This window comes from Diabrotica undecimpunctata, chromosome 3 (genome assembly GCF_040954645.1).
Source record: "Diabrotica undecimpunctata isolate CICGRU chromosome 3, icDiaUnde3, whole genome shotgun sequence".
Classification (NCBI taxonomy): domain Eukaryota; kingdom Metazoa; phylum Arthropoda; class Insecta; order Coleoptera; family Chrysomelidae; genus Diabrotica; species Diabrotica undecimpunctata.
The window spans coordinates 4,515,749-4,636,354 of record NC_092805.1 but is presented as its reverse complement, the minus strand read 5'-3'; the positions used below and the strand labels follow the sequence as shown (position 1 = coordinate 4,636,354).

At 33.6% G+C, this 120,606-nt stretch overlaps 8 protein-coding genes across 11 annotated transcripts; 3 read left to right on the top strand and 5 right to left on the bottom strand.

Moving 5' to 3' along the window:
* Nucleotides 1-2,654: 2,654 nt before the first annotated feature.
* LOC140436372 (myotrophin-like) lies at nucleotides 2,655-14,320 on the bottom strand. Its single transcript, XM_072525119.1, has 3 exons — nucleotides 14,149-14,320; nucleotides 13,980-14,090; nucleotides 2,655-10,300 (listed from the first exon to the last, which is right to left on the bottom strand). The coding sequence occupies exons 1-3, from the start codon at nucleotides 14,218-14,220 to the stop codon at nucleotides 10,127-10,129; spliced, it is 357 nt and encodes a 118-aa protein (XP_072381220.1). The 5' UTR covers nucleotides 14,221-14,320; the 3' UTR covers nucleotides 2,655-10,126.
* LOC140435438 (uncharacterized) lies at nucleotides 7,234-8,166 on the top strand. Its single transcript, XM_072524172.1, has one exon. The coding sequence runs from the start codon at nucleotides 7,234-7,236 to the stop codon at nucleotides 8,164-8,166; it is 933 nt and encodes a 310-aa protein (XP_072380273.1).
* A 1,001-nt stretch (nucleotides 14,321-15,321) lies between the features above and the next one.
* Nucleotides 15,322-16,174, top strand: LOC140435457 (U6 snRNA-associated Sm-like protein LSm8). Its single transcript, XM_072524190.1, has 4 exons — nucleotides 15,322-15,526; nucleotides 15,654-15,694; nucleotides 15,751-15,878; nucleotides 16,062-16,174. The coding sequence occupies exons 1-4, from the start codon at nucleotides 15,496-15,498 to the stop codon at nucleotides 16,150-16,152; spliced, it is 291 nt and encodes a 96-aa protein (XP_072380291.1). The 5' UTR covers nucleotides 15,322-15,495; the 3' UTR covers nucleotides 16,153-16,174.
* A 2,731-nt stretch (nucleotides 16,175-18,905) lies between these two features.
* egg (SET domain bifurcated histone lysine methyltransferase eggless) lies at nucleotides 18,906-56,363 on the top strand. The gene is made up of 17 exons (XM_072525117.1): nucleotides 18,906-19,572; nucleotides 22,125-22,604; nucleotides 23,607-23,768; nucleotides 23,866-24,042; nucleotides 24,222-24,552; nucleotides 30,300-30,496; nucleotides 36,246-36,427; nucleotides 36,542-36,763; nucleotides 37,106-37,460; nucleotides 39,575-39,729; nucleotides 44,634-44,776; nucleotides 45,015-45,192; nucleotides 46,870-47,147; nucleotides 51,636-51,853; nucleotides 53,200-53,351; nucleotides 55,851-56,083; nucleotides 56,214-56,363. Exons 1-16 carry the CDS (start codon nucleotides 19,194-19,196, stop codon nucleotides 56,055-56,057), a joined length of 3,816 nt encoding a protein of 1,271 aa, XP_072381218.1. The 5' UTR covers nucleotides 18,906-19,193; the 3' UTR covers nucleotides 56,058-56,083; nucleotides 56,214-56,363.
* Nucleotides 56,364-59,775: 3,412 nt separating this feature from the next.
* Nucleotides 59,776-86,567, bottom strand: LOC140436369 (uncharacterized). Of its 4 annotated transcripts, none has more exons than XM_072525116.1 (15): nucleotides 86,199-86,567; nucleotides 86,042-86,141; nucleotides 85,365-85,670; nucleotides 85,042-85,226; nucleotides 84,019-84,172; nucleotides 81,252-81,457; nucleotides 80,599-80,790; nucleotides 79,770-79,912; nucleotides 79,102-79,289; nucleotides 78,709-78,877; nucleotides 76,797-78,497; nucleotides 74,553-76,009; nucleotides 71,167-71,439; nucleotides 70,707-70,860; nucleotides 59,776-60,191 (listed from the first exon to the last, which is right to left on the bottom strand). In XM_072525116.1, exons 1-14 carry the CDS (start codon nucleotides 86,228-86,230, stop codon nucleotides 70,723-70,725), a joined length of 5,244 nt encoding a protein of 1,747 aa, XP_072381217.1. In that variant the 5' UTR covers nucleotides 86,231-86,567; the 3' UTR covers nucleotides 59,776-60,191; nucleotides 70,707-70,722. The 4 variants fall into 4 exon arrangements, with proteins under 4 accessions (XP_072381217.1, XP_072381214.1, XP_072381216.1 ...); XM_072525113.1 differs by having other exon boundaries at nucleotides 70,765-70,860; XM_072525115.1 differs by having other exon boundaries at nucleotides 70,765-70,860; nucleotides 79,102-79,283.
* Nucleotides 86,568-93,375: 6,808 nt separating this feature from the next.
* On the bottom strand, nucleotides 93,376-96,861 carry LOC140435437 (zinc finger MYM-type protein 1-like). Its single transcript, XM_072524171.1, has 3 exons — nucleotides 95,794-96,861; nucleotides 94,850-95,700; nucleotides 93,376-93,601 (listed from the first exon to the last, which is right to left on the bottom strand). Exons 1-3 carry the CDS (start codon nucleotides 96,859-96,861, stop codon nucleotides 93,376-93,378), a joined length of 2,145 nt encoding a protein of 714 aa, XP_072380272.1.
* A 775-nt stretch (nucleotides 96,862-97,636) lies between these two features.
* On the bottom strand, nucleotides 97,637-97,954 carry LOC140435436 (protein FAM200B-like). The gene has a single exon (XM_072524170.1). The coding sequence runs from the start codon at nucleotides 97,952-97,954 to the stop codon at nucleotides 97,637-97,639; it is 318 nt and encodes a 105-aa protein (XP_072380271.1).
* Nucleotides 97,955-98,514: 560 nt separating this feature from the next.
* On the bottom strand, nucleotides 98,515-110,837 carry Rad23 (UV excision repair protein Rad23). Its single transcript, XM_072525112.1, has 6 exons — nucleotides 110,607-110,837; nucleotides 110,466-110,544; nucleotides 110,268-110,406; nucleotides 109,453-109,753; nucleotides 109,068-109,338; nucleotides 98,515-102,673 (listed from the first exon to the last, which is right to left on the bottom strand). The coding sequence occupies exons 1-6, from the start codon at nucleotides 110,670-110,672 to the stop codon at nucleotides 102,471-102,473; spliced, it is 1,059 nt and encodes a 352-aa protein (XP_072381213.1). The 5' UTR covers nucleotides 110,673-110,837; the 3' UTR covers nucleotides 98,515-102,470.
* Nucleotides 110,838-120,606: the final 9,769 nt, after the last annotated feature.

The following is a 120,606-nucleotide window of genomic DNA, read 5'->3' as shown; positions in this document are numbered from 1 at the left end:
CATACTTTTGTCTTAAAGTGTTGTCCTAATTCTTATTACATTCAGTTGCAATTTCTTTTTCAGTTACTATATCTCCTGTTTTGATTTTAACCGATTCAATATTTATATTTTCTTTTATTTTTCTGTACAATGAATTAATTACATTCCAGTGTAATGAAGGAATTTTATTTTTTTCGACTTGTTGTTTTGTGTAATTTTTTTTGCAGTTTCAATTGTCTTAATCTATTTTTTATAAATTGTATATTGTTGTTTTGTATAAAGTTATTTGTGGGATATTGAATTATAACTGATCTGATTATAGCTGATCATACAATCTATTTTTTTCATGTATAGAATAGTATAGATGCTCTAGATTCAGATCCAACTGAAACCTCAAAATGTGAAAAAAAAAATGACTTAAGCCCTTTTGGAATCCACCTCTTCAATTGTTTTTCATTTTTTTTAATATTAATATAATAAAACATCTTCTTTCATAAGCTACCCGTAGAATTATAGGAACTTTATTTTTTCTGACTTTTTGAAATTTCGATCATATTTTAAGCACCACCCAACATTCCATGTAATATGAAGGTTCATTTTAAAAATAGTTATTAACATTCACAAAAAATCGAAATTTCCGACTTATTTTGTAACAAATAAGGATATAAACATAAAAAACGCCATTTTGAATGTTTTTATATGACTTGTTTACTCTTAAATTTGTCTCAAATATATAGGTTCTTGTTGTAGAGGTCCATACTACTCAAAACAACTGTCGTTTGCCTGCCGGAGTCAGTGTTGTAGCGTTTTAAATTTGGTGGAATATTTTCGTTTTTCTGTTTGCAAATGAATTTTAAAACGATCAATATATTATGGCATTTTAAGTTGAGATTCTAAATATCAAGTTTTGGTATTCAGCTGTTTTTGTCTTTTGTCGTTAAAACGTAATAAACTGGAATATTTAAAAGTTGTTTCGAGTCCCCTAATATAATATTGCAAGTCAGGTATACGGTTTTTCTAAGACGTATTAACTGAGAATATTTTTTTGTCTTTGTTTACATTAATATTCCCCTATTCTCTGTATGTATTGTGAGGTAAAAAATTTCCAGTTAACCAATTTAAAAGTAAATAGAAAAGAATAGAAGAATAGAACCGATAAAAAAAGAAGTTTTTTGTCGGTTCGTTGCTAAGAACGAGGTCAAAAAAGGGTAGATTGTTTGTTTTAAGTTTGTAGGTAAAAACTAGCTGTGAGACGTAAAGGGAAATTTATTTTGCGTTGAAATTTGTAAAATGTAAGGCATCGAGGAGTCGACATTTAAGCCCCAAGCAGAGCAGACAGAAGAGATTTTGAATCGCGAGTCGATTCAATTTTTTTTGTGTAATATCTTAAGACCGGTTAAGGTGATGATACTCTATGCAATGTGGCAGTTTAGATCAGAGTAATCACCCATAAGATTTGTGCAGTACACCGGCACTGATGAAATTTGGAAAAGGTTTATATAGAATGTCCCCGTCGACAGCTTGATTTTCTCCATCAAGTTTCTGTTCCAATCGTTCCTGCCTACGTATGGAAATGATTTATTTTTATTCAAGTTGAGAGTTATGTCCTTTGCAACTCCAGTCCCATAGATGTTAACAAGTTTTTTTTGAAAGTTAAGTGCTAAACAGTGAAATCAGGTAACAATTAACATTTTAATTTTAAAGTAAAGACAGACATTTTTTTACTAAAACAATAATTGCTTTCATTAAAATTTAAAGGATTTGTAATAAATAATAAATTGTAAATTTTATGGTTTAACAGCTGTCATTTTAATTGTTTTTTTTTTATGTAATGTTAACATATGACAGCTAGCTTTGTTCTTTTCGATATTCATTTGTTTTGTTTGTTTAAAAAAAGGTTAATCTCTGTGCGATAACATTTGTAAGTTTTGTAGTATCTCCAATCTATTTGTAAACGGACACATGTAAGTTTTTTTTTATTCTGTATTTGGCAACTATTTATATAATATATTTTTTATGCCACTTATATGTTTGATAACTGTTTGTTTGAGACAGAAATAAATGTTTATTCCATTTCTCTGAACTACTTTGTTTGCTTTATTTTAGAATAATCTCCTAACCCTTTTATGTATTTTGATTTTAGGGATATTTTTCCTAAATCCGGTAAGTTTAGGATTCTTCGAAGCGGCGTCCTTTCCTTTCAAATAGCTAGAAGTTCTTTTTCTTGTTGTCCCTATTTGCCAAGTGTCCAGGAGATTTGTGTAAGGACCCCTTTATTTCATTTATTGTGTAGATACCCCAATCCAACCCATTTATTTCAACTTATCCACGACCCCAGCTCTCCAACAACCCCCTGAGTACCGTTCGCATAGTAGCGTTTATTTTGCTTGCCCTATCTTCGCCCCCATAGTTTCAGTCCCCAATTTTCTACCCCTAATAGTATTATCCCATGTGGTAGGCAAAATAATTTCGTTACAGTGTCACGAGAAAAATCTTATTTCCCTGGACTTTTCAATATAATAGTGAATTTAGATGTCGCTTTGAGTAATAAAACCATATTATTTCCGCCTTGTTAGGATTCTGAATTTGCGATCCTATCTCTTCCTATTCATTTTATTGTCTCTATTTCATATCGTCGTTCGTAGTAGTCCCTTAAATCCCATAAAATAAAACAATTTTGTTATACAAAAGTCTTTAATAAAAAAAATATTACACCTTTGAACCTACTAATAACCAAAAAATCATTAAGCAACCAAGCACTTTTCATCATATAAATATTTTAAAATATAATCTACGGACAGCACAGTTATTAAGCGATATCTTTCACTTTGGTTAATGGGTACATCTCTACATATTAACCTTTTTCACAAAAGCTGTGAAATTCCAGCTTTAAACGATTCTATTATTTATTTCTTTTTATTAAACATGTTCTTGGAAGGTTTCAATTATTTCAAATTAGTAAAATAAATTTAGTCGTCATTCAAAGTTAAGGAATGTGTCGAATAAAACTCCTTAAGGGCTTCCAGGTCATAGACGTATATATTAACATGTTAATATAAACGTCTATGGTCCAACTTGCAAGCACAAAGACTTACTGCACCTAGCGACAATGCTGCAAAGATTTTTCACATTATTTGTAACTAACTGAATAGAACAGTTTTTAGCTCATTATATTGTGAGTTAACCAAAGGATTTAAACGATGTGCTTGTATTATTCTCCTACGTATATTTAAATAATAAAAAGTACCACGAGTTTGTAGAAAGAGTTCTGAGGATAATTTGGGCATCTTTAAAAGAGAAATGCAAGTGAAAATATCCAAGAAGAAATTAAAAGGGAAGACATCAAACGAATAAATATTTCAAGAAGAACTAATATCGTTAAAATGAAATTTTTATTAATAAAAAGTACAACGAAAAATCAAATGGGAGGCGTTAACGTTTTTACTGGTCTGTATGATTTGTTAATAGGTTAAGTATGAGAGAACAGACCTGTTAATTAGTGGGAGAAGTTAACTTATTTATCGTTCTGTAAAATCCTATTTTTATAGGTGTTATTTTTATAAGTATATCAATAGGCCAATACATATATATGTCTACGGCCATATGGAGAGATCTGTCAGTTTTGACAACACGTCAAATTGAATGTGTCATGTGATTTGGTTATATAATGAAAACAAAACATTATTAAAGTATTTTCATAAAAACAATAAAATAAAATATGTTTATTTATTTCCAGGACGGTCCAAGGACAGATAGAGATGTACCCCTTTAAAAAATAAACGTTTCTCCAGATCTACGAAGTTTACACATTGGCACAATTATTTGGTCATTGTGCGTCTTAAATTTCGGACAAGACAATAAAATACAATATATATACTCTAACTAAATACATATAGAAACATATAAAAAGACCATTAAGTATTCACTAGAACATAAAACGCAGGAAAAGACGTGAGCTACGTTCACAAGAAGAAGTTGAACATAAGGTGTTATGTATTTTGGATATTTTTCATAAATAATAACTTATACAAAACGCTTAAAGCTATAAACTAGAATTTTTTAATGGTAGCTACCTTGGAAGGAGGTCATATCTCAAAATGTGATAATTTAAGCGAGACGCACCACCTTACTACTCATTCATCGGCAGACGCAATCAACTAACGATTTTATTTGAAAAATTTCTGGCTGGGATGTGGCTAGAATCATGGACTTATTGAATCACATAGAACTGATAAATTTTGAGGTTAATATTTGTCCATATTCGCCTTCCCAAATACACACTTTCTTAAGATATGGCTTTGTTCCAAGGCAGCGCAATAATACTTACACAAAATACAAACAAAACCTCACGTTTTCGGTTTTTAAAACCTGGAAAATGCAGCTCACGAATAAAAAATCAGTCATTTTTGTTCATTAAGCAATAAGTGTTGTTTGTTTCTAATCTGTTAATAAAACAATATATCGTCGCTTATCTAACAGCACTGCACAAATTTTAGAGGATGGGGGAAGCTGACAGCTTTTATGTGGCTAACTGACTTGCGCGATGTTACTGTTTTTGAATTTTGACCTCTTATTGGTGGAATAACGTAAAAATTGTAACTATCCAATGGAATTCAAAATTAAAAACCGCCAACTATCGATTTGGATGTTGTTGTTAGATGAGCGTCGATATCCGTGAAGAGGTGCAGAAAATATAGTTTATTAAATGTGATCAAATTGTTAATAATACGAATAATTTGTAAGCTTTTGATAATTTCGTTCAAAATACTCTTATAAATACAGTAAGAACGGACCAATTTGTGAATTAAGATTTCAAAGAAGGTATTTCGTACCAAATCTATTTATCATAATGCTTATATCCCTGACTAAGCTAAAAAAGCTACCAAAAAACGACACTATTATATCCAACACTGGTTCTACTGAACTACAATACAAAAAGGAAATATCTCTTATAAGTCTTGTACTGTCTTATTAAGCCGAGCAATTCGGATTCGATCCCAAAAGATATCAGAAATTTTTCAATTTCTAATTTAACTGAACCCGCCACCCAACTATAGTATTTTTCACACTAAACTCATGCCACGTCACGATTGTTACAAACTTGTTTATGTTTATGATTGTTATACGTCACTTGTATTTAAAATTGCCATAACATCAACCTTAGAGTTGAAATTTCCCTAACACAGCTAATAATACGACACCCTTAAGGAGCTGTTGGACCTTTCATAGGCGTCAACATAGTATTAGAAAAATGTAATTGTGATTACATTGAGAATTTTAGATTTATACTGATTAAATAACCAAAATTTTTTTTTATTATTAATAATATAAATTTTATGAAACATCTACTTCAAAAAATATTCATTTTAATTAAATCGTACGCCGCTGAAACGAGTATAATTCAAATGTCAATGAAATTTGAGCTATTGGCATACAGTGTCGATAATTTATAATCTTAATATAGAGCGTTCCACGTTAAGAAAATAACATTGCGGAGATAGGACCATGTATTTCTTATGGACGATAGAAGCGCAGCGATGCCACGATGAACACAAGCACGATTCAGGGTTGTATTATTTGTATTTTCGTTTTCACAGACATGAATAAAAATTAATGTTTTTTAACGTAACTGACTAAAAATGCCAATTCGAAAAGAGAGATGAAAAGTAGGGAAAATGATTTTAATTAAATAAATAGTATTTACAAAAGATAATTTTATTTTATAATATTTTAATTATATAACGACAGTTTATTTATTTTTCGGTGAGAATACCATATGCCATTAGGATAAATATTTCATCAATCCAATAACAAATGTTGGACGTTATTCGCAAAAGGAAAAAACACATACAAGTTAGCAGACCAACAGTACTTGAAGAGTATAACAAAAAAATGGGTGGTACTAATCGAATGGATCAGAATGTTGGACAGTACAGGATTCAAGTTAGAAACAGAAAATGGTATTGGGCATTGTTTACATGGCTTTTTGATGTTTCAAACAAAAATCAAACAAATCTCAGATGTCCCAAATATACTTTCGAAGGGTTATCGTGCAAGTTTATTTGAAGAAATATTCGTCATATCCTAAAGGCACTGGCAGGACTCCATCTTCTAATGCGCAAAGAGTAGCCGATGAAATTAGATATGATAGGATGGAACACCTGGTGTATAAAATTCCAAACGACAAAAGAAAGCGTTGTGCTGGAAGATTTTGCAAAAGTTCAACACGTACGATGTGTAAAAAATGTAACTTTGGTCTCTGTATTGATTGTTTCGTTACCTATCACACAAACTAACATATATTTTGTATTTTTTAAATCCGAATGCGTAAATTCATGTATTTTTATGTTTTTTAATAAAACTGTTCCCAAAAAAATATTAGCATCACATTAAAAACTGCGAAAAAATAATCTGGGCACTAACGGGTTAATATTTTAAGGCTAAAAATGACAAATGCGTGTACTTAATAGTATTTAATACAATAAAATATTGTAGGTAGGGGGGAGTTACCTAAGACGGAACGGTTCCCAAGTAGGGACACTAGCAATTCTAGAAAATCTGTAACAAGTGGCAACACCTGCACTGGAAGAATGAAAGCTCGCCATTCAGTCGTATTGTCACGTAAACGACACGAGGCTAGCATACCGGTAGCGTTCGTCAGAACAAGTTGTTAATGTTTACATATTTTTTTAAATTTATTTACGTACAACATTATAGTGAATAATATAGCGTTAATGGTAAGTATCTGTGAAACTTAACGTTATTAGTCAATAAGAGAGTTTATAGTCATTGCATTTCACTGTAAAGTATTTGCCACTAAAGCTTTTGTTTAATATCGGTTAAGATTTTTACAAAATGGGTGCAAATCTCTTAAGATGGGACAAAGTTAAACTTCCTAAGTCGGGACGTCCCATCTTAGGAACTAAAATATGGCTACAGATATTCTTCTTATACCTGCCTACTTTTAACTAATTAAATCATTAATTACTCATAAATTCTTACATATAACGGTAATTCATTCTAAAAACATTTATAAGTAGGGGTTCAGTAATTAGATTATACCCAAGGAGGTCATAATATTCTAACCTTGATTATAGCTAAGTAGAGATAATGTGTCATTAAAAAATGTTTTATTCAGTGAACTCTATATCTCGTAAGTGGCACTGATATATTTTTCTTTTACAGATGCCAAATAGAAATCCAAATTCCTAGTACAAAAGAAAAACTGATCGTGGAAACTGGTCCGTTCAAAATATGATTCTAGCTGTACAAAAAGTTCGGAATAACGAACTATCGCTTCGAGAAGCTGCTGACAGATATAATATTCCTAAAAGTACTCTTCAAAGACGAGTTACAAACAAAAATAAAATCGTGACCGAAAATGACAAATATCTTGGTCGGTTTAGGCAAATATTCTCAGTTGAACAGGAACACGAAATTTTAGATCATATTCTTGAAATGGAAAAGCGATTTTTTGGAATCACTTATAAAGAACTTCGTTGTCTGGCATTTGACTTTGCCCAAGCCAATAATATTGCTAACAATTTTAATAAAGATACTCGAATGGCCTCTAAAAAGTGGGTTTATGGGTTTTTGAGTCGACATAGAAATATTTCTCTGAGAAAACCAGAAGCAACCTCATACGCTAGAGCTACAGGATTCAATAAGAATGCAGTCCAAAGTTTTTTCAACGACCTGGAAAGTATTTATAATAAACATCACCTCACTCCAGATAGAATCTGGAATATTGATGAGACCGGAGTGACCACCGTCCAAAAATTATCTAAAGTTCTTGCTCAGAGGGGTAAAAAGCAAGTGGGAGGTTTAAAAAGTGCCGAAAGAGGAGTTAATGTCACTATAGTAGCTGCTATGAGTGCAAGTGGCAATTTTCTTGCGCCTGCTTTTATATTTCCCAGAAAGAAAATAAAACCAGAGCTGATGGACAATGCACCTAACGGTAGTCCGGCATTTCCACAGGACAAAGGATGGATGGATCGTGATGTTTCTTTAAAATTCATAAAATATTTTGCACAACAAACCAGACCTTCGAAGGAGTGCAAAATTCTTATTATTTTGGACGGCCATTGTTCACATACAAAAAGTTTAGACGTTATAAACTTCTGTCGCGAGAATGGTATTTTTTATTATGCCTGTCACCACACTGTACGCATAAAATGCAACCCCTAGATGTTTCGTATTTTAAATCATTTATGAGTTATTATGATTTGTACCTTACTAGATGGCTAAAAAATCATTGTGGTCGTACATTTGGAATATATCAAATCTCAGGGGCTGTTGCAGAAGCATTCTCAAAGGCATCTTCTGTACAGATAGCGACAAATGGATTCCGAGTAACCGGAATTTGGCCTTTTAACGAAGACGTATTTCAAGACTGCGAATTCGCTCCCTCTAAAACGACGGAACAATCAGTGGACAATGAAACTACATCACAGGTCAATAAATTACCCGTAATGATGGCTCATACCGAAGGCGTAAATCAAGTTGAAATGTATGATAATCCGATTCCTTCAACTTCAAAACAGTCTGTTTTAAGGTCACCTAAAGATGGCGATTCCGAAGATAACAGACCGATACAGAGAAGCCAAATCATTCCTATCCAATTTCCGACATCCAAGGTAAAAGTGACTGATATTAGTCCGCTACCAAAGGCACAGAAAAAGAAAGGTAAGACTTCTTCTAGACATTCTCTGAAATCCACGATACTCTCAGAATCGCCGTATAAAAATGAATTAGAGACGTTGCAATCCACAATCCCTACTAACAAGGTTAAATCTGTGAAACGAACTGTAGTTATGAACCACAGCGCTCGAAATGCAAATATTAGCAATATCACAGTCGTCATTTCAACTAAAGATGATTCAAACTGCATTGTATGTGGAAAGAAGTACGCAGAGAGTAGTGAAGACTGGTACAACTGCAAAATATGTTCAAATTGGGCTCATGAGTCTTGTGGAGTAATGGATGATCTCTATTTTATTTGTGGAAGTTGTATAGAGTAATGTCCCTTTTTGAGAAACCCAACGGACCATCTTAGGATTCCGGTTTCTCATGATGGAACATTCACTTTTTTTTTTAATAACAAAAAACGAAGCATATTTTTTATTCAGTTTATATCTTAAATGTGTTAATAATTAGAATAAAGTTTCATTTTATTACCTCAACTTTTTTTAAATTTCTATAGATTTTCAAGTATTTGTTATAAAAAAAAACTGTCCCAACTTGGGTGACTCTCCCCTATAGCACACGAACCAAATTTTTGGATTCATTAAATTTATAAAATAATGTGTACCGTCTTTAAATGATTTAGAGAGTGTATCACTTGTACATATTTTATAACGACACCGCTTCGTTGTTCCTTTTTGTACAGCTATCATAATAACAATCGATTAAAAAAATTGATTTGCTAATTGAGGCACTTTTTTCTTTATTTTCGTATTTCTTTTTTTCAATAACTAGACTTTCTTAGGTATTTTTTATCTTAATTATGTATTCACATACAATTTAATGTTATTTATACAAATAACTTAACATGTATATTTAGAAATAACTGTACGAAAAAATGGCAGACACTCTTTCGCGATAAAAAGTCCTATAGGTTATAGTTGGTTATAGTACAGAGTGACTTGACAATTAGAGGGAGGAGCTAATTTCTTTATCGTTCTGTGGAGTCATCTTTTAGTGGCTTAAATATGATAACAAAGGATATTATGTTAATTAGTACATCAAAATTGGACTTGTAATTTTGCAACAAGTTACAAGGCAATATTAAAGAAATTTCATGTAGAACCGAGCTAGCTACAAATCAAAAGGATCTTAGTATGATGTAAAAACATTTGTAATTTTGTTACTTGCAGTCTAAACATGACAAATATTGCGAACTTAATTGAATGTCTGTTTATCTCCGCAAAAAAACTATGAATCACATACATTATAACAAATGACCTAAAAAACTATAAATCTTTGATAAATCCACAAATTGTTCCGTTTTCTTTTGTGTGAATAATCAGTTACGCAAATAAAAAAACTATAACAAAACATTTTTAACCCAGTCACTAGACTTCTACGAAATAAATTAAAAACTAACATTGCTCGACTTAATCATTTTTGGATAAAACAAGGACGTATCTTAGGCCGACAAGAGTTGCCTGATTTCTGAGTTCTCGGTTGATTCCAGATAGGTCTTACCGTCAGGAGCGACTCCATCTTTTTTGGCTCCTTTGTCTAACAACAACTTGACGCAGTCCTTGTGGCCTTCCCATATTGCTGCCAAAATTGCTGTGATGCCAAATTTGTCTTTCGTCTGAAACGGTAAAAATTCAAAATAAAGAAATTACAGAAGTATTAGATTGATATTATATATATATATATATATATATATATATATATATATATATATATATATATATATATATATATATACAACGTGAGTGAGACTAAAATCTCACTGTAAATGAGGATGTCGGTCAAGGAGAAAAAAAAAATGAAAGAACTATTTCAATCTTTTAATAGAAAACGTTGCGTGTAGTATTTCTGCACTTCTTTAGTTCTAATGATTGTAAAGTCATATAAAGATGTCATATATATGACATCTTTATATTTGCCCAATACCTCAAATCCAAAGTAGAAAACAATTTACTTCCAGCCAATGTATCCAACGTGTCGTCGATCCGAGGCAGAGGATAACTATCTTTCTTGGTAACGTTGTTCAGCAAACGGTAATCCACACAGAACCTCGTCGTTCCGTCTATCTTCTTAACCAGGACTACCGGAGAGACCCATGGGCTCGTAGAAGGTTCTATCACGCTGTCTTTCTTCATTTCCTGAACAATCGTTTCGGCTTCCTCTCTTTTAGTCTGTGGTAATCGTCGAGCTGTTTCACGAATTGGCTTAGCATTACCAGTATCGATTTTATGCTTAACAACGGTAGTTCTTCCCGTCTTTCCTCCTTTCGGTATGAAAATATCACGATACCGCCGAAGAAATTCCCTTAATTTCCTTCTCTCTATGTGATTTAGAGACTGTCCAGCAACTGCAACCATTTGGTCGAATTTGTTGTTGGAATTATCAGATATTGTCGTCTGACGGATTATGGATGTCACAGGTACACAAGTTCCTACTTTTGTCTCTTTCTTTATGGTCACTGGGTAGTAATTGACATTGATAAGTCTCACAGGTATTTCTTTAGCCGAAGTCACCAATTCCTTTCCAATTATGATTCCTCGGCCAACCTCGTCGTCATAGTTCCAAGGCTCCATCATAACAGGTGTCCCTTCATCCACAATTCCCTGTAACCGTGCTACTATGATTGTTTCACTTCTCGCAGGCAAGGCTGTATCTTCTTTAACGGCTGCTTGCACAGTGTTGTCATCATGTGGATGAAGAAATACCTCCTCGTTACCAACTTTGATTACCTTATTCTTAAAATCCAATTGGAATTCATGCATATTCATTACGTCCATTCCTAATATAACATCCTCTTCGATGTCAGTAACTATAACAGTATGGACGAACTTTTCTGCTTCAATTCCTAATTGTACCTGGATTTCTCCATGAATTTTGGCATTTTCACCTGTAGCAATCCGAAGTCGCAACCTCGTTGGTAACAGTTTCTTACGGCTGTTTATAACTGTCGGGCGTATAATGGGTCTGGTCGCTCCGGTATCCACCAACAACGTATGCCTTTTACCATTTATTTCTCCATCTACATATACACTATCTTCACGACATTTCAAAGAAGCTATTAGTATGAGAGGGTCTTTGGAAAAGTTCCGGGTCGAAGCTGCCCGCCTAAGGCCGACCCGTTCTACTTTTCCTGAAGGTGAGCTTCTTGATTTGCGTCTTACCTAGGGTGTTTACATGAACTTCGTACGTGTCCTATTTCGCACAATTCCAGCATCTAATGGTCTTCGTTTTCTTGTATGTAATACTTTTCATCATATTAACGAGCAGGTCAAGTTTGTTGCCATCTCCTTCCTCTTTTACAGTCATAACTTTACTGTACCCGCCAGAGGCCTGCGTAGCTGCCTCGTATTCGAGGGTGGCAGATAAGACATCAACCAGCGTCTTGTGACGAGCTAATCGCAGTGTTCTCTGCATTTTATGATCACCAAGACCACCAATAAATGTTTGAACGGCCAACTTTTCCATCATGTCTTCGGGAGCTGTTGGATAAGCTTACTGTGCTAATTTTTAAGCTGCGACTGATATACATGCTCCAAATGTTCGTGGCCATATCGCATATTTAACCTCTTTTTAAGTTGTTCGAAATCATCTGTCCCCTCTATGGCTATTGTCTGAAGCACAAAAGGAGGTTAAACCTTCCCCCCCCCCCTATTCCGACACTGTTACTCACAAATTTTAAGTACTTAAAATGGTGGAGGTACCATAAAAAAAATTTCGGTGCCCAACCAAAACCCTCCCCCACAGTAAAACAGTAAAATTCTAGATGCGCCAATGATTGTTCATCTTTATAATAATTGTGTTTTATATATACTGATACGGCAAGTTTTCAACTACCGTATATGTTATTCAGTATGCTGTAGTAGTATGTTGCCTATATTTTTAAATATGCAATGGCAAAGAAGTTGACAGCCACAATTACATGTCTCAAAACTAATTACGGTGCATTCCCAGCTTACTTGGCTAATTTAAATATTATCCGTTCTGGGGTAGGCTCATACGATAATATATCACAATGTGATATCAACCATATTCTTTTTAAATGCGATAAACATAAGTATGAAACAGATCAGCTGTATTCAAAACTATCATATCTTAAAACACATGCCCATAACATCAACCATTTACTTTCCTTAGACAGTAGAGAAATATATGAACTAGTATGTAACTTTCTTTTTAAAGTTGGTTATGTTATTTAAAAACCAATATCTTATATTACAATTTCTGTGGCTAAAGGACTAGTTTCCAGTCCAACTCTCCAAACACACACACACAAGATAGAAATTTATGGAAAGATGTAATTAGGAAAGCCAACCCCACATTGGGATAAAGGCAAAGCCAATGATAATCAGAAAATTGTCCAAACTACTTGGAAAGATGACACTGCAGGAAAGAGTAACATTGAAACTTGATTTTTTAGGTATGATTGATAAAATAAACAAAAATATGTGCATTGAATAGCCAAAATTTTGTGGTTCTTTAATCCAATGAAAAATTAAGACAATATGAACAGAGTTGTGAAAGACGTAATGAGTTCATCAACAGCATATCTGCTCACAGTGGATTATATGCAAAAACATTTCAGGCCAAATATAATATCCCAAAGCTAAAACATCCATCTCATTCACCTTACTTAATAACAATATGTTTTTATCTATTTACCCAGATCAAATTTTCATTGAAGAAATTGATTGGTAGTTAAAAGAAACGAATAAATAAGTAATTATGCATTAGACATGTGACTTTGGTACTTCCCTTTGAATATAGATATTGAGAGGTACAATTGCTATAATTAGCAACTAACTTATCTCCTGTTGAAATACCTAAGTATATTAAAATCAATAAATTAACTCCACCACTAAACAATGATTATACTTAATGTATTAAAAATTGTGGCATATTGTGTAACATCCAACTTTAGTGTACTATTTAAAGTGTCTAAATTACCTGTCCAGGAAGTATCAAATTTTCTACATACACTGATATAAACCTTTAACTGCTGATAACATTATAATGTATGCATATTAAAGGTGCACCTATTACTGTAAGGAAGAGGAAGTGCTGATAATTAAAACAATGATAAATCCAGACTGTAAGGAGTATGATAAATACTAATACAGACTAATTTAGGGCAACCTGAACCTATGTAATATTATTGATGATAATAACAGATAAATAACTATAATGTTTGCTGTTCATGGTAATTCTCGCTTTTTTGTAAATATATAAAATACATTGTAGATTGCAAGATACACTTTTATATAGACCAGTACAAAGAAAATGGTTACCAATATTCTTACATTTACGTCTGCTCCTGCGGAGATAAGGTACTCTATTACATCTGCTTGGCCATAATCTGCAGCGTACAAAATAAGAGGACGTCCCTGCACTTCTTCATTTACATTTACAGCCTACAATACAAGATATAATTACAGTTATACAAGAATATTCGAAATAATGCCGACATACTTTTTTCTCGATAATATCTTTTACTTGTTCCAAATCTCCGTTTTTTATGGCCCATACGAAGTCACTACTCATTTTGATTTTGATTCAGTAAAATCTCTTCTCTGTGAAAATTACTCCTTTTTTACAAATAGGTGACAGACCGACGACCATATATCATTTGACTTTGACATTAATGACATTTAGTAAGAATTGTGTACACTGTACACACCGAGTTGTACAGCTTCTTTCCTTGTCTAAGCTGTACAGCACCAGCGAGCACTCAGAGATATCGATGGCTTGGTTCCAAATGCGGCTAACTACAATTTTTCCATTTTTGAGCTATTTACACAGTAAACCGCATAATCATTTTAAGTTTTGGGTTGAGTTTATCGAAAGTATTGTAGTAGTATTGAAGTATATATAACAAGCTGAATATAGCCGCAAATGTCAACCAAGAATTAATTGAACAGCACTGTTCATGATACACTGTTCACGGTTCCGTTCATGATACTATGACTAACAAGATAGGATCTTCCCGTAGCACAAAATCGGTCGTGTTCGCGCATGCCGTCATTGGAGAGTAGAATTTGAATTCTTGTTAAAGTTAAATGGGATTTTTATGCATTCTGTGATGAAATTATTCAATTAGCAAAATAATAATATTAAATAAAGGTTTAATAATTACAATAATCGTATACAAAAGGATATCTCCAAACTATTTATTAAAGATTATTTATTGACACATACAAAAAACTGACATTACGAACGTGCAACTCTCCAATTACGTCACGACTTATGCGCAATATCTTATCTTCTTAATCATGGTTCCGTTTAAAACATGTCTGATTCCGTCTGCGCAAACGAGATGCGCGTACTTATCTTTACAAGCAAAGTGGTTGTTCTGATTGTTTATTAATCTGTGCTCAAGGCATGTTAATGCCAGTCCTAGCATGGACTTTTCATATTGGAGATTGGACATACTACATTTCATATTTCATAAAATAATCCATGAAATATGCAAAGTAATTTTATGATGACATTAAGTGACAACCACAGAACATTCTCACTCAGGTTTAATTTATCTGTGGTGACAACGAACATCGCGCAGGAACGATACTAGCAATTCCACCAAACGGAAGGGTGCTCAATTAAAAACGTGCATGTGTATTCATTGTACCATGCGTTTTCCTTGTCTTGTTGCCAATCTATTGGTTTGCGGTTTGTCGTTTCGTTGTCGTTTACGTTTAGTTAACATAACCTTAGAATTTTGTTTGATACAATAAAAATAAAACTGACAAATATTTTCAAATAAAAACTTCTTACATTTTGTTTTATGAAGTGGTAAAACGTTAAAAAAATATATACACAATGGCCTCTGGATTGGATTCTTTTGTAAATCGTATCCTTTTTCATTAAAAGAAATATCCATATAGTGTCTACTTCTGATACAAAGTTTTTACTAGTATTTTATTCATTATATTTCAATATTGTTCTCTTTTGAATATTATTCCTTAACATATTATTAGATATGGTGTCAATAATAACAGCTGATGGAAGAAATTTCATAGTAAGTTAACAGATTTATAGAGTTGTAGACAAATATTAATACAGTGCACTTTTTAGGGTACATTAAAAGGGTTTGACCAGACTATCAACATAATATTAGATGAGTCTCATGAGAGAGTTTATTCAACTACTTCAGGAGTAGAACAAGTTATGTTGGGATTACATATAATACGAGGAGATAATATGTGAGTTGATATAGACAATGTGCATTTAATTATGGTACCAGTGGGCATATTGCTGGCGATATATATTTATATTTGATGTTAATCATTGAATAACTTAATTTATAATAAAATTATTTAGAAATTAAATTATTTGAATTTTACTTATGTGAAATATGATAATTTAACCAATGTAATCTTTTTTAGTGCCTTAGTTGGATTAATAGATGAAGATATAGACAACAGACTGAATCTAGCTAACATAAAGGCAGAACCACTAAATCCAGTTGTACATTAAGAATAAATTAATTTGTAAGCAATATGTGTTTTATTTCCCCCTAAGTAGTGTATCAACTGCTCAAAAGATGGAGTGACAACCTTCCATAGAGGTATTAATCCGCTAATGAACAAGCAGAATTGCTTATAAAGAGGAGGAAGAAGAAGAAATACTGTATCAATATTTATTTTATAAATATGGTACAGAAAAATGAATTTGAAGGTATCAGGGCATTAATCCTTCATCAGATTTGTCCTCTGACATTTATTGACCATACCTAAACATTGGGCCTTGTTGTAGGATATGGGACAAATCATCTCCAATATGTGTGGATACTCTCAGGATTATTTTCAGAGAGGTGCATCTACACATACCATTAACCAATATAGAACTATACATGTATAGCTATGTACTTTCTTTCCCTCTGATATTTAAAAAATACAGGGAACAGATATCCTTCACGAAATATATGCAATAAAAACACTGAGTAAAATTTAGAAGCCTCAAATGCAAATATTAATTTAAATAAATAATATCATAAATTGTTAAACACAGTAAGCTGGTTTAAGATTTTGCTTATGTATATATACCAAACGAAAATTAGACCATACATAACATTCCTCTACATATTACAGGATATAAAGTTAATTTTAAATTTTATAGAATTTATAATTATTTTACACAGGACAATTAGCTTGATGAACCATATTCTAAAAGTGTTTTTACAAGTGATACGCGAATGTATCTATAAAAAGCTAGATGATAGAATATCTGAAAACCAATTGGAATTCAGAAAAGACTTTCAAAAAGACATATTCATGTCTAGTCGACTTCGACAAATTACAACACCAAAGATTGGCAAAAATACTGCAGAACACAGAATTAGATGACGAAGACGTGAGAATCATTGCCAATCTATACCGATATCAGAAAGCCATAATACGAATAGACCAACAAAAATTGAAAGAAATACCTATAAATTGTGGAGTAAGTCAAGGATGTGTGCTTTTCCCTTTACTTTTTAATATGTATTCAGAAGAATTGTTTAAAGAGGCATTAGAAGACGTAAATGAAGGCATATTTATTAACGGGGCACTTCTGAATAATCTTAGATACGATGACACAATACTCTTTGCGGACAGCAGAGAAGGACTAGAGATCTTGATTGATTGCATTACCCAATACTACGAAAGGTATGGAATGGCACTGAATACAAATAAAACAAAAATCATGGTGGTAAGCAAGAACAAGATTGAGGAAGACATTGTTTATGCAAAAGGAAAACTTTTAGGCAGGTTGCACAGATATCAGTACTTAGGTTGTGAACTACGAACTAAATGAAGAATGGGATAGAAGTGCGGAAATAAAACGGCGTATTGAGATAGCTAATAAGATGAAAGCAATATTATGCAATGGAAAATTCAACATCGAAATTAGAACTAGAGTATTGAGATGCTGTGTGTTCTCTGTCCTGCTGTATGGATTTGAGCCCTGGACAATTACAGAGGCGACAAAGAAAAAACTCATTAACTTTGAAATGTGGTGTTATCGAAGAATGTGGAAAAGATTTTGGACATAACAAATGCGGAAACGCTACGAAGAATGAAAAAAGATAAATAAATACTCAACACTATAAAGAAAAGAAAAATGTGCTACTTTGATCACATACTAAGCAACGAGAAATGCGAATTGATGCGGCTGGTCATACAAGGGAAGGTAGAACGGTGGAAAGCAAAAGAGTACCGAGGAGAAGACGCACGTCCTGGCTGAAGAATCTGAGACAATGGAGTGGGAAAACGTCAATAGAACTTTTCATCAGAACGGCTGCAGATAGAGTAAAATGGGCCACGATGGGCCAATGTCCTTAGGGATGGGGCACGTTAAGAAGAAGATAGAATTTATTATTTAATCATGATGCTAAAAGTATACAGTGCTTAGCATAGTACATAAGCGTCTAAATGGGGAACCAAAAACCAAATCACTGACTGACCAAGACCAAATCAAATTCGATCATTTCCATGGAATGTTCATAAATAATCACAAACTATAAACAAATTGACATGACAGTGCACAGTATATACTACAAATAGTAGTGTAAGTCGAATAGGATAAGTGGGGAGTGTAAATTGCGTAAGTCCAACCGTTCGTAATAGCGACGGCGCTACTAGTCACGTTATGACAGCGAGAAGACGTTAATCTAAGCGCTGTTGCCATGATTTCCCTAGTTTTCCATATTAACCCAAATAATGATTATTTATACTATGCAATGTTTTCCAAAAACCAAAGATTGTATCAAATTCTACTAAAATCACCACTTAAATTTACAATAACTTATTTCTAAAGAATTTTGAATATCCACCGAAAATAAAATTAAGTGCGTAAGTGGCAACATGTAATCCACGTCCACGACCTTGACTTTACGCCTTTGCAAATGGCTTCATAAAAACATTATAATGCGATATGTTGTGCATTTATATATAAAAAGTGTATGTAACATATCTTTGGACAGAGAATATATTTTTTGGCATATAATACGTTTTTATTTCTTATGTTATGACTATATTTGTTTTTCATTAAAAGCATACTTTTTGAATTTTTTGCCACCTAAAATTCAGAGCATATTTTTTAAATTTGCCGTCAAAAATTCAGAACCTACGTTTTAAATTTGCCGTCAAGTGACATTAGTTTTGGCCCGTCCGCATTTGGCGCTAGAAACTTTCCCAAATCTTTCTATGGGACTTAGCTTACTAGAGGGCTATTAACTGTGATGACACTGGCGAGTGACAGTAGAAATGCCAGCTACAATACGCTTATATTTTTTTAATATAAATTGTGATTGCTTGGGAATGGCAATATACAAAATAAGCGTGTAAACAACTTTTATTAATAATTCATATATGTCTGTATTTCTTTATTAATATTTGAAGTTTTCTATACATATAAGTATAAAAAAGAGACGCATATCTGTTTAAAAATCGTGTAGATGCTTTCAGTTTTAGATACTTTTATAACAATATAGGAGCAATTGGTACCGGTTAAGTTAACACTAAGTTTTCTTGATCATGGAAGTGAGTGAAAATGATCAAGATGATTGTATGGAAATTGATGATTCTATCCCAGAAACCTCTATTATCGAACGTAAATCAGATCAATTTGATTCATCGGAAGGAAATACCACTACCAGTACTGTGGAAAAGGAAAAAACTGATTCTAATGCAAAAGTTATTGATGAATCTTGCGAAAACAAAACAAGTGCTGATGCTGATGCCAATACAGATTTAACCACGGCGTCCACGGCTACGACTGAGCAAGTTGAGCAACCCGCGGATAAGCCGGTAGAAAATGCGAAAACATCAGAAAATCAAAAAGAAAAACCAGCACCTGTAGATGATGGTGAAATTGTTATATTGGATGATGATGACGACGATGATATGCAGGGAGGTATGTATTTAGTACAGTATGTAAATTTACATTGTATTTATAATTTCTGTAGTTTTGTTTCTAGAACTGTACTTTTGCCATTTATTTTTTAACATTTTTATCGGTTTTTAAGCTTTTACAGACTGTTTCGATGCTATTAGAATTTTAAAATGTTTTTAGACACATTTGATGGGTTTTAAAGTTAAATTTCAAAACTCTTTGATGCTATTATAGCTAGTAAGAACGATTTTACACTATTTCATCAATTTTTCATCTATATTTAACACTTTTTCACTCCTTTCCATAATATTTTCTATTGGCGATGTGTAACCCTGAATGTACTGGTTTTGTTAGATATTTAAAGATCAAAATCAAAGTGTGCTGAAGTGCCTACCTATTTACTCTTCTTGATACATTGGAAGTAATTTTTAATGCTTCAATTTTGTGTTACTGACTTAATTTAAATTCAGAATGTGTAAAAAAACTTTTTCTCTTGCTGTTATACTTTTGCAAAAATCTTATGATTTAGTTTTCAATTATATTTCTTTTATTATGTGATTCTAACCATGTTTTTTAAGAGTTTTACAAAATTGTCACAATTGATATATTTTTCAATACAATTAATGTAAATTATTTATAACATTTTTCTGTAGTTTTTAAATATTTTTTCAAAACTTGATACCACAATAGTTTTTTTTTTATGTCACAATAGTTTTGTAACATTTTTAGAAGCTTTTTAATCGGTTTAAGGTACTATTTAATGCTTTTTCATGTTTTACCATCCCCATTTAATCACATCCCCACACATTTTCTGTTAGTGACATGTCATGTGAACTCACAGGTTTTGTGATACATTTAGGGACCATAAATCAAAGTGTGCTGAAGTAACTACCTGTCTATATGCCTTTCAATGATGGTCTTGCTTGAGTACAAATTGGTTTCACTTTGACATGGCATCTAAAAGGTAACTTAAAATTTCAAGCAAAGCAACAATTATTTTGGTTTTTGTAGTCATCAAAAGCTATTTTGGTTTGTTCTTTTCTTAAAATAGAAAAAGTTAACATTCATTCATGTATTAAGTATATTTCACTCAAAAAGCACAAGCAACTCAGAAATCAACTCAGAAAATATGATCATTGCAGATTGTCACATAGTGACTATGTCAATTTAGTGACCTACTCATGTGATGGGTATGTTACTCTTGATGAAATTTTAATCTATTTTACATGCGGTAGAAGTAACACTAAAAGCCGTGCAAAAAAACTTTTGAATGTCCTCTAAATAAGACTAAGATCAACCAGAAAAATGATGGCAACATTAAAAATATTTAAATCAAGGTACACCGATATCTAATATGTACTATACATCTTTATTAGAGTGTTTCAGTGCCGATTTTAAAAGAAAACACTTGATTTATCTCTCAAAAACTTTATCTTCTGTAAAGACAACATATCTACCCATGAGGTGGCTGTTAGACAGGAAAATTATGTCAGTTGGGATACAAATTAGTAGACTACTCAGCTTATTCACCAGATGTAGACAGGTGCGAGTGTTTTCTGTTCCCTAACTTAAAAAATGGCTCGGGGATGCTGCTTTGTGTTGAATGATGAGATCATAGCCAAATTATTTTGAGAAACTCCAAACTTTCTTTTCAGAAGTGAAAAAAAAAAATGTTTGGAAATGATCTTATCGAGTATATGAAGCAAGAAGGATACTAGGTTAGAAAAAAAGAACAAGAACAGTGTGTACTGTAAGAGTATTGTAAACATTACAATAATGAAATCAAATGATAAAATATTTTATTATCTACAAAAAAAAAAAATAATGATTTATTGATTAAAGTCAGCTTGTATAAATGTTGATAGTAGTTAATAACTAGTATATGCATTCAAAAACAAATGTTAATCAATCAGGAAATAACTGTGACTGGGGAGTCTTTCAATGATTGGTTTGAGAATAATCTGATCACAGACTTCAATAAAGATGAGTTAAATATTGTACCAGACTTGCTTATTTTGACATAGCCTATATAGCAGTTGCATCTCGAGATGACGATGATCTGTGCTGTAGAACCTACCGGATGTATCGATCAGGATGGAATTAAAGCACTTATGCAAGAGAATAGAGGTGGACTAGGTCCAGAATATTCAATAAAGTTATAAATAAATATATTTATATAAATTAGAACCACTCGTTTTATTTATAAACGGTACAATATGATAAACAAGTAATGGATAGTGTTCCTTGTGCAAACAAAACACCCCAAGAAATTTTTAGATCAAACCACAAATTCAAGAATGATTATAAAAAGATTAATTTTTTTAAGAAGTTTTTTTGTCGATTTTTGCATTTAGGTCACCCAGAATGATTTTTATGTCGTTTTTGGGACAATTATTGTAGTTTCGTCATAGCAAAGTTCTTTGTCATCTTCTATTTTATTTATAATGATATACTTATTTAGTGTAATTGAAAGGAAAATACAGCTCATGTGTGATATGATAAGGGTACTCTTTCAGCGTTTCTTCCACATTTTCAATTCTCAGAGATATTTCATTTAATAATTTTTTTTGCAGGTACCAATCGACCAAATACCACAATTGCCATTGAAGATATCATCGACTTGGTTGATAAACCTGCCAATCTCCGTTGTATTAACAATAACTGTGAAGGAACTTACACCGATTTTATACTTGCTCCAGATTTTTGTCTTTCTTATTACAGAGTCAAGCGTTCGAAAAGTAAAAAGGAGGAACTTTGTGTGGGTTGCTATGATAAAGCCGTAAGTAATTTTGATGAACTTACGACCAACTTGAAAGAAAGTAAATTGATATTAAAGTGTAATTATCCTATAATGAACGAAACACTGCAAATCGAAGATAGCGACGAAGAAGAGGAGGAAGAAAAAGAAAATGTGAACTGGAATAAGAAAAATGTCAAATTTATATGCACCCACTTCTATGACGTTATAAACAAGACAGTGGGGAAACTGAACGGCGAAGAGATAATAAATATGGAAACTGCTTATGTAAAATTCGAGAGTAATCAGTTAGAAGGTAAGTCTTTTATTTAATATTCATTTATATATAGTTTTTATATTAATCCATCTAGAGTTAGTTTGTGGGTGTATTGAGTAGCGTAGAAACTATCATAGCCAGGAGGAAGGTTGACCAGCAGGCCAATCTATTCCAGTAAGAAAAACCATTGTCAAAATAACCGAAGCAAAACCTCCGATCAAGACTAAAAACCGAAGACGAACAATGCAAAGGAAAGGGACAATTAATGTAGGTGCATTGAATGTACAGGGGATATCCTAAAAATGAATGAGATTATCCACGAAGTAATGCAATAGGAAATGGATCTACTAATAACAACAAAAACGAAGAAAAGGGGACAAGGCTCAGAAAACCTGGAGCAAATGAGAGCAAAGAAGGAAGTATCTATTATAAAACATAAAAAATTGCTGTAGGAAGTAATTGCTGAAAGAATTAAGATGTGTGTATGTTTGGATCCAAAATTACAATCCTCGGAATTTAAGAAGACATTAATACTAGAAAGAAAGAATAAAGGCAAAATTATAGTAACCAATAACATTGGAGAAACACTTCACAACTTAAAAGTGTTAAATAGGCACTTGAAGCATTATCATTCCTTCCTATAATATCATAGTTAGTTGAGAACTATATGAAAGCAATGATTGTCAATTATAATGTATCCAACAATTTGTTTACAAATAGTTAGTTTGGTTTTAGGAGTCTATATACAACAAAGGCTGTCTGCTATATTCTGTGACCTGAGTAAAGCATTTGATTATATTTCACATGAACTGCTTCTCAGAAAATTGGAGATATGGGTTTGGGGATACTAGAATTGCAATTATCTCAAGCTATCTCTCCAATAGAAAACAGAGTTTGCAGATGGGTCGAATGGTACAATTCACTCAATATTTTTTTATTTATTGCACCACCAACAAATTCATTGTCGATGGAAAAGTGAAACAAAAACTTCTATTGTAAAATCAAATTTCAACTTTATTCATAATACATACTATGTTTTAGTTAATCAAAAGGAAGTGACAAAGAAAGCTTCTGAACTAAGAAAGTTCTTTGATCAAATCCAACTAAATTTGTACAATCAGTTCAGACCGGAATTAAGTCCTCTAAAAGGCCTTTCGATAACCGATGACTTCAATGTCGCTCCCTCCTTAGTAGTAAGAACAGGTAAGTAACTAAGTTTCATGACTATATATTTCCATACGAATTTTAACCAGATATTAATCTAGAGAAAACGCTGCGATGATAATGTTGTCTGTTTTAGAACCAAGCATGGAGTTAAGTCCTAGAAAAAGTTCCAGATCCCATAAACCTGTTTCTTACGTTGAACTGGATGATCCCGGCAATTCCAATAGCCCTAAAGTGAATATATCTCCTGAGGTGGAGATTCCCAAGGATTTACCACCTGTGGGTCCTGTTGAGAAAATTGAACCAAAAATTGGTAAATTATTTGCAGAAGAAAATTTTTTATTTTTTCTTATTACCAACAAATACTTTATTGCCAATATTGAGACTATTTATTTTTTTCTATTTAATTAGTTTTTTAAAGTACAATATTATGCTTTTGTCTTCTCTACTTCGAATTTCTCATGACAATGTTGCCATTTTGGTTGTTTTTAGGTGAAATTTACTACATAGTCAGAGAAAATTTCCAAACCAATTGGATAAGAGCACGCCTACAAACTAAAGTACCCCCAGGAGTCTCTCACAATGGCGAAGTATACTCGACCACGCTTTACAAGTTAGTCGAACTTAAGCAACAGAAAGAACGACTTATTAATGGCAAATATATAGCACAACTTCATCACAGCAGAAATCGCTTGTTGCCAGTCGGTACGCGAGTTATATCAGTTTTTAGAGAGTGCTCAACAGAAGGGGCCAAGAAGCCAAGAACCGATCCGTACTATGCCGGAATTGTGGCGGAACAACCCTTTGAAGGAAATAAATATCGGTAAGTATATACATGATTAGCATATATGTACATGACATTTCCAGATTGCTCTCACATCTCTATGTAATTCGTTATTTTATGTACAAGTTTATGTACAATTTATTTTTTTCGCTGAAGTTACACTTATAGAATACTGAGTCCTTTGTATAGTATAATTCCGAAATTGTAGGCACTAAATTCTGAGAGAAATCATCAGCTAAACCACAACGTAAACATCAAAAAGGGAATTATCAATCATTATATAATAGAGCTCAAAACACCTGCTCTAAGAAAAATGCTTTTCAGGAATTAAATGAATACATATACAACGCATTATGTAAACATACCGGGTGATTGATTAGTGTGATAAGGCTCAGTAGATCTGCTATAGTAATAGATAGCAATAAAAGTTAATAACAAAAATTGTTCGATAACATAGTGGCAGACTAAACTTATATATTTTTTAATGGAACACCCTGTATTTTATTTTATATTCGAAGTTTTCACTTCTGCATTACAACAATATACAGTTTTGTTATGTTATATAAGGTATTTACAAAGTTATAGCCACTTTTCTGAAATGAAAATCGTAACAAGTTCAACTCCCTATATAATTAAAAAGTGGCACAATAACAATGGCTATCCTATGGCTGCAGTAAAGTTTTATCCCTTTTTCGTGATAATGTTCTGAGAATTTTAGCGGGGACAATTAACACATCTTTTTCAACGGGTCACTTTAGCGATTGTTTAAAATGTGCTTAGGTTATTCCTTTGTATAAAGGTGGTGACCACGATTTACCTGTTAATTATTGTCCTATCTCTTTGTTGACGTCGCTTTCAAAGGTTGTAGAAAAATTGGTAAAAATCCGAATGATGACTTTCTTACAAAAACACAATTTACTTTCTTTCTTTCAATTCGGTTTCCAGTCATTAAAAAGTACATATGATGCCATCTTCAAATTCATGGAAAAACTATACTTTGACTTAAATAACGATTATGTTGCTGCCACAGTTTTCTGTGATCTAGCCTTTGACTGTGTCAATCACAATATATATATATATATATATATATATATATATATATATATATATATATATATATATATATATATATATAAGGTTCTTGAACTCCTAAGTGGAGCATAGAGCTTCAGTGAAAACGCGCCATCGGGTTCTATTTTGCGCTAAGGCCTTCACCTCATTCCAAGACTTTCCTTGGCCTCTTATCTCGTCCATGATGGATCTTCTCCAAGTTTGTACTGGGCGACCTCTTTTTCTTTTCCCTTGGGGATTCCACTCTAGGGCAGTCTTATCAATCACAAAATACTTCTTAATAAACTGGAAAAAATGGTTTTAGAGGCACTGCTCTAAAGTGGTTCAGTTCATACTTGGAAGACAGATGCCAGTCTGTATCAATCAATGAGCGCTACTCTAGTAATATCTTTATTAATTGTGGAGTACCTCAAGGCTCTGTCTTGGGTCCTATCTTTATCTTGATATATTTTAACGACATAACTAACCTTGACATTAATGGCCGGTTTACTATATTTGCAGATACCACAATTTTATGGTAAAACAAGGACTCTAAGGTACTGAACAAGATTATTAGTAGTGATATGCTAAAAATCTTAGAGTAATGCAAAGCTAATCATTTGACATTTAATTTTTCAAAAACCAAATTAATTTCTTTTAAGAATGATCTAAACAACGTTACTCTGGGCAATGAAGGCATTTCTTCTGACACCGTAAATATATTTTTAGGTCTCTATATTGATAATAAACTTAAATTTGAGCAACACACTGTATGTTTAAGCAAAAAGATCATCGGGATGCTTTGCGGTCAAATCAGTTGCTCACTATTTAGATTTTAAGATTGCAAGAAGTGTTTATGTGGCCCTGATTGAAGCTAATTTGAGATTTATTTATTTTTTTTAATTTATTTATTAAAACTTACAAACACCACCTAGGTAGTAATTACATGTAAGAGTGCTCATTACTTGCTATAAAAATACACACACAAAAACTACAATATACACCTAAGTACAAAATAAAAACACAGAAAGTAAAACACATTAAAAAAAAGGCACAAGTTAATAAAATTTTAAAATTCAGTCCATTACTTATCTATTCATAACATTTTTAATATCCCTTACACTACAGGTAAAGAGGTCTATATCACAAATCTTTATTAACTCATTACACTGATATTGCATATAGTTTATTATTGCACAAGAATTATATGGACTACAAGAAAATAGGTCATTACTGTTTACCCTTAGGTTGACCTTTGGCACATGAAACCTAATAAAGCTGATCAAACCACATGTCTTATATTTAACATTGTTAATGATATTATGAATAAACACAACACAATGCATGTTTCTTCTTTGCTCTAATGACTGCAAGCCGAATATTTGAAGCAACTCTTTTGATGGCGTAAGGTGAGTATACACATTGTATTTCTTAAGGTATAAATACCTTAGAAATCTTTTTTGTGCCTTTTCTATATGATTAATATGAACTTTGGCTTCAGGAGTCCATACCACTGATGCATATTCCAAGTTTGGTCTGACTAAAGCGTTATATAGTCTAATGGTTGTGTTTATACTAAAGTGTTTGGAATTTCTTATTACAAATCCCAATATTTTGTAAGCCTTATTAACAATATTTATATAGTGTTCATTAAATTTCATGTTAGCCTGTAAGTATATTCCCAGATTTTTACATTTGGTTTTCCTAGATTCTACACAATTGTCAATTCTATAATTATTTTGAATGTAGTCGATTTTGCGAGTAAAAGATATGACTCTACACTTCTTAATATTCAAGATCATATTGTTGTCCCTAAACCATTCCACAACTGAGGTCAGGTCCTCCTGTAGTAACTGACAATCATTTGAAGTATGTATAGTCTTAAAAAGCTTAAAATCATCAGCATAGATCAAACTAGAAGAAAATTTAAGAGATTGTGGTAGTGAGTTGACAAAAATTAAGAAAAACAAAGGCCCTAAGTTGCTCCTTTGGGGGACACCAGATGTAGCCTGAAATTTATCTGATAAACAACTACCAATTTTGACTCGTTGAAACCTTGAATCCACATACGATTTTATAAATGTACAAGCATCATGCGAAAAACCAAACTCATTCAATCTCTATAAAAGAATGCCATGGTCAACCATAATATCAAAGGCCTTTGAGCAGTCAGTCATTATTAAATCTAATTGGAGTTTATTATTTATTGCCTCACTAGCAAAATTAGACAGAATGCACAGATTACTAGTTGTGGATAACCCAGGCAAGAAACCATGTTGTTCTAGAGCAAATTCGTTTTCAAAATTTTTCAGTATATTCATATAGAGAATAGATTCAAATATTTTAGCCAGGGAATTAAGGATACTTATAGGACGATAGCCTTCTATATTGTTTCTATTACCTGATTTAAAAACTGGAGTAATGGTAGCCTCTTTGAGTTTGTCTGGAAAGGTGTTAGTTTTAAGAGATAGATTAAATAGATGTGATAATGGCTTTTGAAATATATCAGAACATCCTTTAAAGATATAGGCAGGGATATTATCACTACCAGTGGCCTTTTTTGGCTTTAATTTTTTTATACTAACCTTCACATCTTCTTCACTAATAACTGAAAAGTTAAAAGATCCCTGTGAACTACCCTGATGTGTGGATGATACCTGATAAATTGAGCTAAAATGATGAGAGAACGCCATGGCAATATCCTGAGGGCCTGTATATGTATGATCATTTAAAGACATCTCGTGAGGAAAACCGCTGGTTTGTCTCCTACTTCTTATGTCCAAAATATATTTGGGTCGTGCAAAATGTTATCTTCAATATTATTTTGATGCTGCATAAATTCATTTTTGATTTGCTTTTTAATAGTATTTCTAAGACTCTTGAATTTATTGTTATCGATAGCACTAGTTTTCCTTATTTTTATATATGCTTAATTTGTTTTTTTTTGTTGTCTGATTTTTTTAATACGGTCTATACTAAAATAAGCTGGATATTTCTGTTTTAGTCTATTTTTAATAATTTTTTTTGGGATGGCTTGATCAATGCAGTCATACAATTTATCGTAAAATTGATTAATACAATCTGTAGCAGTTATACAATTATACATATCTGACCAGTCAGATTATACATATCTGTGCTGAGAGGCGAAAGATATGAATTACTTCAAGTTATACTGGAAGGAAAAGTACAGGGCAAAAGATCAGTAGGAAGACGCCAGAACTCGTGGCTGAAAGACCTGAGGAGATGGTTCGACCGCTCATCCGCAGAGATCTTTCGTGCAGCAGTTTCCAAAACTACAATTGCCATTTGGATCGCCAACCTTCGAAAGGAGACGGCGCAATGAGAAGAAGAAGACCAGTCAGTGTCCCTTATTAATTGATACAGAAGATTAAAGTCCCCCCTGGCATAATCATACCTATAAGACTGTTGTATATTACTCTCAGTGTATGAATTATCTTTATATTCTAGTAACATTTCTAGTGCCGGGTGATAATAATCTTCAGGTACCAGAGATACGGTATTGCCTTTTGGGATAGCTGTTCTCTTCATCATTTCAGTAGACATTTTATGCTACAAAAGAGAGCACTCAAATATTTATGCAAGGTCAAATTTGGTACATCATGCAGGTCTCTGTTCCGGAAACATTGTATCTTGTACTTCCTTGTACGTATATTCTTGAATTAGCGTGCTTAATTTTTAAAAAACATATAAAGAGGATATTCGGACAGTTTTCCCTTATAACACTAGTTTAAATTATGTTATTCCACTTACAATTCCCTCTTCTACAATAATTAAAAAATCATTTATTTACACTGGTACCACTTGATATAAGATACTCAAGCAATATTTTTGTATTCCGAAGAGCAATCAAGAAGTTTTTATTATCTAAATGTAACTATAGTATAGAGGAAATTTTTGAGGACAGTTGCGCTAATTGATATACATATTTTTTTTAATTATGGAAATTTTATGATTAGTATTTTAATGTATCTTGTGCCTTGTTTGTACTATACAGTGTTGTGTTTTATAAATTTAAACTCATTTAAAAGCAAGAAGTTTCTCTCTCTCTCAATGCTCTATTGCTGTGATATTTTTTTATTGATTGTCAAAATTTTCAAAAATGACTGATATTTCTAATTTTCTTTATATCGAATACAGGGTGAGTCAAAACGCAAGTACATTATTTTCTCAGTAATTTGAAATAGAACACCCTATTTTGTCACTATCGAAAAGTACCATTACCATACTTCAATTTTTATTTAATATTCCCTATGTCTCAATTTATTAGTTGCTATTAACTTTAAAGTTGTATATACTTTTTGTTATTAACTTTTATTGCTATTTATTATTATAGCGGATCTACTACATAATACACAAATAATACACAAACACACATAATAATCAGAATTTGATGTCATCTTTAGGGTAAAAACACCACTCTCAGAATTTTCAAGTAAAAGAATGTCTATTTGCCTATAAGATCGAGGCCAAAGTAAGTTACCAATCAAGTTTAAAAACCATAACCCTAAACAACTTTTGGGTTATAAAAACACATTTCACTAATTTTTTAAAAACAAACTTTACTTCAAACTCTATTTTGCAAAGTTTCTGGAGTATAAATCGAAACATCAAACAGCAGTTAAAAAATGAAATTTTCACTACAATCAATTGTAGCTTAATTCCATATAAACATAATATTTATAGTTAGCAATATTCTAAACTACCGTTATTTGTAGGTATTTAATATTCTTCGATATAGGATATTCCCAGTATGTCAGCTATCTCAACGTAAATCTAGTTATCGAAACAAGTCCGAACGTATGGGACGACGTAGATGAAGGATGCAGAGCTTTTATCAAGAAATATTTAGAAAGTCAAGACAGGCCTATGGTTAAGCTGGCCACAAATCAAACTATAAAAGTAGAATACAACGGTAAGTAAATGAATTCGGTGATAAACTTAATTTCCAATTATTAGATTAGAGAAATGAGCCTTATTCTGTAGAGGGTGTCCCAATAACGTTGGCCACAGGTCATATCTTGAGGACGACAGTAGATAGAGTGAAGAGAAAAAATGTAATAACTAAGATAATCAATATAAAGTTATTTACTTTATTTTGCAGTTGCTAATATGGCCGCTAGTGGGCCATATAAATGAATTTTTAGGTAGAGATGCCAATATTTGCTGTAACTTTCAATAGATATTTTAAAAGTTTAGTTGATGACAGACCATACTGCCTCAAGTTTTTTCCTTGCTGCAAATAATGACGATATGGAACTGTTGAATAAAGTCGAACTTACTGCCTGTCAAGCTGCAACTGTCCTACTGTAGTATGTTTCTATGATTACTATGTGTTAATGTCTTTATTCTCTAGTATTAATATATCTATAGTATTAATTTCTCTCTCATACCTACAAATCCGCAAACAAGTTCTAAATAACAAAAACATTTACTGATGTGGTTATTTTGGGAGTAAGTTTAAGAGTCTGAACTGAAAAATTTCGCAAACAGACCCGATTAACGGATGTTCTTGAAAGCGTGGCTGAACATTTCGACAGTCTTCGCGTAGGTGAACACATAGTCATAGTCATAGTCATCTTTATTGATCCTTTAAGACATTCAAAATAAATGTATAGGATACGTCACTACATAATTTGGTATAAAAAACATTAATGTGTATAATACAATATTCACAGTGTAAAAAAAAATTGACAAAACATAAAATATATAAAATAACATTTTTACAAGTAAAATATGAAGCTATTGCAGTTTGTGCTCAAGATATTAATTTATAGAATAATATGCTTTTCTTAAGAGTAAATCTTTAACATTTTTTTTTAAATTTAGAGATCAGTGGTATTTCTTTCACAGTTTTTGGCAAATGATTGTATAAGGTCAGTCCCATATATCTGAAGCAATTTTGAAATTTGGATGTTCTGTGTTTAGGAACTCGTAAAGATTCAGCACTTCTTGTATTGTAGTAGTGATTGTCTGAATTTACTGGAAATGAATTGATTTCCTCTTTGACATAAAGTAAACATTTATAGATATATATATATATATATATATATATATATATATATATATATATATATATATATATATATATATATATATATATATATATATATATATATATATATATATATATATATATATATATGCAGTAGAAAGTTAAAATTTGATGTTTAATAAAAACTGGTTTACAAGACTGTTGATAATCCAAATTAAAAATTTTACGGATAATTTTTTTTTGGTTAATGAACACTTTGTTACTATCTACTGAGTTCCCCCACAAAATTACATTTTAGCACATGTGGCTGTAAGCAAGGCTATAATAAACGTTCATTAATGCCGAGATGGGTAGTGTGTTTTCAATTCTAGATATAGCATAAAAAGCTTTATTCAATTTCATGTTCACTGAATTCACTTGCTCTGACCATTTGAGATTACAATCAATGAATACACCCAAAAACTTTGTAGAGTGAGTGGAAGATAACATATTGTTTCTATCGTGGCTGGTTAAGATATAGTCATATTTAGATGAGTTGTATGAATGAAAATAAATAATTTGCGTCTTGTCAATGTTTAATATTAGTCTGTTGGTATTACACCAGCGTATAAAGCAGTCAACAACAGTCTTCATTGTCATTTTTAATTCCTCTAGTGTACGTGCAGAGACTATTAACGAGGTATCATCAGCAAACATTGATATTATAAGTGCCCTTATGTGATCTGGTAGGTCATTAATAAAAATTAGGAATAATAATGGTCCCAGCACGGATCCCTGTGGTACTCCTTTCTTTGTCGTGTATGGTTCTGAGCTTGATTCTTTCATCTTAACAACACTCTTCCTGTCACTTAAGAAATTTATTATCCATTCTAGAAATATCCCTCTAAAACCAACGTTATATAATTTATTGCGAATAAATGTTATGTCTAAGCAGTCAAAAGCACGTGATAGATAAAAAAATAGTCCTGCCACGTGGTTTCTACTATCTAATTCATCATAAATACGCTCAAACAAGCTGCATGCAGCCGTGAGTGTTGACTTTTTTGATCTAAAGCCGTGTTGGGTTGGAGTTAATAAATTGTATTCTTCTATAAAATTTAACATTCTGTTGTATACAACCTTCTCTATTACTTTTGAAATTATGCTAAGGACAGATACTGGTCTATAATTTGAAATATCATGAGGGTCATTCTTTTTGAAGATTGGAATAACTTTTGCCATTTTAAATATGGATGGAAATTGGCTGGTTGTTATTGAGAGATTAACTAAATGGGTTAAAGGAATCGATATATGATCATTTATCAGTTTTATTATTTTTACAGATATGTTATCAATACCAGTACTAGGCTTATTTTTTAGTTGATCGATTGTATTTTTTATTTCAATTGGAGTTACGGGTAAAAAGAAAAATGTTTTGTTACACATTTTTGAGGTAGTACAAGAAGAAGGTAACGATGTGCCAAAATGAGTTTGAAGATTGTATTCTGTAATTGTAGCAAAATATGAGGCAAACGAATTAGCAATATCACAAGACTTGGTAATAATTTTATTATCATAATGTAGAATAATATCAGACCTGTTCTTTTGCCTACCAGTTTCACTGTTTACTAAATTCCAAATTGTTTTTGGTATATTGTAAGATTGATTAATTAAGTCACTATGAAAGTTTTTTTTTAGTATTTATTAATAGAGAATTATATTCTTTTTTTGCCTGTTTATAGGTATCTTGAGACTCGAGACTCCCTATATTTTTTGCTATCCAGTGTAGATTTTTTAGTTTTTCACTGGCGTATCTTACCTCATTTGTTACCCATGTAGCCTTATTTGTTTTGTGTGCTTTATACCGTGTTTTTATTGGACAATATAAATTTAGATTGTAATCTAAAATGCTAACAAATGAATTTGTGGCATATTCAGCATTCAATTGTGAATAAACTTCATCAAAAACTGTAGAAGAAATCCCTGCTTTAAACATCCGCATATTTTCATCTGACATATCCCTGTAACTGATGGGTTTTTTATCTTTTTTCGATACTTTATTGGCTTGCAAATTTACACTAAGTGAAAATACTTTATGGTCACTGAAGTGACCCTCGAACACATTTGATTTATAAAGATGTGGTTCGATATTTGTCAATATGTAATCCAATTTTCGTGATGATCGCCGTGATGATCGCCAACGTCCGGAACGGATAGGCACTTTAAGAAGAAGAATCCAATTTTGTAGATGATGTTTTACCTACTTTATCTACGAAAACTCTTGTAGGAGCCTCAGATGTGACTCTCAGATTATAACCAACTAAAAACTCATTTAAAGATTGCTTATTATTAGACATGACAAGATAATCAATGTTTAGATCCCCACAAATATAAATATCATGATATGACTTACTGCATAGCTCCAATATATTATGTAATTTACACAGAAAACTCTGAACTTCTGATGGCGAACGATAAACACTAATAACACAAATTTTCCTATTGGCTACAAACAGAGAAATCGCACAGCACTCACACACCATTTCTTCACTAAAGTTAGAGACATCTACTGTTTTGAGTTTAATATCAGTTTTGATGTAGATGATGGATCCTCCATGGATATGGAACTTTCGACAAAAATAAGCGGCGATGTTGTATCCATTCAGGGTCATAAATTGGATGTTTTCTTCAGTACACCAATGTTCTGATAGACAAATTATATCGGGTGTTTCCTGCAATGTTAAGACTTCAAGTTTGAGTAACTTATTTGTCAAAGATTGAGCATTTAGTTGCAATATTTTTAAACAACTGTCTGGTGATGATAAAAGTAACGTTTCTCTTGGATTTACTTGACTAAAAAAGAGTCTGGTCTATCTTCTCCAGTTGACAGACCTCTATTATGATGCTCTCGATCTAAGAATCTTCTTCCTAACCTAAAGTTAAATCGTTCAATGCCAATTTTTTTCGGCCAAAAAGCAGGATTGTAAATTTCTTCCCTTAAGTCAGGTAGTACACCTATCATAAAACATTGATTATCCCTTCTTTTATGGTCAGTTGGTAACAATTTTACTTGTATATTCTCACAGTTTGTCTTAGTTATTATGAAACTCTTGATGTGGTCCTCATTTACACTATCCGGAACTTTTGAGATGAATAGCCACAATTTTTTGTCTGGTTTTTCGGATTTTCCATGGAAATCCTTATCACCAATTCCAGTTCCCATTATTTTCTTGCGTCTTGTTGTCACAATCTGATATCCTTCATCGTCGGCTTTATTCTCTGAACTCCCTGTTGTGATATGATTGAGATTTATTTTTGTGCTTTCCTCATTCTACAACTAGAACAACTAAATTTGTAATGTAGTCACATGTTTGTTTGGTTTGAATTTCCATTAATTGTGCATTTAATTTGTTTGCAGTAATTTTTGAAATGCCCTGTATATTGGAATTCCTTTCAACTTGTTTGGTGTTTTTATCATTAAAATTTTTATTTGAGTCAGTTTCATTGTTTGTTTTGTATTTAGAATTAGTCAACTGGACACTGGCCGTCTTATCTTCATTACCTTGAGTTTTTATTAAACCCTCATTAACAGTTGAGTTGGGTTTTTGTGAGATTCTGGTTCTGGTTATTTCTGATTTCAATAGACTATTGGTTTGGCGTCCTACAGAAACCGAAAGAAGTGTGAAAAGACTTCAGAGGATATCTCGAGATGGTATCCAAAATATCGCTGGAAAAAATGGATTCAGACCGCCATAAACAGAAATATCTAGAAATAATTGAAGGACAATTATAACTGGGAATGGCAGTGGGGCAGATAAGAAGGGAGAAAGAGGAGATAGAGGGAGCGAGAGCATACAGAGAGAAAGAAAGAAAAATACATGGGGAAGTGAGAGGGAAAGGGGAAGAGGAGGAAGCTACAGATGGAGAGAAAGGAAACGGAAGGAGCGATAACGAGAAGAGAGGGGAGAAAGGAGACATAAAGACAATGGAGGCAGATAAAGATGGAGAACGGAAGAGGGGAGACAGATAAAGACTGTAGGCAGAAGGACACAAAAATATAGGTTGACAGACAGACAGAGAGGAGCCAAACATACAGAGAGGAGACAGACAGAGAGTTTAGTTAGAGAGACGAAACAGACAGAAGGAGGAGACGGGATAGACAGAAAGAAGAAACAAAACAAACGGAGGGAGAGAGAAGAAAAACAAAGGGAAAAAGGAGAGATTATTGAGGAGGAAATAGGGGGAGGCAGGGGAAATAGAATGGAGCTAGAGAGAGTATTTTGTTTTTGACGTTTTGTTTTCCTTCATAGTAAAATTTGCTTAATTTTTATTTGGCGAACGATTTCACATATGGAAATCTATATATAGAACATTAATTGAACATTTTTACAAACCATGTAATATAAAGTACAATAAAGTATATATAATTCAAATATAAAGCATTTTAAAACAATATTTGTTGTTTATTCCTATAAAATATAATAGTTAACTTTGGTATGAACAATGAGCGATATTCATATAGCTTAAAACGTATTTTGCAATCTATTTGGCCGCATGAAATAAAAAGTTTTAGAACATCCACCGAACGGTCCCGACTTATCACCATGTGATTATCACATATTCGGTCCATTTAACATTATATCGATTTAATTTTAACTAACGATTGATTAAAGTTGTAATGAAATTACAGGGAAATGGTTGATCTGTCGCGTAGTTAATGTGGATTGTTCGCTAGCACAAGTGTGCTTTGAAACGATAAAAAGAACAGAATGGATATATAGAGGATCTACCAGATTGAGCCCTATGTTTAAAGAAGAACAAGCCGCGACCAGTAGGCATACAGGCGTACGGATTACAAGAAAATTAGGACCGGTAAGAATAATATTTATATTTATAATTTATTTATAGCACGTGAAACATGTGTCTGTGTGTGTGTGAGTAAAATTACGTGTATATAAATATGTTTTTATATTTTTTCTTTTTTAGAATGAATCTGCAACCGTTGTGCAATACACGAGAAAGGATGAGAACAACAGTTCTTCCCAGCCCACCACCGAAAACAACACCGAATCCCCGACACCTATAAGGGCCGTAGCGAGGAAAAGTACCACCAGACCACAAAACAGTTCATCTGCGACCGCAAAACCATTCCTTCCCGAGGATGTTAGAAACACAAACAACACTAATGGACCAACCAGTAAAATAATGGTAAGGATGAAGTATTTTAATACCGTTGAGGCCGCTAGATTTTTTTTTGACTTTAAGAGTGAAATAGAGTAAGTTTTTCTTTTTGTGTTGGAGGGAAATACTTTTCAGGTAATACTCACACCCACTGTCGCCAAGTCCAATAGTTAAATAAAGGACTTATATTGAGAACTAACTCAAAAAAGCCGGTGCTGAGCCAGTGGAGTCACATATTTCTATTTGGGAGGTGCAAAAACTAATAATAAAATTTTTTTCTTGCAAATAAAATTTCAAATGTGATCGTTTATAGTATTTTTCACAGGTTATTGTTTATTGTTAATAAATACATATTATTCTTCTACACAGTACTTCACTCCTCGGGATCAAGTAATCATAAAAAGAAAGTATAAATTGCACACGTGCTCCCCCAAGTGCAGAGAGTTACAAACTTATGACTCTTCGAAACTTCGCGGCCATAATCCTCTCTCGAAACCACTCTTATGCGGTTGGGGTCGACTGACAGTTAAAAGTAGAGGTCGAAGAGAGATCATATACAAATCTCCCTGTGCTAGACTGCTGCGAAACATTGCGGAAGTTCATACTTATCTGCGAGTCACCAGGAGCGAGTTGACGATTGATTTGTTCGATTTCCATCACAATGTAAGATGTTTGGCTGAGTTTAATGTGGATTGCCAGGCTGATCCCACAGATCTTTCTAAGGGTAAGCTTTTATTTTTGTAATTTATTCGTATAGTTAATTTTAAATTAAATGACGAGTAAGAATTTATTGATGACATGATTTATTAAAGATACATCATTTATTTGACATTATCTGTAATAAACGTTAAATCAGTTGAGATTATTCATCTTACCTGATACTAAATTGTATGAGATGGAGCGAAACATAAAGGATTGATATGACTGAAAAGCAACTCGTTTTGTCTCAACATGTCAAGTATCAGAAAATGCAGAATATTTAGATGTATTCACTCATCACATAATTCAAAAAAATCAATGCATTTAAACTGACAGATTTTTTTTGTCATGTCAAAAACTACATTGAAAGAAATTTGCAAAAAGTTTTGTGGTACTTGAAGGAGATTGACAAATGACTTCTTCTTATGGTGCCCTATCCAGTTAGTGTTGGTGACAATTCTGGCATACTCCTCTTGGTCTTTTGTGGCTCTAAAGAGTGCATGGGCATTGAGGTTTGTCCAATCCCTTATGTTTTTAAGCATGAGTGTTTCTTTCTTTCGATGCCCCGTTTTCCTTCTAGCCTTCCTTCCATAATAAGGTTAAGAATTGGTACTTGGAATTTCGAAATATATGACCCAGACAAGCAGTTTTTCTTCTTTTTATTATTTACGGCAATTCTCGTTCTCTGCCCATTCGATTTAATAGTTCGACATTTGTTGTGTGATCTGTCCGAGGAACTTTAAGTAGTCTTCTAAATACCCACATTTCAAAGGCCTTCAATCGGTTCATCACATTGGCCTTTATGGTCAGGTTTCTACACCGTATAGCAGTATGGAGTAAATGTAACATTTTACAAAGCGATATCGAAGCGTTAAGTTAAGGCTGCTGTTGCTTAGCAAGGTTCTCATATTAGTAAATGCTGTTCTGGCTTGCTCAATCCTGCTACGTATCTCTATGTCTGGATCTAGATCTTCAGTTATCCAACTACCGAGATATCTGAACTTGGGGACCTTTTGGATGTTCTTATTGTTTACTCTTATATTTAATGGCATATTTCGTGTTCTACTAACCACCATTACCTTCGTCTTGTCTATAATAATCTTCAAGCCCAGTCGTTCTCCTTCAGTGTTTATTCTATCTATTAGTCGTTTTAGCGCTTCTTGGCTATCAGCTATTATGACTGTATCATCAGCATAGCGAAGATTACTAATAGTCTGTCCGTTGATTTTGATTCCATTTTCAGTGTCACTCAAGGCTCTATCGAAAATCGTTTCAGAGTAAAGATTAAAAAGGAGGGGTGATAGAACACAACCCTGTCGTACCCCTTTTTCGATTGAGAAATATGATGTAGATTCCACTCTCACAGATGTCACTTGATTCATATAAAGGTTCTTTATGATTTTAAGGTCATTCTCATCTATCAAACGTTCCTAGAGGAATCTTACTAATTCTGAATGATTAACACAATCGAACGCTTTCTGGTAATCTATCAGGCATAGGAAGACATCTTTTTGCTGATCTCTGCATTTTTGAAGTAGGACAGTTAAGCAATAAAGTACTTCTCTTGTGCCAAATCCTTGTCTGAAACCGAACTGTGTGGGGCTAATGTCTCCTTCACATCTGTTGTATGTTCTTGTGTGAATTATCTTTAAGAAGAGTTTTAGGACCTGGCTCAATAAGCTGATCATTCGGAAGTGGTCGCAACTATTAGCGTTTGGCTTTTTTGGGATTGGTATAAAGGTTGATTGAAGCCAATCCTGTGGTATTTGACCGGACCCATAAATGTCATTAAAAAGATCTACCAAGGCGTCTATATTGTCTTCACTCAACATTGTTAGAACCTCTATGTATATGTCGTCTGGGCCTGGTGTTTTTCCCATTTGCTCTGTTTGATTGTCCTTACAACTTCTGACTTCAATATGATGACAAATGGCAGATATCTATATCGTTAAAAGATCTCCCTTTTGGAATAATAATCGACCTGGTGTAGCATTTTCACAAAGCCCAATGAATATTGCGAAATATCAGAGGGGACTTTTTGAGTAATCAAATCAACCCTGTACATATATTATATACTTTATAAAAAACAAAATCAAACACTAAAAAACTATATTTTATATATAATACTTTTTTTTTCAGGAATGGAACAAACTCCTATTCCGGTTGTGAATGGAATCAATAGGGAAATGTTAGATTTTTGTAATTATTCAATTAAACGAGTTCCTATGGAAGGAGTCGATATGAATCTCGATCCAGAATATCTGTGCGGCTGTGATTGCGATGACGATTGTATTGTAAGTATTTTGATATGTTTATTTATTTTATTTTATTAAATAAAGAAATTGTTATTTTAATTGTAGAAAATGTTGGAAATTCAGTTTTAAATTAAATTGTTTTAACATTGACTTACAACATCTAGCGATACTAACAATTATCTGCGAATGATTTTGAAACAAGGGTAGGTAACGTTATGTGAAGCGGCACAACAAAAAATAATTGTACAAAGAAATTTTTTTGATTTTGTTTTATTCAGAGATAAACCAACGTTTCAAAAAAACGAATCTGTCAATGGTTACAATTTCCACTATTAGTCCACAACAAATCCTTACTAAATAATTACAAAGAGCCAAACTAGGTGGTCCGTGCGATAACTTTCGTAGTAATAATTGAAGAGCTCAAAGCTAAAAGGATGAGCGTCCATTATTTGTCTTTATGGACATAATACTAATTTCTTGTAATTTATCTCATGTAAAATATTATATGGTATCTGACTAAGCAAAACAAATGAAGGTGTACAAGCCATTCATCTTTGAAAAATACGTCTTCTAGGCTAAAAGAATGGAGGTGCTACATATGCAGGCTAAAAGGATGACAGTCCACCTAGTTCCGATTGCTGACCACAGAGATCTCTGCTATTAGTGCTGTTTGTTGCCCAGATGTCTTGTAAACGTACATACCTGTGTTTATTTAAAGCTTTTTGTTATTCTGGCGTAGATTGGTGTTATTTTATTATTGAAGCTTATCCAAAAGAGACGGATCTTAAAACCATGAACATCAGGCAGTGGCGAAGGAAAGTATCCGACAGGGCAGAATGGAACAACATTGTTAAGCAGGCCAAGACTCACAAAGGGTTGTAGCGCCATTAGAAGAAGAAGAAGAAGCTTATCCAAACAATAAAGTATCTCTGGAAAAGTACAGGCAAATATTTAATTCTAATTTTAACTTGTCTTTTGGCTGTCCTAGGTATGACACCTGGAGAACCTATGATGAACTTACAGTAAATATTGACGCAGTAGAAACTAAGTTAACCCTACCTGCTCAAGCCGAGAATCACAATGATCTTGCCAAACTAAACTGTGAACAAAAAACTCTTTTGCAAAAAAAAAGAATTGCATTTTGGGTGCATCCTATAAATGAGAAAAGAATCTGGCCTCAATCAGTACAATTAATTTTTCTGCGTCCACTTCCATAATACACACAATATAAACAAGCAAAATATCGCTGTTTCCACATGTGCTTCTTGTTGACTACTCGAGCGATTTCAAGAAGGGAATTCCAAAAACACGTTGCGCCTGCGTACATTGAAATGTTTCGACACAAAACGACGATCCGGTAATCAACATCAAACAGACTGACTGAAACTAAATGAGCCTAAACATGCTTTAGACACACGACTAATCAGTGTGCGTCAGCTCATTTCATTTATATCGAAACATCAGCATCAGACTCGTTTAGTCAAAAACGTTTTTGACTAAAACAGTTTTGCTCTTTCTGTGTGCGGCCACCCTAAAATATTTTTGAAATCAGATTTTTACAACCTTTCACATGCCCCTCTTTACTATTTAAAAAATTGACGGTATGGCTGTCATCTGAAGATTGTTCATCAAAATACCGAAACTTTGATACCGTCTTCTTCTTCTTAAGGTGCCATGCATTTCTGCGTAGGCGTCCACCGTACATCGTCTTGTCAGGTGAGATGTTACATATTCTGGATTAAATAATTCTGTTTTTAGCAGCATTGCGAAGCATTTCATAGCTGTGGATTCCTGTCCATTGTCGAATATTGCGCAGCCATGACATTTTTTTACGTCCGAGACCTCTCCTACCCTCTATTTTCCCTTCGAGTATCAGTTGCTGAAAAGTGTATCATTCTCCTCGTATAATGTGCCCCAAGTATGCAGTCTTCTTACTTTTTACATAATTAAAAAGTTCCCTATCCTGTAAGCCCGCTCTTCTGAGTACTTCCTCATTTCTGACCCTGTCCGTCCATGATATTCTGAGCATTCGACGCAGGCACCACATTTCGAACACTTCAAGTTTGTTAATGGAACTGGCCTTTAACGTCCATGCTTCCATTCCGTACAGGAGAACAGGCCACACGTAACACTTAAGCATCTTGTATCGGAGGTTGAAGTCCAATTTGCGATCAGTCAGAAACTTACGAAGCCTCAAAAAAGCATTTCTGGCTTGTTCAACTCTGCTCTTTATTTCATTCTCGGGGTCCCAACCCTCATTCAGCAAACATCCCAAGTATTTGAATTGCCTGACTTGTTCGATTTCTTCTCCAGAGACATATATCTTTGCGTTGGGGTAATCATTTCTACTTATAATCATTGATTTTGTCTTCTTGATATTTATTTTCAAACCCCGAGCTTCACTTGCAAGAGTTAGATCATTCAAAAGGCACTGAAGATCTTCGATGTTATCTGCCACTATGGCTGTATCATCGGCATACCTGATGTTATTAATAAATATGCCGTTAACTTTAATACCCTTATTAGAGTCTTCCACTGCTTCTGCGAAGGCTTTTTCTACGTATAAATTGAACAGCATTGGAGACAGTATACAACCTTGCCTTACTCCTTTTTTAATGGAGAAATCTTCTGTTTCGTTGGAATTTTGAAGACGTACTGTTGCTGTCTGATTCCAATACAGATTGGCAATGATTCTTATATCCTTTGCATCCAATCCCAACTCTTGTAGGTATTTTATCATCAATTCATGTTTTACATTATCGAATGCTTTCTCGTAATCGATGAAACAGATAAAAACATCCTTTCTTTGATCTAAACAATTCTGTATCAATGTTTGCATACTAAAGATCGCCTCTCTCGTGCCAAGTCCATTTTTGAAATTAAACTGACTCCATCCACTGACCTCTTCACATTTCTTAAACAATCTAGTGTGAAGTATTCTCAGGAAAAGTTTCAAAAAGTGACTCATTAGGCTTATTAGTCGGTGGTCCTTGCAGAAGTTCGCACGTGGTGTTTTTGGTAGGGCGATAAATGTAGATCGAAGCCAATCTTTTGGAATCTGGCCCGTATCGTAGATGTCGTTAAAGAGCTTGACAATAATGTCTAGGTTTTCTTCATTAAGTAACTTGATTGTTTCTGCGTACATATCATCTGGTCCTGGGGTTTTGTTACTTTTTAATAGTTTGATAGCGTGTACAATTTCAGCTTTCAAAATACTTGGGCCATACAAATGGTCTCCCAGTTGTGGTGGTTTTTGTGTTCTGTCATCATTGAACAAATTGGCTGTGTACATTTTCCAAGTATTAAGTATATCGCTAGGGTCCGTTATTAATTCATTTTGGTCATTATGTATACCAGTGACTTGTTTTTTCTTGAAGACACCAGCAATTTCCTTAATTTTCTTGTGAAAATTGAAGCTGTCGCCGAGTTTATATAGGCTTTCAGCCTCGGCGCAAAGTGTAGTCATCCAGATCTCCTTCGCCGCTATAATTTCTTTACGAATTTGACTGTGTATATTTCGGTACCCTACTTCGTCCTGCCTGATCTTACACTGCCTGCGTTGTTCCATCATCTCTAATATTTCTTCTGTCATCCACTCATTCTTGGTAGTTGTTTTACTCTCGAGTAGAAAAGTGTTGTTCAACTCATCAAATGATTCTTTTATGGTGGTCCATGACTTTTCAACATCATTCTCAGTTGCCATATTAGAGAACCTATTGTTTATTTCCTCTGTGTACGCTTCATTTGTTTCATTGTTTTTGAGTTTTCTAATGTTTACTGATGCCTTCTGGTGTTTTCTTTTAGCTGTAGCGAGCCTCAGTTTGATATTTGCTACTAAGGGATTGTGGTCGGATCCTATGTCTGCTCCAGGTAATGCAGATACCTTAGTAATAGCATTCCTGTACCTTCTATTAATTGTCACATAATCTATTTGGTTCCTTATAATGCCCTGATGTCCGTCTAAAGGCGACTTCCATGTGTAAAGCCTCCTGGGTGGTAACTTATACCAAGTATTCGTTATGACTAGATCTTTGTCTTGACAGTACTGTATCAATCTGTCCCCTCTGTCGTTTCTCTGACCAAGACCATATTTTCCAACTACGTGATCTACAGCTCCTTCCCCAACTTTTGCGTTGATACCGTCAGATACTAGAAAAAATTTAAAAAACCAACCGAAAGTTCGGTCGATTGATTTAAACTTTAAAAATCGAGTTTTATCGTTAAAATAGACGAGTTGATTGGGGGAGGGGTAAGACTGTATCCTCTCATTGTTTATTTATCATTTCCTTGTAAATTATTTCATCCGATTCGGTTTCGTCGTTTTCGTACAGCTTTGTCATATTTTCGTAGTAGTAAAACACGTAGGGAATTATGAAGTAATGCAAATGTAAGGTTATTATTAATTATAATTTTGTATTATAAAATTTAAAAACAATACGATCTATAGCTTGATAAAATATTCATAATGTTGAAAAATTAACCAATAGTAACTTACAAATTGTATACACAAAGTATTCTGTTATACATTATATTTCATTGCAAAAAATTATTATCCTGCAAAGTTGAATAGTTCTGCACCAATAACAGTTTTGAATTGGTAAAAGCTCTAAGCATATAAAAAATTGATTTTATGAGATCAAATTAGAATTTAAGTAGACTTTTTTAAGAAGAAATAGAAAAAAAATTAGTTTTATTTATACTAAACAAGACGTTACGATATTAATAGAAATATTGCAACTGTGTAAACAGTAGTCAAAGTTGCCTAACTATGATTGACGTTTCATAATTGTATGCATTAGTCTTAGCTATGTAAAGGAGTTTGTACACCCTCAAATTTGGGTATGGCACATTAAAAAAAGATTCTGTTTCACGTTATCGATGAACCTGGAAGATATATAGACATATATTTAGTATGTTTTAGTATATTATTAATGCATTTTCAGGATAAGACGAAGTGTGCCTGCTGGAAGCTCACTTTAGAGGGAGCAAAGTATATTGGAAGAGATATAAGTCCTACGTCAGTTGGTTATATATACCGAAGGTTGCCCGAACAAGTTATTACAGGAATATATGAATGTAACTCCAGGTAACGATTTTCTTATTAAAGTTTACCATATTATATACGCTTTTTGAACTATTATTAATCTACATAAATTATTTGCTTTTGTGTGGCATTTTTGATACATATTTTAATCAATGATCCCAATGATACTTTTATGAAAAAATCATTTCTGTTCATCTAACCTTTGATTTGGAAATGGTCCTAATTTGAAACCGAATTCATCTGGTGTATTTGAAATAAAAAAGTGCCGTTCGTATTTTAGATGCAAATGTTCATCGACTTGCCTAAACAGAGTTGTGCAGAACCCCATGAGTTTGAAACTTCAAGTATTTAGGACTCACAATCGCGGTTGGGGCATCAGATGTCTCAATGACGTTCCTCCAGGCAGCTTTATCTGTATTTATGCTGGTACAATACACACTGAAGCTATGGCCAATGTGGTAAGATGTGTTACAGTTGTGACTCAGTATTTAACACGTTAAGCCCCGGACCAAATAAGAATGTGTATAACTATTAATTTCTATTCTAAAATAAAAAAAATACATTTTTTTAATTACAAGCATGTACCAACACTGTACACACGGTCTATTTATAATTATATTTGTAATTTGTTTTAATGTGGACCATGTGTACCATATTGGCTCACACCAGGAAGATAATCAAATGCTTTCTGCCTAAGATATTTTAAGTTTAAAAATACAAAAACAATTTATTTTTTCAAGGAACATGTATGAATATTCACAAAACACTTAACACACATATATGCGGTAGTAACGGCACATGCCGCACAAAAAGTGTACACCCTTTTGGCATTCTTCATCGCTGATGTTCTTCCTTCACGATTCGAAAAGTTCTTATAACATACTGAACACCTTCCCCTTTTCTCTTTCTCGTCCAACGTATGCAGAGTTGTTAAAGTGTTTTCAGAAGTTGTTTGTGGCATTAAAAGACTTTAAACAATCTGTTCACGGAACTCAGTAATTGAGAGATGTTTGCCGCTCCAACAAATCTTACACTTGACGGTCGATAAACAGAAGGTAGAAATTTATTGGTTTGTGGTCTGTAAGTTTTGCAATTTCTTCCTGAAGTAAAGGATAGTTCGAACTTATTGAGATCATCTATGCATTCCTAAATAACTTACCTATCCTTCTTGTATCAGGCTTCTTTTGGTTAGAACTATGACCTACAGTACTATGACTAGACTAGACTTTCAAATTTTAGCTTTTTTTCTACGAGACTCATATTCACTACTGCATGAGTCTGAAGAACCATCAGTAACATTTTCTTTGTACACTGGATCGGCATCGGAATCATAAAACGTATTTTCTGGCATACTGATATCACTAAAGTCACTCTCCTCAGCAATTCTACGAAGTTCTTCTTCCGATAGTCCTTTACGGAACATTATCATCTTTTTTTAGTTCCACTTTTTAACAAAAAACTGAAGAGAAAATAGTCTTAGCCTCGTTAGACATTCGAACCGATACTGACTGAAGTATGTTAGAAATTATAACCTAATCTGTTTGTGAACACGTGGTTTAACAACCTCTGATTTGTTTACCACAGGCCGTTTACACAAATTTATACATAAGAAAGCACGACAAATGCGATCCTGGACGAGCCACAGCTTTAGGAACACGACAATTCGCTGTGGCCTCAGGTACACACGGTCCCAGATAAAACTAAAGTGTGTGCCAGTGTGGTACACATGGGGCTTAACGTGTTAGGGAAGGGGAGGGTTGATTTTCAATATTTTCAACATATTTTTGTGAGTAATTTTTGAAAAATTGTTTAATATAGATATTTATAACATTAGTACAGTATAGTAGTATAGTATAGTACATTAGTACATTATAGTACAACATTTCAAGAGTATTTTCTTAAATCTTGGTACAAAAATTTTAAAAATTGAGCCAATAACAGTTAATTTTCCAAGATGCAAAAAAAGTAAATTTATGGTGTTAATCGGAACTTATACAGATCATCATATTTTATTGTTTTTTTTCAATTTTTAGAAATAAAAAAGACGAATTTTTTGAATTTTCGAAAAATTTTTGTTAAAATTTGACCAATTTAGATGAACTATTTCTATCGATTTAATTTGTAATGATCCTTAGGATGGTGTGGCGTACGGAGATGAATACTTTGCGGAATTGGATTATATCGAAACTGTTGAAAAATATAAAGAAGATTACGAAGCGGAAGTAATTGAGGAGGAGGAAGAGGAAAAGGGGTATAAACGTCGAAAAACTCCACCCGAAGAGGAAGAAGAAGAAGAAGAGGAATCTGTAGCGGTGGTCACTAACAGCAAATACAAAAGGTACAATTATGCCGCAGATAACGATTTTACGCCTAGTCATCCCGATAGGATTATTGCGGGAGATCAAGCAATTAGGTAAGTCTTAGTGTTAAAAAGGAGCCATCTTCAAAGTGCTTACCACCCTTAGGAAGCGTTTTTTGGTTAAGGTAATACGAACCCCTTCCCATATTAGTAGGCCCACCTATAGAATTTGCAGTTTAAGTCGATTACCATAAACAAATTATACTGCAGCGTGTTTCAATAAAACGAGCGGTTCTAATTTATATAAATATATTTATTTATAAGTTTACAGCACGATAATACCTTATAGACTAACTTGGCTAATATCAGCGCTACTTATATATACAAGTTATTATGTACTAGAATATTCTGGAGTAGTCCACCTCTATTCATTTGCATTTCGTCGAAATAAGCAAGTTCGGTACAATACTCTGCAAGTTCCCATATTAATTAATATGGAATTCTTATTAATATTTATTAAAAGCATTGTCCTTATGGTTTTTTATGTATTTTCAACAATAAAAAAATTTACGAAGCCACTATTTTCTATAATTAGGAAATTCAAAAATGTTGTTTGATGCATTCTAAAATTTACGCTGCGCTTTTATTTTTGTTCTCTAAAATTTAATTTTCTTATCAATCTAACGTTGAGTCAACTGATATGGGAAGGGGCTCATAGATTAAATCGACAGAATCATTTACGTTTGGCACGAGATTTTTTTCTGGACAGCCTGTATAAGAAGTAGGCGAATCAACTGCTGGTGATGAATATAAAGAAATGGCAAGCTCTATATCTCACCTTATGTCAGCTTCAGAAAAGTGTATAAAATTACTACTAGTAAATATTCCGTATATTCGCATGTATATTTGACTTATGGACCAAGCACCTTTGACAACAATAGAGGAAAGTGTTGCTTTTGTATGTTAGCGTTGCGGATGCCATATTCAGTACTTTTACAATCTGAAAATTTTTTTCACGAAGCTATTTTTAGCGGCCGAAAGGAAGATTTTGTATTCTTTGGAGGTAGACAAATTAAATTAATATTTTCGCTGCAAATGGTGTGTAAGAGATCGTGGGGTGCAGATCAAAACATTGCATTGAATTTTTATCGAGCCTATATAAGATCTATAATAGATTACTGTTGTGTGGTATTATGGGTCAGCTAGCATAACCAATTTACGTAAACTTGATAGAATCCAATTTAAAGCTCTAGGGATTGTGTTAGGATTGATGAAAAGCACTCCAAATGAAGCCACCCTAGCTCTGGTATCTGAAAACCCACTCTCATTGCGCAGAGAAGATCTGGCAAGCAAATATTTCCTAAACCAACATTATCGTGGCACTTATAATGCAAAAATAATTAATGAATTAAATACAGCTGATTTAACATCTACATACTTCATTAAAAAAAACTCTCCACCACTTGCAAGAGCAATTATAACTTGCAACGAACTGAAGTTAATAAATTCCCCTTGTAATCTTATCTGGGAATCGTTGGATATACCACATCTAACAAGTGTTCTAGCTACAAATATTATTATCCCTAAATACCAAAACGAATTTTGCTACACTACTTTTAAAGAAATCTTAAGTGGCTGGCTATTCAGATCATATTGTGATCTATACAGACGGGTCAAAATCACCAACATGTACAACCAGTGCTTACTTTGTACCAAAAATGAAGATTAAAAAATCATTTATTTTAAATAATCAATCCAGCATTTTTTCTGCTGAAGCATGTGCTATATACAAAGCCCTTGAATTGTGCTGTGAAAACCAGTGGAACAAAATTGTTATATGCAGTGATTCACTGTCAGTATTACACTCCTTGCAAAACTTTAAATTCACAATAAATTAATAGCAATATATTCATATTAGAAATTTTTCAACAGTTACTAAAACTATCAGATCCATATGGTACTAAATTTCTATGGGTTAAGGGACACTCAGATATTGTTGGCAATACTATTGCTGATTCTATAGCTAAAAATCCATTACAGCACCCACATATGGTGATAGAAGAATTTAACACATGTGACCTACTTGCCTATATCAAACAACATATTAAATTCAAATGGGACAGACAATGGATTCAGTTTGGTGAAAGCAGGGGCACTAATTTATACAAATTACAACCAACAGTAGATGTAAAACAATTTTACAAAGATGTCACACTAAGCAGAAACACAGTGTCAACTGTCTTAAGATTAAAAGTAGATCATGGATGTTTTCCGAAACATCTACACAAAATAGGAGTTCTCCCAACAGATCGATGTGAGTGTGGAACTAGTATAGCTGATTTAAATCACATATTCTTCAACTGCCCACTACATCGTAATACAAGCACGTGGCTGCTAAAATAATTGATAAAAGAGGGTTTAAGTACACCATTAAACGTAAATCTTCTATTAAGTGAAGACAATATAAAAATCTTTAAAATAATTATGATATTTCTTGTAAAAATTAAATTAAAGGTATGAGTGTCAAATTGATCATATGTGAACATTTCCTTTGTATGTTTACCATATATGTTGCCCACCTACCTAACCGTGGTTTATGTCTTGTTTGTTACAATAAAGCCGCTCTGATGAATCCCTGAGCGTGAAAAGTGTCCTCCTTGTATGAATAAATACTAATATTTATATGTAATTACGTGGCTAAAGGTTTCAAGCCAAAGCCAATAAAAAAAAAAAAAATTCGTGGCCGAGTTGAAGTGCATGTACTGTAATATGAGAAGAGAGGTTGAAGCATAGTAGTACCTTTTTCCCATATAACTTCCTAAACCTAGGTACTGAAACCACCAACTGAAATTCAAGCCAATCTGCAAAAATATTTGCATCGAACCCTACTGAGCCGCTAGCATTGTAACATCAGCCTTTTGGTCCATTTTCAGCGCAAGTAGTCTACATTTTAGCAGTCCGGTAACAACATAGGGCGGTAAAGGTTCACCTTCGCCGTTTCCACGGAACATGATGTCCACAGATGTCTTTGAACCGTTTCTAATTACTTCTGTATAGTTGTATCTTCTCCTGACAATGACCTTCTTTTTGTCGGGATCATCAGTCAGATTAGTTTCATCGCAATACCAGATATTTGTTGGAGGCCTAACTCGACTGCCACATTTTCGAAAAAGCTTCTTAATTTGTTCTCATCAACCTCTGCTTGTGTACGTTTACTGTTTTCTGCAAAAGGTGGGAAAATTTCAGGATGTCTGACCATACATTGTTCGATCCAAACCTCTCCAGGTAGATTATCCGTGAAAATTTTGACATCTCTTCCACAACGGTTCAAATAATTTGTTTAATGTTTCTTAGTTCCTTTACGTTAATAGGGAACTCATACTTACCCATATAAACCGAGACAATTGGCAAATTGTTTTTTTTTTTCGCTAGAAGTAAATACGTTTTGTCTCCCTGATGTTTTGGAATGTCTTTCTTTCCAATTTATTTAAGATGGTCCTTCTTGGTGAGATTTCACCTCTTCTAATTTCGTTTAAACACGCCTGTAGAGTTTCTGTAGAGTATAATCAGCATAGTGCCACGATCCTAATACTCTTGTAGGTGTTCTAGGTATATCTGCCTAGATTCATGAGAGATTCAAGGAAAAAGATCTGTTGGCCCAAGGCAGAATTTTTGGTTGAAGAATCTACGTGATTGATATCAATGCAGATCGATTGATTTGTTTAGAGCAAGAAGTTCAAAAATAAAAATAGCCATTATGATTGCCAACCTCCGTAGGGAGATGGCACTCCAAGAACATTGGCAGACATTTAACATAATATATATTTAGGGGTAACAAGAGGTGCACCACTTGTTTGTACAAAGTTACCCTGAGTCACCTGATATTTTGTAAAATTAGGCTAGAAAAAGAAAATTTTACACAAAATTTACTAAATTTTACGTTACAATTTAGTGAAAAAGATGATCAAAAGTTGATGCTGTACGTGGGGAGACTTTGTGTCAATAGGCAACCAGTAAAACGATGACGTGTGTTTTGTAAATACGGTTTTTAATTCATAGGTACACTAAAATAAAACTTTTTTAGTAATGGAGCAAAGCTACCCCGGTTTACGATATTCAACTTATCCATCTGGCGTATGGTCGTTGAAGAATCTCTTGAATATCGTGCCAAAGTCGATGAGTTAACCTTTATTAATGAACATAAGGATGCAGTAAGTTTTATATCTCAGGTTATCAGCTTCAACCTCTGGTGGTAAATACCAAGAAGAAGCAAGCCCAATACTCAGGTCATGTCAAGTTATACATAGTGCCTTGAATTGAAGTTATGTCATTTTCGACTGCCTCATCGGCGTAGCTTCTAACTCCTACCTGAGCAGTATTTAGCTTGGTTTGGTGTCCTCCATGCAACTGCGATCGAGACGGACCCGAGTCTCTCCACCAGCTCACTGCTCAGCCCTTCTATGCTCCTTGAAGATAGGGCCTGGACTTTTTTCGCATTTATCAGCATTTTAAAATCTCTTAAAAATAAGTTTATTTCTGTATCAGTAGTGAAAGATATTAAACTATTAACTATTAACATATTTTTATCTACATTGATTATAGAACGCGACTAAGAACGAGAAACAAAGATGACGTTAAAGACGATTTCAAGGAAGAGAACGAAGTGAAAGCCAAAAAAGAAGACTCAAAGCATGAAATGGGAATGAAAATAAAACAAGAACTAAGTAGAAATAGTTCGGAGTCTTATCAATCAATGAAATCGTTAATCGAGGGATTGTCTGATAACATCGAAACTGTTACCATAAGCGACGAAGAAGATGGTAAGTTTTTACACTCAATAAAAACACATTATAGCCCTAGAAAAGGAGAGTCCAATTTAATGCGTTTGATGTTGTCTGGAGAAAGAATATTAGTTTTTTAATGGGACACCTTGTATATTTTTTAATTTTAGAAATATTCACGTTATTCTGAACATTTTTTGTTAGTACTTCCCTATACCTATTGTGAACCGATATTATGAACAGATCGATAGTAAAAAACATATTTTTCAAAAATAATGAATCACATACAGGGTGTTCCATCTGAAAAAAAGTATTTAGGCGAAAATTTAGGATGCCGGTTTTATGCCAATTTTGACAGCACCCTGTATAATGAAATAGGCCACTTTATGCTGTAAACGATAATGCTGTATGTGGTTAATAAGTTCCTAAGGAATTTAAACTTCTGAAAAAAAGTATGTAGGCGAAAATTTTGGGATGCCGGTTTTATGCCAATTTTGACAGCACCCTGTATAATGAAAAAGGCAACTTTATACTATAAACGATAATGCTGTATGTGGTTAATAAGTTCCTAAGGAATTTAAACTTATTCAAAGTACATTAGAGGATATTGAACTTTATATATGTTACGAGCAATGTCCGAAATTGGACAATCCTAACATTGTACGGAAAATCTTGTCCACTTCTAGCATTGTATCCCTTTACTGTACAATCTCCGAAATAGACATAACCGTCGAATTTTGTATAAAAGAATTGCTGTACAATGTTCGAATTTCAATAAGTAGATTGTCCAATTTCGGGCTTTGCTCGTAACATATACATGGTAGAAAAGTGTAATTTTCATATAGAAACCATTATAACTCAAAAACAGCTCACAATAGGTATAGGCAAGTACTAACAAAAAATATTCAGAATGACGTGAATATTTCTAAAATTAAATAAAATTAAAAAATATACAGGGTGTCCCATTAAAAAAACGAAGTTATAAACAACTTCCGGTACTGCATTCTCAGTGTGAATTTCACTATAGCTATATTTAAATAAAATTTACTATTTTTATTGGGAATTAACCATAACTTTAGTATAAAATATGTGTATTTTGACCTTTCAAGGTACCTTCTTCTTCAGGTTCCTTCTCCTATCGGAGGTTACTGTACCTATATTTTATTAAAATGCCACAATAAAATAGACTCAGATCAATATTTAAATAACTTGCTTTAGAATCTTCGGATTTTACAAACATGCTCTGTAGGTGGCAAATTTTTGATAAAATGAACTAAACAATTATAAGTTCTATAGCAACTCGATGGTCAGTTGGAATATTAGTATTGAGTAAAATGTATTTTTCTGTGTCTTGCGGTTGTATAATCGATACGAACTTTTTACAGAGGGAAGAGAAGTATTAAGTTTTAATCCGCAAGCAAGTAACTTGGACGATAAAGGACCCAATTACACCTCTGTTCGAGAGCTCTTCGGAAAAGATGAGTCTGTCTATGTCATGGATGCAAAAAACGCTGGAAACATTGGACGATTCTTGAATGTAAGTTCAGTATATTATTCTCCTTATCATCACTGAGTCAAATTTAAAAAAAAAGTTCAGGGGCGATTTTCTTTAAAATAAATTATGTAATTTATTTTGCAATTAGGTCTTTAATTACGGTGTGTTTTTTATATCTTATAATTTGTGTTTAATAACTTTTTTAATATTCTTGACAGGTATACCGTTTTCTTCAGTCCATTTCACACGTGTTTTGAGACAATCGAATGCTTTATCTGGTTTTATTTTAGCAATACCAGTTGGTGTCTCCAAGACTTTCCTCTTCTTCTTGTGTTTCTGTGGTCCCTTCAAACCAATTTTTTAAATCTGCTTCGCTTATCTCGTGTCTCCTTCTGAACCAATTTGCAACCAATCCGCACAAAGGTATCGCCTTTTGAAGCTAAACCTAAAGCTTTTCATGGCAGACCGAAGGTATTTCCAAGATCATTGGATTAAGGTGAAACAAAGTTCCTGTAAGTTCAGCTCTTTGAGATACTACTTTGTGTCACCACTTTGATCCATCGACTGTAGTAGAGGTGTGTATATTATTGGTAAGAACATTGTTTAAATCTTTTGGGTAGATTGATCGAAATTTCTTGTTCATTTGGGTGGCCTCTTTACGGCCTCGCCATAAAGATCATTTTACGGGTATGTACGTGACTATTACTTGGACCAACCAATTAAATGGTCATTTGAAATTAAATCCTACAGAAATTCGAATTCTAATACTAACCATATTGCACTCTCGATGTCGGTGTAATTTACACTGTGTAAATTTTTACTACAGACCTCAGTCTGTCTGCTTTGCTTGTTTCTCTCATTTTCGAAGTATTCTTGATAAGTTGAGTTCGCGTTTTGCGCTTTTTGTACATTACAATATTGCATTTATGTTTACAACCATGGGTTCGAAGAAGAACATGATGTCTATTGAACTAAAACGTGAAATCATTGAAAAACATGAGCAAGGTGTACGAGTAATTGACTTGGCGAGGATGTACGGGCGTACCACATCAATGATATGTACTGTACTTAAACGGAAGGAGGTGATAAATGGTATAATACCAGCTAAGGGCGTTACAATAATTTTTAAGCTCCGGACTTCTCTCCATGAAAAGATGGAGAAACTACTAATGGTGTGGGTGACAGAGAAGCAGCTTCAAGGGGGAATCTGAACACAAAGCATCATATTTGAGAAGGTAAGAGCGATTTACGAAGATTTGCTGAAGCAGATCCCACACAATTCCACAAATGATGAATCGGAAGACTCGTTTAAAGCCAGCCGAGGCTGGTTTGACAACTTTAGAGAAAGGATCGGCATTCACTTCGTCGTCAGGCATGGTGAGGCAGCAAGTTCGGATGTGAAAGCAGCTAAGGTTTACATCAAAACGTTTTCCTAACCGATAGAAGTCAAAGGATACATCCCCCAGCAAGTCTTCAACTGTGACGAGACAGGGCTTTTCTGGAAAAAGATGCCGAATAGGACTTACATAACGGCAGAGGAGAAGACGATGCCAGGTCACAAACCTATGAAAGATAGATTAACTCTAATACTTTGCGCCAATGCGAGTGGCGACTGTAAAATCAAACCTCTTCTAGGGTACCATTCAGAAAATCCCAGAGTCTTTAAGTCACATAAGATTTTAAAAAACTGCCAGTTATGTGGAGGGCAAATCCAAAGACGTGAGTCACCAGGAAATTCTTTGTGGAGTGTATAAATCACTTTTATTTGAATAACATAATATTTAAATAACAGATTTGCCCCGTCTGTTGAAAAATATCTACAGCAAAACAACCTACCCATACCAATCCTTCTTGTCCTCGATAATGCCCCTTCTCATCCACAAATCTCGAAGATGATTTACTCCAAGAGTTCAAGTTTATAAAGATTCTCTACCTACCAGCCAACACCACTCCTATCTTGTAGCCCATGGATCAGCAAGTGATTTCTAATTTTAAGAAGTTGTATACCAAGCACATTTTTCGGCGCTGCTTTGCGGTGACGGAAAACACAGACCTTGTCCTTCGAGAGTTCTGGAAGGACCACTTTAACATAGTAATATGCCAAGAATTATTGAGCAGGCCTTAACTTCTGCATGGAAGAAGCTGTAGCCTGAGGCTGTAGATGAAAGGGCCTGCGACGGACTGGAACCTGAAGTTTCAGTGGTAGTTTTTTGGGGACTGGAACGGATTAATGACATTTCAGTTAATTTCAACGGGGAAAATTGCTTTGACATACGAGCAAGATTATGGAACGAATTACACTTGTATGTCGAGGTACCACTGTATATATATATTTCTATAATATAACATTTTATTAATATACATAAAGCATTTTCGGTCATTTTCATTGTGTTTTTGCAGTTTTTTTTCCCAATAAAAAAGTCATAGGTAATCCGAACAACCCGTTTACTGATAATAATTAGCAAAGAAAGAATCGCTGAGATACAATTTATCGTCATGTCCAATTATTTGAATATACCAATAATTATATATTTCTTTCAGCATTCCTGTTCGCCAAACGTTTTCGTTCAGAACGTTTTCGTCGATACTCATGATCCCCGCTTCCCGTGGGTATCATTCTTTTCGTTGCACCAAATCAGAGCAGGAACGGAACTGACGTGGAATTACAATTACGACATCGGCAGCGTTCCCGGTAAAATGTTGACCTGTCATTGTGCCTCAGGGGAATGTAAAGGGCGTTTATTGTAATCGACAGAATTTATACTGTTCTGCAGGTAAGTGCTGCTATCATGCAGCTATATATAATTTCCACTGAAGTTAATTACACTTTATCAAATTTTTAAGTTGATATTTTTGCTCCTAATATGTTTGCTCTTGTACTACATTAATTTAATTTTGTTTCAGGCAATGGACAGATTTAATACATTACATAGATATTTATACCGTTTATAATATTGCGTTCTATTTCACTAATTTCGTTCATTGAAATTAGTTTTTCATCGTGTAAGTATAGAATAAATAAATTATAATTCAATACATAAATAAAGATTTTGATAAGAGAGTATTTTTTATATCCTTCCCTATAATATATCTGTAGCCTGGTTTCAAAGATGGCCAACTCCATTTAGCAAAATTTTCAGTATAGGTAAAAAACTGTTAAACTACTTCCACACAATTGGTACTGTTGAATTTTTTTGTTGATTGATAACATGTGGAGATAGTCGTTTTGATGACCAAAAATATTGCTGATGGTGTCGCTGATATCTTAAGTCAGCAGTAAAATATCAGTAGCGATGCATCAGGGCTTGCCCTATACTGGTGATTTTTTTGGTGAAAATAAAAAAAGTGAAATATGTGTTAAAAATATTAATAATTTATTGGGCTAATACAATATTTGTCAATCAAATTTTAAAACCCGATCAATACACTAACAACAAAAGTTCTTTAGATTCCTGCTTGATCGGTAGACAATATCTGAATCTTACAATAATTCTGAATCAAAAGTCCACTACAACTTGGTTGACTTCCATGACTTCATCACAGTCTGCATTATTTAAGCACTCACATTCAGGAAGTGGATTTTCAGGCATCATTTCATTATTGTTTATCACTTCGTGATACCATTTCACTCCATTTTTCACCATAATGTTTTTGTAATAAAACGCGCAGGTCTTTAATTTTTAACGCATTCACTTTGACTTCAAGCGTAAATTCAGTTGGGTTCATATTCCACAATTTTTCCCTGGTCTCATGACACTAAAACTTGAATTAATTGGGAAACTGTAGTTTTGTTCGTCACTGACAGTTAGTGACTTTTGTTTTTTGGTCAGAATTAACTTTTTGACTTGTGAAATGTAGATTTATTGGGTCTTTAACACAGTTTTTAGCTTCCGACTTCCAATCTTGGTTTGTCCAGTCTTTTCCTAAAAGTTTGACTGTCCCATGCTGAATGATACTCTTCAAGCTGCACAATTGTATCTCTTTTCTTTACACTTCGTTCTATGCCACCAAAAATTCTATCACTATGGTTATATGAGTGACCGGTAACAGGAAACACAAGCTCCACTGTTGTGATTGAAGTTTTAGTCCCGTGCAACCAAGCAATGCACATCGTTAATACAATACTATTCTTGTTTTGGGCTGGACACCCATAAGCTACCAACCTTAAGCTGTCTTTTACTTCAGAGTAACCAGATTTAGATCTGCACTCAAGTTCTTCAAATGCTGCAGAGGCTATTTCATTCGAAGACTTTTTCATTTCGTGTCCGGCCCAAGAGTAAATTGATACATTTTCTTTATGTAAAGCTTCGGTTCCAGTAGAACATCCAGAAACTATCGTCAGATTATAGCTGTATAACAGTATAGCGTATGCCATAGCAACATTAGGTTCATCTTTTTTCAAAAGGTTAAAAACCCTTTAGCACGAGTAGTGTGAACAGTTTACTCTGCTTTAAGCGTTTGCAATGTTGCCTCATTTTTTTCAACTTTAATTTTTTTTCTTTGTACTGAAGACAGGTTGAACACAAATCTGTCGAAGGCCTTTTAAAGCTAATGTTCAACCTAGTTTATGTGAATAGATTAGGCCTACTAGAAATTGGCCCATTTTCACTCTAATAACTAGGCCTAAGTAATAATAACTTTGAATGAATGTTATTTAAGTTTGTCTATTAGTTTATTCAATGTTAGGTTACGGTTTAATACTAACCTCAAAATCTTCTGTTTGGCTCTTTTCCAATTTGAAGGATTTGGTAGTTTCTTTCTTCCTTTCAACAAAGGAGATTCTTTAGCATTAGTTCCTTCCATGTTATTTCTGCAGGTTTATTACAGTAATAACTTTTTAGTTTATTAGTAAAACTTTAAAATACTGAACATTAAAACAACGCCAGTCACAACCCACCAGAATAGCTCAGTTCACTGCTGTCTTCTGTTTCACCTGAGGCGGTGAAGACTGAAGCCATCTGATTGGTGCTTTGTGGAGATGGCTGTTTTTGTCACCAACATATTTGAGAGCTGCTAGCCAACATTGAAATTAAAAGAAAACGCGAAATCAGAGAATCAATAGAAATAGAAAAAATCCCAATAGTATATTAAAAAGAGAAATATCAGCAGAGAGTAACATTTAATACCTATGGAAATTTGTTTCATAAAAGACAACATACTCTTGTACTTACCTGTCCATTCAGAATCTTGTAATGTTCAGTCAGTTAGGCAACCAGTATTACTTACTACTAATATTTACCGGGTAATCTAAGTATTTACCCTTGCTAAATGAGCAGATAATAGTCACCAGAGAACTACTACACTACTGTGTTCGTAGTTCTCTGATAGTCACGTTCACCGTGAGTTTATTTCTAACTCGTTGTCGTGTTAGTAGTAAGTCTTCTTATTTCGACTTGACATACATTTATTCCAATGTATTTGTAAGCATGAGAAGTGAATTGACAGTGTTTTTGGATGAAAATTAGATGCATTTCTTGTTATTAGTAACTCGTGGAGGAGCAAATCACATTAATTGGTCTAACTGCTACAAAGTAATAATAATGATTGTTTGTACCTTCTTTTGTAGGATGTTTAAAATAATATTCAGCCGCTCAGTGTATTCAGTAGAGAATTATTGTTTTTTGACTTTATTTTATTAGTTTTTTTTTGATCAGAATTAAACCGGCCCTGTCGCAGGTTCAAAACCTAGTCAGGACTCAGACTGGAATTTTTCTTATTTCTTTGGGTATTTTTTGTAGTTACATATTACGAAATGAAGTGCTATTCACACAAAAATATTGTTAACACTAACGAATGCACTTTAATTTAGTAGATATTAAATTATGGCTTGTTTTTACCATTTGTTTGTGGGTTTGGTTTGTTTCTGCAGTAGTTGTAAACGTATTACAACGCATTAGTTTGCGCAGTAAAATAATTGTGTTCATGCACGTTTAATTTCAAACTCCAACTGTTTGGTCTTGGTTAGTGATGTTTTTGCAGATTTGTCGACCGTTTTCAAATAGTTATTCCGGTTTGAAGATTATTTTCCAACTAATAGTTTGACGCAGGCGTACTAATTAAATGAATAAAGTTTCTTATTCTTAACCTGTAAATATTTTTCACTAACGTTTGGTGTATTTACATTGATTATTCTTTATTGTGGTATCTTGTGGTAAACTGATCACTGTCAGGGCCGAACTCTCACAAGTAGTTTTATATATCTATAAATTGTACATTGTTAATCGTATTAGTTTTTGCAGCGTACTGCTCATATGTCTATAAAATCATCATCAATTTCCGCTGCTTTATCTTTATTTATTGCAGCGTTTGAGTCACCTTCTCATCTATTATTTAGATCACTTTTGCTCGCATCATTCTTTTACTTTCCGTGCTACATGTTTGTCTATTTTGCAGACGTTCCTTTCTCCGATTTTTGGACAATTCAAAAATAAATAAGCGGTGAGAACAATTTAATACTTCCGACAAGACTATGATACAATTATTTATTTTTTACAAGAAACTGAAGATAAACTAAGAACAATCTCTTATATATTTACATTTCGAAATAAAATAAATATCTTATCACACACACTTACATGAAGACAATTATTATAATAAAATCGATTAAATAAAATCATAATTATAAAGAACTATAACTTTAATGAGAATGTACCTACTATTTTTATCTAAGAGCTCTTTCACCACGATTCGGAAAAAGTATGTAAAAATGTGTATTTATTTAATGTTGAATTTCAGTCTTCAAAACAAAATTTTAATGTTTTTACTTTATCCCTAAAACTAATTTTCTTTAATAAATACTTTCCGTTTAACGGGCCTTTTTTCCGGCAATTGTCGCTCTAAATCGTACAGATGTTCTCGGTGGCTCATAGCGCTGGCGTAAGACTGAAACAGAAAATAACAAGTTCACTATTGTGTATTGCAACACGCGAATAACATAAGTAAAAGCCATATCCTTAACAATATTTGGTTGTAGTATTTGGAAGTATGTTATAGTTTATGATATTTCACTGCAAAACATTTTATTTTTCAAAATTGTAGTTTGAAGTTTCAATTTTGTATATTTCGATAATGACTTTATTGGTCTTTGTCAAACGCCGTCCGTTGGCCCATTTTTTTAATTTTGGAAAAGAGAAATAATCACACAGGACTAAATCTATCGAATAAAGTGGACCGTCGACCAATTAACATTTCAATTCAAATATGCTTGTCTTGGCTTTCTTCAATGGACCCTATTCTTCACTGGTTTGGTTGTTTATTCGCCCAATGATTGCACAAATGGAAATTGTATGACTTCTATGGTCACTGTCTGTTGAATATTTATAATTGTTATTTCCTTAAATATTTGTTTTTTATTGATGAATATGAAGCCTAGAGATTTTCCTAAGGCTGTTTTTGCCAATTTTGATCAATTTTTGGACTAAAATCGCCAAACAAGATTCTAAATTTTGCGGATGCATCAGATACTCGAACAACATTCGAATTTTCAACTTTTAAAAGCGTACAAAGGCTGGTCGGAGAACGAAAAAAGCTTTCGGTCTCTGGCGGCTCAGAAATCCCTGACTATGGTAGCAGTCAATCCAAACAATGAGCAGAGGATGCTCGTTACAAATCGATATATACTTTAACATTATTATACTATAAGGTAAGGTGACAGACACCATTCTCGAATCACGTACGAACCGGATCTTTCGAGTTAGCATAAAAATCCGAATCATTCTGAACTATGATCACATTGTTAAGGATTGGAAATTACTTATGACTTCATTTGTTATGCACTAAAATGTTACATAAATAAAGAGACAGTAAACATAGATACTCACATTCGGTTTTAAATGCACAAGCGATTAATTTACCAACAAATCTCCAAATAAGTTTTTATACAATATGAAATTTATATGGGTCTGTTAAAAGAAGCGGGACCGTCGAATATTTCGCGAAATGAACATCCGATTGAAAAACTGAAACGAGAAACCAAAAATCTATCAAATGACACTAAACACAACTCCCCAGGCACACCCCCTAGAGCGGCGTGGGAGGTAACTTGGAAATATTAAATATTCTTTTTTTTTTGCAGATTTGGATTCCTTATACAAAACCAGGAATTTGGCGTTTAGGTCAAACAAACTGTTTTCAAAAATTTTTTAAAAACTTACTCATCTTCCTTTATCGTCACTGGATGATAGGTGGCGAAGACTATTGATGTGCTTCACTAATTTGTTTATAACAACGCAAAATATGACTACATGTAAACATAGAGATATTTATGCAAAATCAAGTAACTTTTATTCGAGACATTTGTTGAACTGTTGATAGATGGCGTTATACCCTAGGAAAATTATGGAAACAGTCTAATATCTCGAGAAACACACTTCCAAATGTCTTTTTCTTCTTCTTCCTTCTTGTATGTAGGCTTTAAAGCCTGTTTCTTCTTCAATATTAGCCTCCTAAATTGTTAAAATTATCGCACCATCCTTTTCCTGGTCTGCCAATACTTCTTCGTCCATTTGATGGGATTCTTCTTCAACATCTCCGTAACTAGTTATATCTATTCCCAGATATCTAAACATTGCTTTCTGCTTTATTATTTTCCCATCATTTTCGATTTTACATCGTAGTGGGTATTTAGATGTTGTCTTACATTTGGTTTTTTCTGCTGATATTATCATATTGTATTTCTTGGCTGTTGTATTGAAGATATATGTTAATCTTTGGAGCTCGTCTTCTGTCTCGGCGATTAATGCGACGTCGTCTGCATAACATAATATTTGAATTTCTTTGTTCCCCATTCTGTAGCCATGACCTTTACGTACTGCTTGTATTATTTCGTCCATTATTATATTAAAGAGAAGTGGGAAACGAGTCACCCTGTCTGACTCCGCTTTGTATATACTGTGTTAGTTTTCCATTTATCTTTGCCTGTATTCGATTATGGAAGTAGATGTTTTTGATGGTTTGTATAATATTGATTGGTATGTTTCTTTTATACAGTAGGTATAAGACGTCTTCGACTTGGATGCGATCGAAAACCTTTGTCAGGTCTATGAAACATAGATATGCTGGTTTATTGTACTCGATGGCCTTTTCTGTGATTTGTCTTAGTACAAATACGGCGTCTACGCAGGAATTTCCGGATCTGAATCCTTGTTCATCTGATAGTTGTTCGTATCTTAATTCAGGTACGTGATTATTATTTTCCTTTCCTTTAAACAGTTCCGTCAGGTATCTTTCCCATTCGTTTGCTTGTTGGCAAACGAATGGGAATATATGTTGTTGTATTCCTTCCAAATGGAAAAGTGAATATGTATTTAAAATATTTTTCAAAAATCTATCGAATGATACCAAACGTTACCTCCAGTCTATCTCCTGGGCCGGGGGGGGGGGGGGGGCAACTTTTAAATCCTTAATATGAATCCCCATTTTTTATCACAGGTTCTGATTCTACAAAACATTCTTAAAAAACTAAATGTATAAAAATTAGTTTGTTGACTTCTGATCTGTATATGTTTTTCTGTGAATCTATCGTGAATAAAAAAAAAAAAAAATTCACATAAAACTTGTTTACAGTTTCACGTAAAATCATAATTTCCAATAAAAAAGGTTTTACAATTTAAGATTGTAAAGTTGTCCAAAGCTCCATCCCCCCAGGGTGGTAGTGGGGAGTCGTATTTGAGGTCATTCGATAGATGCTTAAAACTCACTTGTTTTTTATTTTTTCATCTGGAAGTGAATTTCTCCAGATATTAGATCGTTTCTATAATTTTCCTAGGGTATCACGATAAACAGTTTTTTCCAATTATAGCGCTATCAATCAACAATTCGAAATCCGAAATAAAAGTTGCTTATTTTTTATGAGGAATCCAAATTTGCAATAAAACATGGGGATTCCCATTTAAGATTCCAAAGATGCTCCCCTCCCCGCTCTAGGGGGTATGGCTGGGGGACGTAGCTGGGGGTCGTGTTGTTGTCACTCGATAGATTATTGAATAATTGTTTTTCAGTTTTTGGATCCGACGTTAATTTCGTGAAATATTTGACCGTCCCGCTCCTTTTCACACCCTGTATGTGTGTTACGGTCTTCTAACATCTTCCAGTAGGAATCAATGAATGAGCGTTCCATGAGCCATGAAATCTATCTCTCATCGTACTATTCATTCATCGGTAGATTCGATTCACTTGGAATTTGGGTTTTATACTGTTGCATTCGAACAATTTCTGGCTAGAGTGCGGTTCCAACTGTAGTACTCACAACGAAGTATCAATTAGTCCAAAATCTTTCTGAAACTATTAATAAGATGCCACAATCTTATGTTTTTATTAATTCTTCTTCTATTCTATACATCCTTGCAGATGTGTAATGCACTCAAAAAATTCCTGTCTCGTAGTTGCTGATTGCCACTACTTTTCTTTCCTTTCGGTTTTCTGTGATCCATTAGCTTCTCAATAATGTGTGATATATGACCAAAGCAGGTTAAAATCTTGTAGTTACATTATATACAGACTACTTATTATGTGTATAATTAAAAATGAAGCACAATAGCAAATTGAGAATTTGGCGTTTAGGTCAAACAAACTCTTTTCAAATAGTTTTTAAAATCTACTTGCTCATCTTCTTTCATCGCCACTGGATGATAGGTCGCAAAGAATATTGATGTGTTTTCACTAATTTGTTTAAAACAATGCAAAATATGAGTACATGTATACATAGAGATATTTAGGTTAACCTAATCAAACATGTTTAATGGTAAGGTACGAGCAGTCATATTTACAGTCTCTTTATTATAAGAACATGCGATTTATACTTTTTTCCAACAAGTGATGCAGGTCTTTTTAAAATCATGAAGGTTCTCAGTTCATTTCTAAAAAAGTTATTAACATTTATAAAAAACCGAAATATCTGACTTATTATGCAATTTTCTAAGCAACAAATAAGGATAGAAACATTTGAAAAATGCCATTTTGATGATTTTTATACAATTTATAAGTTTTTTACTCCCAAATCTGTTTAAAATCTGTCACTTTTTGTTGATAGACAAAAACGCGAAAATTGACCGTTTTTTGGCCTGAATTTGTTAATAACTAATTAAGTCTAAAAAATCGACTGTAGGAAACATATAGGTTCTTGTTATAGAGATCCATACTACTCAAAACAACTGTCGTTTGCCTAGCCGGACCAGTGTCACAAATAGGGTACTTTTTTGCTTATTTGCCTGGACTATTTGTTATTCTACTCATATTGAATCTCAAACAATTGTTAGATGATAGTTCAGTGCCTGTCAAAAAAAAACACTGTATTTTTGCGTATTTCCTTGTTCGACTAAAATGAATGTGTCGAAATGGGTCAAGTACTAATAACTCCACTAAATTACTGTTTTTCAATTTTACTCCGATACATGAGTGTAAAATAATATTTAAATCCATTACAATTCATTGTAGAATGAAAATTAATACAAAACAAAAACTTGTCCCAAAACAAAACTTAGAATAAAGTAGCCATGTAATTGCTATTTTCTAATCGATTCTATCAATTACTTAATTAGTTAACAAAGAACATTGTTTTAAGGAATTGATGTGTGGCAACAACGCATTATTCCCCTGACGAGTTGTAAAATTTTAAGCAACGACTTCCTACACAGTGCGAAGCGTTAAGATACATCCGGCTATCCGGCATTCAGTAATTATCAGACACTGACGAGGAGTGTGCAGTTCTTTGCATAAAATTATTTCGTCGCCAACTTTCCGTAGGTAAACCTTAAGAAAAACTCGAACACTTATATTCGAGTTTTAAATGCAATTCTTGTAGATTTTTAGCTGTGGTCGCTTGGAAATAAAACAATAATTAATTAACATTAACAGAACACAAATATTATTTATCGTTATAAAGTCCAGTCCACACAAATTTCTTTGGGTATTGTGTTTTCACAGCAATACTCAAATGTTTATTTTCCCTAGACCAATAGCGGACGACAGATGGATTATGACGTTTATGGATTCTTGATGAAGATTCATCGGAAAATAAAACGTTTTTTAAAAAGTTATTGTTCTCTTTCGAGTTCTTCATTAGTTTCACAAAATTCCATACGTTTAAAAAATGATCGTCTGGAAAAAGTTCTTGGGTGGTTTGCACTTTGTAGCAATTGTATCCATTTCGTTTTAAAATATTCCTTACAGTTCTCTCCTTTAGGTCAACTTCGGCCGCAATTTGTCTACTCGAACAAGGCGTTTCTTCAGCAGTTGAACAAACTTGCTTTTCGCGAGCTTCGCGTTCAACAGAGATTCGTTTCGATCGTGGTTGATCCGTTGGACGACATTTTATACAGGTATTTACGGAACTGAAATTTTCAAAGTTTTTAATAACTGATCGTACTGTTTTCTCTGTCGGAATTGGTCGATTTTCAAAAGCAGCAATAAATAACTATATTATTTCAACAATAGAATGGTTTCCATAATACCATTTCACCATTTGAATCTTTTCTTCCCAAAAATATACGCTTGGCGTGTTAATTATTTGTTTTTGACCTCTTACCACCACAGCTAAAAATCAAATAGATAAACCATGAACCTGCTGTACAGATAAGCACCGCCTATTCTTTTGAGGAGAAATCATGTACAGAAATATTAATTTTCATTCTACAATGAACTGTAGTGGATTTAAATTTTATGTTGCACTCATGTCTCTGACTAATATTTTAGAAGGAATGATGTAACAGAAATTTTGCAACACTGTTTAGATGTTAGAATCGCTACTCCAACATGCGTGGATTGTGTCTCACTCTTATCCAAACAATTAAGTGTTATCTTTGTTCCACATTCTGAATAACATATATGGTAGTTGAAAACTAGCCATATCTGTATATGAACCTCTCACGTTCTTCTTACCTGCACGACTTCTTGAAATAAAGTATTTTTATAGCAACCATTGAAACGTTTAATGGATATAATTTCTATTTAATCATAATCAATATTTGATTAATGTCGTATTTGATTGACTTTCTATAAGCTCGGGTATATAGCAAATTTTTCATTAGACCGTTTTAAAAAGCAGAGTGTCGATATGATTAAATTAAATAAAAATTTGATGATGAGAAATTGCGATAGATGGAAAAGAAGCTTGTTAGATGTGCACAAAAAATATTATGGATAATAATAATCGTGAAAGTACGAAATGAATAAAATGGAAGTCAAACGAAGACTATCAGTATTAACAATCATTAGAAAGTGTAGCTGCAATATTTTCAAGACGGGATTTTATAATGATCAATTTATTGTATCTGTAAGTTTTGATTCATTTTGATTTTGTTGTTATCGTTGTGCAAGTGTTTTTTCCAATCATCGAAGCACTTCTGATGTGTATTTTTGGTATAACCTTGAACTCTTGTAGCCACACGGTGTTTATATCTTCAATCGTGGTTTACCCTTTCATAGATTTTTTTTCATTTTTGACGCTATATACAAAAGAGTACATCAAAACGGATGAAAAGCAGGAAAGCTGTAGGGCCTGATAATATCGAAGCTGAATTTTTAAAACTCTTGGAGGAAGAAGGAATAAATTGGATCACGGCTGTCTTCAATAAAATATACAATACAGGAATCATCCCTGATAAATGGCTAGAATCAGAATTCATAGCGATACCTAAAAAACAGGGGGCTAAAAAGTGCGAAGAATATCGAACAATCAGCCTAATGAGCCACATGTTGAAACTGTTTCTTAGAGTCATCCATGGAAGAATTTATAAGAAGTGCGAGGAACAAATATCGGACAGACAGTTCGGCTTCATTAACGCAGTGGGTACCACTGTACCACCAGAGAGGTACTTTTCGGAGTACAGATACTGATTCAAAGATGCAGGGACGTTAACTGCGACGTATACGCGTGCTTGATCGACTATGAAAAGGCATTTGACAGAGTTTAACATCAAAAGATGATAAACATTTTAAAAGCAGCAGACCTGGATGACAAAGACCTCAGAATAATTTCAGAACTCTACTGGAATCAGACCGCATACATGAAAATTAACGGAGAAGAAACAGATCACATAAAAATACTACGTGGAGTTAGACAGGGATGTATCCTATCGCCGTTGATATTTAATATGTACTCAGAGAAAATTTTTAACGAGGCTTTTTACGGAATAGACGAAGGCATCCTTCTAAATGGTGAAAGAGTAAACAATGTTAGATATGCCGACGACACCACGGTGATTATCAGCAAGGAGAATATAAATGAGGCTCATCTATACATTAATGGGACGCAGATAGAGCGAGTAAAACAGTATTGCTACCTGTGAACTATTATAAACGAACAGTGGAGCAATGTACAGGAAATAAAGTGCCGCATAGGAAAGGCAAGAACGGTCTTTAACACAATGAGCGCCATCTTCAAAAGTCACAACATATCATTAGATACAAAAATGAGACACATTTGGGATGCTATGTTTTCTCTGTGTTGTTGTACGGGGCGGAGGCATGGACCCTTACAGACACCACTATTAAAAAACTTGAAGCATTTGAGATGTGGCTTTATAGAAGAATGCTGAGAATATCTTGGACAGCAAGGATCACGAACAAGGAAGTTCTAGAAAAAATGAAGAAGGAACCAGAGATTGTGTTTACGATCAAACGCATAAAATTGCAATATCTGGGACACGTTATGAGAAATCAGCACCGTTACTCCCTGCTGCAGTCTATATTGCAAGGTAAAGTCAAAGGTAAGCGGACCCGGTAGAAGGAGAATATCATGGCTGCGGAACTTAAGAACATGGTTTAAGAAAACCTCAACGGAGCTGTTTCGAGCCGCAGCGAGCAAGGTCATGATTGCCAATATGATTTCCAACATCCGAAACGGATAGGAACCAGAAGAAGAAGAAGAAGAAGAAGAAGACATCAAAATTAATGTTCAGAACTCTGCAAATCAATCTGTTTTATTTTTTTCTTGATATTTTATTGAGAAACACATATTTTACCTAACAGATTTATTTTTATCGGCTTCGGCATAAATTTTGTTACCATACGGTCTATTTTTATAAATCTAAATTTACCACGTGCATAACCTTCACTAAAAATCTTCTTCAATAGGTTAATAAACAACAAAAGTTATAACATACATACCGAACGTAGTTCCCAATAAACAATCGCCAATTAATACGCTTCATTTGACTTCCCTTAGCGGATGAAAAAGTCGTCGACAGAATGAAATGACACAAATGTTGCAAATAACAAATAAATATTTAGGCTAAAGAAGACAAAATCGGGGAAGTTTTTAAACTTGATCAAAATTAAAAACCAATCAAATTGCCAATTTAAAATAAAAATAATTTTGAAACTAAAACACGAACCGATTTTTGGAGACAATGATTTTTCCAGTGCTTCTCGTTGGATGAAAACCAGTTACTATTTGTAAATGATACTCTGTTATTAACAATAACAATCAGTGCCTCCAGAATTCTGATTCGGTTTAATTTGGTAACATAAATTGTACTGAATAATTTGTAAAATTGAAGACTACATTTTTACCGTTTCCTACTTAATTCGGTATTTGTAACTGATCAATTAAAAATATTTTATGCAAAACAATCTTTCCTTCCAGTTAACTATCCGTTCAAATTTAATTTTTCGCAAAGTGTTCAGATACAGTGCATCAGAGCTTCCTTGCATTAGCGATTTGTGGATGAATTCGAGTGGTATGTTTTGTTACCCCAATGAAACTGAAAACGGAAAATTTTATAAATCTGTCGAAATGCCAGCTATGATGTACAGATCTAAACTTTAGGTGGCGAAGTATATGGCGGAAATGAGAATGCTTAAATAGATGAGTGAAGTGTCAAACAATGATGAGAATCGGTATAATAGAAGAAGTCTAAGAGTGGCACTAATTGATGCCAAAATGATAAAGCATAGGGTAAAATGGTTTGGTCATGTTCAACGTACAGACGCTAATCACCCAATACAAAGAATTGCTGATCTGCAGGTGCCTGGAAGGACTAGGAGGAAGACCAAAGAAGACCTAAGGAGAGACGTTTACGCATGTCGATTAAGCGGGTTGATATTGGTATGATCAAAGATGAAAACTCATGGAGAAATGCAATAAGGGAAGCTGACTCAGCATAGGGGTAAATGCAAAGATATGATGAGAGTAGACAAGCAACGTTTGTACGACTATAGGTATCGGGTAATCAATGTGTTAGAGAGAAAAGTACCTTTTAGCTGTGACATTTGGCAGAACCTGACAATATGCGACATTTGACATAAAACAAAACATAAAATGTCACATAAATGTCGCAAATTATGTCACGTTTTATGTCAAATGTCATAAATATCGCATATCATGTCACGTTCTGTCAAATAGTAAATTAAGTTTGAATTAAAAATGGCTGCGGCCAACTAGCGGATAATAGTTGAACTACGACCGTCAGTAATGGAGATTCCTTATGCCAAATTAAAAATAGCGGACAATCCCATCTCTGTCACACACACACACTCCTCAAGATTCTGTAATGAACGTTCGATATAACTTCTGACTACACAGGTATATGGCGAATTCGTGTGACGTCAACATAAAGAACTTTCTAACCATGTACTGTATACAAATATATCGTTCTCACTATAACACTTGTGAGGTAACCACCTAAAAGGTACTTCTCTCTCTAACACATTGATTTCCCTATACCTATAGTCGTACAACCATTGCTTATCTACTGATGAGTCGTCGAAAGCATGCAAATGTTGTGTTTTCTGACCAATGTGTCCCAGAAACTGTCACTACAACACAAGTCGTCAACAAATGAGAACAAAAATATGATCATGGCAGATTGTAAAATCAAAAATTTGAGTTATGAGTGCCTGTAGATTAAAAACGAACACATGAATCAGATTAGGAGAATCTTTTGGTAATAATAAAAGACAACCGGAAGGATTTGATCCAAAATGACTCCATTTGCACATGCCGGAGACAGAAGACTGTGAAAAAAAGTGGCGAAGAATTCCAAGACCGATATGTACTAACTATGAAGCTATATTAGAATATTTCGAGTCTGATTTAAGGAAAAAACCATCTTCCCGTCCCGCAAAAAATGATCTTCCATCTATTGGATTACGAATTTATGGAGCATCCACTAAACTCGCCAGATTTAGCACCGTGTCACTGTTATCTGTTAATAATATTAAAAATTTGGTACTGAGATTCCAGTTTGTTAACGAATTATGAGGACGTAGTCACTATTTTGAGGTTTTTTTTCTTGCTCTGATGTACCGTAGTAAATATAGAAATAACTCAGCATCATTTATATGTATGGTCTTTAGTGTAACGCTAAAAATATAGTCTTCGCCTTTAGTCGTAACGTAAACAAAATCTACTGAACTTAAAAGAAAAAATTTAGAAAAAAATGAAGTTAAAATATTTACTTCTCAGATGTGAGGGTCATTCGTCTTCTTTGGCAGCAACGTTATGACAACTACTCACCATTTTCGATCGTATTCGCTTTGGGACATTTTGTTCTCTTAAACCAAACATACAATCTTGTGGAAGATAACTTTTCGATTCATCTTCAAATAATACCTGCGAAAAAAGATACAAATAAAACAATATACACAAGTGCAGGAAGTATTTAATATAACTGAAATTATTTTAATACGAAAGTTGATAATTCCTTTATAAATTAGTATCATTTCGTCAAATATTGGAAGTGTTGTAATCTGTACTGTACTCAATGCCAGGAGTATAATGCGATTCCAAATCTTCGATTAGCCAACGCCGGATCTATAGGGATGGAGCACGCGTGCTTATCTAATCAGCGGCATTAGGTTTCAAGTAATTGTACTCCTATATAAAAAATAAAATTTTTTTAATGAAGAAAAAACTTACCGTAAACGTGGTATTTTCAAATCTTCCCAAATAATCAGCATCGTACGATTTGCCGTCCACCCAACGGATCTGTAATCGTTCACCCAACTTCGGAGACGTCATTGTTTCGAATCCAACGACGTCGCTCAGCCTGATGTCTTTGGAAAAACTCTGGTCTATCGGAAAGAAGACACAAAGGCGCGTCTCCGTTTTGGCCTCTAGAACCTTGGCATTGTAGTATCTTCCGTTTCTGTGTCTTGCCCAGACTATTTCTCCGTCTTTGAAAGATTTCATCTACACAAATAATTGTTTATCAAATACTACAATGTCATATTTTATCGTTATTTGGTGTTATTGGTATTTTGCTGTTAATTGGTGAATACACAGTATTAAATAGCAACAACCTTTACGTACCTATCCATCCATTAAATAGCAACTTTAGTACAAATATTTGTCCTTCTAAGATTACCATGACTGATATTTTTAATGGCATAAATGAGCTGCCCAATAAGCTTACTGCTGGTCCAGATGGAGTGCTTAATTCTTTATTAAAAAAATATGTCTGTCCCTGTGTAATATCATTTGTTATATATTGTTTAATAGATTTCTGGAAACCTCTATGTTTCCTTCTTCATAAAAAGAAAGTTACGTTGTTCCTATATTTAAAAATGGTCAGAAAGACAATATTGAAAATTATTGTAGCATTTGTATGCAATCTGCAATCCCTAAGCTATTCGACTATCTTATAGCAAAGCAACTTTCTTGGTTATGTAAAGGCTTAATATCTCAATCACAACATGGTTTTCATAGCAAAAAATCCACTGCAACAAACTTTGTTTACTATCAATCTGATATATTATCTCATATGGAAGACCTTAAACAGGTAGATACAATATACACAGATTTTTCCAAAGCATTCGATCGTATAGATCACCAAATACTTTTCGACAAATTAATTAATGTAGGTTTTCATGTCAGGTTTGTTGAATGTATTAAAAACTCAACATCTGGGAGAAGTCAAAGAGTCAAGATAGGTTGTCATCTGTTTGTGACAGTATCTCAGTAACATCTGGAGTTCCTCAAGGGGCCACACTTCTCCACTTCTTTTTAATATCTTCGTTAACGACATCACTTTCTGTTTCCTAAATAGCAAATGTCTAATGTTGGCGCAGATGACTTGAAATTTTGAAAAGTAATAGATAGCTTAAAAGATCGAGCCTTGCTACAAGGCTACAAGATGACTTATTAGACCGACTAGAAAATTGGGGCAATCAGAACAAACTCCACTCTCATTATGATGATCAGCAAAATACTGGTGGATGACTACATGAATACAGCATAAAATATGGTACTAAATTAGAAAAAATTGCGAACTTAGTGACTCCAAAAATATATGGTAACCATTCACTATACCTGGTATATATCGTACAGGGTTCCAGGATTTGGAGTGGTATCTTGAAGAAATGGTCAACTTGGCTGCAGTATTACCAGTTTACAAAAAAAGGCTTCCAGGAAAAGAATTGGAAATTCTTAAGAAAGTATTATGAAAAATAGTATGTGTCATTTTTTTTTTATAAAAAATTGGTAAAAATAAATAGTTACCATGTTAGTTGCAATATTGTGAGTAAAATATATAGTGACGAAAAATGTTCTGCAGATCAAAGGATCTAGACGCTGTAACCTTTAAAATAGGATTTTTGAGTTAAAAGTGTCCCATAAAGAAAAGACTTATGACAAATTTAAGTTGAGAACCTATAATATGCCGCCTGATATTTGGTACAGTTGCTTAATAGAGAAAAATGTTTTTACTTGCGCCATCTATGAGATATTTACAGAATTTATATCTGCTTACATTCCGTATTTAACCGAGAGAATTTTCTGGAATTGTATAGTCGACTTTATATAAGTTCATAAAGTGCTAGAATCACTTCGGGACCCCTGAGCTCTTAAACGTAACCCCCCGGTGTAAATAATTCAAACTATACCTTTTAAATAGATTAATAAAACTTTACATTGGTATCTGAAAAAAGAGTATTCTATTAAATAATACAGAAACTACTCGTAAATTGTAGGAGAAATTCTAATAGAAAATACGTTGGATTTTCAGACTTTAAAAATGTCTTAAAGGTTTTGGAGCAAATTTATCACGACTTGCGCAATAAAAAATACATTTACTCTATGGCTTTGTTTTTTATTTTTAGGCGAGGCAATGAAGCAGCTACCAAAGGCAATGAACTAACAATTTTGTGAACAAAAATGATAATGTGGAAATGAAAATTGCATTATTGAATAAGGAAAATGCATTATTTCGAAGTGATGAAAAATTATAAATTTGTATTTCGCAATTAATTAATAAAAACGAGTTCAGTATTACTACCCGGAAGTTTTTGGGGTCACTGAACACGAATATTATGACGGTGATGGTCTCCCTGCACCTGGTGCCCAGAAAGGGCCTCGCCTCTTGGAGTTTTGTAAAAATTTGAGACAAAATTAGTGCAAACTTGTTATTCGGTTGAATTTCGGGTCGCTGATCACGAAAATCATAAGGTGATGTTTCCGATGCACAAACTTCAAGAAACCAGCCCTCTTCTGAGCACAAGGTGTCTCAGACACCATCGCCGACATTATATTAGTGTTCAGCGACTCCAAAAATCCATGAGTAATGAGTTTGCACTGATTTTTTATCTAATTTACATAAAACGCCAAGAGCAGAGGCCGTCCTAGGCACTAGGTGCCTCGCAGATCATCGCCGATATGATATTAGTGTTCAATGATCCCAAAAACCACCCAGTAATGAGTTTCCACTGATTTTGTATCGAATTTCCACAAAACTCTAGGAGACGAGGTCCATCCTGGGCATCAGGTGCCTCGCATATCTCGCAGACATGATATTAGTGTTCAGCGAACCCAAAAACCCCTGAGTAATGAATTTATACTGATTTTGTATCGAATTTCCACAGAACTCTAAGAGCAAAGGCCGTCCTAGACACCAGGTGCCTCGAATATCATCGCCGACATGATATTAGTGTTTAACGACCCTAAAAACCACCGAGTAACGAGTTTCCACTGATTTTGTATTGAATTTCCACAAAACTCTAGGAGACGAGGCCCAGGTGCACCAGGTGCCTCGGAGAACATCGCCGTGATGGTATTCATGTTCAGTGACTCCAAAAACCCCGGAGTTGTAATATTGAACTCATTTCCGTCAATGATTTCTGATTTACAAATTTATGATTTTTTATCACTTTGAAATGCATTTTGCTTGTTCAATAATGCAATTTGCATTTTTACATCATCATTTTTGTTCACAAAATTTACTGACGGTAATATACTGTCAAAAATTCAGTGGGTATTTATAGCTTTATTGCCTCGCTTACTTAGTTTTATATCGATATGTTATTACTCACCTCTCTGCTTGCATTAGTGCCTGCCACTCCCTTCAAATTTGCCTGTATACTGCACACTGAACTTGCACATTCGTCCATCGGAATAGAACTAGCATTGAACAGGGTCAATCCGGATTTTAAGTAATGCTGAATGTCCTCACTTAAATCACTAAAAATATCCTTAGCCTCCACGTAGCACTCGCGAGGAGTCAAAATCGCTTTTTGGTCGTCGAGATGTTCGCTCGGCTCTTCGTTGTTCAACTGTGTCTTCTTGGATGGAACCAATTTGAATTTTTTCTTGAGGCTACCGCACATATTCCTCACGATCCTAAATTGCGTCTGCTCGTTCTTCTTGGGTTTCCTCTTCTTTTTCACGCCGAACATTATCTTCGACAGGTACGTGCTCGGTTTACGTTTGGCCTGCCGCTTCCTCATCCCCGTTCGTTTGTTATTTTGGAACATTCGAACAATCTTTTTCAAGTTAGATCTCTTTTTTTTGAACGACTGCTTTGTTTGGTTCTTAAATTTTTGCATTGCACTATCTTTAGATTTAATAACGTTTTCTTTGACTTCTTCACTGTAGTCTATAAAAGTCGTAACGTCAGTAGCTGCAGTTTTTTTGTCGAGATCGGCCACTGCGTCACTTATATCATCTGGTTCGTTTTTATTGCCACTGGAATGACACAATATATTTCTTTTCTTAGTAATACAATCTGACTGGGGATCGGTTGAGCTTCCAAAGTTTTGCTCACTATTTTTTTCCTCTATTTCTGCAGTTACATTATTTAAGGATTCCCCGATTTTTTCTCCATTTTTTGGACATTCGGGACTACCTTCAACTGCAGAACAATCTTTGTCTTTATTGCTCTCCTTTGCTGATTTAATTTTATCTTTACTATCGTGTAAAAAAGAATTTAAATTGTTTATAGAATCTACAGAAGAAGAACTAACTCTATTCTTAACATATCCATCACCCACTTTTGTACTTTTATCTTCATCTGTAGCTCTACATTCCTCACTCAAAGACGTCTCGATAATATCAGTAAGAGGCGGAAGTGCCTCGACTATCACCTTACTATTACTAGCGACTGGTATCGGAGCATCCGTCATCGGATAAAACCGGTCTTCGTTATCATAAATAGTCTGCGTACAGCTATAGGTGGTATAGTAGTTGTGATTCATCCAAATGTTATTTGGTTTGTACTTTTTGGTAGGAATACTCTCTTTTTCTATTACTGGGGCTGCAGTCTTTTCTATACTCACAGAGTACATATCTAACAAACCCTTAACGGCTTCTTGTCGCCTGTCGATTTCGGTAAGGTTAACCTTAGTGGCAACGGCTGGCGATCCCAACTTTGGCATATCCTCGTATTCGGTGTATGGTTCCGGTCCTGGAACTGTCAACTCTGGCATCTTCATTAAAGTGGGTTCAGTAGGGATCTCCATGTTGTGCATGGGTTGCAGAACAACCTCAGAACCTGGAAGATCAAACAGAATTCGTAGGAACATTGTATAGAATTACACTTTTTGTTAAAATATTCCAGTTGTGTCAAAAACCTCATAATACGACGCATTCTTTCAGACAGCTCAACCAAACTATCAGGAAATTAACTCAATCAAACTATGAATTGTTACCACAACCATCCTATTGACCAGATTTAGATCTCTCAAACTTTTGACTGTTTTCGTATCTCGAAAAATCTGCGAGAAACGTTTTTGTACGAACCAAAAAGGTAATAACAGCCGTTTACAAACTGAGATTTAATAATAGTCATGGAAGCATATTTTGCCAAACTTCTGGATTTTCACTTCGGGGAGGTTATATTCAATAATAAAATTCAACCTTTTGGACCAGCTGAATAAAAAAATTTTTAAGAAATGACTTGCTTTATAGAAGAAACAATGATTTTTTATCAATACAACGCACCATTTCATACAGCTCGAAAAAAATAATGAGTTGTTATCACAGCCACCCTACTCGCCAGATTTGGTTCCCTCTGACTTCTGACTGTTCTCTAAGTCCGAAAAATAAGACAGAAACGATTTTATACGAACCAAGCGGTAATAACAGCCCTGAAAGTATTTTTTACAGTCTAGTTCATTCTAATTTCTTAGGATCATTCAATACTACAGAAAATTAATTTTAAACATGGTATGACATGACCCTTTGTAAGACATAAAACGTATTTCAAGTCATAGAATCGTGTTTTTCTTATAGAACTTAAAACTTATTGAACAACTATCAAGAGCAGAATATATCCTTACCTGAGATGTCTGACTGCAGTACCAAAGATTGACTGGTCGGCTCCACAGGTGCTACGGGAACAAAATTCGTCGACACCATCGTAGGTACTGCCGCATTTTGCGGCACTTGAGCGACTTGAATTAAAACGGGAGTAACTTCGGTATTGACGAGGCGATTTAAAAGAATATTTTTCACAGATGCCACCTCAGGAGTCACTGGAATTGTCTTCAACGGTTCGATATGATTAATTACGACTCGTCCAGAAGGTTCTGCTGACTGAGATCGACTTACGAGTATTTGTTGTATAGTCCCCAGCAGCTGAGACGTATGTGTCGTTACTTGAGGCGCGTGTGACGTTGCTTGAGGCGCGTGTGACGTTGCTTGAGGCGTATGTGACGTTAATGGAGGCGGGTGTGATGTTGACTGGTTGTTTTGGTCGTTTACCTGCCGAACTGGCACAAGTTGGTCCGTGGATTTTTTCTGTTGTGTTCCATTTAGGGAAACGCTAGTCCAGGAATTGTTCTGTTGAGTGTTCGTTATTGTACATTGAACAATCGGTCGTGGTGAAGGTTCTTGAACCCTCGTATTTGGTTGAATTGTCTCTTGTGAAAAATTTTGTTGTAGCGAAGCTAATAAAACTTGGTTACTATTAGTTACGGAAACTTGTTTGGTACTAGCAACTTGCTGTGCATCTACCATTAATGGTTTTGGTGCACTGACTAAAGGTTGCTGACTTTCAAGTGTAGAAACCTGCGCAGTTGAAATATTCTGGACTGTATTTGTATTTAGTTTGCTTGAAGCTGTCGCGGGTCCATTTTTCGGAATTATCCTAATGTCTTTTGGAAGTGACGATATTGTCTTTGAAATATTTGTAGGTAATGGTTTATCCTCCACCTTTGCGCTTTTATTAGAAGTATTTTTAGGTGCTCTGTTAATAATTTTCTTAGGTTTGTTCGGCTCTGGAACACTCTGCTTTTTCAAAAAATCTAAGAAAGCGACTTCAAACTTATTAGGGGCAAACGCAGGTTTGGCAGCAACTGGTTTGGGTTCTGGTGCTGTCACATAAGTCGCTACATTCTTTGGTATTGGTTTAGCAATTACAGGCTCCGGCTCTACAACAGTTATAACGCCTTTTGATGTTTTTATAGTTTCTATCTTTGTAGGTAGAACCATTGGCACCTGTTTAGGTTTCCTGTAAGTTTTCAGGAAGTCTTTCTTGAAGCTGGAAGTTGGAGGGCTGTTTGTGGGTTCATGAGTTTGTGAGGTCGAAGCTACTGGCTGTGGTGTTTGAATGGACTGTGCTGATGTTTGAATGGACTGTGGTGGTATTTGAATGGACTGTGGTGGTATTTGAATGGACTGTGGTGGAGTTTGAATAGACTGTGGTGGAGTTTGAATAGACTGTGGTGGAGTTTGAATAGACTGTGGTGGAGTTCGAATAGACTGTGGTGGAGTTTGAACAAACTGTGGTGGAGTTTGAATAGACTGTGATGGAGTTTGAATAGGAGTTTCTTTAAGAAGATTGTTTGCATGTTCTTCGGCTGCCTCACGAATAATATCCTCGATATTTTTACCAGTTTTTTGTCTATCTTCAGAATTACCTATTGCCTCTCCAAATGTCGATTCCTGCGTATCTGCTTTGTGCTCTTCAAATTTCACTAAGGGTTGTATAATAGATTCAGCAGAAATAGTAGTAGTTCCTGGCTGAACTTCATGTTTATCTGGAAATAAAGAATTCAACTCAACATTTTCATGTACGAAATAATAAAGAAGAATATGGCTTCATAATTTTTAAAAAACCAATGCTACAAAAGATAATCACTATAGAATTACACATTAAATACATTGCAAAAAATTAAGGCATAAAACTGGCTGATATTTAACACTGTTAATTACTAATTCCTAATTCCAAATTTGCAAATTGCTACTTACGTTTTTTATGTTTCTTGTGCTGATGATCCTTGTCTTTCCTTTCCTTATCTTTGTGCTTGTGTTTCTTCCTTTGATTCATCAGCAATTCAGTTTCTTGTTGTAGAAGAGTCTTTACTAACTCAGAAGTATCCATTTGATCCTTGATAGGTTTCACAATTTTGCCACAAACCTACGCAAACAAAAAAATATTTCAAATGCTTTTCTTTTGTACACTTAACGGACATCGATGGGAACAAAAAATATCAGAGCAAAATTCGGGGCCAAAAGATAGAAAGAAGTGAATCTAAATATCTGGTGTCGCAAAATAATACTTAAAGGACAAAACTTTTATGGTTAAGTTACAGTAAATATTGCAAAATGGCAGAACTCTACAGAAAAATATAAACACAATACCTTTTTATCCTTGCTGTCACAGGGAGCAAACAATCCCGTAAGTTCATTGCTTGTTATATCGTCGTCTTTCTTCACCGGCTGCCAGGAGGGATCTTCCAACTTCTTCCTACCGCGACGAACTTTCTTCTGGAACCGACGTCCCTTCTTAACGTTATAACCGGCATCGCATACTGATGCGTCTTCTGCTTCTAAACATTAATACAATTTGTATGTAGGTAGGCAAAAAATTCCAAATTAATTTTCAACATAAAACAAATAGAAAGCAGACATATTTTGAATAAAGGTGTGATAAGTGCTAAACTACTTCCATCTTTGAGGAATTTATCTTGACAATATATCCTCCACTGTCTAGAAATAAATGAAGATAGTAAGATACACTGTAATGGACTGATAAGGGTAATATATAAAGAACTTTCTGCGTAATAAAAATATTTTATTTCAAGATATGTGATCTTCAATGCAAATTATACAGATCCATCGAAAACATTTGTAATTAGAGTAGATTTTGGAATAAAAAACTAAAAACAATGTCAAACTCCATACTCTTTTTTCTAGAAATATTAAATGATATACATTTACAACAGTAGATGACAAAACCAATTAAAGGAGGAAAGCAACAACATTGAACATAAAACTGTAAAAATTATCTAAAATGGTAAAAAACTGACCTATTTCACCAGCTTTCAGCCAAATATCCTCCAGTACCTCCAGCTGCTGCTCGTCAGGTGGTAGTTCATCGGCTGCAAATCCCATGTTATCCTCCTCCATCAACTCCAATTGCAGGGCTGGCGGGAATTCAGCCATACTGAAACTTATTTTATTAAACCTCTTATAAGAGAGTGGCGATTTGCAATGGGGTGGTCTGTCCGCCAGAAGGCAGTATGGTTAAAAAAAAAAAGATAAAGAAATCAAAAAAATTGCATGCAAGTTATTGAAAATTATTAATTGGAGACCGCAGTTAGTAAATTATATATTTGCAAGATGCTTGAAAGATCAAATGCAGAGTAGTTCACAGAGGTACTGGTGTGACATAGCTGATAATTGAAATCGCGAATGCTGCTACCGTGGATACAATGACACTACAGTATTTTGTTTACAACAATAATGACATACAGTGAAAGATAACAGAAGGATCGGCATATAATTAAAAAATTATTGAAATAATAGGAATGTTAATTGATTCATGGATAATATCATGTTCAGGAGTTATCATGTCCACATGATTAAATGATTATTAATGATATAACAAGGTATTATTTGGTGTTAATTAATAAATTGGAATGGTTATTTTAGTATCAAACAAGTACAACAGATATAAGTAATGGCAATAGAAAAAGCTTAAAAGGGATTGTTTTAAAAATACTAACAACAAATCTCCAATTATATCAAGGTAGAATATTAATAAGATTATTGGAAAACATGAATACATGTATGACATGAATATACATATATCAAGCAAGCATGTAGTCAAGAAAGTGAATATTGAAGAATACATACGGATTAAAGGTGGACATCATTCTTCCGCCCTTCTTTGAGCTTCCTTTCTGATTCTCTAGGTAAGTCTGCGGCAACGAGGGATTATTCTTATTACACAGAATGTCCTGAGGAAGGGGCAGTGGAGCAGCAACTTTCTTATCGGGTTCCTCTGGATGAGGACCAATGTCTTCACCTTTTAGCCACATCTCATATCTATAAAAAAAAGGACAATATGCTAAGAAATAAACATCAATGAAACATTTGTAAATTAAAAAATATATCAGTTTGCAAGATTCAGTAAACAAATGAAATGTAATGTAATAAAATGTAAAAATGACAAAGGAAAATGTTTTTCTTAAATATTTCATTTTTCTAGTGTCTTAACGCTATCTGGCAGGGATCAATGAATGAGCTATCACTGAGACATGAGCCCTTCTCTCCCACTGTACTAATTGTAACTTTTAATTCAATGTCCCAAATATGCTAACTACCAACTGTAACTTAATTTCAAAACACATCTTGTAACAGAAGACTAGTAATATTTTTCCTCTTGAAAAGCAGTTTATATGAATAAAATATCTCAGAAAAGAACAATATATTATAATTATAATTGTTGTTATTAATTTTTCTAGATAGTAAAAGGTTGTTAAAATAATTAAAACAAATATAAATACCTGTGTGGCTGAAATCGTTTAACAAACGTATCCATAGAAATTTTGACCATATCCTTACTGCAAGTACACTGTGAAGCACGCTTTCCATATTCTATCCAACGTTCTTGTGCAAAATTGGTAGATTCGGCGCAATTGAAACCATGGTTAAATCCTGCATGATAACCATAGGGAAAAGTTATCATGATCTCACCAGCCTCTTGAGTTATCTAAAACAAAATATTAAACATATTTAATTAATATACAAATGTGTATGGATGATCTTGCATTCGACACAGCAAATGAAGAATGGAAAACAGAATTTATAAACATTTAGTTTCGGTCTGCAATTCTTATTCAATGTCTGCCCTGGTACAGCATTATCTTTAAATAGATCTTAACATAGGCTAAAAATGCCAAAACTATATTATATACACAGAATAAAAGTATCATCGACATCCTGGAAACTATACAATCCAAAGGCTGAAATGATATGGCCATGTTAAAAGGATGAATGATCAAGATAAAGGAGTCTACTGAATTTGGTGTAAATAGGTCTTTTTCTCATATTCTTGTTCATTTTATTGTAGGGAAAGTCCTAGAATATTGAAACTTGGCACATAGCTTGCTCTTGGTAAAGAAACAACCCTATTAAATTTAAAGTCAATGACAAATCATATTTTCTTTTCTTTTTCTTAAAAAAAAAAACAAGAACCCTATTGAATTTGGAGTCATTAAGTATTTTTCTTTTTTCTTATATTCCTATGCATATTATTTTTCTTGAAAAAAAAGTTCAATAGTCTTGAAACTTGGTAGTAATCTTTACTTTTCTTTTTTTATTATTTATTTTCTGTATAAAAATCTGATAATCAGTGATCTTTATTGAAAAAAAAGACCTAAAGTTTTTGAAACTTAATACATAGGTTCCTATTAGTATAAAGAAAGGACATTTGCAGTTAACTGAAAGTAAACAGTGCAAAAATGTGCTCTAGAGCTCTGAGAAACTACTATCACGACAGTTGTGCTAGGAAATTCAGCACAATAAAAGGAAATGCGGTCATGTGCAAAAAGTGAGGTTTCGTAAGCAAAAATTGAAATTTTATCATTGAAACCAAATGAAATCATCCTGTTTCAAAAATCTTTTTCGAAGATTGAATAATCTATAGCTTTCTTAGTAGTAAATTTGAGTCTTTCATGTTGGAAAACCAAAGTTCACTACAAGAAATGCGACATATGAAGAAAGAAAATATCCAATTAAAAATCAGTAAAAATTCGTAAGGACTCAAATATGATAAGTTATATTAAAGACAAAAGTAATGTTTAAAACAAATACATAAATGGACAACTAACTTTTTTAAACAGAAGCTTATTCAACACTGCTTATAAATTAAGAAAGGAAAAACATTGAAATAATGTTATTCTTAATGAATGTAAACTACAAATTCAATTTAGGTCAGATAAAGTTCAATGTAGTAATAGTAGAGTTTGGTATACTTTACTTAAATGCTCAATCAATAAGAAATAACATTTGAGAACTGGAAGGATTGGTAGTTAAGTTGAATATGCCAGATGCAATTGTAGTGGCTGAATATTGGTTGAGAGCTGGTGAAGAACAATGTGGAGGTGAAGAGATATTTATTAAAGACTGTTTTGATTATTCTGAAGTATATATATACAACACAAAATGTTCAATACTTTTCTTACAGATTGATAAGCATTTGATAGTGGGAGAAGTGTATAGTCCTCATGATTTCCACCTCCATCACAATGATCTTTTGGGGCAGTGGATATGTCCTTAAGCATGTTTATGAACAAAACAGTACTAATCTGGACATTTGGCGACTTTAATATAGAGCTGATCCAAGACAGTTTACCACAAAAATTAATAAGTCAAACGATCACTTCCAACATTTTTACAATATTGAATAAAACTGTTTCTACAAGAACTATGTGCCACTTAGCTACTTGTATTCATCCTCTTACACTATTACAGAACTATTAAATATGTTTTTCAACTGCCACACCTTCACCCAACAGAAGATTTGTACTATCCAAGAAGAATACTCAATATTGAATAAATGTATACTAAGCAAGTTTGTGTATTAATTTATAAATGTAAGCTTTCTCACATACTTACAAATATTACCCTAACACTGAAGATGTTTCATACTAGGCAAAGGCATACTTTTTGTACAGAAGGAATGCAAACTTTTGGTGCACAAAGAAGTATATATTCAAATGGCTTGATTTTGTATAAGCTGCCCAGTAATATGAAAAGGAAAGCCTACTAAGAATAATTAAATTTTAACTAAAACAATTACTTTTTGATTTGAATTAATGGAAAAACCTTTCTGTATTAACATAGATTACTTAATCAAACTTTGAAACTAAAAATATGAGATGTACACTTAGTAAAACCATTGTTAATGTAGTACTCTAAAACCGACATAGCTATTTAACATAGTTTATTAATTTGTATTTAAATTAAACTTGTATATTGTAAAATTATTAAACTGGAAAGTAGTAATTAACCTTATGAAATTTAGATCAACATATAAATAAAGATAGAATACAGTTTTTAGAATTAATTTAGTATAAAATAAATACTTATAATAAAGTATAACTTCTTTAATAAAAATATTGAAATAATACACAATCACCACTCAGAACCTTATTTAAACTTTTATATGTGAAGTGGCTATTGATAACAAACATTTGTAGTAAAACAAGACCTAACCAAACCTTTATTTTTATTATAAATTATTGATAATACAAATATATTTTCATTTACCTTGTTATACGGAATTGAATACTGCTTTAAAATTTGGGGAGAGATCAATGTCATTTTGTGCCGCAAAAAAGCCTGACAGGTCTTGTAGGAACTTGGGAAAAATCCATTTGCAAGTCTTTCTAATCTTCTGCCATGTTCTGGTGGAATTGAATACCTACAAAATTAAATAATCATTTAGATGTCAAGTTGTAGATTAATTTACTTAGTTAATCATAAATCTTTTGATACTAACATATTACTATTTAGATGAGAGCTATACAATACACACTTAACAGAAATAGTCAATAATATAGGGAAAACCAAACCAAGAATGACTCAGGAACTTGGGAAGAAGGAACTGTTAGCTTGAACAGCAGTTGAGAAGTTATATCTTCAACCTAGAGTCTACAATTGATGTATACTGCACTTACTATAACATAAATCTTTTAAATACATAAATTTACTAAAGTTAAACATGAAATTGACAGAAAGGAGTGCTTGTATAATTGACTAACAAAGGGAAGGGAGAGAAAGAGACAAAAACTGGTATTAAACATAAAATTTACAGGAAAGGAGCCACTGGATCATATAAAGCCAAGAGAAAAGACATGTTAACTTCAGTATAAGGCATAAGTGGGTATTTGCATACCAAGGGACAAAAAATGTGCATTAAGCATAAAATTTGTAGTCACTTAAACAAAAAAGGCGTAGAAATACCAACGCTAGCAAGAGATAGATAGAAATTTGTAGATCGAGAAAAATGATACAAAACAATAAAATTGTACAATAGAGATCACAAATCTCACAAGAACAAAACAAAGACTTTGTCACATGACCTCTATATGCTATACCAACATGGATCCAAGTTATTTAAAGGAAAAGGGGGATACACAGACAAATCTTAAAGCACTCTTTAAAAATCTTCCCTACTTTATAAGTTACATGCCCCAATATATTTTATAACATGTATTATTTAGCTTTATTGGATCAACAATCATTTAGCAATTTATATTTTGTACAATAAACCCAAATATACTTATTTACCAAGTCTTTGGTGCTCCAAAATGTAGATAGTTTATCGAGTAGAGATCCATATCTTCAGTATGCCAGGCAAATGTAGTTTTCCACATACCAAAATACAAGTAAGCAGTGTTAACACCTTCAATAGAGATGCCATAATCTTCATTAACATAATCCAGTATTGTGCCCAATCTGTTTATATTCCACTCCTAAAATACAGAACAATTTAGGGAATATGAAAATATACTAATGAATACATTTTTCTAACTATTTATAAAACATTGACAATATACTAAAATAAAATAAATCAATAATTGATTGAGAAAACATGCCACAATGAAACTTACATTAACATTATCATCTGTCAGACTTCCAGAAACATCAGCACCATAGATAGGAGCAACATAAGTAATATTTTTCCAATATTTTCTTTCCAAATCCTCATAATCAAAATGTCTCGGAGTAGCATAACGTTCTGAATTAGCTAGTTCTTGGTACTGCTTTACAGTCATTGATTTCTTTTGAATATTAATTTGTTGATACAGTCCTTGTTTACCAGTAACTACTTGACAAATTGGGGCAGGAATAGTTACATTTAGATCATCAACATTGTATCCAGACTTGCGGGGCACCCATTCTGAAGGAGGAATAACCTAAAATGGGGCGAGAATATTAAATAAGAACCATTTCTCCAAAATGACAACAATCAGTACAACAATGTGATAAATAAAAAGCAATTCATCAAAATTGTCTGAGACCTAGTAGGTTTATGTATATTTAAAATTGAATAAAAACATGTCCATTCAAGTTATGTTCTAATAAAATAATATAATTAAACAATTCTAAAAATTATATATTTATCTATGCCCAACACACCCAACAAAGGAAAATCAAACGATAAACTAACTGTTTGTTTAATTTTTTTACCAGAACACTATTTTCCTATGAATTAGGTAACAATGAATTTTAACATTACATTTTCTGCAAGGGGTCAAAAATATATATATAAAAAAATTCTACATACTTTTGCCAATCCAGCCTTGTGAGCCATTTTTGATTCCATGTGCTGAATATATTTAGAAAAGTCCTTAAATTCCTCCCAGGTAGGACGGAAAACCATAATGCTGAAAAGGTGAAAGTGACAGTCTAATTGTAATAAAATATATGTAATTATAACTTACTTTGGAATTCTTGGAAAATTTGGTTCAGCCATTTTATTATTATATCGATTTTTACTTACAACGAATCAATGGTATATCAAAATACAATGATTTACATTCTAATAATATATTTCATAATATTGTTCGTCAATTTTTTCGGGCGGCCATGATTGACACACTAAAAATCACGTATATGGAAACTAATCATTTCCGTTGATGATATATAATTTTCAATATGAAATAGTCGTACGATAGTTGAGGATTAACTTCACTATGCACAAGAAAATTAATTCACTGTTTTTTTTAATAATCTTACATAGTTCAACAATAAAAACAACTACCGAACACCTCCTACAACGTTTACTGATGCATCTAAGCGCATGCGTACTGTTTGTACAAACAAACGTGTTTGCATATACAGTCACAATTATCGGACGTATCGGACTTCTTTATTAGCTTTAACAGGGTGTGCGTTTATCTCTGTTCAAGATTGGTATAATCCAGTCAAATGAACAAACGTAACGGGATATCAACCAATGAGATGCATAGTAGTCAACACAAGTAACTGGGCAGAAACAAACTGCAGGGACGACTTAGGCTGTTTTTTGTGACTACATCAATAATAAAGCTATGTCAAAAATTTTATAAATCAATGTGGTTTAAAACTTGATGGATTTATTGTGCAGTGTTAGCTATGAAGTTCAAATATTACTTGTTTACATAAACACAGCTCTCACGAACGGTAAACTTTTTCAATATTCACACGTCGGAAATATTTTTGTGTATACACCAGTGAAATAGTATATTTGTTATTGTTTAGTAATCGGCGTTAAATAAACATTCATTAAAAATCATATTTAATTCATAAGTTTCTATCAAACACGGTTACATTAGAGATTAGCGAAATCAGAGGTATTGTGATGAATATTTTTAATATTTTGTAAAACCGTACCTGGAATTATTTGACAAGCTAAAGAAAGATAGAGATATATAATTCATGAGATTGAAAAGAAACCGAAAACATGTGCTAATTGCTATGATATTAGTGATAGGTATAACTATTTTTGCTACTGCCATAGAAGATTAAATTCTAGGATCACAATTATTAGGATTATTCCACGGGTGCGTCCACGGTGATTTACAAGTTAATATAACACGATACAACTATCAATTCGTCTTACTACATTTTAAGTTTAGACAGGATTTTAATGAAAATTTCTAAATCTTTCTGAGTAGGCATCCACTGTAGATTGTCTTTTCAGATGAAATGTTAGGATCTGGCTTTTCTCTCTAAAGCTTCACTTAGAGTTATATCATTTAAAAGAAATTGATGATCTTCGATGTCATCTCCCACTATCGCTGTGTCATCGACATACATAATGTTATTATGTTGTTGACTTTAATACCCCTATTAGAGTCTGCCACTGCTTCTGCGAATGTTTTTTCTACGTATAAGTTTAAAAACATTGGAGTAAGTATACAACCATGCCTTACACCATTTTATATTTTAAGAAATCTTCCGGTTTCTTTGAAATTTTGAAGACGTAGTGTAACTGTGTGGTTCCAAAACAGATTGGCGATAACTTTTATATCCTTGGCATCAAATCCCAACTCTTGTATACATTTTATCATTAGTTCGTGTTTTACGTCATCGAATGCATTCTAATAATCGATGAAACCGAGAAAAAGATTCTTTCTTTGGTCTAAACAATTCTGAATTAATGTTTGCATACTAATGATCGCCTCTTTCGTGCTAAGTCCATTTTTAAAACCAAACTGACTCCAGGCACTGACCTCTTCACATTTCCGAAAAAATCTTGTGTGTAGTATTCTTAAGAAAATTTTGAAAAGTAGCTCATTAGGGTTATTAACCGGTGGACTTTGCAGATTTTCGTACGTGGAGTTTTGAGTAGGGCGATAAACGTAGAGCGAAGCCAATCATTTGGAAGCTGGCCCGTATCGCAGATATCGTTAAAGAGCTTGACAATAATTTATAAATTTTCTTCATTAAGTAATTGGATTATCTCTGCATACATATTATCTGGTTCTGGACCACAGCTTTTAAAATACTAAGCCATATACATCGAATATACCACAGAACTCAAACGTAAAATGTACAAATTTGATCATTTACCAAAAGTTAGCCGTAGTATTTTTGTTTAGGAAACACTCTGTTAAAGATCACACTGTATCCTTACAAGGCTTGAAAGAAACTGCTTTGGATTCAACATATTAAGTTAGTCGCTAACAAAAAGGTATTAATTCAATTAAAATACTTTGTAGGAGATCGTGGGGTGCAGATCAAGATGTTGAATTGAATTTTTATCGAGTCTATATTAGATCTATTATAGATTACTACTGTTTGGTATATGGGTCAACTAGCACAAATCATTTACGTAAACTTGGTAGAATCCAATTTAAAGCTTTGAACATTGTGTTAGGATTGATAAAAAGCACTCCAAATGAAGCCACACTGGTTCTAGTCTCTGAAAATCCTATCTTATTACGCAGAAAATATTTGACAAGCAAATATTTTCTATGCCAACAGTATCACTACGTGTATAATGCAAAAATAATTAATCAATTAAATACAACTGATTTAATATATAGGTATATACTTAATCAAGTCATTCAGAGCGATGCTGGGAATATTTATATTCCACTATGCATCAACAATTTACCAATATAAATTACCATCATTCTTGTACTCATTGCGTCGAGTAAGGACGATAAATAACCAAAACAATTACCAATTAATAATGAAGATCAACAAATATGAATGAGGTTATTGTTAGTGAGTTGAGTTTTCTGAACCTCATAACAGTATTTGTGTGTAGTAAATAGGTTATAACTATTTTACTTACCTTTATGCAGTGACATCCATAAGGAATTTAGTTTGTTGCGCTTCAATGATTGCGGAAGGAACTGTTAGTAGTTCGAAGCTGGTACAGTCTCACAACTCTTTTTGGTGTAGAGACAATAAATATTTTTGTCGAATTGAGGTGTTTTTTCATGAACTCTTTGGCACAAAAGTCTATTACAGGAATTCAGCTTGAATTCCGACTGTATGTTCAGTCAGATCATTGGGTTTTAGATATCGAGTCTGTGTTAGCCTAAAGGTACGCTCAAAGCGATCCTCCTTACCTGTATATGTAATGGGGATGTTCTAGTATTACCTCTTTATTTTATAAGTCCATGTTCTACACATATTTCGTCTTCTCGCGCTATTTTTCCGTTTTTAAGTTTGCATATTTTCTCTTTCACTTCTGTATATGTTCTTCTTCATCTTGTTCTGTATTCGTTATTGTTACTCTTTCTTCTTCTCTATCTGTTTCTTGATATATTTCTTTGAAATACTTTTGTCATTTTTCTGCTTCTATGGCTGTATTAGGTTACCTCGTTCATAATTTCTGCTATTTTTTGATTTTTTTTTATTTAAATAATTTCTGTCTTTTGCCTTTGATCTTTGTATTTTTCTCGTTCCTCTTATTTGCTTGTGCTCAACCGTTTCAATCTTGTTGTATTCTGTTCTTCCATTGCTAATTAGGTACTCATCGCCAAATCAATTATTTCTTCTTTCATTTTGCATTCTGTCAACCACTTTCTCTGCTGCATTGTTTATTCCATGTTTGATTTTTTTCCATTGTTCTTCCATTTGTTGTTCTTTAAACTGCATCTTTGTATTTACTTTTTGTACAAATCTTCTTACTTCTTTCTCTTACAATTGAAGACTACAGGGAAAAAACCAGACATGTCAATTTTTTTCAAATTTCAGATTTCTATTCTATGGTATAGAACACGCGGAGAAGCACATGTTAAAGCTATCGTACAGTGCAAAAAGTAGTCTTGTCATGAGTAATTACACTTCAAAGTTTCGGGGTACTGAGAAAAAACCACCTTTGTCCGTGCGTCCAGTGAAAGAACCAGATATGTCACAAGTTTCACGGTAGATAGCGTTGGATTGATTTAAAAATTATTATTAAACAATGCGTGTTTCAATAATAGAAAGTTTTTTTGTAAGAACAAACATTTGTGAATATCGAATATAATTATTTTTCTGAATGATTAAATGTTCAACAAGACATTTATGCATTGATATAACATAACGTAATAGAAAGACTCGTTTTGTTTCTTGTAAAAATATAAACAGGCAGGTATAAAAAGTTCGCATTATTCACACATTAATTTCACAATATTCCGATTCATGCATTATATCGTAAACAACAAAATCCATGGGCTTCGTGAAATAAAAATTACATATCCCATCCGTGGACATTCATACTTAGAGTGTGACAAGAATGTTGGACTGTGGAATCTAAAAATGCCTTTTGAAGTACCAAAAGAGTTTAGAGACATAATCAAGGGGTCCCGCGTAAAGCCGTCTCCATTCATCGTCGTGAAAGTAACACGAAAAATAGTTTTGGACTGGAAATCATTTTTGGACAAAAAGTATATTCCAAAATGCCCTTTCAAAACTCAGGTTTTAAAAGAGGTTGTTGCCACATCAGAGCACAATCGACTTATAAATCATCGATCTTCTTACAATGGACCATTCTTTTCAAGCATCTTGAAGAAACGAATGACCTTAACAACTACGGAGTTGAAGAATGGAGAATTTGAATTACCATTACCAGCCTACTCAGGTAAGGTATAAGGTATCACAAAAAATTATAATATTATTCCCTGTATGTTGTTTCAGGACCACTCGCAATTTCAAAAGCCAAGCACAGCGATTTAATGAGCCTTATGAGATTCTGTGGTCCTGCAGCTGTGGACTTTTTCTCCGTCTTACCTTATAATTAGTCGTAACAGTTAAATTATTATTATTATAATTACTCTTTTTTTATTTCTTTATTTAACGTCTCGGCGTCGATCTACTTCTGCGATTAAAACTAAACACCGACGCCCGGAGCACGCTTCCACCAACGGAAAATTTTGACGAATGCCTTGGTGTTCCAACCAGAGGTAGGTATCTTTAACGAGCCATGTTACAGTAAAACCTGTGTTAACGGCCACCTGTCAAAACCGGCCACTTGTACTAGCCGGCTAGTTTCAAAGTTCCCCAAACCAAAATTTGTGGACTACAAAACCTGGTATTAGCGGCCACCTTTTTATATCGGCCAATAGTTCTGTCATTTTTAGTGACCGTTATTGACAGGTTTTGCTGTATTTATTATTACCTATCATTCACAATAGAAATACTAATCAAAATGAAACCTATTTTCATTATTGAAAGCATTGACAATTTTCTGTTTCAGATGACTAAGCTGGTTCTTTCAATGGACAAATTGCGGTTGACAAGAATTTCCTGGATTTTTAAAGAGTGTAACACATTTTTCTGAATAAAAACAGTGCAATGCCGTTCATGTGTTTTTATGGAGCAATTTTGACTCCCGAGTTTTATTATACGTTTCAATGTAAGACACATTATGGTCTTCAAAGTTAAATATGCGTTTTTCTCGGTTTTATGAAATTTTGACATATCTGGATTTTTCCCTGTAGTCTTCAATTTATCTACGTCTCATTTTCTCTGCTCTCTTTTAGTTAAGACTTTTTTTATAGTCCCCCCAATTACTTAAACTTTTGGCTCTGTCGAAAACACTACTTTCACTAGCTCAGGGCTTCCCAAACTTATTCGTACTGTGACGCCCTTGGGACTTTGCTATTTTTTGCGACGCCCCCTCAACCCAACTCCCAATAATATTTACCAATTTTAGTCCTAGTCTAGTAAGTGATAATCATCATCATTGGTGCTACAGCCCTATAAAAGAGCCTCGACCTTCCCAAGTCTATTACGCCAGTCAGTTCTATCCATTGCCAACTGTTGCCAGTTTGCTGCGCCTATTTGTCTACCATCCTCATCTACACCATCCCTCCATCTGAGTTTTGGTCTACCCCTTTTTCTACTTCCCACAGGTTGTGACATAAGGATTCTTCTAGGAGGGTTGTTCTGCTGTGATCTTGCCAGATGTCCTGCCCATCGTAGTCTTCCTATTTTTATAAAGGATACTACGTCTTTACCACCAAATATATGTTTATATCTGTGATATATCTCGTAGTTGTACCTCCTTCTCCAAACACCATTTTCACAGATGGCACCAAATATTCTTCTCAGGATCCTTCGTTCAAATATAAGCAGGAGATTTTCATCTGCCTTGGAAATGGTCCATGCCTCCGACCCATATGTCAACACTGGTTGTATAAGGGTTTTGTATATGGTTATTTTTGTTTTTTGGCTTAAGTTTCTGCTTCTCATATGTCTACTCAGTCCAAAATAGCATTTGTTTGCTAGGATTATTCTTCGCTTGATTTCTTCCGTCATGACGTTCTCCTTGGTGATCAGGGAGCCTAAGTATGTGAATTTGTCCACCACTTCAAAGGTAGAATTATCAACCGTGAATTGGTGGCCGATGTTTCTGGCTCTATTGTTGGGTGTTGATGCCATTATCTTAGTTTTATTTTCATTTACTTGCAGGCCCATATTTTTTGAGGCGTGTGACAAGGTGGTATACATTTCTTCTAGCTTGCGTGTTGTGCGGGCAACTAGATCAACATCATCTGCATATGCCAAAATTTGGGATGATTTATTAAAAATGTTTCCTCTGCTGTCTATTTGGGCATCCCTCACCGCCTTTTCCAAAGCTATCTTGAAAAGGAGACACGCCATCGCATCTCCCTGTCACAGCCCAACATGCGTTTCAAATCCGTGATTGTTCGCCCTGTATTTGGACTTTGCAAACAACTTTACGCATTGTAGCCTTAATCAATCTTATCAGTTTATCGGGGATGTGGAATTCATCCATGGCTTCATACAATTTATTTCTTAGGACACTAGCATAGGCCGATTTAAAATCTACGAAAAGATGGTATATGTCGATATTAAATTCATTGGTTTTTTCCAGTATTTGCCTTAGCACAAAGATCTGGTCTGTTGTTGATCGACCAGGCCTAAAACCACTTTGATATTCGCCAAGAAGCTCCTCTGAATATTCACTCAGGCGACCATATAAAATACTCGAAAATATTTTGTATGCTGTATTAAGGAGGGTTATTCCCCTATAGTTTCTAGTAGCCTAGTAAGTTATAGTTATAAAAAAAACACTATTTGAACATTTATATTTTTTTATTAGAAATTAAGAATGAAATCAAAACATAGACACAAAAATGAAAAGAGATATCGATTTATGTAACTGGCTGGTTAATGTGAGGGATGTGCTTGCTTTTTTAAGCACAGCTTATGAAACTGGGGCCCCAGTTTGGAAATTGCCACTATAATTTCTTTTTCCAAGTTTGTGTTTGACCTGTGCTTGTTTTTATTTACTGCAACTGCAGAAAAGCCCGTTTTGCACAAGTACGAAGTCGCAAATGGTAATAAAACATTTAATGCAGCAGCGCTGATGGCATGACATTCATCAGAAAGTAAGCTTTAAAATTCAAACAGTTTGTCCTTGTTATATTGAAGCTTTAGGCTGGAACTACAGGACAATTCTGTCAGTTGTTCTTCCTCTGTTGAAAGTGTCGATGGCGTGGATGACAGGAAAGGGTTTCTGACCCAGTCATATTGTTCCATATCTTCGGGAAAATATTTCTCAAAGTGTTCGCTCAATGATAACATGTGTTGTGTAAACATATTTTTTAAAGAGAGATCAAGGATTTCATCAGAAGATCAATTTTTTGATCTTCTAATTCTCTTCCATAAGAGCAACTTCTACTGAAACCCAGTAATTTTATCTACCAATTGCAGGATATGAGTATCGTTTCTCTGCAAATACTTATTAAGATCTTTTAATTTGTTAAATATGTCACAGAGGTATGCTAATTTTATTATAAACGCTGAATTAATAAAGTTTTTGCATCATCATGTGATTTTTTATGTAGATACGTGTAAAATTCATTTCTTAATTCATATACACGTGCGAGTGCGTTACCTTTGGACAGCCAACGAGAGTTGCAATAATAAATTAAAGAGGTGTGCTCGGCCCACATTTCTTCACAAAGTTTATGGAAAAGTCTTGATTTGACGGGTCGTGTTGTAATGTAGTTTACCACTTTAATACTGCTATCCATCATAACACTTAATTCAGGTGTAACGTTCTTTGCTGCTAAGGCCTCTCTATGTATGAGTCATACAGCATGACACAATGTGTCCATTTTATACTTGGAGCCAGTGGCGGCTGGTGACTCAAAAATTTGGTAGTTCTGCAGTATTTTTTGGTTTTTTTTAATTCAATATCTTTTAATCGTTGTATTTTACAACGAGGCTTTTAGTTTGATATTTTACACCATATATTTATTCATTATATATCTATTAAAAAATAATAAAGAACTTACCGATTTTCTTCTTTTCAAATTGAAGATAATTCCAATTATATCAAAAATAGCAATGGTACATTATGGCACACTAGTAATTGTTTTATAGTTTATGTTTTTAGTAGAATTTTATCGATAAATAGGTACGTGAAACTAAGGAATGCAAACGAAAAAACACTACAAACAAAATCGCCACAACAATAATTGCATTATAGGGTCTTACGAACTAACTACACACAGAGCCAAATATATTATTTTTTTTATAAATAAGCTCGATTCGTCGATTTTTTTTTAAAGCAAACTTGTCTATAACTTTTTCATTAAAGTTTGGTATTTCTTTTATAAGTGTTTTTTCTACTGACAACATGGTTAATGCTACAAGTCGGTCTTCAGTCATGGAATTTCTCAAGAATGTTTTAATCCGTTTTAAACTCGAAAAGCCCCTTTCAGCTTCTGCCGTGCTCATGGGCACTGTAATTAGAATTTGAAGCAGTTTTACAGTTTCTTGAAAAGGCTCTGTTAAATTATTTTCAATTAAAAATTTTAAAAAAGGTATTGCCCCATTAATGTCTCTACAGTCTCTTCTAAAATAAATAACAGATAATTCAGTCTTCAAGCGCTCCCTATCTAAATTTGGATATGACGCGCAAGTCAGGCTTAAATTATCATCTGGGAAATTATCACAATAATTATCAAATTGCTCAGGATAAAGCAATGAAGTTGCAAGTAGGTGATTTTTAAAAGCAAATCTATCATTTGCACAATTTATGATTATATCACAAACTTCGATAGATGCTCTCCGATGACCTACTGGACTGTTATCCTTCCATAACCTTTTAGTTGGTAATGGTTCAACGCATAAACTAGAACCTTGGTCAATGGTATCATCTATTGAATTTCTAACTGAATTCATGTATCTTTCGAAATCTGTCACCTTTTTATTGATTTCCAAAGGATCCGTTTTAGTCTTTTGAAGGGCATTATACAAAACGTCTACTTGTGGCATTATGCGATGGAAAAATGTTAACCAAAAAACAAAATTTTGATCCACTAGTATTCTTCGAATGGAAGACGCTGAACTACAGACAGCTGCCTTATCAGACGATTCTTCTATTTCTTCCATACATTCGATAAAAGAAGATCGATGTTCAAACACAACATTAACAGTTCGAATATTGAAGTTCCAGCGAGTTGGAGCGCCATGAGGAATTTTCTTTTGGACGATTTTATCTAAAACTGCCACTCGTTGTGGCGAATTTTTAAAAAAGGTAGGGATTTCATTTAAATTTCCAAAAAAAAGTCTAACTTGAGAGTTTTCGGAACAAGCCTTAGACATTATTAAATTTAATTGATGCGCGTAACAGTGTACAAAATGAGCAAATGGATATTTTTCTTTGATTCTGGCTTGAACTCCTGCGTGCTGTCCACACATGACCGCTGCCCCATCATAACTCTGAGCAATTAGTTTATTATTTGAGTTTTCCAGGATAGGATCCAAAACACTGAAAATGTTTTTGCTTAAAGTATCTGCATTTAATTTTGAAGGTACCAAGTATGTCCAAAATCGTTCTACCGGTGCTCCATTTCGACAATATCTAAATACTACAACCATTTGTGATTGTGCTGAAATGTCTGTAGTCTCGTCGGCCATGACAGCTAGATATGGAGATTCCTGAATTTCCTCCAAAATTTTATCCTGGCATAATTCCAACATGCAGTCCAAAATATCATTTTGAATTTCTTTAGAAATGCCCTTAAAAACCGTCGATTCTTCCAAGTGTTGTGCTAAAGTTTTATCCAATTCAGCAGTAAAATTTATGAGGCCGCGAAAAATTCCAGGATTGTCAGATGTTTGTGTCTCGTCGTGTCCCCGAAGCGCCAATTCGAAAACACTACAAAATTTTATGCAGTCTATAATTTTTGAGAGAACATACCTATTTTTTGTTACAGCTTCATTGAATTTTTGAATATTTATCCAGTATGCAGAATCTAACTGTTCTTTAATATTCACGGAGCCTAATAAAGCATATTCCATTTGATTGTGCAAATGATGCTTAGAAGTTTCGTGCTTTTTTATTTTATCACTTAAATGTACTAAGTCTGTTACACCAACTTGCGTCCATGACTTATCACCTCCAAAGAGTACACAAGGAAAACAGAAAAGAGCGTTTTTTCTGTTGCAGCCACATATCCAACTATTTCTCGTATAAATATCGCAATTAAATTGTCGTTTGTAATTTTTCCCTCGGCTTGATCCTTCTTTTACGATTTTAATATCCGGCAAAGGACGTCCTTTGCATTTTAATTCTAGTTTTTCGTCATAAGAATATTTAAAGAATCTCTTAACATTAATCAAATTATAAATAACATCCATCCTGAACAGCACTTTTATTCTCATATACTTAATATAAATACCGAATTACGTGCAGGACAACTTATTTTAACAGTCGTCGCGTCGCGATCACCGATTATTTAAAATTACAATAAACGTAGGTTTGTACACACTAGTTCGAACTGCGACAAATGCAGCTCAAATATTGCTTTCAGTCGTCGCCTGAAAAGTGTTGGCGAGGGGTTGAGCGGGTGTTATCGGGGATATCTTTAACAGTTCACAGCTCGGAGTAGCACCGGTCCGGTCAAATAAGTGGGACTTGCTGTCGCCATGAGATGCGACGGACGACAGATTAAAAGGCGGCCATGCACGAAAACCATCTAAATGAATTTAAATTTTATAAGTAGTGATATTTTTTATTTAATTTTCAAAGTAATTTTGTTTGGATTATTTTGGTGGTTCTGCAGCTCCGCAGCACTTATATACCAACCGCCACTGCTTGGAGCCTTGGTTTTGATGAGAGCTTGTAGTCCTCCATGCTATCCAGACATCGCTCGGGCATCATCCGTACACACGCCTACACAGTTATCCCAGTTAATATTATTTTCAGTCATGTATGAGTTTAAAATCTCGAATAAATGAGTAGCTTTAAACTTTTACATATTTTTCTGCAAAATAACAAATCCTCACATATATTTGTTTCTTGTATGGACCGTACATAACATATCAATTGAGCATCATCATTACTATCAGTCGCCTCGTCCAGTTGAATGGCAAATAAACCTGAAAGTTTCCCCAAAATTTGCTCATTAGTATCTTATGCCATGTCGTGAATACGGCGACTAACGGTATTGTTAGAAAGAAGCCCATTTTTTATTTCTTTACCTGCCGATTCTCCAACCACTACAGGTAAGACCAGTTCCTCAGCGATCGTATGTGGTTTTTTACATTTGGCAACACGGTAAGCTACCATGTAAAAGGCGAGCAATGCTTTGGTAGGAATTGATGCTCTTGCAACCAAAGCCGTGGTCTGATGTTTTAGCTCTCGCAATTTTCTTACAAAAAAGTCTCTTGGCTTACCTTGTAAATGGCTGTGAGTTGATTCCAAATGCCGTTTTAGTTTATTAGGAAGCATACTTTCAGCCGCCAACACTTTGTGACAAACAACACATCGTGGAAGTTCTACATTCCCTTTAGTAACCCAAGTAAATCTAAAATCCAGATATTGGTCGTTATATTTCCTGTATTTCTTCTTTTTACTTAAATTAACATTACTGCTCTCGCCTCATTCTTCGCTTCGTTTTCTATTCTTTTGAATATAAGTATCCATTGTTGATACAAAAAACTCCGTTTGCGTAATAGTAATAAAACAAAACAACAGCTACTGCTGACATAACATAAGCTGACTAAATGACATAACACGGGCGACAGTAGGGAACACGGATGAGGGAAGCCGACCGGCAAAACAGAATGCGCCCGGCGCTCACTCGACTCCAATGTTGCCAATGTCCGGATAATTATCCGATTTTCGGATAATTTCGTAGACCATCGGATAATTCAAGGGTCTATCGACTTGATTTTATATTTTTTATTTGATTTTTTGAAGCCCTGCACTAGCCCAAGATACTTGTTCCGAGAATTAGTGTTATCCCATTCAGGTTCGGTGGTTGGTAAACATAAATCAAGACAATAAAAAACATTGCACTGTTAAATATATTTTCTAGACATTGTAAATTATAACATGGTGGCAGCTTGGAAAATCAATATAATAAATAACCCGAAAACTATTTTCAGAAAAATGTACTAGTATATTACATAAAAATTACAAATTATATTTAGAAAAATTTTGAAGCAGAGTGACTATTTTATTTTTAGCCTATGTACACGCAATACACAATCCAACCTCAAATTCAAATAAAAAGAATCGATATTACAAACCAAAGGAAATAATGCTAGCCACCCACTAAAAAAGGTCTAGACACACACTTTATTTTAGCGATGTCTCAAAGAAACCTTACTAAAATCCAAATTACCATTGTATTTAAAACAAGCTCTAACTTATTATAATGCATTCACAGCCCAGAAAATGTATGCAAATAAAACAACACGTGATGATCTTTTCGAAGGTAAATTCATTTGTAGAAAGGTCGTAAAAATAGTAGGTAGTCATCCATCGTCTCAGTAGGACCGCTTTTTCTTGGTTGTGAATATATTATAATTATTTGTAATAACACATTTGCTATTATCGATAATTCTTACACAACTCCCAATTTGTTAGTTTCGTAACATTACAAAAGAAAAAATTATCTACATATAATCCATTACTTCGAATTTTCAATATATCTCTTTTTACAAAATATGTGCAACCAACACAACAATCTTATTTGTACAAACATTCAAATTTTACCAATAGATGGCGCATTTTCTGCGTAAATACTTAATGCCCATGCCTAATTATCGACTTACGATATTGAAGTCGGAAAAACTGAATAGATCTCAATCATCAGGAAGGAAAACAACAACCTAGGATGTATTACTAAGTAATTTTACTAAAAAGTATTATTTTTATAATTTGGAACTAAAAAAAATATACACTACAATAAACAATATGCCAGAAACAACAACAATATACCATGGTTCAGAAAAGAAATACAAGAGAAATGTAAAGAGAAACGAGAAACCTACACGAAGTACAAAACAAAAGAATACGAAATGAAACAAAGCAGTTGGTAAGAACAAAAAATGAACACTGGGAACACTTTACAAAAAGGATGTGACTTCTATGGTACACAAAAACAAATATAGAGATTCATAAGAAACCAACGGAAAGAAATGGAAGAATTGAAGGAATACAATAACATACCAGCAAAAGAATGGGAAAGATACCTGAGAGAACTCTTTTAAAGAGGAAAGAAAAATATTAATCAACACAATAACGTACCCGAATTAAGACACGAAATAGAAATCAGTTTTCAGAAAATAGAGATAGCCATGAATTCACTCAAAAATATAAAGTCACCAGGACCGGACAGAACCAACGAGCTCCTAAAACACGAAGGAGAAAATGTAACCCTAGAGATGACAAAAGTTATACAAAAACTCATATTGCACTGCAAGATACCAGACGCATAATGATACCAATGTCCAAGAAAGGAGATAAAGAAGACACCAACAATTATAGAGGTATAAATCTACTGAACACCGCACTTAAGCTTACCACAAAAGTCCTAACCAACAAAATCAATAAAATAACAACTTTATCAAATGAACAACAAGGATTCATATCCGGAAGATCCTGCGTAGACGCCGTATTTGTACCAAGACAAATCACAGAAAAGGCCATCGAGTACAATAAACCAGCATATCTATGTTTTATAGACCTGACAAAGGCTTTCGATCGCATCCAAGTCGAAGCCGTCTTACACCTACTGTATAAAAGAAACATACCAATCAATATTACACAAACCATCGAAAACATTTAATTCCATAATCCAAACTCCAAAAATTAACACACATCTTCAATACAACAGCCAAGAAATACAATATGATAATATCAGCAGAAAAAAACAAATGTATGACAACATCTAAATACCCACTACGATGTAAAATCGAAATTGATGGGAAAATAATAAAGCAGGAAGCAAGGTTTAGATATCTGGGAATAGATATAACTAGTTACGGAGATGTTGAAGAAAAAGTACGACAACAAAGCTTAAAAGCAAGTAAAGCGACGAGATCTCTTAATGACACAATCTGGAAGAACAAATACCTAAGACAAGACAGAAAAACAAGACTCTATAAAGCAGCAATTAGACCTATATTAACATACACGGCGAAAACAAGACCTGATATATCTAAAACGGGACGACTACTAGAAACAGCAGAGATGAAAATACTTAAATAAAAGAGGAATATCAGGAAAAGTCTGTTGGATAGGGAGAGAAGTGAAAACATAAGAATAGCATGCAATATAGAAGACATAAATGGATGGGTGACAAAATGGAAACAGGAGTGGAACGAACACATTAGTAGAATGGCAGAGGATATGATAGTACGAATAGCATGAGATAAGTCACCAAATGGACAAAGAAGTATTGGCAGACCAAGAACAAGATGGTGCGATAAATTAAACAATTTAGGAGGCTAATATTGAAGAAGAAACAGGCTTTAAAGCCTACATACAAGAAGGAAGAAGAAGACGGTATGCCAATGGAAGTTTAATTTGTGGAGCGCAAATCAACAGTTAGGAAATTTTACTACTGTTTACAGATTTGCGATATTTATTTTATTATTAAAATACCTTGAATAAGCAATATTTATTTTTATCACCAAAACGCCAAAAACAGACAGTTGTTATAAGAAGCTTGGTGTTTTCATTGATGATTTGAAAAAATGCGAGGTGATAAAACAAGTAAAAAAATATACAAAAAAAAAACGGGAAGCATAGCTTTCTTATCGTCTAAGCATGGAGTAATGGTTTTTAATTTAATTTATTTTATTAAGACACACGCATGAGACTAGTTTATTACTCCACGTAGTGTGTGGTCGTGCGATGTATCGTTACAGTCGTTTTTGAGATTCTGCAGACGAAGAAGTGTTGATAGAAGAGCATGAAGACGATCTACAAAGAAAATTAAATCAGTTCAACTAAGGCTAAGGAATTTTTATTCTTAAGGAATAAGATACAGTGAAGTGATCGAGATTGAGACTTCGGAAGTCCTGATGAAGACTCCCGAAACCTGAGAAATCCAGAAACTAAGTAACAAATACAAAAAAAAACACCAGTCGATTGGAAAACCATGGAGTTTGCAGTATGAGAAATATATAGGACAAACCTATCGACGAATCTCCTGCAGACTAGACGAACATATATTAAGTTTAAGGCACAAGGAAGTTTGATCAATCTTATTCACACATGAACAGACATAAAATAGACCTCATCTCTTGCAAGGAGATTACAGCTTCCCGAAACAGCACATGTGTACGATCTTCGAGGTATATACTGACTCTGAACAGGAGGAATATACTTTGTTGAACAAGGAAAATTAGTAAATGGGAATATAAGAAATAGCAGGAAGAATTCATATGAAATGGACACACAGTCAAAGGAAACTTGCTGTAAAAATGTTGATCCAGCATGCACAGTATGTCAGATGAATAGACACCAGTGGAGGAGACAAGGGGATACAAAAAGGAATGATATATACAAAATATTGAGGTACATAAGGTTTATATTTTATAATACGATTTCTGAGAAAGATTGTAAACGGCTCAAAAATTCCTTTACCAGATTAAAATCATTAACTTCACGGGAAACAAATATTTTAGAGCCCATAGTCAACTGGTACGTTTAGTTATGTCAATAAAATGCTAAATTAATATTTTTTAAAAATATTAAACATAAATAATTGTTTATTACATTTATTGAATTCTTTACATGCTTCTTAAAAAACTGCTAACATCTAGATTTTTCGATGTTTCAAGAAAAATCGCTAATATACAGATGATTTGTATTTATACATAAAGTTATATATAGAATAAGGTGTGTGCCTTCAACTCGTTAACGTTAAACTGAAAATGCTATTAACATATTCATCAGCGTGGATGGGAGCTTTATCAAAAAAGAAAAATAAAAACTTAAAGCATAATAATTATTCATCAAAATTTTGGGAGAGTAAGAAGTTAGCCGCCAAGTTTTCATTTTTCTCACAAGCGAAATAGGCCTGCACTACTAGGTGTTCGGGGAAGCCCAAGGCTTTCAGCCTTTCGATGGCGTCCTTGTCTTGTGGGGTGACTTGGATCATGCCTTGTGGTGGTCCTCCTGCAGCTGCTTGAGATCCTAATGCACCTCCCCCTAAAAAAATAATAAAATTATTGTATTTACCTGTCTAGTAAATTTAATAATTAATTTTGTGTTAAGTCAAATTTTAAATTCGATTGGAAAAGGTTGGAAGTTACTGTACAAACAATCACACTTGCTCAAAAAACCAAAAGTTGGTCAATACGATTACGCAGAATATATAGAAGATCGTCACAGATCCGCAAAAGAAATTAATGCTATTGTCAAATGAACTGGCTTACAAATATCGGACCGCACTATCAGAAGAAAGTTGTGTGAAAATGGATTGCGAGCACGAACTCCTAGAAAGAAGCCGTTCCTGAACAAACAGAAGCAAAAACGCATTGATTGGGCTTTGGCACACAGAGGGTGGATAGAAGAACATTGTAGTAAGGTAATTTGGAGTGATGAAACCAGAATCTCGATCTTTGGGAATGACGGAGTGAAGTTTGTTTGCCGCCGACCGGGGGAAGACCTTTTGCCCCAGTGTACTACAGTCACTACGAAGCATCCTGCGAGTGTCATGGTATGGGCTTGTATGACCACTAATGGAGTAATAGAGGGCAATATTATGGCAAAAAGATATAAGGAAGAGATACTGCAAGCCAAACTGCTGCCGACCATCTGAGATTTGTTTGAAGGGGATGTCCAAAAATGTATCTTCCAGCAGGATGGAGCGCCTTGTCATACGGCTAAGACTTCCATGGAACGGTTGAGAAACCATGACGTTACTGTCCTGCCTTGGCCTGGAAATAGTCCCGATCTAAATCCAATAGAAAATTTATGGTCAAGGCTGAAAGGTTAGTATCACGCCGAAACCAAGTAACAAAAGAGAACTGATAGAAGCCATTATACTAGTTTAGAGATATTACCCCAGAAGATTTGGCTAATCTCGTGAACTCCATGCCTTGCAGAATTGCGTCTGTCCTAAAAAACAAAGGTTATCCCACCAAATACTAATTTTCTTGATAATAACCATTGTATCATTTTTTAAAAATATATCTACTAATAGCTAACGGCTGTTGTTTTATTTATTTTTAAATTTTTAGACGGTTTTCCCTCTTAAAATAGATGTTAAATATTAAGCAGAAGCATAAAACGATGCAATAAAATTATAGATAAACTTATAAATAACATACGTCTTGTGAAAAAGAGGAATGCTGATAACAAAACAAAATTTTTTGTAAAGTTTCCAGAATTTTGGCCACTAGTGTATTTACTGTAGATGTTATTGGACAACATGTAGGTTTCCAAAAATTAAGAAAACACGTTTATAATAATGTATACTAATTTTTCAAAATGCGATAAATGAAATGAAAGAGAAGTATAAAAACGTCCATTGTAATAGTCATTTTCTAAATCTTATAACCAATATAAGTTTGGCTCACATGTTTTGGTTTATTTATAATACAAATGATGAAAATGTGCAAAGATCCAATACATAATCCGAATTAAGGGTAATAATTCCGAAGGAATTGAAAAGTATACTTCGCAAATGGAATCGTTGTAAAACATCGTAAGACAATGAAAACAACCACAAATGAATCACTCCAACGAAAACACTCGTTGCACTGTCTGAAAAATATGCACCCGGATTTAAAACTCAAAAACAACGAATCACAGCACTGATGTGTTCAAATGCAAGTGGTGACCATCGCCTCCCTTTATTATAAAGGTATTATTATAAAGTTTCTTTATCGCCGATAAAGAAACTGCCAGAAAAATTTTACATGACGAATTAAACATGAAGAAAGTCTGTGCGAAGTTGGTCCCAAAAAAATTGACTCCTGACCAAAAGCTCGTCCGTCAACAGATCTGCTCAGATTTTCTTGGATAAACCTGGATATTCAAATACGATGCTGAAACTAAGTGACAATCCATGCACTGGAAAACTCCTGCATCGCCAAGAATGAAAAAAGCAAGGATGTCGAAATCAAAATTTAAAGCCATGCTAATCGTTTTTTTCTACATTAACGGCGAATGGGTTTCAGAGGGTCAAACTGTAAACCAAACTTACTATTTGAAAGTTTTGGCAACGCTGCGAGAGCGAGTTTGTAAGAAACGGCCGGAGTTATGGAAAAACAAGCCGTGGATCTTGCACCAGGACAACGCACCTGCCCATAACGCGATGTCTGTGCAGAGTTATTTAGCCACTAGAGGCATTCCAGTGGTCGAACACCCGCCGTACTCGCCTGATTTAGCACCCTGTGACTTTTTCCTGTTTCCGAAGATCAAGTATGCCTTGAAAGGAATCCGGTTCGAGTCGATGAAAGAGGTGAAGCGAAAAATGACGGAGCTCCTAAAAGCTCTAACAAAAAAAGACTTCCAGCGTTGCTTTGACCAATGGAAATAACGAATGGAACGATGTGTGGTAAGAGAAGGGGAATATATTGAAGGAGAGCATTCGATTGTAGAATAATTTTTAAAATAAAACTCTTTTTCATAAGCAGTCTCGTTATTTAATAGCTAGACCTCGTAAGCAGCTGCGATATGGCATCTTTTTTTATTTTTAACCTTTATACAGTTAAATAATTGTCATTTCACTTTTGTTTACATGGTATCAAGAAAAATATAATCTACAACAAGAATCACGAAAAGAATCGACGTAGAGAAGGAAATCAACAGAAAGAAAAATACTAATTAGAAACATTAATGTGGAGTTGTTTCACACTTCTAAATAAGAGAAAACTCTGAAGACCCGGCAAAGAAAAAAAAAACGAGATTTCTATAAAATACTTAAAGACATATTTGTAAAAATTTAATTACAACGTAATAAACTTCATTTGCGGATGACTACAATATACAAACATTGAGTATTTTTAAAAACATAAACAAAACAATCTGATAAATTTAACTGCGCAAACAAATTTATTGTCAAACGTTTTATACAATGCATTTAGATTTTGGCACAGCTTCAAAAACAAGTTCATCGGCCATTTATTTAAAATAGGAGACGTTTTTTGACGTAAAACGGTGCAAATTAAAAATTAGGAATGAAGACTACAAATTTTACATTAGTGTAATCAAAATATAACATCGGAAAGAGTGTTTGTACTTGTCATACACTATTTATGTAAGTTATTGTTCCTGATAGATTCTATTGAGGTATTTCGACAATATATGCATCTGCACATTTATTTATTTAACAGTTTAGACAATTTAGCCATAGTTTTAACAAACAAAATAATTAACAATAACCTGAAATAAATAAATTAATAACCATGAAAAAATCTCAAAATGAGAAGAAAAGGCTGAGCAAAATTCTAACAGAGAAAAAATCAACAGAGAGTACTTCAGCTGTTGTACTATGATCATCCAGCAGAGTTGCCAGATTGGGGTATTTCCCCCCATTTTTTGAGTAATTTCAAAGGGTCTGGGGGAATTTTTATAAGCTAAAATGGATGGGGGATTATTTAGGGGGAAAATTGTGGCGGATTTTAGGGATCATCATTAATTAAATTTGCGAATGTAGATCGAACTGTCTAGAAAAGGCTATTTCCTACGACCTACATAAATAAATAATATACATATCTGGTTTTTTCAGTAGATACCTTTAAGGCATGCAGAAAATGTACATTTACAAAAATATAGGCCTTCAGTTTTGAAATATAGACCATTTTGTCCTACAAACCACCGTCGTGTGGTGACGTAAATTTTAGGAATATGTACGTTGGATGCAGAACATAGCCAAAACGGAAGGCTAAGAAATTGGGTAATTATTGAGTTAATAAAAGAATAAATGGGATTCAGAGCCTAGTCGTCCCAATTTTACACATAATCACTGGCGTCCGATTTTCTAATTGTGTTTTTTAAATTTAATTTTAATTTTTAAATATAAGTGACATCAGTTTTTATAAATCGTGAAGTAAAATTATTCTCAGTTTTTAATATGGAAAATTATTCTAATTTATTGTTTTAGTATAAATAGTACAAAAAATTATAGTACAGTCTGTCCCAGTCTACAGTCTTTTCAAATTTATAAAAAGTGTAATTATACGACAAAATTTTAAGTTTGGGGGATTTGAGCTTAAATTTGGGGGAATTTCAGTTTCTAAGTGGGGGATTGCCATCCAGTGACACTGATTTATTTGTGTCTGATTCCTAAGATGTCGAATTATTCACAGATTTTGAGTTTGGTAGTTATCAGGATTTGCCCGAGTTCAATTAATATGTGCTGGTGGAATTTCGTTATAAAAAAATCAGTTTTTTATGTAGCGAAAATTATTGAAGTAAACAACGATTTTAAAGTCACATTTTTGCGTCATTGTGCTAAAAGTAAAAAAAAAATTGTTTCCCGCTGTTGAGGACATATCGCATGTTAATAAAAGTGACGTTACATATGTGCTGCCTTCTTCTTCTCTTCTTATAGTGCTGTGCACCTATAGTACGTTGGCGAATTATCTTCCAGGAAGGCCAGACGTCTGTCTTTTGCGGCATGCAAAATATCGCCAGTGTTATTTATGCCTGTCCAGTTCTTTATGTTCCGTAGCCACGACATTTGTTTGCGACCTACTCCTCTCTTGCCTTCAATTTTTCCCTGGATGACTAGTTGAGGGATTGCGTATTTTTTGCCTCTCAGAATATGGCTGAGGTATTCAATTTTTCGTAACTTGATCAAATTGAGTTCATCTCTCTCAGTATTTGACCGATAAGTAACGAATGTTATTTATCGGGAATCCGTTTACCTTTATTCCACACTCAGAGCCTTCCAGTGCCTCTGCAAAAATGTTCTCCACATAGAGATTGAAGAGCATAGGAGACACCTGTCGCACCCCTCTTAAAATTTCAAATTCTTCTGTGTTGGTTGATTTGTTTAGTCTCACTCAAATAAATGAGAAAAAAAAACTAGAAATGAAAAGCTGTTTGATAACCGTTATAGGGCTGTACAAAACCATGATTATGACAGCAAAGTTGAGTAATCCCAACCAAGGCCCTTGGCAGTAGTGAAACCTGGATAGTGAAGAAAAACCAGGAAGATATGTTGAATATTTGGGAACAAAGTCTTTTGAAAAAAAATTTCGGGGAAAGAGAAATGAATGAAACCTTTTGAGAACAAAAATATGCAGAAATTACAGAATTGATTGGTAAACAGGAAATTGGAAAGATTTTTAGAACAGAACAAAAACTTAGATGGACAAAAAGCCCAATACAGAGAGGATAATGAAAGAGAATAAGAGGAAGACCATGGAAAAAGTGATTTGAAACTTGTAAGGACTGTAGGGAAAAATAGGATAAGGAACTGGATAACTGTGGCTATATATAGAATAAGTGGAGAAAACTAGCTGAAAAATTCAAACCATTTATAAACCAATAAAATATATGTAATTTTCATGATTCCATATATTTATAAATAGTTCTAAGACTGTTTTTTAAGGTTAAGAATTTTAAATAAAATATGAAGAATATAAATAAAATCCACTAGGAAACTAAGGATCATAGCATGTATAGTTCGTTACACTGATGATGGAATTTACATTCCGAAAATGTTCTGTAATGTAATTGTGATATAGCCAGTTTGGGTATTTTATTATATACCTTTTATAAAGGATTTGAAATAAAATTTTTTGAATATAAATAACTTTAGGGCTGCTACAAAGTTAAAAAAATATTTATTTCTTTAGATTCTATCATAAGTGGTGGTTTCTGAGTGGTTGAAATATTGAAAAATACCAAATATAATATATAATTTTCATAAATTTTTGTAAAATGGGAGATTTTTGTAAAATGGGAGATTTTAGTAAATAAATTATAGATTAACTCCGAGCCTTTACAAAGTTTACTATTAATTTTAAATGCACTATTAAAATAATTAGTATTGGTAAAAACTAAAGTTTTTCTTCAAATTGGATCTTAATAACTTCACTGTTGCAATGGTAACAGATATCTACCATACCCAACACTATTTTAATATTAAATCACATTTGATTCATGGAAATATATATTAGGGACCCATTTAGGTTCTTAGAATCGTATATGATTCATTGAAAAGAGTAGTTGTTTAGATAAGACTTTTTTTAGTTAAAAAAATGAGAATATTTATTCTTTTTATATAACATTAACCCACAAGAGAATCAGTCTCAAAAAGTGAGAGACAAAGGTGATAAGAATTTAAATGAAAGTGTTTTATATAAAGTATACTAAAACCTATTATACTAATACTAATTTTATACTAGAGAGACGAATAATAATTTTACGAAATGTCATAATTTTACCTGTAGTGAGTACCTATGTCAGTTTTTAGTTTACCCTATTTAGATATAATTTTATATACTTAATATATCAATTTTTAACCCATATTTGAAATTATTCAATCTTGTATTTCTTTCAGTCTTTCCATATGACAGTTTCTTAATTATATTTTTTGGTGAACTGCTTTTCTTAAATTAAATAATAAATAAATGGTACTCACCACTAGGTACAGTCGCACTTCCACTTGTTGGTGCTCCACTAGCAGGTTCATTGAGCATCCTCACAAACGATTCTTGATTCTGGGATATTAGCTGTAATAAAGCAGGATTGGTTTGTCCGATTTGTTGCAGCACAGCATTCAACAGCTGTGGATTTTGTTGGATGACTTGTCGCATTTGTTGAAATTGGGGTTGAGTCCTCAAAAATGCCAAAGGGTCATCTGATTCAGACTGTCTTTCATCTACACCTGAGAGATCAGCAGTTTCACTGACCTGAAAAAATACAGTAGTTCTGTACAGTCCTGAGTGCATTCTCCCTTGTGAAACTGAACTCTTTATATTAACATGTAATAGTCAACAAATAATAAGTATAAATATTGTACTTACTGCCTCCTGATCATCCATAAGAGGTATACCATTTATCAAATATTCTACTGCCCTATCTGGATTATTAAAGCTAGCCCTCAGTGCTTGTTCAACTTCATCTCTTGCATAACCCATGTCCATAATGTTCCTCACCATGGTCTCATATTCCTCACCCATAAGTAGGGTGGATTCAGCTACACTACTTATAGTAGAAGGTGCTTCCGAAGCAGCTTGTGTTGTAGGGGCAGCAGGTGGAGTTTCTTCTGATGCAACTGGGGTACTGGTGGGAGCTTGTTGTGTTGCTGGAGTAGCAGGGGTATTACTGTAAAAAAAATTATCTTAAGTTGGTTCATATAATAGATCTGGAGTAAAAGGTAAAAACTTAATACTTTCCCAAGTTGAACTAATGTTGCTAAACAACATAACAACACCTATAGGCCCCAAAGATCCTGACAGTGCCCATGCTACACTCAAATAGAGTATTTATTATAGAAGGCAATGCTTGGTACTTGGACTATTCCACATATTATGCCCCTGAGATACTGTGATAATTAATCTACTTCAATTACTATATTTATACATGTTTTTATCCATTCATCTTCATCTATGTGTTTTCAATGCTTATAAAATGATTGTTTTAAGAAATGTAGAAAAATCTGATGTTTGAAAATGATTGAGTGGTTTTTTATTTCCTCCTTTATATATGCACACATTCTTCCCACAAAAAAACAAACAATAAGACTATAAAAAGTAGTATAATCATGGTATTGATACGATTATTCGTCCAATATCTAATTTTGTTTGGTAAATTACTATATAAGATTTTACAAACAAACCTGGCTGGAGAAGGAGTAGAGTTTCCATCTCCACTATCTGTTTTCTCTGGTTGCTTTGGCTTTGTAACCATTACTACAATAAATTTCTTTTCATCGATGTTATACTCTGACAAAACTGTTTCATCTGTAAGTATTTTGCCTAAAAAACAAAAGATTTGTTAGACAGTGTTGTGAGAAACATATAACAATTATAATAACCTGCATAGATCAGTCTCTGGTTATCAGAAGGATAATCTTTTCCCTTTTCCGTTTCGATTTTTTGTTTAAGTTGTTTAACCTAAAACAAGCAAGCCGATAGTGAAAAAATAATAATTAAATTAATAAGTATGTATACAATACCGTTTTTGTCGGTTCTATATCTACAATAAATGTTTGTTGCTGAAGATTTTTTAGTGTCACCTTCATGTTGCTCCTTTGAAATTAATAAAACAGTCTTAAAATAAAGTAAATAACACTATATGTAGCTAAATTGTTGTCCACTGTTCGCTATTTTCGGTTAAATATTTCTGTAAGATGATATAGCAGAACTGATAAATTTGGCGGCCATATTATAGTGACAGGACAGATAGCTTTCAAATGTCCAATACATACCAGGCACATTCATTTATTACCACCGGTTTTTATTGTTTAAAAATCTATAATAAATTCAAAATAATTTCTAATAATTATAAAAATAGTTATCTTTGTATAAAAATAAGCTACTAATAAAATATGTATACTTTATTAAAATTTTTGAATAAATAGGGCTTTATAATAGGATCCAAACTATTTATGCTAAGGGTAGGAGCTACGTAAGAGATAAAATAGTATTTCCTGATATATTCATGTTTTAAACAACATTATCCGTTAAAATTTAAATATAATTCAACAAAAATACAAAAATAGTTTTGACGTCAATTTAGATTTTAAAATGTCCCATTTGCGAAAATTTGCCTAATTATATTTATTTTGATAACGTTTTTAGGTTAGGTTAAGTTTGATTGTGTTTGATTTTACCAGAGATAACATATCACTGGATTTTACGATTTTAGGGTAACTCTTCTTCCAATTTTAATTGAATTTCAGCTTACTCCTAAGAGTACCAAATTTTTTATTATTATAATATTTAAAATATGGCTCTTCAATTTTCAAAAAAAGCTGGTTTGGTTGGAATGCTAGTAGGTGCTGCAGTTATTTTGCATTTTGGAAATCATTTCATTAAACCTTTAGTTGTCCCACAAAAAAAATCTGAAGATCTAAACGCCCAAATGAGGAAACGAACTGAAGAGGGTATATAACTAAAGTAAAAGTAATTTTCAATCTAGTCAAGTTTAAAAAATGTTTAATTTTTGTACAAAATTTTATTAAATCAATTATTATTGGAGTATTTAATTTAATTTAAATTTGCCTAACTGCTTTTTACCCACTAAGAACAATTAATAATAAATAAAATAAAGATGCAAGATCACATAATAAGAAGCAATGTATATTCTGTGAATTTGAATATCAAATGTGAAAATTTGAGAATTATGTGACAAAGAAAATGTTCAAACTCCAGCAACATTACAAGAGCGACGTCTAAGTTGCGTATGTTTGGCTTTCACTAAGTTAGCCTAGTTATATGAGTTTTTTTGCCCAAAACTCGGTATCTCACTGAAACTAAGCTGTGGTAGCTCTAGTAACAGACTAGTACCAGTTAGGAACGAAGGACATATATGTAGAGTCGCCATTAGACTTACGAGAAGCTAACAAAATCATTAATGGGCTTCATTCCGATATCCGAAAGAATTATATTGCATTTTCTATCTTACATCTGACAAATGTTAAAATCTACTTGAATCAGCATTGTACAAGAAAGAACATTTATTGGGGCACAAAATACAATGAGAATTTTATCTATAAAAAATGACATACTTGTAAAAGTAAAGCGGAAATAGGAGAGTGGAAATAACAGTTCAGTCAATTTGATCAATTTAAATAATTTAAAAATTACAAAAGAATGAATCCGTTACAAAAATTCAATTTTCTTGCTTAAAGACTGAGAGCGAATTATTTCTTTGGCAAAGATGTCTTTGATAAAATGATTAAGAATATCAGTGTGTTTGTTTCGGTTGCTTTACACAATTTCATTTGTTTTACCCCATTCAAATAATATTCCATTATCCAATGAAATAAGTTATGTAGCTGTGGTTGCTAGATATTTGGTCTTAGCGATTAATAGATAAGTGTGTCAGTTGACATACAGTGTGTTTCTTTCCTTGCGCAGCTACAACCTTATTATTGGCCTTTGTTTATTGATTGCACAACACTTGCTCACCTAATTTTGATTTAAACTCTCATTATCTTTGTAGTTTCTTTCACTATTTCATTGATCAACAGATTTTAAATTATGTGAAAGTTCTGGCATCTTCAAGCTTGTTCCCATCTTTGATAAATTTTATTTTTTTGATGTGTTGTAAGGATAAGTATTACCTTAAGTTCAAGTTTGTGCGGTCGCCACCTTTGTCCCCTAGGCCATCATCTTGGAAAAAGGGGTGCAAAGTGCAAATGGTTGGCTAGTAACCTAAATAGAGTTGTCAGGAAACTGCAAATATCCAGTCTCTTTTGTGAGGCGTATCTTCGTGCAGCTACTCTTGAAACAGCCGTCAATGGGTTTAGGAAGACTGGGATCCATCCATTTAATTCTGATGTCTTTCAGGATCATGATTTTATTGCTAGACAACTTGAAAAGCGGGAGGTGCCTGCGAATGGACGGGATAATGACAACCAGAATGTTCTAGTCCCACCTCAAGCGGTCAGTCCACAAGACATTCAGAATGTTCTAGTCCCACCTCAAGCGGTCAGTCCACGAGACATTCAGAATGTTCTAGTCCCACCTCAAGTGGTCAGTCCACGAGACATCCAGAATGTTCCAGTTATCGAAACTTCCATATCTTCTAGAGCCGGTACTTCATTCTTGGTAACTGGATCTCCTCACAAAACTTCTGTCAAAATCTCTTTACAAAAGAAACAAATAGTAGAAGAGAAGCAGTCAAAGGCTAAGAAACGTCTCATCATGGAAGATAAAGAAAATCCTGGCACATCATTGAACAAACGTCCTAAGAAGAAAACAACGAAGTGGGATTTAAATTCAAGTGACTCTGAGGACGAAGCAGAAGTTCCACTGGTATCAACCGATGATGAGGATAGTTCTGGTGATGAAGATGCACCATGTGCCATTTGTGGAAAACGTTTTTCACAAGACAAGCGAGGAGAAAAATGGATAAGGTGTTCGGAATGCTTCAAGTGGTGCCATGAGATTTGTTCAACTTCAACAAAGGTCAAAAATTTTGTTTGTGATTTGTGTCCGGAGGTGTAAATAGATAGAACTTATCTATCTAAATGTATAAACATGTTCCTACCTCAATAAATTTATTATAACAGATATTAGCAGTCTTTAAATCATGTTTTACAAAAAAATCATACATTTTAACTAGGAATGGGTGGGGGACGGAATTGGGAAACCATTTTTAAAGAACCGAAATTTGCTTTATTTTGTTATTTATTTATTTTTACTTCAGGAAATTTTATTTAGTAGAATCGTACTAGCAAAACTCTTAGACATAGAGTTAAGTTACTTAAATCAGTTTTTTCCATTATTTTAACTTTAAATCAAATTTCAGAATTTAAGATTTTGCTTAGGGGGACGGTGTTTGGACACTTTACCTTATTATACATTTTTCGATGGGGCTAAAAGCTGGACAAATGTCTTAAAATGAAATAGCAGCAATGCTAGGAGTATCAAGAAGTTCTGTAAGGAATATAAAACAGAAAATTGCGGAACTATCCATATACTACACATAACTTTCCCGCAAATATTTATTTTACAGATTCCTTCCCGGTAAACAGTCACTGATTTTGTCGAAATCAAAATTACAGTTATCTGTTAGCATCAGCCAACTTGTATCTTAATATTTTTCGAGAAGCATGCGGTTGAGAAATTGGCCGGAGTGTGTCGCAGTCACTGTTTCAGTATGAGGCGTAATATTAGGAATTCGTAACTTTCGGCATCGATGAGATTAGGTTAATAGTTTGCTTACAAATCTCTTTTGATTGGAACGTTACGAAAACGTCACACTCGTCCTTAGACAAATAATGTCTAATATAATGTTCTATAGGGCTCCTAGTTTACGAGATACGGTGCGAAAACCCTTTACACCCCTTTTCCAAGCGTGGCGACCCCACAAACTTGAACTTAAGCTTATTCTATTACCCCCCCCCAAACCATCAAAATAATAAAATTGCGTCCTTTTAAAAACAGTGGCGGATCCAAGGGGGGGGGGGGTCATGACCACCCCCAAAACAAAATTAAATATCAATTAAATAATCCTAAAAAAAAATAATTTAAAACCCATCAACCCTATAAGCAGGAAGTCAAGAGTTAAAATGATTTAAACTCATTTATTGTAGGAGTAAGTGTAGAATTATACGGAAGCCTTTTTAAATTGCTCTTTAAAAAAATCAACAATTCTGAATACAGTAATACCTCGATTAACAACCTGACTTTCGCGAATTCAGAGTTACGCGATTTTCAAATTTTGACAATTCGTCATTTGGGTGCCAGAGAATCGTTTGATTATCGATGAGATAGAATTACCGTCCACACATTATTACTCATTCAATGTATATGACATGACTTTTCGCACGAAATCAGCACATTTTTATTTTTTATTAGGTATTTTTTATCTTCAGTTTTGTCTACGAATTGGTTGTTTGTAATTTGAATATCTATTATAATTGTTGAGACTGTGTGCTACATTTTATAATTTATCTATAATAAATATCAAAGTGAATATTGTTGTTGCATTAGCTCTGTCTGATACGTTAGTGAATACAAATAAAGGAACTGGGGGCTGCTGTACGAGGTATTTGTGAAATTTTGAAACAATAGTTTGTCTTAGTGACGTTTTAGGTACAACTGTATCACTTAGTCGTCTTCTTCAGTCACCAAAATTTGATTTTAAGTAGGCTACTGAGGCCATAGAGGACACTAAATGCATTCTTCAAAATAAAAGATCAAATGCCGAATCTGTTTTTAGCAAACTTTACTATGAAGTTAACAAATAGCTGAACAACTAGACATTGAAGTGAAGATGCCTCGTATAGTTTCTCGTTAAACCTGTCGTCAAAACCAATCTTCTAACTCTTGCGAAGAATATTTCCGAAGATCTATTTATTTACCCCTTTTAGACAATATCTTAACTTCCACATTCCAGGATATTATTGGACCAACTACTTACTGCATATTCCACAGTAGAACAAGTGTTTTCACTGTGGATTCAAAAGTGGAAAAGAGTCGTGCAAAATAATGGAAAACTTCCTGATTGTATTTTAGAAGTATTAGAAAACTGCGATATTCATAGGAAAGGCAACTCCATCCAAATATCAGAATATTTCTGTAAATATTAATTACACTGCCAGTCAGTGCAGCAACAACAGAGCGTTCTACGTTTAAGCGTCCAAAAACTTGGCTTAGAAATAGAACTTCTGTTAACTGGTTTAGCACTCATCAATGTGCATCCTGAAATTTCTCAAGATGTTGATGCAATCATAGAGCGATTTGCTAAATCGGATAGGCGAAAAGAATACATTTTTATAAAATTAGGTTATATATATATATATATATAACCTATATAATATTTACTTTTCTTATAGTATTTTTAATCACTGAACTTTTATTTATCACTCGTTGCTGGCTGTTGCTCATGATTCGTGTTCTTATAGCTTAATATGCCTAATTATAGAAATAACTATTCTTTAATTATATTATGTTTTTTGTTAAATAAATTAATTTAAATAAAATGCTGTTTACACTTATTCTTAAGGTTTTTTCTTCATTACAGAAGGGTGGCTCTCTCTCTACAGCAAATTGCTCTCTATCTTGAGCTGTTCTTAGTATCGAATGTGTGTCTATGCCTATCCAGTCTCTTACATTCTTCAGCAAGGAGCATTTTTTTATTCCTGGACCTCTTTTTCCTTCTACTTTCCCTTCCATTATGAGTCGTAGAAAGTTATATTTTTCTTCTCTGTGAATATGTCCTAGATAACTCGTTTTTCTGTTGTTTACAATATTTAGGAATTCTCTCTAAGTCCTCATTCTTCTCAGCACCTCGTTATTGGTCACATGCTCTATCCACGAAATCTTCAGCATTATTCGAAAAACACACATTTCAAAGGCTTCTATATGCCTCATACTTGTAATTCCGAGAGTCCATGTTTCCACTCCGTATAGCAATAAGGAATAAATGAATGTTGTTACAAATTGATATAGGATATCCAACGATAAGATAGAGTTTATTAGGAATGTTAAATACATTCATTAATGTTTACACTTACATTAAGTTATTGCATTTAAATTACTTAACTTTGGTTTATACTTATTTATCCTTGGTTTGTTCTTGATTTTGTAGCTATAGGATAGGTGGGTTTAAATTAATTGTCTTTTAAATACCTAGTTTAAATTGACAGTCCTTGATTGTTCAGTATTTATATTTTATTAACTTTTCTTTGGTTTAATAGTCTTGTACACTTGATTTTACTGAGTATGTGGGTTTAAATTATTTTTTTTGTTTAAGTTTAAGACCCCTTAATGTTGTACCCTTCTTTGCACCCGTAGGGTATTTGGGTTTTAATAACTTCTCATTGGTTTAATATATCGCTTAAAATAATAATTGAGAAAATGATTCCCTTGCATGAGGCACAAATCATATCAATCGTAAAGGTGCAAAAATCTAAATCCTATATCAAAATCACCCTCCCATGACCCCCCAAAAATTTCTGGGGATCAGCTACTGAAAGGTGCAAAAACCTAAGTCCTGTATCAAAATCACCCTCAAGACCCATGACCCCCCCTGACAAAAATTTCTAGATCCGCCACTGTTTAAAAATGCAACCCTAACGTAACTTTTCAATGGACTACAGTGTTTCTAAAAGTGTAGTGTTTTTTTTAGATTACCTAAGTATAAAAAAAACGAATAAGATCTCTGGAATGAATTTATTAACAATAATCTAAATTTTGATAATTTTACAACATATAATAGACAATATTATTTCATACATTTAAACGATTACATAATACATAATTTTATAGATTAAACTGTATAACAAAAGAACCATTTACCACCTTTACCAGATTTTTATATTCTTTTTCTAAAAAAGCACATATACAGTAGGAATTTTGTATATATTCTAAGAGTGTATTTACATATATATCATTGCCTATACGTGATAAAAAATATTTACAAGTGGACATTTACAAAATTGACTATCTAATCTAATTAGAACTAACTATAACCCATGATTTGGAGACGACAGTACTACGTTTGTAGGTTCGTCCATTGAAGAAGATTTCAAAGAGGAACTTACTGATTTAAATAAGTATATCAATGTTCAAAGTAGGTTTCTAAATTGAATATCTTCACATTTTTCTATTTATCTGGTTTCCATCATGTTCTCCCTGGATTTGTTTTATATTTTTCAAGTGACAAGAGGTAAAGATGCACGGCCAAACTGTACTAAAACGATTTTTGACCATTAGGAACAGTGGCGGCGCAAGATTATAATTTTATGTGGGCAAAATACATTTTGCGAGGCCCTCTGCTCGCTCATAAAGATAGATTTTTTAAAAGTCATGACATGTGTCAATGCAAAATCTAGTAAGCTGTTTGTCAGTAATACGTCTCATATGTTCTCGTAAAGTAGGATCAACTTTTGATATCAATTTAAATAAATAAATGAAGTTTCCATTATTCCTAAAGTCACCGTCTGTCTTTATAGCTTGTCTGTGACCTCTGAATGCGAGATTATGAGAGGCTAAGAAGTTGATAATATCGATTAATCCCTCAAACAAATTGTACCAATGTTTTTTAGATTCGCAAATTAGCCTTTCGCTTTCTTTGTCTATTGTTTTTTCGTGTTTTATGCCTCTCTCTAATGTTATCCATTGGAACATAAATACCATATGTTCTTTGGTATTCTCATGTCTTTGTAAAATACTGCTTAAATGTTTCCAGTCACAGCATCCTCCCTGTACCATCTGAGTTTGTGAATTGCCAAAAAGTCTGCATGGAAAACAGAATACTTCATTTTAAGAATTAGATTAAACTAACTAGCGACGATGTTGAATTTCACCATTATTCAATTTTCTAGAGAAATGAAAATTAGTGCATACGGTAGTCGTCTTTGAGATAATCTTCATCACCAATATTTAATTGTTGTGATGATCAAAATTATCAAATACTTGTATAATTATGCCAGTCGCATCGCTGCTAGTTGGTGGATAACAAATTTTATTTTTTTTTCGTGATCTAGAATATTGCTCTCGGGAAACACAGGAATTTCTTCGTCAGAATCTGATTCCTTAGATATTGATTTTGTATCAATTTCAGACTGTCGTTCGCTATCAGTATTCAGTGGTTCTCCATCAGTACTTCAAATTCATAGGAATCTCAATCGAGACTGAATGTTTTTTAGAAGTCGACGCTATCGATTCAGATGGTTCTGTACTAGCAGATGCAGTTGAATTAAGAAACTTCATCATACCTGTACTTAACGGCTAGTTTGATATTGCTCTTTCAGCTTTTCTTTTTCGTTTTGCTGATCTGGATTCCCATTTTCTTCTAGCATCCCTATCTCTCTTATTGCCCAGCGGGTGACGTGCATTGCAGCGAGGATTTCTTGCGAGAGATTTGTTTGTGGATAGAAATGTTGGTCGGTCGGCTATCGGTCTGAGTCGGCTCGAGTCTGAACATTTTGAAAGCGCGAGAATGTTGGAGCGCTCTGGATATTAGGAGGCTTGTTACCATTTGTTGTTTTCGTTACTTTCTCGTTAGTACCTATTAGGTTTAAGTTAAACATAAATTTCTATGGTGCGAGGCCCCTCGGACCGCGAGGCCCTGGACTGTGGCCCACGTCGCCCACTCTCTACGCAGTCTCTGATTAGGAATCCTTCTTATCTAGGAATTTTTCATTTAACATCATACAAAAACAGAATTAATTTTTATAAAAATCTTCAGCATAAAAGAAGCTGCGTTAGAAGCTTTGTGAGAAATTGAAAAACAAATAACACTTCACAAGGAAACAATAAACGAAGAAACTTGTTAAGATATTGATGTTTCAAGAATAAGAAGAATTGCGTTTTCTTACTTTTGTATTACTGTGTTGTTTAAAATAGGTACTGTCATTTGTCAAGTCACTATGTATTTTAGGACATAATCTCTATTATTCAATTAATTAGCAATTTTGTCTAGAGTAGGGAATTTTATAAAATGTACATGTTTTGTAAAACATTCTTTTGAAATGTTTATTTGATCCATCTACCATTTATTATTACTACATAGCAAAACTAAAGCATACATCGAAGAAAAGAAAACTCTCCGTATGAAAAGTATCACGAAGTGACCACAAAGATCATGGATGAAGGAACGAAATGAACGAGGCAATTGAAAGACGGGATCTCAGAGAAGGAATCAATTGTTTATTTATTACAACGGGAACAGGATCTTTGTTTTTCCTTTGATATCTCTTTAAAGATTACGAAATATTAACTAATATTTCCATAGGACTCTACATTCATTGTTCCATACTTTTCTGTATTAACTTTTCTGTATCTCTAAGCTTCATTTTGTGAATTTCTCTGTTTGTTTATTGTATACAACATTTATTGGTGTTATTTCGCAAAAACTACCTGATCATTTGTAAACTGAATGGTGTACCTATAAGACTTTTTGTGTTCTGCTTTTTTTCTTTAGTTGCAAGGGTTTCTAGTTCTGCTATAAATGTTCTACTCAATCCACGAGAAAATGGAAGAATACAGAACAAAGTACAGAAACAACATATATCTAAACAAAACGAGTGAAAATTGACTAACTAAACCAATATAAAATCACAAACCGAGATAAAGAAGGTTTCTGACAAATTCTACATCATTTATGTTCACAAAAAACTGTCAAATTAATCAAAGCCTCATGGCTATATTGCAAACACGTCATCTAAATACCTCTATCATACTGTGGATTTCAAATATTGTTTAAAAATAATATAAAAAAGTTAAAAAATCTCTTTAAAATATTCTTCATTTAAATCATAATTATGTTATACCTACTTCGTTTCACATCAGTGTAGAACTGTAGAGTAATAATTTTCTTGAAATGACAGCTGACATACAATGCTCAATGGTATTTATTTTATAGAAAATTTAGTAAATGTAGACATCGGAAATTGTTTAAACCAATAAATCTCCCATATCTTATGCAAACGGTTGAAAATCAAAAAAGTTTTAAAATACAGACAGACCACTAAGCTTGTGATAAACACAGTGGCA

Excerpts from the sequence above, each read along its gene's own strand:
- LOC140435436 (XM_072524170.1), bottom strand. The coding sequence starts at position 97,954 with ATGCTTCCTAATAAACTAAAACGGCATTTGGAATCAACTCACAGCCAT.
- LOC140435457 (XM_072524190.1), top strand. The coding sequence starts at position 15,496 with ATGGCCTCTGGATTGGATTCTTTTGTAAATC. Across the intron at positions 15,695-15,750 it reads CTGATGGAAGAAATTTCATA|GGTACATTAAAAGGGTTTGA; the intron begins GTAAGTTAACAG and ends TGCACTTTTTAG. Across the intron at positions 15,879-16,061 it reads ATAATACGAGGAGATAATAT|TGCCTTAGTTGGATTAATAG; the intron begins GTGAGTTGATAT and ends AATCTTTTTTAG.
- egg (XM_072525117.1), top strand. The coding sequence starts at position 19,194 with ATGGAAGTGAGTGAAAATGATCAAGATGATTGTATGGAAATTGATGAT. Across the intron at positions 37,461-39,574 it reads TCCCACAGATCTTTCTAAGG|GAATGGAACAAACTCCTATT; the intron begins GTAAGCTTTTAT and ends TTTTTTTTTCAG. Across the intron at positions 47,148-51,635 it reads GCGGGAGATCAAGCAATTAG|AACGCGACTAAGAACGAGAA; the intron begins GTAAGTCTTAGT and ends CATTGATTATAG.
- LOC140436372 (XM_072525119.1), bottom strand. The coding sequence starts at position 14,220 with ATGAGTAGTGACTTCGTATGGGCCATAAAAAACGGAGATTTGGAACAA. Across the intron at positions 14,091-14,148 it reads AAGATATTATCGAGAAAAAA|GCTGTAAATGTAAATGAAGA; the intron begins GTATGTCGGCAT and ends CTTGTATTGTAG. Across the intron at positions 10,301-13,979 it reads CCGCAGGAGCAGACGTAAAT|ACGAAAGACAAATTTGGCAT; the intron begins GTAAGAATATTG and ends TTACCGTTTCAG.
- LOC140435437 (XM_072524171.1), bottom strand. The coding sequence starts at position 96,861 with ATGGATGTTATTTATAATTTGATTAATGTTAAGAGATTCTTTAAATAT. Across the intron at positions 95,701-95,793 it reads CTTGTTCCGAAAACTCTCAA|AAAATTCCTCATGGCGCTCC; the intron begins GTTAGACTTTTT and ends ATCGTCCAAAAG. Across the intron at positions 93,602-94,849 it reads CTTGTAGCATTAACCATGTT|CTTACTTTCTGATGAATGTC; the intron begins GTCAGTAGAAAA and ends TGAATTTTAAAG.
- LOC140436369 (XM_072525113.1), bottom strand. The coding sequence starts at position 86,230 with ATGGCTGAACCAAATTTTCCAAGAATTCCAAA. Across the intron at positions 85,227-85,364 it reads TGACAGATGATAATGTTAAT|GAGTGGAATATAAACAGATT; the intron begins GTAAGTTTCATT and ends TCTGTATTTTAG. Across the intron at positions 78,878-79,101 it reads GTGACAGCAAGGATAAAAAG|GTTTGTGGCAAAATTGTGAA; the intron begins GTATTGTGTTTA and ends TTGTTTGCGTAG.
- LOC140435438 (XM_072524172.1), top strand. The coding sequence starts at position 7,234 with ATGATTCTAGCTGTACAAAAAGTTCGGAATAACGAACTATCGCTTCGA.
- Rad23 (XM_072525112.1), bottom strand. The coding sequence starts at position 110,672 with ATGAAGGTGACACTAAAAAATCTTCAGCAACAAACATTTATTGTAGAT. Across the intron at positions 110,407-110,465 it reads CCAGAGACTGATCTATGCAG|GCAAAATACTTACAGATGAA; the intron begins GTTATTATAATT and ends TTTGTTTTTTAG. Across the intron at positions 102,674-109,067 it reads AAGTGCGACTGTACCTAGTG|GGGGAGGTGCATTAGGATCT; the intron begins GTGAGTACCATT and ends TTATTTTTTTAG.